Source organism: Mycetomoellerius zeteki, unplaced genomic scaffold (assembly GCF_001594055.1).
Source record: "Mycetomoellerius zeteki isolate Tzet28-1 unplaced genomic scaffold, Tzet1.0 scaffold73, whole genome shotgun sequence".
Taxonomy (NCBI): domain Eukaryota; kingdom Metazoa; phylum Arthropoda; class Insecta; order Hymenoptera; family Formicidae; genus Mycetomoellerius; species Mycetomoellerius zeteki.
This window is the reverse complement of record NW_017257753.1, coordinates 1934277-2048335: the sequence shown is the minus strand read 5'-3', so window position 1 is coordinate 2048335 and position 114059 is coordinate 1934277. Positions and strand designations below refer to the sequence as shown.

At 37.3% G+C, this 114059-nt stretch overlaps 1 protein-coding gene across 1 annotated transcript; it reads right to left on the bottom strand.

Annotated features, from left to right (window-relative positions):
• Nucleotides 1-43955: 43955 nt before the first annotated feature.
• Nucleotides 43956-100518, bottom strand: LOC108729446 (T-box protein H15). Its single transcript, XM_018458573.1, is given in 6 exon segments — nt 43956-44544; nt 44958-45034; nt 63113-63277; nt 66932-67205; nt 72804-73059; nt 99368-100518. Coding segments are annotated over 6 exon segments (1806 nt in total). The 5' UTR covers nt 99849-100518; the 3' UTR covers nt 43956-43991.
• Nucleotides 100519-114059: the final 13541 nt, after the last annotated feature.

The following is a 114059-nucleotide window of genomic DNA, read 5'->3' as shown; positions in this document are numbered from 1 at the left end:
GTGTGTGTGTGTGAGAGAGAGAGAGAGAGTAATGCATTTAAATTATTCATGCATTTAGATTAATTTTTTCTACGTCGTACTTCAGATTATTTATGCATTTAGATTTAGTTTATTTATATATTATACTTTATATATTGAATCTTAATTTAACATCTTTAGGATATTATACGTCAATGCCAGCGAAGAATTGAGAAATTCGTCGCGACTGTAATTTTAATACAATACCTACTGTAAAACGAAATGGAAGGAATGAGAAAGCGAGTGAGAAAGAGAGAAAGAGAAAAGTTTATTTTGTCTGGAAATAACGCGCGTGTTGCGAGATACCGCTGAGAATTCGAGATTACCCTGTCGTCCTTCGAAAGCCGTCCAATTTCGCGCAAGCAAGGATTCGAGAAAAGACGCGGGGTTGGAGAATCTCCCGACGTTCAAGAAATCGTCATAGGGGCGGATTGTAGAAACTCAACCTCTTATGTGTCATCTACAATACATGGAGTAAGAAGTAAGCGTACGAAAAATTGATCAATCACAGTCGAATGTGAGAAGAATAATCGACTGTGATTGGTCAATTTCTTATTCTTACTTCTTACTCCGTGTATTGTAGACGACGCACTATGCGTTGTCTTATACAATACATGGAGTAAGAAGTAAAAGCAAAAAATTGACCATTCGAATGTGAGAAAAAAATTGATTGTTATTGGTCAATTTCTTATTCTTACTTCTTACTCCGTGTATTGTAGACGACGCATTATACCGACATTACACCTTGGAATACAGCAATTGCATATGTGCGTTCATCGCACTTTTATGCCGAAACGTCGCGCCATTATTTTCTAGACACACATTACATGTAGATATATCTCGGTTTTGTTTATTTAAATACGTAAAATTCCATTTTTCGTATGACACCGCAGGAGAACTACGCGCGAGTAATACACGACTTTCTAACTTCCGTCGTGAATTTGAGATCCGGCTTATCCACCGTTTCGTCTCGGCGAAGCCAGCCAATTTCGCGAAACGGAACTTCGCGAAAGGATACGATCCTTGACACAAAGATAAGCGCGCGTCTGTGATAGAGGGAACTGCGAATTTGATGGTGTGAAAACTTTGAGAAATCGGTTTAGAGAAAGTCCATGGCATTTAATTGGAATATCACTTCCCAGCAGCGATAAGCAATGATTATTCCTTTGTCTTTTTTGGAACTTTTTTTATTAATGAAGAAAGACCAATAAGCTCCAATACTTTAAAGAAAAAATTTAAGTTTGCATCTTCTAAGAGCGAGTGATGCATATTTATTACGTTCATTTTAAAATTAAATTTGAAATAAATTCGGGGTTTGTGCAGATTAGTTATACTTAAGAATTACAGATGGAAATGTATATAACATTTTAACACACTGAAATATAATACTTCTAACTATTAGAAAGGTTATAGGTCAATATATATTAATATATACTGATATAAAATACAATACATGTATGTACAGATTCTTCAATTATAACAATACATTTTTTTAGCAAAATCAGTAAAAAAATTGCTGTTTTGTGATAAGCTGGTTCTGTTCTTAAAGGATCAATAGTATAGCTATCATATTCGTTAATCAACTCTATCGGCAATGCACTGTTTTAAGGAACCAACTATATCCTATGTATATTCATTAATAAAGTCAATAACATGAATTACATAAAGTTTCGTAGTAACTATCCTAAGATGGTCCCACAAACCTTCGGTGTTCGTTTTATATCTTCTCACGGGGCGTTTTGAGGGAAAGTCCGCGCGCGAAATTATTTGCAAACTCCCGCAAGCGGCAAGCAGCGAGCAAGATAAAGAACCCGCCTCCCCCCGCGGGAACCGCGTGATACGTCTGCAAATTATTCGAGGAGACGGTAGTAAAACGGAGGTTGGCGTTTACCGAGATGCGCGGCGAGGAGCTGTGCCGAAGAAACGGCAGGAACGAAGGAGGGAGGCGGAGGACAGAGCGGGGGGTACAGGGATGAAGGCAAGGAGGAGAGGAGTGTTGTTGGCGTCGCTGCCTCGCAGTGGCGAGAACGCGCGCAAGAAGTGTAGTAATGTCCGCCGGCGGGCAGGCGGCAGACTATTACCACTGCATGAATATGAATGAGACGAGGAGGTGGAGGTGGAGGAGGAGAAGGAGGAGGAGGACCGAGAACGGTGGCGGAGGAAGGACGTCGGCGGAGAAGGACGTTCGCATAAGAGTGCAGTCGGGCCCAACGGAGAACGTTGCTTAGTGACAGAGAGGGCGAGAACCCGGGAAGGAGATTGCGACAGAGGGAAGGGAAGCGCGAGAGAGAAAGAGGCCATCGGTGTGGCGGAGAGCGAGAGGGTGGAAGGGAGCGCGAGAAGAGGCAGCGGAGAGAGCGCGAAAGGAGCGGCATTCAATTAGTCTCCTAGTAATTAGCCGGGAAATCTTCGGCTTTGTCGGCAAGATCCTCTTCTGACCGATACCCAAGGCTCGCTCGGCCGGCCGGCAAGAACTGCCGTGCGCGCGCGCGCACGCACATACACATCTATATATTTATATGGACTTATGCGTGCGTGTGCATCGAGTAATATACATTCTTCCGTGTATGCAAGTCACGACACATATATTCGCGCGTGTGCGCGTTTAGCGTGCGTACGTGTATACGCGCCGTAGGGCCCATTCGTTCATGAGGGCTCGCGAGAGACGCGAGCGCGTTTTTTATGCGGAACTCTCGAACGGCCCCGCCATGGAATTAGTCGTGTACCAGTGTATTACGCTCGTAAATTGATTTCCGCGCAGCGAAAGGTGAGGAGGCGTCCCTTTAAGGCCCGCGCGCATCCGGACTCCTTAAAGACACCGGCGGCCATCTTGTCACTGCGTGGAGACTTTATCGTGTTTATCGGAGAAGTTCAATACTCTTTTAAATGATTACTAAAGTTCCCCGACTCATCACAGAAGCTCATTCACTCTAAAAACGATCATTTTTCAACGTTTTGTTAGTAGGTAAGTGTAAACTCCGAGTTCTAGAACGTTATAACTCACGCACCGTGGCTCGCTTAATAGATGACTATATAAACCAGACATGTGTTTATATGCGAATACGAAACGTACGTTACGAAGGCCATTAATATCTGTACACGATTTCCATGTCTTCCTTGAAATCTTCCATGGAGACAAAGCAACCGTTCCAACCCCCTGACCGATTTTTCAAAGCGCCCCGTGGTTATTTTCTTGAAACTCAAACCGTGGTAACCACAAAAGCCTGGACCAGTTTGGGCACACAGTGTGCATCTTCTATGAGGGTCGGTCGCGAAATACTTTGTCAATGCAGGGAATAAAATAATCATTAATAGGGGGACTGCAGATAGCCGCGCTAGGTCGATCAAGGGTGGTCTACCCTCGGCCGTCCACGGGTGGCCTCTTCCGTGCCATGTATCACGACACGACGAGCCTAAATAGGTACACGCGGCCGGCCGCACACGCACCCACATGCATTCTCCTCTCTCTCTCAGTCTCTTTCCTACCCTTCCAAGTGTGGGTTTACTACATACGGCTCGACCGGACGAGCCCCGCGCTAACATAACTTCACCCTGCGGCGCGCCAGTAAATCACCGTTAAGGGCTGCTAAATAGCAGCACGCTCTCGAAACCTAGGCGTATCCACTATTCGCGCGCGTGCGTGTGTGTGGCCCCGCTCTGCCTCCTGGACAACTTGATGTCCGAGGCCTGGAATTGTGTCCGCACGTCTCGGGTAACCATTCGACTAGCGCCAGGTCAAAAGCACGCCTCATGCACACTCGGGGGGATGAAGTACTACCATCGAGAAAAACGGCTGTTAGGCTCATCGAACACTGGTCGGTTCCGTCCGGCCGACTCGTTTCCTGCTCCAACCGTGAAACGAGAATTAAATCGCGGAGGAACAGCGCGGAATGAGACTTTGGGACTTTTGACAGCCCGATTGACGGCACGTTAGAAAGCCCCTCTCCCCTCCTCTTTCTTTAATTCTTTGCTATACATGATGGGAAAACGATGGACGAGAAAAGATGTATTTTCAACATAAGGTAACTGCGGCTACTATAGTCTAATACTCAATATGAGTACGTAAAAAAAATTAAATTAAAATTAAAAGTTTTATATTAAAAATATTAAAGAGTATTAATTTGGAATAGATTCTTATTGGAATTGTTCAATTATTCCCTAGATTTTTATTATGTTTTTGAGAGGAAAATGTAGTAATTCCGATCAGAATCCATCACGAACAATTTCATATCTATGTGTTTTGGTCTACTTGCTATTTGTAGATAGTTACATGGATAGTTAAATCTTCATTATATTCATATAAATATTGAAAACATCTCATATTTTCAAATAATATTCAGAAATGTTGAGCTCTGAAGAATTTTGCCTCGGTGATAAACCATATCATTATTTGCAAACGGTTACGCTAAATTTATTTTAGGACGAATTTCTAAGAAATAAGATCAACATTTTTTATACCAAAGAGGAAAAGAAGAGAATGATTATAATATTTGAACGGATAATTAGTTACAGGAATAACAGCACTAATAAGTAACAGCTCTGCCTGATAAAATATTATATCAGTTTGGTTTTCTTATTAACTTAGGTCTATATCAGTTTTTCTCAATTATGAATTGAAGAGAAAAGGAGGAAGCTATTTGTAAAGGTAAAACGAGAAGCCAAAGCTGTTTGTAAAGGTAAAATGAGAAGTCGAAGCTGTTCTCACAACCTCTGGAACATAATAAATGAACTTAACAAAATAACTAACGAACCGGTCGTCTCAGTCACTACTAGTAGGCCTCTCGCAGCACTGTATATACATCAGGAACGCATCTGGAAACGCGCTCGATCGACAAACAGGCTTCCCATAGAAGCGGAACGGAATAGTCGAAATAGTTCGTCGAGAGAACAAGCCGGTCTACGTTAACGACCGAAACGCGCTACAGATGCGTGGTAATTTACAATGATTATCGGCGGGACCTGATCCTGGGGGGGGGTGGGCTTTCCCCCTGGCGAAGGGAAATGAGGGTGGGACGGTACGAGACACGACGACTAGTGTTGCGTTCCCATGGCTTTGGATTACGTTGCTCGAACCGCGTCGAACTGAGTTTCCCGATTTGTGTGGAACCTGATACCCCTGCGAGAAGGGTCGTGAAATCAAGATATATGGCGCGGCAGAAACCGACCGGGTGGGCAAGCCACCCCCTGGACGCGTCGTACTCATCGACATTGATGTCGATTCTTGTTTGTCATCCCTATATCAATCGAACATACGTCACTTTTTCCACCTTTCAACTATATTGGATTGACCGCACCACACCGTTAGCGCGATCGATACTATGACTCGCGCGATGTGATTATCAGAGCGAGTTCTCGGTATGTTGTAGTTTGGTCTTCTTATTCTATAAAAATTTGTTGTACATATATATTTTAATAGATTATAAATATCGCAATATTATGCAAAAGAGGAGAATCTATTTAATCTTTCATCGACAATGTTAGACTTTAAAGGCAAAGATTTTTTTATTATGAATTTTGATAGTTTTTAAATTTGTAAAAAATAAATTAAATAAATATCCAACTTCTATGATAGTAAAAATCGGTAAAACAAAAAATGTAATGATTAATCAATGATCATGCTAAAATAATAATCAACGATTATTATTTAAAACAATGTAATAAACATTTATATAGGATATCTTGTCTGACAATTGAAATTCTTAACGCAAAATGTTTTCAATCTTTTAAGAGGTCATTTCTTCAGTTCCGAAATTTTATTACGTATAGCATTAATAATTAATTACATTGTTAATGCTTTCACAAATACGCGAAAAAAATTTTTTTCAGATATTTTAGTCCGGAACAATATAAAAATTGGCACTAAGGTTTAAAAACTCAAATTACGAACGAAGGATGAAAATTGATCATCAGCGAAAAGCTTCATCGAGAAATTTTGGATTCTAGATGTATGGAATTTTCTTAAATGTTTAAAAGTGAGTTATATGATTTTTTATTTAACATTAAAATAAAAAATTTATAAGATAATTTATATACATATAAATTTTCCTTCTCATAAAATCGTAACTGATGCATATAACGATATGGACAAAAGTAATTGTAAGTATGACTAAAACAGATAGCTTTAATTGTAATACTTTTAACATACATTTACCAGTCTTTTAAGCGATCAGAATAAGATGTTCCCGCGAATCAAGTTTCATCGGCAGACGCGAATTGGGGTGCCATCAAATTTGTTAGTGCCCCTCGTTAAATCCGCATTCACCCTCAGCCTGCCACCCCCGCTACCGCGCCACTCTCCAAGTTCCACTAGAAGGCTAATAAATATCAGCCGGGATACACTTGCTCCCGGGTTTCTCACTCCGTGGACGACGTCGGCACGTGCATCGTGTTCCGTCCCAGATGATACCGTTTTTATTGAGCGATGCTTGCCCCGCGTTTGGGGCAATCATGACCCATGGATAGCGACGCCGTGCTACCGAACGGCCACCCGTCTTCGAGGATATTGGTCGAATCCGGGGGTGTCACGGGAAATTTATCGTACTAAACTTTAACTTGTATTTCTCCATTTCGGATTGCGACAGCCAGGCAAACTTTCCGACAAATTGATACGTGAAAAATAAGGAAGTAATGGCGATTCTGTCGCACGAATAATTTTTTATAAAAAATAAAAATGAGAATCATCATATCATTTTCTTATCTGCTCGTTAAATGACTAGAATTTATAATAATTGATTTAAGAATTGTAAAAGTAAATTATTCTCTATTGAGATTGGAATTTGAAAAATAGAAAATTAAATCAGGAAAGATTCGGAAATACAACAATTAAAAGAAAAATGAACAAAATCAGACGGTGATTTAAAGATATAATATTTCAAAATGTTTACTAGATTAATTACAGTAAAAAAAATTACATCGTTACTTTTCACAAATACGTTCATAAATGTTTTTCTATAAACTATCAAAACTCATTGCAACCAAGTAGAGATATTTTGTACAACTGTGCGAAAAATAGATCGAAAATCGACACGTCAATTCGGATATCTGTGCGCGTTTAAAGGTAATCTTACTCGCCCGGTGTTTTGAGCTCAAGTGACAGCGGCCGGTTTATCAAAAATTAACTTAACGCGCCGCACGTGACGGTGCAGTATGTGCAATCCCACAAAGTGAATTACTGACCGGATACGTCAGTGTGACGTTCACAATGGAACGTGATGTGTTCTCCTTCGTTTTTCTGAGCGGAGGACAACTGTAGAAATTATTTATCAGCTGTGTGCACGGGCAAATGCCTATAAGTGGCTATAAGCCACCCATAAATGATAACCTGCAACGCAAATTATAAATTGCATTACCATCTATTAATCGACCACCGCGGCTTATTTTTAATGTTGATTTAACGCATGCGTGTGATAATCATTGTCGCCGTGAAATAATCACTTATTGTTAGCTAGCAATATTTTTCCAATCAATAGATGCTTATTTCAACTTCTCTACGTTTTCATAATAAATTTGCTTTATCGATTCGACTTTCTTTGAGAAATATTGCATTAATATTTAATTATCACGTGCATGGTTTTTCTATAAATAGTACTATATATATGTCACAAATAAGAATCTATAATGTGATAATCTATAATGTGATTTAATATCTAAAAAGTTATTCTTAAGATCTAAAAAAATTGCTATATATATTAATAGTATTATCATTATTAGTACCTAATATTACAAGATGAATATATTTATATTCATTCTAAATTGTTTTAAAGCATCCGACTTTTTTTAAAGACATACCAAGGATGTCCAAGAAAACTTGAAAAATGAAATATTTCGATTGAAAAGAAATGAGATACTTTCTTCTTAAATGTTTTTTATCGAAATATTTTAACCAAAGTTTAGTATGACAGCCATTTATATTTCACTGCTTATTAGTACTTAATGTTTAATTGCTTTATTTTGTACAGCAAAGATACAATCTCATTTTATAAAGAGGACGCGATTTTAATACGTAAGAGTGCTGAGCAAATCGACGCTATTATTTTTGTTTCTAGAATTAGCAGCATGGAAATAACGATTTCATGTCACGACAGGTATGTTTCGATCGAATAATCTTCGACGTTGAAAATCGAACTGATCTCGTCTTTGTGCGCGTGTAACTTTTAAATTTAGCATGATGGATGTTAGTATAACACTGGAAAAGAGGCGAAGGTGACAATAATCAGCAAGGAAGGGTTCTGTCCTGAAATAATAGTTGTCGGACTATAAGAGAAACTAAAATGGAGCCGCGATCATTTACTTGTCACAACTTTAACGCGCGCGACATAACTCAAACACTGTTTGCAAACTTCCTTGCGTACATTGTGTGAAAATGGATATATCTTTATTGTCCTACACGCAATTGTGGTTGAGAAATGCAACGCCTGGACGATATGCTGTGCTGTATATTTTATCGTTCAATCTTTTGCACTGCTATATATCGAAAACATGACATACAAAAGCAATGATAATTTTACGTTTTATTTTATTGCATTTTTTATTGAACTCCTAGATAAAATCTAACTTCTGATAAGCTCTGCGTGCAATCTCGTACGATATATCAACAGAAATAATGTTATATCCGCAATATCTAAACTTAAGACTCCTGAGTAGTCACCACATGATTTCAATCGACCTTTCTAAATTATTATCGAACGTCTAATGTACGGTTATTCTTCTATCTACTGAACACTTCCAGATCGTGCTTCACTGATCAATGACGATTTCGACCTTGTACACTTGTAATCTAGGATTGAGGCATGCACGTGGCGGAGGATTAACGTTCGCGAACGGCACGAGCCAGGCCAATGAAACGAGGGTGACATCGAAGATCCGTTGACACTTGACTCCACTTGGCCGAAATCGTATCCCGGAAAATGCTTCAATCTAAATGATTAACTACAGCGCGTGAATCTATTCTCGAATTACACAGGGTACTTCGATGAGAGTTAAATTGCGATCTGACATTTTCTAGAAAATGTCCTGACTGTTAGACGTAGCTTCTTGATTCCTTTTGCATTCTATCCAGTGTCTCTCTTTATTATATTTTAACTTATTATTTCTATTATTTCTAATGATGACTAAGTTAAGTTCCAAACGTTCCATGATTTATTTTTATTATTCTATGTGAATAAATTGTTATTATTTTTCACTCGCGTTTGCTTGTTAAATTAATTTGACTTTTTCTATTATCTTTATTGCTTAGTATGAAAACGAGCGGTTTTAATATTAATTGTTTTTGAAACAAAGCTTGTGTGACTTGTGTAACAATAAGCTACGTGAAATAGTAGCTTTCGAGAAATTGTAGAATTTGCAACGCATAATCGCGTACTTTAAATCTAATAAACCAAATAAATATAACTAAGAAAGTAGATTTTTAATATCGTAGAGCTGTGACACGTGACAGCAATACCTACGTCCTTTAAAATATTTAATCCCATTACGGCAACTAAAACTCAATTTTAGACAAAAAAGGCCATTCCAGAGTTTTTCCTGGACAAATTTGTTCGGGACGAGTTTTTGCCGAGACGAGCAAATGGACGAATGAATTTCTAAAGGAGCCGTCAGTTTTTCCTTGCGGTGGAGTCAACGAGTACAGGCACGCCATATTTTTAATACTTCACCAACGATGACGACGACGACGACGACGACGACGGCGCGGCGCGGTCGCGTGAAGGCAGGCGTGGAAAAGTGTGCGTCGTGCAAAGTGAGGCGAAACGTTACGAAGCGCGCAGCTGCCGATGTGCCCGGTCGATGCCTGTACACACTCGCAAGCGATGATTTCCTGTCAGAGGACGGGAATATCCCACGTAAATCCACTTACGCGCGGTCGCGGCCTCGCTGCGGCTCGCTGCAACTGTCGTGACAGGAAGAAAGGGTTGCGCCTCGCTCACTGACATTTATCGTGACACGAAAATGAGGTCGTGTACGGCCAGAAGTCAAGAGCCTTCGCGAAACTCCGCTGCCGCATCGCCCGCGCCCCGCCGGAATATTTGACGCGAAGGCTTCCATCACGGCCGCGTCGGCCGGGATGCATGTAACTTGAGCGTCCGATCACGTAATTGCATCGCATCGCGTTCCCCTGGTTTCCCCAGTGTTCGTTAACGTAATCGTGAGGATTGCGCGCGGTTGTTGCATCGACAATACGTCCTACATGCAAATATCTCTTACGTAAAGTCGCTTCGCGCATATTTGCCTTGTACATTACCGCAAGCATGAAATTGGTAATCTGACTCTTTGTAAATAAAATTCTTACCTTACGGCGTACATTATCTGTGCATGATTATTATTAAATAAAAAAAAGTATGTATCGATTCTTTATAATACTATGAAAAATATTTTGTATCATTTTATGATAATTATAAAAAGTAGTTTTTATATTATAACATTCTGCCTTATTTTACGCAATTTTATCTCTGTATAATCAATAAAAGAGATATAGATATCTTTCTCCAAACAATCATTACAATGACATAGAAATCAATTTTCTTGTGAAAAATTCTCTGTTGAATTTCTGAAAAATTCATATAGAATAAACTGTAGATATATATCTCAATTGTTCTTATAGTCTATATATTGTATATGTAGTTATTTTACGTATTGAGTTCTTTAGAATATCCTAAGATATGATTCTTTTTTATTTTCTCACTAATTATACAGAGATAAAATTGCTTAAAACAAGATAGAATTTTAATTAAAATTATTTTTTTTACAATTTTCATAAAATGATATTATAAATACTTTGTTTATTATTAAAAAAAGCAGATATATACTTTTTTTATTTAATAATAATTATGCACGGATGTATATAGTATATACATACAAAATGTACACTTGCCTTATCAATCGTCAATTTATAATAGACGAGCATAGGCATCGATAGGCAAATGGCAAATGGGAGAATAGAACGCTTTGGGTTTCACCCTTATAAATAATACGGAAAATAATATGAGAAAATATACATACGTGAGAGCATACGTGCGTGTTAAAAGGGCGGAGAAGAGCCGCGACGGACAGATGGCTCCTACGCCGAAGCGAGAGCAGCACCTTGATTTGTGGTCGAGCATTTTTCAAGCCATTTGGCTGGGGCCGCCTATAATTTCCGTCGTTCGCCGGCCGTTCTCGCGTGTTTTCCTGCCTTCTGTTTATTTTCTTAACGGCCGAAATAATAAGCTCTCGCAACCGCCGTCGTGCGCCACGTCGGCCGACCGGGGCTGATCGGCCGGCCGCATAAGTATTCGCACTTGCAAGAAGCGCGGCGGTAAACCGCGCACTCGTTCACGTAATACACGCGTGCCACGCGTGACAATACGGCACGCGATCGTGCTACGGAATCGAGCCGTCTTACATCGCTCCGTAACGGTCCGTTTCCGGCTTGAGATGATGGACCGTAATCTCGTGGCTGCCGCAAACTCCTCGACGGAGGTAAGAAATGCGATCCGATTGCAACCCGAGTCGACCTTATCGTTTCGATCCTGAATTCCACGGGCTTCGATTTGTCGTATTATTCTGCTAAAAATTGTCTTTGAAAAGTTCCTACAATATGCGCGTTTTCCCTTTGAAATCTAATTTAATACTGACCGATTTAATACTAGAAATTATTTATTTTGAGTATTAAAAACACTAAACAATACAACAGTTTTAACTTTTAAAGGACAGAGTCTATTTTTAAAAAAAATCTTACAACTTTTCCTTGAATACTCTCTAAATTCTTTGGAGTGAAATCTCACTCTAAAAAGTGAAAATTAAGCCAATCTTGAGAAAGAGTGGCTCAATTTTCAATCTTCAAGAGAGAAATTTCACTCTTTAGAGTGAGATTCATTCCAAAAATTTTTAATTGTAAGATTTGTTATAATTCATTATTTTATTTTTAATTTTTCTCTCAAAGTATTTCTCAAAATATATGATAGGTACTGTTTCAACGCTACTATAGACGGCTTTTCCGTCCTGTAAAGATTAAAAGCACTGAACTGAATACTTTTACTCAAGATAAGTAATTAATCACTACCTTTCAGTATTGAACTTTTGTAAGCGTTGCCATTAATGCAACAGAAAAAATTTAAGAATTCGTGTCCTTAAAATTAATGTGAAATGCAAAACTCAGTATTATGTGTGAAAAGATAATACGATAAATAATAATATAAAAAATTAATATTATATAAATAAAATAAAAACCATAATGAGTTTCAATGTAATACTACACGTATTTTGATTGATTAATTCGTAAAATTTATCTGATTGACCAATCAAATATTTCAAAGCAAAAATTTGTAGTGAAACTCTAATCACACCCAGTGTAAGGGTTACAAAATTAACAATGAAACAACAATCCAAACCTCATTCTGAAAATTAATAATTATAGACAATCTGAAGGAAATTCATAAAAACCAAAGTGTTCAATGACCGAAAAACGATGAAGCCAACGACCGCGAAACGCCCCCGTCCGCTGCATTTCCGAAACATAGTTGCGCACTCTGGGTGGCGCGTCTGTTCTTCGTGAGCTGTCTGGAAGCAGCGTTCAAGTGCTGGCCCATTGATACCGCGTAGAATCATTCACAACGTATAAACATCTCGTATTACACGCACCGAGTCGAGGAGGAGCCGTGGGTCTCCGGATGCACGAAGAGCAGAGTCACGGTCGCGCGGCATCGTCATCCGCACCCCGCGGCACCCCGCAACCCCATCCCCGGTATACCCGGTATAATCATGCCGCAGCACGTCGAGGAACGCTTCGCGTCACTGTCCACACGCAAAATCGTTACGTGCTAATTAACGTTTGGACATGGTGCTGTGCCGAAGCTTCATTGCCTCCAATCAGGCTAATTGTATTGCAATCGTTTTGCCGCGCCGTCGTTCCCCGCATCCTCTTTACGTGCGTGTACACCCCGGCTCGCGGTCGCGCGAGCGTCGATTATGCTACATCCGCTGATAATCAAGCGTGCCGTTTCACGGTGTGCAAAGCCAGCTCCGCGATGTTTGCCATCTCATGGTTTAAAGCGCGATTATTCGTAAACAGTTCATATTAAGCCGATAGGAATATATATAGGTATGGAAAAAAAAATAGATTGGATGATTCAACAAAACTAAGTTTGCTGCGCGAGTTCAATATCTATAATTTAAAAAATTTGATGGTTTAATAAAGAAATTATGTCTGTAAGCAATTATTAGCATGCTAATTCAGCTAATTATTTGCTACAATCAAAATTACTAATGTAACAAGTTTTTTCATTACAATAGAAAAAGTATGCACTATCTTAGCTAACAAGTTTTGAGTTGTTTTAATAAATCTTTTTTTCCATGGTAGGTACAAATACACGACCTTCTCGGAAGCGCGTTAAAAGAAGCAGAATTTCCGCAAATATTTCTCTAAAGGTCTGAAGACATAAATTCGCAAAATTCCAGATGTGCGGAAAAGTTATACGCTTCCATGGATTTACAAAAGAAATAGGAAAGAAAAAAAATCCAGTTGCGGTGCGCAACAATCGGTTGAATATAAAGAGTGTTCGTCGTACTAAAGGCAGTTCGAAGCTCTTAATACGCAACGAGGGAATCCCGCAGGCTCGGGCATTTACGTTGACCAAACACAGGCGATTTAAATTCGCACAACGCGCGACATATTTTTCCGTAAAATGCATACCTCACCCCCGCTTATTCGTAAAAGTTTTACATGGAATCGCGGTAAAGCGCTGTCGGGGACCGAAAGATACGACGAGCATCCGGCACCGCGGGGGATGTAAAAAGAAACAAAGGGCACGGACGGGCTTCCGAGTGTTATTGGACCGAGCCCGATGTCCGATTGCCAATAGTTCGCATCTGTTCGGTCCGCCTGCCCTCCGGGAACACCGCCGGCGGGTGCACGGCGTCCATCTTGACCCGAAAGTTACCAAACTGATATACCCGAATCTCCTATGCTGATACCAATAACTTGAAATTCCTTTCGTGAGCGGAATTTTAAAATGGCTGGGCAATCCCGTCGGCGATTTGGCGATTTTATTGCAACGGCATCTATCATCGTGTCTCCGCAAGGATGGGTTTCGTTATAGTCGCGACCGGAATGCGTCAGAAAAATACGCAATTTAATTGATTTTGAAGGAGATTTGAAAGGGCAGGACCCAACGCAGACTGAGAACGATACGCATTCTCTAGACCTGCGATTTCCTTTGTCCCCTGAGAACGGAGCATGACAATTTAGATCAGAACAACCGCGCTCGGCACGATCCGGCGCGTGGCACCGCGACGCTCCATGTAATAGTATTACTCCCAGGACACAGAAGGATGCACAGTTTCCCTACCGTTCTTCGATTCCTCCCTTGCTCTTTTTCATTTCTTCTTATTAGCCTTAACCCTAAATTTGACAGAAGTAAGGAAAGCGAGGAAGGCAAGCTGAGCTTCTAAGCTGAGCTTGCATCGAGATAGATGTTTAACATCTAGATAAATTTGAAGCTTTCGTATTTTCTCCGTATTACGCTTAGCATTGCTTTTTAACATTTTAAATTCCTATACGAGGAAAATTTGCTGTTTTATTATATTAAATTATGTTCCAAACTCCTTTAATTATTTTGTTTTTTGTCCTAAAAAAATTAACGTCGAATGTAATCTTAAGCAGAATTTTTAATTTTAAGTACATTAATTCTATTGAGAACCGACAAGTCTGTCACGTTTAACGTTGCTTTTTAATATTTTAAATTATATGAGAAAAAAATTTGCCGTATTAAACTTCATTGAAACCTCGTTCGATTATATTGTTTCATTCTAAGGAAAAGAAAAAAAATCTGATAATAATTATCAAATGTATTTTAGCGTATTGTTGTTTGATAATATTTAATAAATATTATCAAACATAATAATAGTAACTAATTGTTTGATAATAATCATTAAATATTTAGAAAAGTAAAATTAGTATTTAATTTGTCCAACTAAATGCTATATAATAATTTTATTTTTCTAAATATTTAGTAATTATTATCAAACGATTAGTTACTATTATTGTGTTTATTTTTTTTATTATATATATTAATCAAACACTTGATTGAAGTTATTTCATCAAAATATTTAGCAACTAGGCTTGATTAGCATTATCAATTTTTTTTTTAGTAGAAACTCGAATAGTTTTAAACGGGATTTTTAATTGTAAGCGTATTAATTCTAAGGGAAGCTGGCAAGTATCCTTCGATGCGGATCCCTATATGTCTCTTCAACCCCCTTACAAATTGCAGATAACACGCGTACACGTGACCATCTCTCTTTTTCTCTCACGACGACACGCAAGCATCCGCCTACCGGATTCGCAAACAGCCCCGTAAAAGAGATCAACTCGCTACGCGTAGCGACGATCAGGGATGTCGGGAGGGTGCGAGTCTTGCACGCGCCGACAAATTGTTTGGGCCGAGTCAGTTAGTCGCGCCACAATGGAGTGGCACTTGGCGGGATCCCTAGCAATCGCACTGCCAGGGCACCTCCTCCCTCGTTACAACGCATTACATTTATCTCTCATCCGCGTATACCGACCCTTTATCCCCCGCGCGCGCGTCTGCCTGCCACCCCCTGGCATCAGGAACCTGACGCAACCTCCAGCAACTGCGTCACTATGGCAACACGCGAGTTCACAGAAGGCCCGCTAGATCTTTTAGAGCTCGGATCGCTATGATTCGTTTGTCACTTCCTAAATGAATCATTTTTCACAAGATAATTAGGTGCGTAGGGGAATTCAGCGTCCAGCTGACACCAAGGTGGAGGCCAGGCGAGAAGCCGAGGGCCTAAGACCCAATTAAATAACCGGCTTCTAGCGAGTCATTAGGATCATCGATCAGGATAAAGCCCGGTTCCATGAATATAAGATTAACTTTAATCTCGGTTCAACTTACTCTTCATTTTTTTCAATTCTAAAATTGGCTATTTTGGCTCGAAACATGACAAATTGGATAGTGTTACTTTATACAGTCTAAAGCGACTTTAACACGCACACATATGCGTACTCGTACACGCATACGCATACATAATATTCTTTTTTTATATTACTTTTTATAGACTGCACTCTGTTGCTGTCATTATTATCTTGTGTCCTATATTGTTATGTACTGATTATGTGATTTGCGCTTGACGGGACTATGTCTCAGATAACCAAATAAATATAGGTTCTCTTAAGACGAATACTAATGCGAGTTTCTTCCATAAAATTTCGAAATTATTCGATATTTATTATTATATCCCCTTGATATTGAATGGCTTTCCGTTGAACTAATTATAAGGGCCATAGCAAGAAAAAAAACTTAAACAATAAGGAAATCAACATGTTGGATTGGCTACTGCTTACGTTATGGCCTTACGGTCTCTAATGTGATTGGCCAATTTGCTTACTGCTTACGTTTTACTGCTTAAGTCTTTTTTGTTTGCCATGGCACTAAGTTTTTCTTCTTTTCCTCCTTAGAAACCTAAAGCCAAACCTCCTTTGTTGCGATTGGAGGAAAAGAAGAAAAACGAGAAGGTACTTTGACCGTACTGGATAGCAATCAATCGACAAAGGACAAAGTTGCCCAGTACCACTTCGTGTAGACTTGACTTAGGTTACAAGGTTTCTTTATGTGAATTCTTTTTTAGGCTACAAGGTTCTATTCGAATGTCGAAGGTGAGCTTCTTGACGGTTTAGCGCAGCACGTAGTTGATGCTTTGATTCCTTTGTTCTTTACGTTCGAAAATATCGATATTGTTTCTTAGAAAAAAAGAAAACCGATGACAGAGGGTCAAGCTTCTTGACAGCTTAGCGCGGCATGTAGTTGACGCTTTGACGATTCCTTTGTTCTTTACGTTCGAAAATATCGATATTGTTTCTTAGAAAAAAAGAAAACCGATGACAGAGAGTCAAGCTTCTTGACAGTTTAGCGCGGCATGTAGTTGACGCTTTGACGATTCCTTTGTTCTTTACGTTCGAAAATATCGATGTTGAAAAAAAAAAGAAAAGTAATGAACAATGTCTATAGCCTGTCCTTTTTAGTTGAACTTTTGCACTAGTTCGTCTTTCTTCCTTTTCTTTTTAGGAGGAAAGAAGAAAAAGAAAGATGAATTGATACAAAAGTTCAGCTGAAAAAAACAGGCCTAATACTATTTTTTGACGTCTTTCTCGTGTTCTTAATAGTAATTGTAGCTTGTTGTCTGATCGATTGCTTTGTAAGTCGATTAATTGGTCCTGATCGAACTTGCAGACAATAGATACAGTTTACGTCTATGATACCGTTATAGTTTAACGCTCTTTCCTTTTCTTCTCTTTTCTATAATTTTTTGAGCCGAAGGTCATAACATCCTTTACAAATCCGAACATATACCTACTATTTTTCACGAAAAATAATATACGCCATTATAAGCAGTACTTAAGAAAGCTTAACGCTTATGACAAAAGACAAACTGAAACTACTACGGCAGAGAAGTGTGCGAGAAACAGAAGGCATGATCAGAAAAATTCTTTTAATATTTTCAACACATTTGAGTAACAGAATAACTCTCTTTTAAGTAACAGGAAACCTAGATTTCTTTTGAAGTTATTTCGATGGAAATACAGTATAAGTATAAAGAACGGTAAGCTCGCTTTGTCAAAAATTGTATCAATAATTGTCTCTCGCGCATAATTGAATTGTATAATTAGTAATATGGCAATTACAATATTCGTCAATCATTTTCTTCTACATATTCAAATAAAGAATTATGATTGGATTTAGAAAATCAACCAAAAAGAACGAGGCAATTTCGCTAACTTCGTTGTTATAGGTTGTCCACGCACAACCCACAACATGGCAATCATTTAGCATTCAAGCCAAAAGTGCCGATACAGAGTGAATCTATTGTTTTTATTTATACTATGCTGAAGATTTCTCTTCGAATGAAAATTTTAAAAATTATAGGATTGTTGAGCGAAAAATATCTTTTGAAAGATATTGCATGCTATTTTTTCTTTAATTATCTATTATACGATAATAAAAGTTCTGTATAGAAAAGTTCTGTAAAAGTTGTTCGATAAACGTCAAAATTTGACGTTTATCGCGTTATAAACGTCAAATAATGATAAAAGCGCGTCGCGTAAGACAAATCGACAAAAGAAGAGGCATATCCGGACTATCTGTGGACTCTGTGGAGTTTCACATTAAAAATCGATTTATTAAGATTACGCGCGATAACTCCACTCCGCTTCCTAAAATAACGGCGGCGACGTGGCCCCGTTTTCTCGATTAAAAGGAAAAGGGAGCGAAAAGGGGATCGCGAAATTATCTTTCGGACCGCGTCGTTTTATCGTCGGCTTTTGGAGCACCTTTCAAAGGTCGCAGGTCGAAAGTTTCGAGGTCACGTACTCCTCCGTGAATGCGGGGGGCGTACGTGATGCAGATAGTTTTCTTCCATTGGCGCTCTCTATATGACCATTTATGTCGCGATCAGATAGCGAAATCCGCAATTATTTCATAAGAGGCTCCTCCACTCTCCTTCTCTTTTCTCCGCACTCCGTCCTTTCTTTCTTTCTCTCTCTCTCTCTCTCTCTCTTTTTCTTTCTTTCGTTCTTTCTCTCCTGCCGGGGCCGCTTCCTTTCTTCGCAAGTAATGATGGCGGACCCTGTAATTCGCGCGGCTTCCCGCGGCTGCCGCCGTCGTTGCTGCTACAGTGGACCATTTAGGCAGGTGCCGTGATTCGATCACTCTTGACGTTACATTTTTTTCGAACGCGCTTTAGCGTGACGCGTGTGAGTCAAAAGACATGTATAAGATGTGCTAGAAATTGATGAATCCCTTTCTCTGTCGATAAATTCAAAGAATTCCACTTAATGTCTCTTCAATGCGAAATTTTCATTGAACCTCATATTTTAATGCTTTGATAATTACATTTCAAATCAAGATCATAATTTCATTTAATACGTTAATTGAAATGTAAGACTTCTTTAATTGCTTCATTTACCAAGACTTTTTAATTTTCGCTCTTATGTAAATAAAAAACAGCTATAGTGATAATTATTCTTACTATAATCTCGATTTATATAATTTCGTTATCATTTTTAAAGACGTCAGACTTGAAAAAAACATATTTTTATATTATTTTATATAATATTTTACATATTTTATACATTATTTTATACAAGGATACATTGTATAAAATAATAACCTGTCCGGAGATTTACGATTAATGTGACAGGTTACTTAAATTGGACCAAAAATCCGGCTTCGACGAGGTAATATATCTTCGCCGATACTTAATATCGGCTTAATGTCATCATAATAACTAAAGATAAGATCGCATATTTTTTTACTCACTTATAATTCACGAGCATACTTCAAATTAATCTTACAGCTATACCGAAACCTGTTTAAATCTCTTATACGCATCTATTTTAGAAAAATTATTATTTTTTGGAAATTTCTTTCGTCTAATTTTTATATAAACGTTTAGAGGGATTCATTTTCATAAATTAATTATATGTAATTGATTCATCAAATAACTTAACATTTATATATTAACATTAATATACTTAATATACACTGTTAAATCTATAGCGTTAAATTTAACTTAGCGTGAGTCGCCACTGCTCCTACCAATCATATCGTTATTTTATATTAAAACAATGGTTATATTTGATACCATATAGTGTCAATTTGACACTATATAATATCAAATTGACACGATATAGTGTCAAATTTAATTAATGCATTAGTAAAAAATAACGATATATTTAGTAGGAGGCGACTCACATTAGGTTAAATTTGATACTATAGATTTAACAGTGTACTAAACTATTTTATTTATAACGTAATAAAATTAATTTTGTTTAACGATTTTATCAAATTGAAGAAACAATTACCTACAAATAATAAATAAAATCTGAAAATAAGTATGCAAAAGATTAAAGAAATTGAAAAGACATTGCTTCAAAAAGATTGCCGCTTGAATGATTTATCTTATCAAACATCATTTCTTTGGCGATGATCAAGATTCAACTTACAACATGCTGGTGAAATTACACGATCGAATCCTATTCCGATACCCACCTCGAATGAAGATTTAAGGCGCACCGTTGTTGGGGGAATTTAATTCGGGAATTTATGACGCGAGTAAGATCTCGCACGAGGCACGACGGCGGGATCATGAAAGCTCATTGTCGGATTAAGAAGTCGATCGAGTTGACTGCACGAGCAGGTGCAACCTGCTCGACTGTCTGCCTGCCTGCTCGCCTGGCGTCGCACGAATTCCACCATTATACCGGATGCCTCCTGGTTTTAACGAGCTCAATTATATTTCGCTTAGGGTGATTCGCGAAGTCGATGATCGCGACACGGACGAAGTTGAATTAGGACCACTGGAGTCAGTCAAAGTTCGAGTCGCTTTCCGCTTTCTTTCTCTTCCCCTCCTCCATCTTTTTCTCTCTCTTTCTTGTTCTACGTCTTTCTCTTTTTAGCACGAAGACCACACCCAGACTGATCATCGTCGTTAGCATGTTGTTGTAGATGGGACGCAATTTAACGATCATTTTCACGTCGCAATTTCGTGCACCTTTCTGTCCCCCCTAATGTCTTCATAACGCACGGCCCGCGTGAAATCCATCAACGTCGCTTCTACGTTTTATAACGTGACGGTCGCGTGTTCTGGCCGCGAGCGAATTGCCCGCCGTTTCGATGTGCCATAGTTTTTTAAACGTGTTGCAAAGTCTTTGGCGAACGCGACTTTGGGGTCTCGCGGCGTCGAGTTAGCTCGAGTCGAATCGGTTGGATAAAGTCAGATCGCGAGGTGATTTCGTCACGCTTTTATGGCTCAATTACGACGCTTATAAAATACGCTTTGATCTCCAATCTTCGCGATTATTCAGATAGAATCTACGGTAGCGCTTTGTAAATTGAATTCCCGTCGTAGCGTGATGCCAGGAAGTATCGTGTATCTCGAAAGGCTGATGGATCCCGTTAAACGGAGAAAAATACAATTAACATTTATTACCGTATCTCCTGAGCACGTTCACGACCTGATTTCGATTTATTTGATTCAAACAGAGCCGGAAGTCCATTTTTTCGGAATTGTTCGTGATACACTCAAAACGCGTAATTTTAACTATCAATACGTAAATTGTGACAAGCAAGAAGTCAATCTATCTACATAATTAATTAAATATTTCTCGTGGCTATTGATTGTATAAAGACAAAAAAAGAAAAAATTTAAAGTTCCGCTTCCTTACTTCAAAACAGACATAATTAAAAAAAGCTTTTGATTTTTGAATCGTTGTCATGAATAATTAGTAAAAAAACATTACTTTATCAATTATATTATTGAAAGTGAAATAACTTGACTTTATTAAAAATCATCAAAATTGTTACAACTCCAAAAGGATTTTCAAACTAAATCGTCGTAACACAAAACGGATGCTTTCTTTAAGAATTGTAAAATGAAAATAACAAAAGTGACATCAGGTCATGTTAAGAATATTTTTTGCCGATTATTTGATTATAATTAATAATTTTCCGTTAAGTTAAAAAAATAGTTTTTTCTTTTCCATAAAACTTAATTTTTTTTTAGTCGTAATATCTTTGAAGTAAGACAAGGATTTTTAAACGATATTACGTTGCGTTATGCTTACGCGAGTTAAGCAATGGAACGTGGAAGGTGATACTCGCGTGACATGAAAATGACTCTGCTCGAAACAATTATTCTCGGGACACTAATTTCAGCGGGATATCAGAGCTCGAGCGTCTTTGCCCTTTGACCTCAAGATTCCGGAGATACTTGTTACCCTAACCCCCGTTCCTCTTGTTGGACACATTGATTCCTTGGTTCTGTTGTGGGCGGATCCGCATGTGTCGAGAGATCAGTACGGATCTTCTCTTTTCTTCTTTGTCGATCTTGTCTTCGCCGGTTCGATACGGGCATAGCGCAATGGTAGACCCGCCGTTACCATTATCCGTAATTATCATCAAGTCCACGTCCTTCGCTTTTATCGAGAGCCTCGGCGGCACGGCACGATCAAGGCGAAAATCTTGTCGATGTACATTGCTCGCACAATCAACGGATAATTCAAAATTATCCGATGAAAATTTACATTTCGATAAAGTTGTGAGTTCCTAATCACGTGTTAACGTTCTTGACCGTCGCTAACGATCGCAGGTTTGTAAATTCGCACCGTCCGGTGCCGATAACTTCGGCTATCCGCGTGTGGGCGCCTCGAGATCGTTATCCAGGAGGGAGAGAGATTATAAAGCCCGAGGACACGTTTCATTAGCTACATTAGTCACCGCGCGTGAGGGTCGAATTTTTACGATAGAACGAACCGGTACGAACCGTACGGATTCCGAACACTTGTAGATCGACCCGGGATAGTGTCAAGCCGGACGATAACTCGCCTAATTATCGGGGCCATGGAAGTCGTCCGGTACTTTGGTGTTGAGAGACGCGCGCTGGAATTTCGGTAGATACTTTTACACGAGGGTCCAATTTATTAGCCGCGAGAACAGGCCCCGTTTGCCAGCCTCCTTCTTCTGCTTCTTCCCGAACCCCAAGAGATTAACTACGGACCTCTCGAAAACGTGTTTGTAAATCCATCCACGATAGGGATCGACGTGCTGATCTAGGCATGTTTGTAGCCCTTTAAATTCCCTTTAACGCCGGCGCCTATTCGTATTCCTCTTTTTCTGTCCTTTGATCGTGGATCGATTGCATTAAATGTCTCTTTTTCCTAAATAACTTACTAATATTATAGTCTGTACAAATTTCTTACTTTTAAAAATCTGTCCAATAATTTAAATGAAATAATTGTTTGATTTTTTTAAAAGATTGGCATTAATAGGCAATTAATTTTTTTTTACCTGCAACAGAAATACATCTTTCGTGATGCTAAAGAAATATATGGATCTTTAGAACTCTAAAGCTTTTGTTATTTAATTTTATTTTCTTTAAGAAAAAAATTTTTTAAGTTCAATTATATATTCTTAATTTATGGTGTAAAGAAGTATGAAAAACACAAATAAGATATTATTGATAGAATTTATTTGCTTCTAAATTTTGTTAGATATAAACACATGTTGAAATTTTTTTTCAAACTTTACTATTTATAAAATTATTCCTAGAATCACTAGGACTCATATGTTATAATTACGTTAAAGAAGTTAAGGAATGTAATCCACCATTCGAATTCAATTTTCTTTATTTTAAAATTAACTTTCTTACTCAGCCTCACGAGAAGTGAATAATGCGCGTGTATTTTATCGAAAAGGCAGTCCCGACTTTGGAATTGAGCCTACCGGAAGTCGAAGAAACAGCTGATACCACCCAGCCAATTCACCGATTCCCTTAAGCATCGAAACGACTAACTGAGACGTCCGCGTCGGATCCCCCGAACTTTATCGGGACAGGATCTACGTCCAGGTTCTGACCAGTTGCCATTTAGTTTCCTTAGGCAAGCGAAGACGATCAGCTTGCATTTGGATACCCGATACATATGTTACGTGACTCCAGCATCGACTCAACGTTTCCTGAGGAAGATTTGGATGCGCTGTCAATTTTCCTTGTAAACGCGCATCTGATAATTCAATATTCTATACAGGGTGTTCCGTGAGAAAATCAACAAACTTCTAGAATGTATTCTAAAAGTCATTCTAAGCAAAAATAAAGTTCATATACATATACTATCACACAAAAGTATAATTTCCTAATCCTAATTTTTGTATGTATTTTTTATACATCTAAATTCTGTTCTACTTTTACTATATTAGATTTTCTTTATATATAAAATATTGAACCATCAAACATTATTATTAGTCTAATTCAATAAAAATTAAGAAAAAAAAATTGTAATTTATTCTTCTTCATTTAGTTAAAGAAGACAAAGTAGGCAAATACTTTCAGCAGCAATTATACGAGTATACTAAATACACTATATATACACTAAATAAGGTCACTATACATATAATATTTCTTTGCTACTTTTTATTTTATCTATTCCTTTCTCAGTTTCAATTTTGATACAAATTTCATTCCACCCCATTCTTTCCTTTATTATCTTAAAATTTTGAAAATGACCACGTTATGAAAATAGTTAATCGAGGAAAAGTAAGAAGAGAAAAAAGATTAGAGATTCATCAAATTGGCTCATAAGTAAATCCAATCATCCAAGCTTACCACAAAAATGAACCTCGTATACATATATCAGGTGAGATATACCGACATGCGGTTCACCCGTGTTGGTACAGAGTCACGGGTGAACGTCGAAGGGGGGACAGGGTTTGTCGAAGGGGGTGAGGGTGAAGCGGAGGGAGAGGACGAGCGGGCGGATGTGTCTGAGGTAATTGAGGCTACGGGTCATCCGGGTCGCAAGAGTCACGAGTCACGAGCGAGCGGCTGCGAACAATGCCGAGCGGCCCTTCTTGTTCGTCTTCTTCCTCCTCTTCCTCGCCACCTCGCTGCTGTTCCTTCTTCCTTCGCGTCCTCTTCTTCTCCTTCTTCCCTTGAGGACCACTCGTCTCTTCCGCCGTTCTCCAACGTTCGCCTCTGCGTTCCGTAGCGGCCGATTCCGCGCCGAGCGCCAATCGCCATCGGCATTGCTCCGCGTCGCCTCTGTACTTATTAGATTTGATCCGAGCCGCAGATTAACATTGAAACAAACGTTATTTATGACGCGCGGTATCATTGCAAAACGGACTCCGGTATGATGACCCGCGATATTCCGCGCCGACATCGTGCTCGTATCGAGGGCCCCGCCGGCTTCGCGCTTTCTCTTTACAGGCGGCGGCAGACGAGAAGGGATGAGAGGGTCTAGAAGGGAGAAAGGAGGAAAGGAGTCGAAGAGGAAACGCTGATCCTCTGCGGAAGAACGCGGGAGCGAGTGAGAGAAACTCTTGGATCTGGTATCTCTAATGCAAACCGCGTCGGGATTTAGCGGTAAAATACTGAATTGGTAATCTCGCACTACAATTTTGTTGATACTGTAAAGAAAGGTAGAAAGAAGTAACGACATCACTTGCAGAGTTTCTTTGACTTTCTCTTAATTCCCGATCTGTAATTTGTTCATCCGCGATTATCCAATGATGCAGGTGGTGCAAGAACTTCAACTGAAAAACCGGTTACGAGATAATCCGTAAAAACTGCTCGCTCTTTTTCCGGAGATGACAACGGAACGTGGGGTGGGAGCGAGGGACAAACAGAATCTCCCACGCCATAAGGTTCGGCGCGGTCGAGCGATCGAAGACAAATTAGCGTTGCGTGATGCGCGTTGATTCTCTTCGATAGCGGAACAACGGTTATGTATACACTCAATCGACGATACACAGCCGCGGGACTTGTCCGTGAACGCGTGTGCGCGCGCAATGAGAACGTATTCTCAGTATCTGCAACGTACCTAAGCGTGCTCATGCTCAATTCCGATCGGACTTCAACATAATTTTTACCTTTAGTCTAATTGCGAAGGTACTCAATATTGAAAATCGATAAATGTTAAAAAAGACAAAGCTTTTAATTAAATTTAAGAAAAATCGAATTCTAAGTTGAGAGAGTTTAGTTAGAAAAAACGCAGCAATTTCATAATATCATGTATATATCGCTGCCTTACTTGAAAAGTACACTTTTAACTCAAAAACGTGAATTTCAAGTTATTGGTTGCGTTCAGCAGAGAAAGTAGCTTTGCAACTGCTGTAAAATTCTTTAGTGTAATTGATTTTGCACTTAGAGTTCCTGGCTGGATCTAAATCCATAAACCAATCATATTAAATAATAATGTATCAGTTGCAAAGCTGCTTTCTCTGTTGAACCAGCCACTGCCATGAGTTAAGTAATCATTCCAATCATCAAAAGTGAACTTAACTCCATAAAAAAATCGTCACAATTCAAAATGAATTTTTTAAGAGTTGTGAAATAATTAAAAATGGTGTTTGGTTACGTTAAGAATATGTTGTTTTTGGAGATATTATTTGATTATAGTAAATAATTTTCTGTCAAGTTAAAAAATTTTTTCTTTTCCCGAAAAACATATTATGTATATAAATTCTAGGAAACTTAATTCTTTAAATTGTGTCACTTTTGAAGTAAGGGATCAATGATATATTAGATATATTATATATATTTGCATTGTTCTTTATTAGTACACACTTTGTAAAATATATATCTTTTTCAATATTTCTGAAAACCACATTATATGCGCAGTTAATATATATCTACTTGAAATACCGAGAAATAAAAATTCTTGTATCCTCACTAATTGGAAGTGATCCTTGCAAAAGGATGGACGCGAAATTAGGGTTGACATAACCCGAAAGGAACTGGCTACATCTGTATTTAAGTTGCTTTCGCGTGTCGACCGAATGATGTTAAGCCCTTGGTTCCGCGGAACCGCACTTGCACGCTTCATTTTTTGCGTTCTCGCGCACCTGTTCGTCGGTAATTTCTCCTTCGACGATACCGGATTGTCACTCTGCTAGCAACTCTGTTCAACAGAAGCGTATATGTGCCGTAGAGAGACAGCTGACAGTCAGTTGGCATAATTCTTTAATAAAAGCAATCTTGCTTTCATACAGGAAAAGTCTTATCTGAAGTGTATGCTTCGTACACTTTACATAATTACTTGTACTCTTTATTATTAATTAATTGCTGCTTTAGTGCCTGATATATCCTTATAAAGCGTGCGTTTATAATTATTTTAAAAATTTCAAAGAGTTAAAATTTTTCGACGTTTCAAGCTCTCCTAAGAGTTCCCAATTCAAGACTTCGAGGATCTCAAAGCTGTGAACGTGAAAAATTCGCAAGATGAAAGAACGTAATAGCAACGCGAAGGTGCGATCGATATGGTGAAACATGGGCGGGCGGCATCAGTTAAACAATTCCATAGTAAAAGGACGAGCAAATGGACGCGTTTGGCGGAAGAAACTGTAGCGTCCCTCCGAGTTAATTACTAGCAGCGAGCGTGAACTAGAACCTTTTCTCTCTCTCTCTCTCTCTATCGCTTTCTCTCTCTCGAACGTCTTGTGCCTTTACCTGTAATTTACGTGCTGGGCTTTAGATAACCGCCGTTGTTGTTTCTCTGTGCATTTCACTTCAGGTACAACGCTTAATTAAACTCCGTGTGTAGCTGCTGAGACGCGGGAGTGAACGAGAATGCTCCTCTCGCCCCGACTGAAAATCAGCCGGCCGGATAACAGGATTTCGCATCGCGTGCGTCGCCCGCGACAAACAATCAGCGAGCATCCACGCTCCAGTTGTTAGGAATTAAGGCGGTTTCTTCATAAGTATTTTTAAGCACGGCAGATGGAAGTTATTCAACTTCGCGGAAAGGTTGGATGCGTCCGAGAATAAAAGAAAAAAAATTTTCATGTATCTTCACTCAGAAGATAGAGACTATGAAATTTTCGTTCCAGAAGGACAAATGCTGTTTATTCGTTGCAGGATAACGAGATAAATATCACAATAATTTGTTGAATTTAAACAATTATTCGATGACATTAAAAATTATCACCCATGAAAGTTTTTCGAAAATTGTTAAAACTTCGCGATATATTTCTTTTTTTTTATATAAAGGATTAGATTATAACATTATTTTCGTTCGACGAGTTGAATTCGCAAGAGAGAGGCTCGCGAGAAAGTGATTCCAGGTGATTTCGCTAGCCGATCGTGGCGGATCGCACGAATTATCGGGTTCCTGTTAGTTGCGTGTCGAGTGTTGCGCGCCTTGGCCGAACAGCTCTTCTCCTCACGACAGGACAATTGCCGCGTTTCCTGATATAGTTTGCGCCCTTCCAAGTGTAACGGACGGAAAGTCCGCCGCGATTGGACGTTGCTCTTCCGCGAAGGGTCCCGTCGCGGAAGATTTCTTTTCCGATCTTTGCACAATCTCAATAAATTTGCAATTCTATAATTTGCCCAATTAATGAAATGTCGACGTTACAGCAATTACAACCAGGCCATAAGTATAAAATTTATTGCATTTTCTTAAAAGAGATAAAAGTCGAAGAAGTAACAAAATATTAAAATTATTACAAAAATTAATATTATTTTAACAAAATTGTTTTATTTATTTATTTTTTATTAGATGTAGAACGTTTACGTGGATATGTTTTATACTTACGATCAAGGCTGCAGAAGCCTATTTTTATTAATATCAGAAATTTCTTTTATATCTAAAATATTAAATGGGAAATAACACGCAAAATTGTTAATTAGTACGTCGCCGAATTGTGTGTATCCCAAGTGAACAAGTTGATTTATTTTCTAATTGACTTATTTAAACGCAGGGACATTGATGTACGATCGTATTATATTAGAAAAGGAAGAGGGGAAGAATTATAAGAATTCCAAGCTGTACACAAATATTCAAACAGTGTACACTCAGATGCGTTATTGTAATCGAATGTAACTACACAAGATAGGAAAGCGGTGACTAGAAAAAGTCAATAGTCACAAAAATTGAGGTGAAGCATAATGTATGAGCACATATACAGAACGAAATAATGAAAAATGAGCGTCACTTTAAATATACATACATGTGCTGCTGTTTCCCCCTAAATGCACACGATGGCCGCGGTAATACGGGTATCGTGGGGAAGTAACATTTCGATATGGGGAATAACTAGAACCTAATACACTATTCCCCTTTATTTCTATCCTATTCGATCCCCTCGCGTTTAGTGACGATATGTGACAGCTTATTTTCCAAAAGGCGTAACCCCTAATGGGATCGATACGCTTCACAAATATAGTATAACGATCATGCTTTATCTCTGCTACTCTCACGTTACTCTTCGAAATCAATCTGCATATCAGAATGACCTTACACGAATTGTTGTTTGCAGATACAAATTCGTCTGTTTTTCATCCGGTTAGATAAAGCTTGGCAGCTACATTCTGCGTTTCGGAAGGCAAAATATATATATGTTATTTACACAAATCAAATATATTAAATGTAAAATAAGGAATAGATTAATATAAAAATTCTTTCAATAAGTTCCGTAACGAAATAAAATTAAATTTTAAGTATTTAGTTTTTTGTAAATAAAAATCAAACTTACGGAAAATTAAGATTAATAATATATTAATAAAAGATTGATAATGAAATAATTAATGAAATTAATGAGTTGAAATTAATGCAATAAGTTTCGTGACAAAATAAAATTAAATCTTAAGTATCTAATCTTCTCTCAAATCGTAGATAAAAATTAAAAACTTGCGGAAAAATTAGATTAATGATATAATAATTATTGCTGATTTATATTCGAGTTTGTACAATGAAATTGAGACGTAACTACCGATAAATTTTTTCTTCTCGCAGTTTATTCGTGTAGCGTGCACAAATTCAGAGAATCAGTCTCTTCTGATTCGCATCGACGAGTGCAGTTGCAATTTTTACCTGCAAGGGGAGGCTGCGCGCTCAAGCCAATCATCGTTGCTCGAAGGAGCGTGAAGTAGGAGGAGCCGAAGGACATCCCCGTTATCCGTGTCCTGACGTGGCGTGCGCGGTGCAAATTGGCAGCTTCCTTCCTGCCGACGCTTGATTCGCCACCATCGAAATCGCTCGAGCGTCGAGATCGAAATCGCGGAGCGGTTACCTCGATCACGGATCTCCTCGGTTTCGATTTACGAGCGAATCAAACTCACGCGATCGTCGCTCTCGGGGAATCTCTCGATTGGTCCCCATTGTATTGTTAAACAACAATATACGTATTGCAAATAGTAATCGTGCAATCTATTACGAATTGCTATGTAAATAAATTAGCGAATATCCTTGAAGATTGTCGATTGTTACAAAATAATCGCATAAACGGATATATCCCTTTCAAGATCCTTGATCTAAAGACTATGACACAAAAAAATATATAAGCAATACGCTGGAAAAAGAATCTAATTATTGCATTAATTGGAATTCCGTAAATTGACAAATCAGAATTTTCTGGTTAAATCTATTATATATTACATATAATTCTGCACTCTAAAAAATATCGATATGAATTTAACACCATACTATCTGTCTTTATAATTTTCACTGTGTTGGTGTTAATTAAAACCAACACAATGAGAATTATGTAGACATCGCATGATATTAAATCCATATTATTATTATATATTTTTTAAAGTATAGTTAAGATAATCAGAATTCTGATTGATATGATCAGGATCTTCTGGTTCGTTCGTTTTTAACTAGAAATTTTGCTCAATGTAAGCAAATCAACATTTTGAATTTGCGACTATTTACATTATTGCCTCATTTGCGATCTTTACTGTGGTTGACCAATTCGTTTACTGCCTTACGTTTTCCTGTGCTATAGCTCCAAGTCCGTCGTAGAAATTGTTGATGGATAGCGACACAAGCAACGGCGAATCAATTATTTTAAACGAGTATTACATTAGACCATTGGGAATGAACAATGTAATCGGACATAGATGCGTAAATAAAGTATCGTGTTTTTCTACCGAATAAATAAAGTATTGCGTATCCTGTGTAATAGCGATGTGGATTTAGCATCGCGCTCGTTACATAACTTCTCAAACTCGCGATGTTCCATTCGTTGTATTACTTTCAAAATTTTTTTGTATAATGTGACATGTACGTATACTTCGTACCCGAATTGCATTGCGCGCGCTTGTCGTTATACGAACGAATTAAAATATAAAGATAAACGAATTAAATAAATGGCAATGTATGACATGATCTGAAATAAAGATGAATCGTAATGTCTATAATAAATGTACATACAACGACGATTCATAAAAAAAACAAAACGCGTAAGAACACTCATTCTTCATAAATTACGAGAGTCCGTCATGGAGATGAGAGTGAACATGCTACTTCCGTCTTTGGATTCATCTCGGAGGAAACCGAGAGCAACGAGAGACTCGACGAGAGTCGCTCACTCCATAGCCGCAGCACAATGGGATCAATATCCCGCTGGGGAATATAAACCCCATAATCCCCCAGCATCTGTAGGCCACCTGCAGTCGTGCGTTTCGTCACGGGTTAGGCGTGCGTTTTTCCTCCAGTGTCACCCGGCCGCGAGGTGATTCCAAATATTTGGACAAGGTGCCGCAGATCGAATCGAAGATTTTTCCCTTGATCGACGCTTAGCAACTGACACTGTTATTCTCGCGTTCGCGACTTTGTAATCGCATAAACCGTACAGTCCTTCCACTTCTTAATACTTTCGTTAATTTTAATAATTAATATAATAATATAATACGTAATATGATGACAATAATTATAGAGATAATCTTCTAATTATATATGTTAAGAAAAATAAAAATTAGGATCACACTATTATTTTGCAAAATTGAGTTCTAAATTAAATCTATTCTTCTATATTTATGCACAAAAAATCATGTTGTATTAACAGCATTATCTGACAACAGTCTAATTGAAATAATCCTGTTAATTCAATGATAATATTAATAAAAAGTATACATGATGCTTTTGTCCTAATAAAATGTTATTTGCTTCATTACCGTTATTGAATTATCAAGATTATTTTCAATTAGACTGTTATATTAGCTAATGCAGTTAATCATTTTTTTCTTGTATGATTTAAAAATTTTTCTATTTATTGTTGTTTATTTTAAGAGATGTCTCATTGTTCGTTTGTTCGATTGTGCGAATACGTAAAGGTTGGTTAATTCTGACAGACGAGTTCAACTTGAGCAATCGTTCGTGATCGACGAGGTGTTCTCAGGAACCAAGAGAAATCCCCAAGCTCGATCGATCATGATTCCGACCGGTGACAACCTCGAACATAGGATTACGCGGTGAATCAAGAACCATAAGGACTTGGTTTATTCTTCGTCGTTGCTCTCTCTCCCCGTTGTATCGTAATCTTTTTGAAAAGGGCGGTGAACGTCGCACCGGTCGAATCACAATTCAGGAATCTGTCGCAGGACTCCAAATATTTTCACAGCCACGCCAGCCTATTGTACGGCAAGCTTGGGGATTACCTAGAAGAGCCTTACAACCATCTTTGATTTCGCTACAAAGACTTGTCAGTCGGAATCTGCTCGATAACTTTTGCAGTCAAACTTTTGCAATTTGTAAAATCTACAGAGAATAAAATTACCGAAAAACGTGTATCCTACATATAAAATCATATTTACAGAAATTAATAGATACTATAGCTATATTAATTGTGAAAACATGATAAAATTTTATACTTTATAATAAATCAATCATAATTTCTCTTAGACACTTTATGCTCCTTTCTTATACTGTGATTGATTTATTCATAAAGCCTTGTCATTTTATATTTTGTAACAAAATTCAATTATCGAGTTTCCTTTTTCTATATTTATAGATTATAGATAATAGCATTTTAGATAATAATTTTGTAACTACTGCTGTACTAAAATTTTTTTCAAATTCTACTAATGTTAATATTTCTTAAGCGACTTTGAACTCACCTCCCTTTCTTGAGCCAAGTTATTTCTATGCTCGCAACCACCATATTGTGACTTCAACTTCGTCAAATTTTATTCTACCAACGCATTACGTGAAAGTACTGAAATTCCGATAAGATGTTCGCGCGATACCCACAGAAATTTGTGGGACCACTTGGGTGGCAGCGTCAAAACGAACAACGATAGACTACCAACTTCTTTTCAAGTCACAAGAGTATGATCGATCGTCATGGCATTCGGACTACGTTCTATTCAACAGAACGTACTACAAGATACTCTCAGCAGGTAGCGGGCCCAAATCGAATTGCCCGTGAAAGTGTAGATTTAACGCGACTAACCGCTCGCGTTTTCCGCGCCGTAGTCGCCTGGGCTAAAAGCGGCGTTCGCTTAATCGTACGCGGCCCGAGATTTATTATTTATCCGCAGATCCATTGTCCTTAATTTATCGTGTGTTCCGCTTATCGACGTTTACGACCCTAATGGCGCTCGCTATTCGACGCAAAATCCGCCCTCGGGGCTGTTTGAATTTTTCAGGAGCCGAAGCGTCGAATCCGTCGCGGATTTCCGAGCGCTTATTTGGTCTCCGCCGCCGTCGCAAACTTTCCGCGTGTCAAACAGATGTAAATCATTCACCGTGCCGACCGAATTTTAACGACTGCGCCGCTCACGCGTTAAGCGGCGCACCGAAAAAAAATGCTGCGTACGCTTTTAGATCGAGGAATAAGCCATACAATTTCCCCAAGAAAAGAAGCGTGAAAAAATGCTCTCACGCAAATCTGAAATGTTGAAAGTGATTTTTTTTAACGTAAAAAGCGAGATTTCATTAGAGTTAAAATTTAAAATTGAGTAACGCGAATGAAAGAATTATTATACATGCATTGTTAAAATTATTAAAACACTACCTTTAAGAGTTTCGTTGTTTTACGTACGTTTTTATAGAAATTGTATAAAATTGTAAAAAAAAATAGTGATACAATCGAGTCCGTAAAATATATCAATATGCGATAACACAAGTAATATTTTTCATGTCTCTGACCCAATCGATTAACGCAGTAATTTAGAAGGAGCAATGGGAATCGCTTTTCGAATCGAGTTTTACTGAAAAACGAAGGAACGAAAAAGGTCGCGCCGAGAGAGAAACGGGAAAAAAAGAAGTAAATGCAGCCGACCGGAATTCGTGGCAGCCAGTATATCGGAACCCGATTCCGATATACCCGATTGGATGTCGAGTAAGATCGATTTTTCTTCCAGCTGTAAATCGAGATTAGCGGCGTCGCGCGGTAGGTCCATGCATGCGAGCGCACGCTCGAGAACGAGCGAATGAATGAATGAATGAACGAATAGAGGTGCCTCTATCCGGCGGAGATGGGTAAAGAGTGCGAGCCCCCCCGGGGGTCGGCTCGGATTTCGCCCCTTCGAGGACTTCTTTCTTTCCACTTCTCTCACCGTTCACCCTTCTCCGACCGTTCGGTAGTCGGGTGGCACCCATACTATTCACAGGTTCGCTTCTTAACTTTATACCTAGCTCGGGTGTCGCGTAAACCTGCTCTAACGAGGACCAAGATCTCTCTTTCTCTCGTTAAGGAAAACGTCATTAAATGGCGATCGCGATTTGTCAACTTCCAGAGAGGAAGTCTAATAATGAACCTCTTTATCGCGCAAGGTGGCCGTGGAACGATGCGTATCTCAATGACGGCTTTTTCGATTCATATGGTTCGCGAATGACTTAAGATTTAATTAACTGGCCACCGACAATCTATAAATTTTTTTTATTATTTAAAGCCGTAACGTCATTACTTGTCGCACGCATACAAAAATGTGGAAGGTAATGAGATACTAAAAGTCAAAAGGAACTGAAGCAATAACGCGACAAATGAATTACAGCGCAACGGTCAGCTATCGCTTTAACAACTTGCTCCATTTATGTTGAGTAACTTATTAAATTCGCGCATAACGCGCGGTCTTAGGTAAAATTACATTTACAAATTACATTCGAACGCACCAGGCAATCGTTATACGTCCGTAATTTTATTTGCTAATTTAGAATAATCTATTATGGGGCAGTAAATTCATGTCTCGTATGAGAGAAAGCGATAACGTTATCGCTCTTATTTTACCCTCATTATCGCGTTCTGTAATTAATGGAAAGAAGTTAGACTGAAGTATCTACAAATTTAGATAAATCTGAAAATAATTTTGTTGCCATCAAAATGAATATGTAGAAAACTCAAGCAATGCTGCAAAATGTTGACATTCTAGTAATCAGCTTGAACGTCTTACATAACTATCTTGATAGTTCAACAAAATTATTTTCAGATTTCTAACTAAATTTTTAATACTTTGGCAAAACCGTTCTTATATATGGAAATCCCAGATTAAAATGCGCAATTTTTTTAGGACGTTTCCAGTTATTCGTCGATTTTTCGATCGCGTCCGATCTTTCTGATTCAACAATGCGACTGTCACACATGTCATGTTACGAGCTCCGAATATGTATATCATTCGGAAAGGCGACAGTTAGAAACGAATACTTCCCGGAGTAAGAAACAGAGAAGACTTGCAGCGTAAAATTTAAAAAATATCAAATCAAGAATGATTCATAATTTCGAGTAAATAAAAATTAAAATAAACGGTGTTTGTTCGTTACAAATAACGCATAAATTATTTGAATAACTTACAGTGATGATATACGTATTACTTTTAGTGTTTACCGGACGGGAGTTATTTCTCCATCGACGACAGGTGTCTCAAATCCCGGAGACTCCCCGCGGAGCCTCACGGCATCCAGCGTTGGCAAATTAATTCGATCAATTAATACGTGCTTAAGCGAACGACGCGCATTGGTTAATAACCAGCCGACTGGGTGCCATCTCGCAGAGTGTAATTCGGGAAACGACGACCCTGTCCTGCGGCTCGCACCTACATGGATTGCGAAACGGCAGTGGCGGTTGTGCACACGCGTGCACGTGTACGTACCGCGTCCAATCGATACCATGGTGGCGACACCGGACCGCCATTTCATTTAGGACAATCCCTTTCTCTGTTACGTCCTGCATATCCCTGATCGCTAATACTTCAAAAGGAAATTATTTCTTCTTGCATATTCCCAAAACAGAAGTCGAAAACACGACGGAAGTAAAAAATTGAAATTTTATCTAGACACTCTAAATACTTTCTAGTGACTTTCTGATGATATTATAGTGATATTCTTTGTCTATAAAATACATATATACGCTTTTTAGCAATAATTTGTTTCTTATGTAATTAAAGATTTCAATAAGTTATATTATTTGAATTGTTGAAAATACAGAGACCGCAAATATAGTATAAATCAAACGAATGACAGAAAGGAATTTCACTCTCGTAGTAACATATAGATTATGCAGAACATCGCATAGTTCAGAGAAATGTAGTGACTATTTTAATTCTATTAAATGTATAAATTAAAAATAAAACGATTTCTTTTTCAAACTTCGTTCATCAAAACTGTCTTAACTCTAAATATTCTCTGTAAGAGATTCTCTTTTTCATATACAAAAAGATACAACTCAAAATGTGCAACTCTCGTAAAAGGTTTTATGATCTCGTTGAAAATCTTAAGAACGATACAAGAGCTATTTAGCGGACAGACTGTAAAGTTAGTTTACTTTTAATGACAGAATAATCTTTTACTTAACTCATTCATGGTAATAAGTGAAAAATTACATTCTTTAAATTATATCACTTTCGAAGTAAAAGGGAACAATGTATTATATTCCTTGCTAATTTAACACACCAGGTTTAATATACTTTCAGTCGATATATGACTCGAGGGAGTCGATGAAAGTCAAGAACCTCGACGAGTCCGAGATATAGGCGAAAGGGGGTTGGTTCCCCGCTCGCTTTTGAGACGCCGACAGAATCGGCACGGGCGATCAGGATCGATCGAGATTTGATAATCAGGTTGTTGGCACTTGTAGCAACCGGCGCAATTAATACCGGTGCTAGATGCTAGTACCCTATGCCTTCTCCCCATGCCCTCTTATCTCTCCTCCATCCTCTGCTGTCTCTCTTCAAAGCTCGTTAATTCTCAACAGGACATTAGCGAGCAAATTAAGCAAATCTGTTTTCCTTCTTCCTTTCCCTTCTTTCTTCTCTTCACTTCTCCTCTGTCGGTTTACCTTTTTGTGCATCTTTGACACTCAAAGGTAGAGTGACTGAAGTGAATCAGTCAGGAAGTAGGCGTTTTCATCGCAGTGCGAATTCTAAGAGACATGCAGAACAAGGGGAAAGAAGGAGAATCGAAGAAAAAAGGCATGATGGAGTAACTTCGTCCTGGTCCCTCTTTTTACCATTGCTTTTCGCGTTCGTTCTCTCCAAGTCCATCTCTCTTCTGATTTCTTTCCTTCCTCCAGCTGCTCTTTCTCCGACTTTACTTTCTCGCGGGGGTAATTAACGATTTAACAGACACGCTGAATGAGCAGTGCCGTGAGTCGGTTAAGCAAGTTGTTATTAAGATTGACGCAGTTTCTGAGAAGGATGAGAGGAGACAGAGAGAGAGAGAGAGAGAGAGAGAGAGAGAGATGAGGAAGGAAGAGAAACGAATGTAAATGTCGTAAAAGAGACAAAAAAGGGAAAAGTAAAATTTATTATGTCCTAGAATATGCGAATCTTCCTCCGGGTATTCTACATACAGAAAATTAGATTGTAAAGTATAAATTAACATAATAAGTACGAAGTAAGGATCAGTGCGTCTCGAGGCAAGGAAGAATGCAATAAATACGAAAAATTGCGAGTAGGAGCGAAGTTACGCGTTGTACATCATAGCTGAAGGGGTGTATTACTTTAACGAGTACCGTAAGTTATAAAACTTTACAAGGTATGTAAATTAAGATTACAATAACACAGTCCGATAAAATTTTTTTTTCTGGAATATTTTTGCATACTAAACTACGAATGCTTCAGTACGCATCGATAATTTGAAATATTAAAACGTAACCATGTGATATTCGATAGTTTATATTAAAACTTATAATTTCGTAGCAAATCGAGTTTAAGATATATCGATTGATTCGATATAAAGGCTGTATATATAAATTTAGTATTAAATCAAAAAGCAATATTGACAAAATACAATTTGGCAAAAAAATTATCGATTTTGATCATTTTAACACTATTTCTCCTAAAATTGTTAAAAGTCTGTCCTGATAGTTAAATTTGGATAACAGATTCGTATTCAAGAGGCAAAAATATACCGGAAATGATTCGTACTAAATAAAAATACTATTGGACAGCAAACTGGCAAGTTGAGAGAGAGAGAGAGAGAGAGAGAGAGAGAGAGAGAGAGAGAGAGGGAGGGTTGGTAGAAAATCGTTCTTAGAAAATTGATCGTTCGTAGAAAATCTTTTTAAACTATCGAGCGATACGGCTGTCATGTTAACATTTCCGTCAAGGAAAAATCGCACAGGTTATAAGATGGATAAATTAAGAAATTTGCCGAGAGAAATAAGTTAAGTACGGTCACGGAAAGATGCAAGCAGGATTGACGACCCAGGATATACCGACGAGCACAGGACCAGCAAAGGCGCGGCGGCGAGACGAGCAAGACATTAATGTTTTGTGTATTTAAATAAAGAACGGTGGCGATGGGTGCACATTCACACGCAAGTCGGACCTGGGGCTCGCCCATCGGCTAATGGGTTTATAATGCCTTCATTTCGCATTAAAACGTCACCGTCGGCTCTCCAACACCTCGACGACGGTTCTCGCGATATGTCCTGCAAGAGACCGTCCAAACCCGGTACAACAATTCGCCTCTTGTCCGCGATAATGCTGCATCGTTCTTGCGCCAAATTATACGCGAAGTTATACGTTACAAGCACACAACTTGCGCTAGAAAAAAAACGCTAAATGTCTGAATATTTCTCTCCAGCATGAAATCGGAGAGAATGTACTAATTTGTGAAAGAGATAATTATTGAAATCTCTCCGTAACGTTTTACAAATTCAAACATTGGAATAGAAAATTTAACATAATTTGATAAGCATTTACCGTTGATAAGCATTTAATATAAATGATAATTTAATACAATATTATAACATAATATATATAATATATCGTTAAATATCAAAGAGGAGCAACGGTAATCCAATCCCTTGAATTAAATAACATTTCATTATTTTAACTTCCATATGTCAAAATGTAAATCCATTTCTGTGGTTGAATTACTTAGTTTCAAAGTAAACAAAGTCCATATTAATATATGCACTTAATAAATAATAATTGTTGTGTCATACAAGTTTATAATGCATTTCTTGAGTTAAATTGTTTAATTCCATTGTTTCAATTATATTAAATAGAAGTGACGATCTATTATAATATATAATATTATATAATATAATATAATATAGCACATCAAACGATGCCCAAGTCTCAAAATTGAAGAAAATTCAAAAACCGCGTGAAGGATAGCCTAATGATTAAGATGTCTTTATAGACATCTGGCGTCCGTAATAAATTTTTCGTAAATTATATTCCCATCAGGAGTCGTTCTCGCCCGGCAAAATGTGCTCCACTTTAATAAGCAGAAGCAGATTCATGTGCTTTCGTTCTCGGTCTTTTTATCGAAGGTGCGATCGCAATCGCATACTTTACGGCGACACGACAGGAGAGGGGACCTAATCAAGCGACCGGACATCCTCGATGTTTACGACGACGAGACGTTGCACGCCGCTTTTTCCCTTTTTTTGTCGTAACGCTCTCACCGTGTCACTCCTCTCGGCGCCGCTGCTAATACCGGATCCCGTCGCCCTTTCGTGCCGAACGCGACGCGTGATTTACGACCGAAGGATGGATCGGTCGGGGTCGACCGGCCGCACGTCTATTCATGTCCTAATGCCCGCCCGATACGGCCATAACGACGGAATGTATTCATTCTGCCCACTTTACGACATGATGATCGCTCGACGAATTAATAAAGCGAATAGTTACGCGAATGATAAATTTAATCCCAGTTTAGTATACTAATTAATTATTTCAATTGTCGACATAGTGAAAGTTACAGCTTTCATATACATTCACGATTTAACGGATAGAAGATAAAATAAATATCTATATATCGTGATGTTTGTAAAGAATATAACGTGATATAAAATCAGTTGAAATTTAAGAAAATATTCAACGACATGTAATGGATGACAAAAGTTCGGTCAATATGTAATTTTATGATAATTTTTATGTACGTCAATCTGTTTTTCAGTTTATATATATTAGAAGTTAATAAAAATTCCCTTATAATTAACTTCAGAACATGACAGTATTAAAATATATGTATTAAGATAATTGTATATTAGATTTTTATTTGTACACTGAAAAAAAAATCCTAAATTTAAGTAATATTTTCTTGAATAATACAAACAAAAAGTAAACATTTCTTTAACGCAAATAAATATTTATTCAAAAACAGAAAGTAATACTTAAATCAAATAACATATGTTTACATTTAGTAAATATTTATTTGCAATAAGGAAATGTTTACTTAGTATTACTATTCAAGAAAATATTATTTAAATTTAGGAAATTTTTTTCAGTGTAAAAATTCTTTATCTGAGCAATTCAATAAAATTTCTCATTACAGAATTTGAAAATATATTATTAAAATAGAGAGAATTAATTTTTCATTGCGATAAAGTGTCGCATACGCTGACAAAAATGCCCAGCAAGAACGACAACGCGAGAGCGATCTCGTGACCGCGTTGGTGATCAGTCAGTCTCGCTGGCTTGCATTTCCAACAAATGGTGACTCCTTCATCCCCTAATCGCACGGCCGGCTTGAGGATCGCGTGATGATGCCTTTAAACGGGGCATCCTGTAGCCAGTTAACCATACAGAACCGACAACATTTGCCTAAGTGTGTACACGCCAGCTCGGACAGGATCAACTGCGAATAATAGTTCCTTACCTCGATCACATCAGGCTTACCCACGCCAAGGATGAGAGAGTAGATACTCGAGCGATTTGTCCGTAGGATAATATCTGCGACCCGGCGATAAATAATCTACAAGAGAGAGAAGGAAATGTTTTTGTGTTATTTATGAGTTAATTATATGATAACAATGATGTATATACTTCAGTACCTTCCCGCACGGATCATTTAGGATTAAATTCTTACGAACAGAGATGATAAAAATATGATTAAGTCTGTTATCTTTCCAAAGTTCTGAAGTAATTTAAACAAGCCAATTTTGGGAATGAATGGAACGTAAAAGAAACGGACGATGGCTAAGGGAGAATATTCGGAACGTCGGCTCGGATATATTCGGTACAAGAAGTTTATTAGGGTTTATTTACAAGGGAGCAGCTTGCACAGCAATAGGTGTACGCGTTTCTCACAACACAAGCATTAACAATGTAACGCTCTACACTAACACTAATCGCCGCGGCGATAATAATCCTTTAGGTGCTCGCAGAGAACGCGCGAAGTGCCGCTCTGAGATCCTTAACGATCCCGATTCTTCAACTTCTCGCTAGACTCAACTTAAATATGAATCGAATGTCAAAGTCATCAGTTCTTCAATCCACATAACACACTTTATCCAACAGACATCCTGGGAACATCCTTAGGAGGTCCTATGGATGTCTTTAGGACGTTCTTTCGAGATCGGTGCTATGTGGAAAACGATTTACTGTAAATCGAAGTACTGTAAATCCCTTCAGTCAAAACGTGTCGCGTTCAAGGCGTTCACTTCGCGCTCACTCCACGTCGAAGTATGGAATCGAAACATAAATAACGATAACAATAGCTTGTGATACGAAATATACAGCTTATATTACAAGAGATAGAGGCGTAGTTATCTTATATCGCAAGTATATATATGTATACCTATATACAAGTAGACTTTAGTCGTCGTACAGCTTAGTGTTGCTCTTAAAGATGTATATACGTGTATTATGTACGGCATTGTACGGCAATTATGCCACCTTGGGAACCAGGATGGTTACATATGTACAATCCGTTCGTATTCTTGCGCGTACGATCCGCTGAAGATCACTATGATCTTTGCAGATCGTTCGCTCGATTTCGAAACGACACGCAACTGTGTTTCTTGTACACAAAGATACGCAGCTACAAAGTAACAATTCCGATGAAATATAAAAACGGGAACGCACAACGAAAATGTTTTCGTTCGAGAAATCGGATTATCCGATTTGGCATATCATCGAAGTTTTTTCTTTGACAATGAGAGTAGTCTGGGCGATCAACCTATAAAATATGCTGCAAGATACATGTCAGGTAATGGAACTTAAACTCCAAGGTATCCGGCATCTCTTCTGCAAGTGCAAGAGATTTTTACGCAACGATATTTTTTTTATTGATTTATTTTCAAGTGCGTCTTTAGGTATCTTGACCATGGGCGTAACCAGGATTCTTTTAAGAAGGGAGTAAATTAAATTTGAGATTTTTTAACCCCGGGAGGATTGTCAGATTTGTTTTATTTTTAATGAATTATTAGTAGGTAAATCACACATATATTTAATTTATTAATTTACTTTATTATTTTTTTTAATTGTAAATTAATTCTTCAAACTGGAAAAACTTAAATTTAGAACACTAGTCATCTCCGATTCTCAGAAAATCTTTCTAGAACTTTCTTCTTTTTTAAAATTAATTTCTTGTGAATACTCATTAAAGTCATATATAGAAATGTCCGAATGTTTCGGCGCTTTATCATATTTATATTATTAACATCTCAAATCGATTGTGGTTAATGTTCGAATGTTTCGGCGCACAGTCACATCTGAGATAATTAAATTTAAAAAAATTAAGAATTTGTATTATATTCATAACATTTAACTTTAACCGATTATTGGCGTTCTTTATATTTATCATTAAAGTCTGTTTAAGAGCTTTAATTACTTCTGTTCTTCTTTAAGAATTAGAGGTACCATGGGTCTTCCTTGCTCTTCCTGGCTACGCCCATAATCCTGACTACCAGGATCGCGGCGACCCTATCGCTTCCGATCGCTGATCAAGGCAAGGATATGTACAGATCGGGCTTCTCTCGGTCTCAGGGTTTAGTCAGGGAGACAACGGAATCGCCGAGTCACGTGAGACGGCTCGGGTCCTCTGTGCTTTGCCACCACGCGAAAGGTCGAGAGTTCAGCCGAGAGAGGCAGTATTCAGACTCTCGGAGAGCGTGAGCTTTACGTTTCTTTCCTCCGGTTCATCTTTGCGGCGCGGCGCGAGAAAGGGACGGAGAGCGACAACTCGCCGTGGCCAACTCGGGAACCTTTGACACTACAATTATCGTCGCTATTCACGCCGGATTTTGCACGTTTCGTCGGTACCCCGGACTCGCGGCAACCTTCTTCGCGACATCTTCCGACGCTGTGTAACACATGACACGCGCGACGAAAATCGATCCCCGTTTTTACGTAAACATTTCATACCAATTTATCACTTACGCATGCATATGAATGTACGAATGCTCACGTTCATCTTGTATTAATCTAACATACGGAATGGAGACCGGCTCCTTAATAATTCAAAGACAAAAAACGTAATAATTAATTGTACGATAAATATTGCACTTTTAATAAGAAAATTCTGTAACTGCTAAGAATTCTGGAACTCTAAAAGAAATGAAATACAAAGATTTATTTTAAGTAAAAATAAAATACTTATTATTTTAAATTAATAATAATAATTATTATTAATAATATTAATATAATATTATTATAAGATTATATTATTAATAATAATCGTCATTATTAAATTGTACATCAATTTAATTCATGACAAGGTAAGCTTGGGTACTATGGCCATGAGCTGTAATTTCTCCAATAATTGCTAAATAAAGCATTTTTGTAGTCATTCTAAAAGCCTACGACTATCTTTTCCGTATGCCCATCTTATCCAAGTTTACCTTATTACAATTCTAGTTTCAGTTTGTGATCGTGTTTCAAGATCGACATAATCGGCACGCAATTTGCTTGAACTGGAAAATCCATGTAAAAATTCATGCAAGAAATATTATTAGGCACCTCCGCTTTGACCGAATAACACCTATTTCTACCAAATAGATTAACTTTAATCTTGATTTAACTTAATTCGGTAGAAATGGATATAAGGCTCTTTTTACACTTTATTTGTATTATTTTTTAAATAACTCGATGGAAATCGATCAGCGCGCGCAAAAGTTTCGTCAGTTTTTCAGTGAAAGAAGACGAATATTGCAAGATGAATTAATTGTTACATTTCGGTCTTAGTCGAGAAAAGTTGACTTTCATCACATCGAGAGGAATCTATTCCTCCATAAAAAACGCAACGCAATTGTATAATCCAATTGTACGGAATTTCCTTTTCTGTATGAGAAAAAGCTCGTGCAGTCTTAATAACATGTTTGAGACGTCAAACTCCACCTGTTTTTTATTCCTGCATGAGACTGTACTAGAATTCCCTTCTTCTCCTTCGCCAAATATCAAACATATACCTATCTCACTTTAAGTTCCAAAAGTGTACACTAGTTCAGCCACAGGAAACTGATCTATCGAGTCTCTCTAAAAGAAAATCGCGATCATTGTTTTCCTAATGAAGCCACGAGGGACTACGAGGGCGAAAGATCTTGGGCCTCCCTGCTGAGACTATCTGTAGGCGACGGCGTGGCCCTTCTGGACGGCGACGGCGACGGCGCAGCCGGCGTTGAGGACTTGGGGACAGTCGTGTGGTAGGGCGAGAATCGGTTGTGAGCCAAGGCAAGAGGCGACGGATAGAGCGGTCGAGGGGCTGCTGGGCCTGTTGGATTCTGCTGGGAACTGGATGCGACCAGCTGCTGTTGATGATGTGCCGCTGCAAAGATAGTAGATCCAATCGAAGAGGCCCACCATAAATGACCTAGTTGCTGTTGCTGTTGATGTTGCTGCTGCTGATGGCTGGTGCCCGCGGCTGAAGCACCCGGATAAACCAAAGTGGGATTGACCAATTAGCCGCCCCCGCCCCCCGCCGCTCTCAACAGCATCTGAGAACGCGCAGCCCACAAGGCTTTCTCCTCGAGACTGAGATTGTTCACGGCGCCTGCCTGGAGTTGCTCCATTTCGAAGGGAAGTCGGTGCGGAAACCTCAACGATTGCTGTTCTGCCAGCATTGACTCCATCGTCTCCCTAAAAGGGAAGCTGCTCCATTATGCATACCGTCTTCTAGTCGCGAAATTCTCCGAAAGGATGTTGAGTCAGACTTTTGTTAGCCATGACAAGCAAAATTTACTAATGAACTGTCCATTTCGTTTTCAAATTTTCGTTTTATCTTCTCTGTCATAGACTTCGACGCTATCATGATTAATGGTCTCCTTCAAAGCTGGTAGCTATTACTATACTTATAATTTTACACGCCAATAAATAACTTTTACTGTACGTATTATTCAAAAGAAAAAAGAAAGAGATAAATCTTTTTCCTACACATCAATACAGAATTGAAGCGAAGTCAACATGATTGATTTATGTAGTTCCAAATTCTTTTACTATAGACAATTTTATCGAACTCGGCACCGTTTAACATCAGTTAGCAAAGAGCTTACCTTTCAAAGTCCGTGAGACGAGAAGAATCCCGAAAGCCCTTGGCGAACGGATTACTGTCGATCTTGAGCTTTGTGATCTGTAACAGGCGGAAAAATGGCCGTCGGTTAGTACATGGCGGACAGGAGATTGGCGATCGGAGAGATCCGGTCGCCCCCGGACTCGCATTAGCATCGGCGATCTCTCGCAAATTCCCCGATCTTATTACCCGACGCGCGACAGCTCGGCTTCGCTTCGGGAAAATTACGTCACCGGACAGCCAACGGCGCGTGGCGGAAAATGGCCGGCTGTTTCGAAACGGTTCGTTCCATCGATCGGGAGTCAACGGCTCGTAAAATTAGAAGAAGGCGGCGAAGCGACGTACCTATACAGGGGAGGAGGGGGAGAAGGAAGCTGGGGAATCAGAGGGATCGGAGAAGAGATAGGGGAACGTCGCTGATACACGAGAATCCTCGCGGGCGTTACGGGAATGAACCGGAAATACACTAGTTTCGAGATTTTTCTGGCAAATAGTAGAACTGCTAGCTGATTCATCACTCAAACTGAAAGATCAGATATTACTTTTGATCGGAACGAAATAAGCGACCGTGATATTATTTAAATGCCATACGCCAGTTAACCCTTCGATACAGTATCTCTGTAGCACAACAGAATGGACAATTCTTCATTTATTGAAAAACGTTGTTGCATGAGAAAAATTATGGGACGTAACGAATTTACTAAAAATAAAAATTTTGTAATTTTGTGTAAATATGTATCGAGTACAGGAGTGTTATAGTATACTATATTAATTGACAAAACAGTGATTTCATATAAAACTTTACTTTGTTAGTATCAAAAAAAGAAGTGATATAACATGACAAGCCTGTAGCCAAAGATAGCAACAAAAAATAATGTAAAAGTGCTACACTTGGAAGTAGATATAAAGGCGTTAGAGTTAACTTACAATGACACATTAAACATCAAACTCAATACATATTTCTGATATACCAGATGTTTTATTTTAATTGATGCATTTCTCAAGAATGACGTAAGATTAAAAAAAGTTTCAGACAAAAGTTATGTGACTTCGAGGGAGACATAAGATGGTACCATTAGTTTAATCTTGGGTGATCATATCAAGGACAGAGCAAAGTCATTTTGAATTTTTTAAATGGAACCTTCCATTTTCATTCATTCATATTTTGTATGCATATTTTAGCGAAGTAAATTGCTGATATATTGTACACAAAAAAATTCATTGTTAAGAAGAAACCTGTTCATTAATTTTCCTATAAAATGATAGCTTCTTTAGAGGTGTCCAAAAAATAAATCTTCGTTTTCAGTAAATAGTTGTAGAAAATGATCTCCTTTCTTTCTAACCATTTTCTTTATAATGGATCTTTATATTTTCATTCTAATATTTTCTGGTACGTTAGCAGACAAAGCTACTTCTTACTGCGAAGGCAAAGAACGCTTTGTTCACACTCGGCACTTAAAAAACCGTCGACTAACACGGTGGTCGACAGGAAGAAATCCGAGAAAGTTTGTCTACGTGTTGGTCTACATATCGTCACGTTTGTAGTAGCCTCTTAAGTGGTTGGGCTGCATTTCCTCTCCCGCTAGTCTCGCTCGTGTGCACCACCCCTACGGAAATCTACCCTAAGTCAGATCTGCACCCTAGTTTAGTGTTTCGCATTACCTACAGGCCCACCCACGACGGATGGGACGAACACAGGTGGCCCCGTTTCCGAGGTCTCCCGACATTGACCGTCTAAACGGTGCCCTTCGCTTAGTATTCTCCCTTTTCGGCGAAATCTTTGAGGACAGATTTCATTGCCTGATTCCCAAGGGATAATACCTGCGTTCCGACGATTGCAAAGTTTTCAAACATAAAAAGATGTGTTGAACCGACAAAATTTTCCGCATGTTTAAGCGCGAAACGCATCAGCTTACGTCGCAAGATACACGTAACCAGATACGTACATCAAAGAATAACAATAAGATAATTCATTTTACAAAGGATTTTACCGTAAAATCTCTTAGTATTTTGTCTATTAGATATAACGTTTTGCGTGTATTCTTTTACTATAATACTTGTATCTGCATTAATATAATTAGTAATAGCATTATCAATTAGTTTAAATTTTAAACTAGAAAATACAAATTTATATCAATTTATATATCAATTTTAATAATATTTTTTTTATACAGATTTACCATTTTTATATAATCTATCATTTTTTATAAAAATATATTCGTTATTATTAACTATATTCGTTACTATTCGCTCTATTAAATTAATAATTATATACCTTTGATTCTTCGAAAGTTGAAGTATCGAAGATTTTAATGCCGAAGTTCTTCTAAACTTCGAAGTTCAAATGTCAAAGTTTGAGAAACTAATCACCAGCTTTAATAAGAAGATAAATATATTTTTCGTAATAAATTGTTTACAACTTTTTGAGATGCTTATTAGTAAATTATTTACGGTTTTTAGAATATTTAATATTGGTGTTTATTAGCATTAATATTATTAAATTACTTGGCCATTTAATTTATAATATTATTATTTCAGATTAAGATTGCGTTTGAATTGAAAATGATTTAGCAGTTGTAGAATTGAATAAATATGTATATATCATATATATAATACATTTGCACAGAAATATTATTTAAGCGTTAAAATCCAATTCAAATCGATAAAGCTTTTTCGTTATTGTGTATTCACATTGTGGTCTTATGACACATTCTCTCTCTCTTTATAAATATATTTTTTAATAAGTTTTTCAAAAAATCAAATTTTTTAACCATTTTTCAGAATGCCAAAAGTGTTAGTCATACTTAAAACCGAGCTTGGTAATTGGTGATTAGATGATGTCGTTAATTAACGTCTTCCCATGCGCGCTAGTGCTTGAACGAAAGAAAATATCGGCGGCACCACATAAAAATGTCAAACAAGCGTAGTGATATCCCTCGACACGAACCCATCTAATTTCCGTCCGGCGAGCCAGCAGGCATAAATCAGTCTTGTCTTCCGGGTCGAGTGTCACGGACGAGATGCGGCACGGTACGACACGCTCCTGCTGCTTCGACTGCTTGGGGTACCGACGTCTTTCGGAAGACCCTCCCACCCGCTACCCGAGATGAGGCACAACACGCGTGTATTTATTTGGAAAAGGGAGCCGCTTGTCGCAACTCCAGTTGTCCATAGGTGGTCCAATTAATCCGCGCTGTCCCAAAACTAGGAGGCAAATGAGGCGTCCCATTTCCACAATAATAAGCCAATTTGAGGAAAATTGTTGCTTCGTCATTTCGATATTAACTTAATACATAAAATATTTGAGTTAGTAATGTGCCATAAAAAAATCAACATATCTACAGATACCCCTTGTGAAAATACTAAGCCCCTATTTTTCAGAGAAGTAATACAGAAAGTTTAAAGAACTTGTATATTTTTATAAATATAATAATGTTATGGAAATAAAATTTATAAGTTATATTTTATCATTTAATAATATTGAATAGAACGGGTAGCTTTAAAATTAATCTAATATTCACAAGACTCTTTTTCAGAATTAATCCAATGTTAAATATATTCCTTCATTTAAATACATGTCACAGATTTTAATTTTTAATAAAAACTCCGATAAGCGAGTCTCGTAACAATTTACATTTGTAATCTTTAATTGACATATATGAGACAGCTATCATTTTCATTCTCCCATCATACATTTATCCAGCAATCGCAATAACTTTACGAGTCGTGGTAAAGAAATGTTCTCGATAAGCTCGTGGACATGCGTTAGCATCTCTTCCCGTGTAACATTACGGACGATAGCGAACGTCTCGGCGACTGTCGGGACTGAAAGTCGTCGCGCGACTTCCAGTTTATCTGCTCGTCGAAAGGTCGCCGCCGTTTTCGCGTCCTCGGCGACGGAGGCAAAAAAAAAGGAAGAGAAAAGGAGGAAGGGAAGCAGCGAGGGAGCGGAGAGTGGCACTCTTGGTGTGTCGAGTGGGTGGTCCAATTACCCTACGGTTTCGCGCTCACGAGCAGCACGTGCAGGCCCCGGTAATAAGACTCTTTCCTTCAAAGCTGAGGCTAAGCCGGTGCTAAGTCCGGGGCCGCCTCGGTTTTAGTTACGATTCCGCTGACATCATTAGCCAAACATCTGGTCTGCCACGACCACCACCACCACACTCGTCGTCGTCGTCGTCGTCGTCGTCGTCGCCGTCAGCATCGTCGCTCCCTCGACAACATCTCGCCACCTCCGTCTACGTTCTCATCTACATCTCCTTCTCTCTGTCTGTATTCGCTTCTCGTCATCGGTCTGCCTGACGATTCGCATCGTCGTCGTCGTCGTCACTTTACGAGCGGGTCGCCGGCGATATTCCGTCGCGTGGGTCTTTGAGATCCGCGAGACGGACTATACCGGACGCAAGTTCAGAACAACTTCTGGTCTTTGATATCGGTGCTTTACCATGTTTTGCCAACCGACATTCTTGTCAAACTCTTTGCTGTACGGTAGGTCTACTGGTTCGCAGTGGCGTGGTGTTTGCAAATTTTGTTCAATTCTACCCTTTTATCTTTAAAATTACTAATTCTCAATTGAATATCTCTCCGAAGTTTCGTTAAAGAATAAAATTTATCTTATGTGTTAGATATAAAGAATAAAATTTCCTTATTCTTCCTAATCTTATTAGCAAGAATTAAATTTAACAAGAAAAAAATATTAGATTATTCAATAATGTTACTGTAAAATTGTAACCTTATAAAAGTCATTTAAAACATGAAAAAGGGTAGTTTTGCTGAAGTATCTAAAAATTTAGCTAGATGTAGATCTTAGTTGTTGCACTATTGAAATAATTATATAGGAGACTCAAGTTGATTGCTAAAATATCAAAATTTTTCGTTGCTCATCATGCTTGAATTTTCTACACAAATATTTTGATGGCCTAACAAAATTATTGTTAGATCTACATCTAGCTAAATTTTTAGGTATTTCAGCAAAGTCGTTTTTTCCGTGAACCTTATGCTTCTAAACAAAACTAAAAAATTAAAATTAATCTCACGTTGAGATTAGCGTGAATCCCAGCGACGGGGGTTCTATCGCGTTAATGGATGAAATTTTCAGCAATGTGGCGTTGAAGCCTCGACGCCACTGCGGCGGGCTCTCCGACAAACGCGGTCGACCCGTCGAAGTTATACGATTTCGCTGACACGGCTCGACCAAACGCTTGGACCACTTCCCAGACCGATTTACGATGTCGGCCGTGTAGTGCGCAACGAGTGGTACGCCGTGTGATAAATTCGCCTTGCATGCTCGACGTTCTGCATGGCCCGGTAGCCCCCGAGCTTGGTGCCCGAGCGCATCGCCCGCCGCGTGCGAATAAATTCTCAGGGGAGATGCATCCCGAGAGCTGACGCTCCGCCACGCATGAGAACGTATGTCGTGCCGGGCGCGATACGCGGTGCGCGAACATCGGACGATCTTTCGCGTTAGCCGAGTCATTAGGGAAAACAAGACGATTAACTGTAAGACTATTGAGCGTGGCCGATGCTTAGAGAAGTCCACGCGCGGATACGGCAAAAAATAAAATTATATCAGATGAAGGACACAAATATAATAGTAGTTACTGTTACTAATTTGAATTTTAAATTAGGGAATATAGATTGCTATATAAATCGATATATCAATGATACATCAATTATTTAGCAATATTTTTATAATTAATCCCCAAAGTACCTAAATCTGTACTTTTAAGATACGATTGTCGCAAAGATAAAATGCAAGTAAATTACAAATTTTGAGGCAATGTCGTATTTAAAAATCTTTAAATTCTTCACCTTTTATTTTTTGCTGAAGGAGAGGATGAGAATATATTTGTCTAAATCTCTTCAAATTTGAGGCCAGTATTCATAGTTGGTTCTTATATTTAGATCGTCTTAAGTTCAGTCTTAAAATGTCATGAACTAATCACAGAACCATATCAGTATCTTAAGACATTACTTAAGACAATCTTAAAATAAGAACTATGAATACCGATCTAAGATTTGAATATCTTTAGTCAAAATCGAGACACAGGATACGTCTCTTGGGTCTCGGGAGACTAAAAGTTACAAACTCACTTTGTTACTGCTTTGTTACCCACGACAGACACACCGTCATCACGGACGTACTTTTAAATGATCCTTTTTGTATCCTGCGTCCCAAAGGAAGAAGCCATTGTGACGATGGAAAAAAATGACGAGACACCCAGTATGCTTGCAAATGCCGCGACTTTCAAAGCTCGTCACGCGACGAAAACTTCAATGCGAAATTCACGCGTTTCCAAGGTCCACGACATGGCGGAAAGCAATTTTCTGGGAATGCACGCAGGGTATCGGCGTCAGACCCCGTCGTCGATCGGCCGGTGGGCCCCCGGCATGGCGAGGACAGATCGGCACGGCCGATCGAAGGACAGGTAGCCAATTACGTCCAGCTGCAGAGCGCCAGGTCCGATGAAAATTGAGAGAGAATTTGCGAACATGGTGGGCGGAGCGGACCCAGGCGGGCCCGGATATTCGAACGCCGACGTACTCGCAGTTAGCGTGCGGATCCGATTGGACCTGGGGACCAGGAAGTCCTTCGCAAGGGAACAAGAGAAGACGAAAGAAGCCGACCGGTCGAAAACATCAACAGCCGAACCCTAAATTAACTGCTTCTTCTCTCACGCAACAAATAAATAAAATTCTAAGAATAATAAAGATCTGAGTTACATTTGGCTTAACAAAAACTGAACGCTTTAAAGTATTCATCGAGTTTATAAATAACATATGCACTTGGAACTTCTTTTCAAGACGCAATCGAATAGCTAATAGATCTTGTCATTTCATAATATTCTTTTATCTGATACACGATTAACGTACGTGTAAGCTGTCACGAAGTTATAAGAGCTACTTAACGTAAGCGTGAGTTATTAACGTGGACTTTGCGTTAATAAAAGATATGCGGAGAAACGCTTCCCAAGTGAGAATTGTATTTTAATGTGTGCAATATATTTTTCAACACCACTTCAAGTTTATTCCATCTGATTATGAGTTACGCCATCTGATCTTCGTGCTCAACGATTAAGATCAACGTAATTGAATAATAAGCGGCTGATTTCTCCCGGCTCCCGGAATAACTCACGGCGTCGTCGTAGATTTTTGATAGTGAAGTCGTTAATTGCGCGCGTGTAAGATACGTCATTATGAAAATTCCGAGGAGGCGTGCGTGTTCGAGACCGATTTAAAATTAAAATGCTAGAGGAGCGTGTGCGCAAATGATTAAAACACTCTCGTCTAATAACCGCTCGATAACGCCTCGCGTATTGTTCCGGCGCGCGCTCGTAATCAAATTTGCAAGACTAATAGCGCGAGAGGCGACCGGCGACGCGGCGGATAAGCATCGTAAACTTCAGCTTAACGCGGAATAAAGTCAGCATTATTTCACGCAACGATAATATTCCGTTTATCGGGGAATGCGCCTGTCGATCGCGTCAAGACGCGTGTTGTGCGAGCGCGGCATTGTGCGTTACCATGCACGCGTTTAATAGCAGCGGTGGCCTTACACAACGATAAATCATGCCCCATAATGGACAGCCTGGTAGATTTTTAAACGGAAATGATGGAAACGTCATGGAAACCTACTTGCCTATAGAATAAAGTGTAGCATTGTTATTCCACATGTAATAATTACTGACACATGCAATGATTTACTGATGTATTATGTAATGACGTTTGCTCACGATGATGACATCGCTCTTTTGACAACTAAAAAAACATAATTTTTTATTTATCGTCATGAATGAGTTAAATAAATATTACGCCATCAATTATTAAAAGTGAATAAATGTAACGTCATCATAAAAAAATCATTAAAACTTCACAATTAAAAAAGGATGGTTTAAAAAATCTACACAATTCAAAAAGAATGTTTTTTTAAGGGTTGTGAAAATGACATTTGATCGCGTTAAAAATATATTCTTTTTGTGTTTAAATTATTTGATTAGTCAATATTGAAAAATAACTTTCTGGAAAACGTAATTTTTTGCGTTGTGTTAATTTTGAAGTAAGGGAGCGATTATCACATCTACCCTTTATATTTTTAAAGTATACTTTATAAATTCTCGCATTCGTAAAATATATGAAATAATATGTATAAGTTATAATCTATGAGAATCTATTTCGGAATTCTCTGAATATTTGATATTTTATATACTGGATGCTATCTAATGTAGTTTTTCGAATCTTCTAATACCATACTAAGGGGATTGTTATGCTTTTGGATTATCAAATGTTGAGTCCTCGATTAAACTTTCGAAATCTAGACCCTACGTAGATCTCCGACTCTGCGGATTTCGAAGTGCCTAAATCTTCGAGTTTTCAAGCCCTGTAATATTTACATCCTCAGATTTTAGACCCTTAACTTCTCGACTTCCTCTAATCCTTGTATCCTGAAATCCTCAGATCCTCCAATCTGAATCGCATTAGATCCCCGGATAATATTCTCGGTTCTCGCGACCCTCGAAACTCCTTCGGGGAGGTTACCCGAAGTGCACACTTTCATGCGGATCCTCGAGACGTACACGCTCGGTGGAGACCGCGCGAAATGAAACCGTAGGTAATTGAAAGGGATGCTTTCGCACCCGTGGCCCGGGTGTCTAATAATAGATTTAATAGAGACACGCTCATTGAGGAAGAGGGGACCCCGCGCTCTCTTGCCTCGGCGCGCTATTTAGTCCCGCTTGTGTGCTTGCGCCGCTACGCTCGCTCGCCCATCTCACCGCCTTTTTTCGCCCTTTGCCGTCGAAACGCCGCTCTGCCGTTATGGTGACGACTAGCGATAAAATTAAATTATCATACGCCGGCTGATTTATAAATACGTCGCTACGGACGCAACACCGCGGGCGACGTTTTAATCCAAACGCGACGCCTTCGTCAACAGGGTGGTCCCGAAGTCCGTTCACATGCAATCCGAGTTTGGACAAATTATACATTTATAAAGTATTTTTATATCTTTTTGCTTCTCATATAATATCTATTATATACTATATATATAATAATAATAATATTAATAATAATAATAATATCACTCCCTTACTTCAAAGGGGTAACATAATTTTTAAAAAACACGGTTTTCGAGTTATTGTATCATAAATGAGTTAAGTAAACACTATCCTATTAATCATCAAAAGTGAACTAACTTATAACTTCATAAAAAATCGAAAAAATCATCACAACTCAAAAAGGATGTTCAATGTTATGAAGCAACAATTACAAAAATGTGTGATCACATTAAAAATATATTCTTCTTGCCGATATTTGAATAGTCAATAATTTTCTGGCAAATTGAAAAATAATTTTTCTCTTTTTTTGGAAAACTTAATTTTTTGAGTTGTCACTTTTGAAATAAGAAAGAATTATAGATTATGATTAATTTATGACAACATATTTCGAGATTCTTAAATTTGTTTGATTTTTATATTGAATGCTTTCTGTTCTTACAAACATCTGGATAATTACATATATTAAACACTTCGAATTTAGAAAAATAACGTATATGCGTTTGAGTAATTTTGATTAAATATAATTCCGCGAAGTCATTAGGCGAAAAGATTTTCATGTTCAATTATGAATCCATTCATACTTAATATTCAAGGAAAAGAACATTAATATCTATAGATACTGGTCGCAATTCGTCTCATTAAAATTACAATCGCAAGATTTCAAGTGTTCTACATATACCAAGGAAGAAACGTTCTATCTCTGACAGGAGCTGATGTTTTTGGTATATGCTAGATATCGTGTATAATAGCGAACTCATGAAAATTCACACGGCCACTTGAGCGTTAATTCCCGGCGGCCGGTAACACGCAGCCGCCGCCTGCTGCCGCCGGTGTCGAAGTGCCTTGAAAAAAGTGTGATATTAACACGATCATTAACGTCGCGTCGACGTCGACGAGCGAAAGCGCGCGTTTTAATCTCCTCGCTCACGCAACGCGCGTGTTGTCTTGTCTGGAACGCGAATTAATTAATCCTCACACGCGATTTATTTCGCGCTCTAATATAACCCGTCCGTAGCTTTGAGAGACATTGAATCGCGAGGTTGTCTCCGTCGGACGAGACACTGGACCGCGAGATAAGTCGTCTACAAGGGCAAAGGCGTTTGTGGACCGATGCCGGCGATCACGGGAGTGATCCTCGTGCTACCCGTATCAGCTTCCTCTTCAGCTTTGCCGAGAGCGCGACGAGAGAAGGCGGAGTGGTATTGCGCATAGGAAGGTGGGCATCACGTTCGACGAGGTCGAGACACACAACCGACGTACCGCCGTGTGTGGCTCCGAGAGGGGGCCCAGCCCTTCCTCTTCTTCTTCTTCTTCTTCCTTCACCTCCCTGTCTCATTTGAACGCGATTATTTATGTTTTCTTTCGTTCGCGCCCGCGCCGACGCCGACGCCGACGCCTGCAGCCACTAAAACCATCGGCCTCTCTTCTGCCTCTTCTGCTTCCTCCTTCCTTTCTTAAACGTCGATCTTCGCTTCCTCGACCTCGAGGGGAAACAGAGAGGATGCAAACAGAGACAAGAATTTAAGAAATTTATAACTGCGACTATCGAAGATTATTCAACAGCCAAAGGATTAGAGATTGTCTAGGTGTTTTCGAATTCGAGGAATACAAATTCAACGTTTAACTTGTAATAATCCGAAGACCTAATTATGCTAAAAATCCGAGAATTGAAAAAGAATCTTTTCTTTTTATAAATCTTAAAAATTTTTAGAAAATATCAAAGGTATACAATATATATTATAGATCTGAAAGCTTTCCTTTCTAAAATTGCAGAAATTTCCTTGCTATTCTCTGTCACTTCTCGTCTTTCTTTCTTCCTTCTGCTTTCTTTCTATCTCCTACTTGTTCCTGTTTTTATTCTCCTCTCTCGTGTTTCGTTTTCTCTCTTTGGCCGACCGGCTCGGCTCATTTGGTAATGCTCGAACGCGGTGGCAAGTGTCTAAATTATTACCCGACACATATGGCGATTGTTAAGGGGCATAGTCGCCTATATTTTTGGACATTGCCCTACATAGACTAGCGACGGGTTTATAGCACTGTCGAGCGATTATTTCTGGCATGTCGTTACATCGAGCTTTTATGGATTCAATCAAAATGTTTACGATATTTTATTCCGACAAATTCAGCGTGGCAAATATCGTTATAATTATTCTTCAATTAACTTAAAACAATTTACGGCCACGTTTATGTGTAACGATATTCACTGGAATATCTTTTTAATAACAAGTCTGATGTTTGTACATTTTTTGAAATTTGCATTAACGAGGATTCCTGTGGTCGTAAATGTGGGAGGAAAACAAAACGACGCAGACTCATTTTGATGATGCCTGATGATGTTCCACAACCTTGACTGTAACTTCCGCATAGCGCCGATTGCAAAGCAAACCTCGCTCATTTACTATTAATGCGCACTTACGCACCTAATTTACTGCAATTTTGCATGCGGGAAACACTCGCACATCCTGCGACGAGGACACGAGCGTGCGCAAACACGTCGTTAAACGTGTGTGTCGCAATTACGTCACCGGGTATATCGAGTAAGACGTGCATTGTGCCTGCAAGCACAATTTTGCGCATCCGCAGGACACGGCGTCCTGCGACATACAGAATAATTATCCGTAATCGCGTAATTATCAGGAGTTCTTCTTTATGCCCTTACATCTCCGTTTTCGCTTTGCGCAATTAGGTACTCGGAACTGAAACGCATGCGGCCGTCATGCGTGCGTTTCTTCTTAATTCTGCCGTGAAACGAGAAACACAGTTGAAAGAAGAAGAAAAGAAACAACATTTATTAAGTACTCTCTGATTTTCTAACATAATTCCATATGATTATGTTAATTAGTTTCATGTTAAGTACAGGGTGATCGACCCAACACTGTATTACCCACTTTCTTTAGCACAACTTTAGACATGAGCATCAACTTCACATAGGCATTTCTCTTCATCAAATAAATACAATATGTGACTTGCGAACAGTCAGAGAAATTTAAGCTTAATAAAGATAACAATAAAAAACAAAATAGATGAAAATAAATCGTCATATCGCATGTAGTCGAGAAATGTCGAGCTCGCTGTGCGACGAATTGGACTTCCAACACGACAACTAGAAATACTACAAAGCGGAGTGCTACTTTGTTGACAAATAAATTTCTAAAAGTGAGAAGCTAGCACTTCCTCGGGACGGTAAGAGTAATGCAAGCAAGTACAAAGTGCGCGGACTGCGAATAATAGACGGCATAGTCGACGAAAACGTCGACTATGCCGTCGATAAATAAATATAAAGCAACAAAAAGCATTAAAATTCGTACTATGAAGGTAGCGTTGTTGTAAATAATGAATGGTAATCAGAAAAATGGCTATGACGACGGATTCGTACTGAAAAATTAGTTCGAAAGATCGAAAATTCTCAGTGAGATTCACAGTGAGCGTAATTCTAATTAATATATTTAAAAAATGAATAACTTTTTTCGAGAATGGTAATATGCAGTAATATGAGAAAATATAAATGCAATTATAGATATTTCTACACCGAGAGAAAAGTATTATATTTGGTATTTGCAACTATAATTGCATGATAAGATAATTATAGTTACACTATTAGATATTAAAAGAGTAATCTAATCCCTTAAGTTAAAAGAAATAACATTTTGTTATTTTTAACTTCCATATGAATCAAAATATAAATTAATCTATTTTTGTAGTTAATTTTAAAGTAAACAACGTCCATATTGACGTATGTACTTAGTAAATAATAAATCAAATTTGAGAGAGTCAAATTTAATACATCTTCTTCAGTTAAACTGTTTAACTCCGTATTGAGTAGGAGCAGTGACGACCTATAGAAATGATTAAAAATAACTTAAATCAAATTTAATTTGACATTATGAATTCAACACAGCGTAGAAGCTATTTTTATAGTTATTATTACTATATTGTTAGTATAATAATTATACAATAATTATATTTATGATATCTACCAAAAAGATATTGATACCAAAAATGTCTGTAAATTATAATTAAATTATAATAATTGCAGTTATTTTTTCTCGAAATGTAAGTAAACTAAATTGAGAAATTTAAACTAGTAGCATTCTTCTTTACAAGTTCTTCTTTCAATTTCTAATTTAAACTTGTATAGTATAGTATTTGCACAATTAAAGATATATTAAAATTAAATTTATTTAAAAAATTATTATCATTAATGAGATTTCATAACTCATTTGCGTTCCAGAAAAATCATAGAAGCAAAGAGAGACAAAGTCTTCGATGGAGTCCGACCGTGGAAGCGTTAGCTCGCATAATGGATGTCCACAACGACGGGAAGGATGATGAAGAGAGGAGAGGGAGGGCAAACGACGAAGAGCACGACTACTATGAGAGAGGAGGCGACATCAGGGGGCGATAAGGAGCCGGCAGAACGGATGGAGGAACTCCCCGACGAGCGGGCGGCAGGAGGGAAGGAAGAGAGGTGGCAGTTAGGATATGAATTATGACGTGGTGCGAGCGAGAAAGACGAATCGAGTCGGTCGCGTAGGTCGTTACGAGGCTCGAGAAGGGAAGCGCGAAGGTCTGCCGGAGAAGTAAAAGGCAAAAAAGTGCCGTTCGCAACGATACACGGTATTGCGGGGAGAAAAAAAGGCAGTCCCCGCTAAACGAGCGCACCCCCGACGATGACTGTGACGATGACGACGACGAGTGACGAGGAACGTGCTAACCGCGACGAATGGCTTTCGAGCCGGTATATACCGAACGGGAGAATTTAGTACCAAAAATCAGTAGGTTGTACATATGGATGTGTACCAGCGCCGATGGGGAGTCCGTATCAAAGTGTTAAGGTCGTTTGCCATCGGTAACCAACCGCGACTTGTCGACGTTGATCATGGCAACTTGAATTTTGCAGAGAACTCCTCAACCTTTTTGTATACACTGAGAAAAATGTTCTGGTTAAACCAACAAAAAGACCCAACCAGAATGGTATTGTGAGGCCAAACAGAATTTCTGGTTATGGTAACCAAAATTAATTGTGCCTTTCAATCAACATATATTAAGTAGGTTTTACAAATGCAGTGTCAGAAACTGTGTTATAGATTTTGACGTCAACTGCAGAGAGATAATCAAATGTAAATGAAATGGGGAAAAAAAATTGGCCATTTTGTTGGCGTTGGAATTGCTGGCACCATTCATTCTTTCCACCTGCATTCTATTAATGTTATTAATATTCTTGTCTTATCTTATTGCCCGCAACTATTTCAGTATGTCCCTGCTCGTATATCCCTGTAAGCTCATCAACTATCTCTCCGGTGCGGTCTTTTTAATATATCGCCGATTCCGATCTTGTCAACAACTGTAGCCTCCTTTTTCACCGAATCTCGGGGGGCTTGTCTCACATTCTAAACAAGTCATATCTACCTATCCATCTACCATGCAACATCCACCGTCGCGCTCGACTGCATTTCTACGTCACTAACGCGCATTCCACAATACACCTCTGTCCTTTTCCGTCTTCTTGCTCTTGTTTGACCACGGCGCCCACCGTCGACGTTCGCGATGATCGCCCGCTGCTTCCTTTGCTCTCCCTCTACCCCGCTTTTACATTCTACCCCGTCTATTTTCGAACTCGTTGAAAAGCCATGGAGACAGCACTTTCGCACGCGCCGCCATGTTCGCGAACGCTCATCCTGATGTGTCAGGAAAATTCAAGGACTTCTCGCTAATTTGTCGTATTCATATTCTTTGGCCCAATAGACTCATTTTCTTCAACTACCATGTTGTGAAACATTGCTTATAATAAATATTTTTCATTTAACTTTCAGTTACATAATTCTACATTCAATTACATTAATTTTAAGCAAAAATACTTTAATTTAAACTAAAGTCTATTAAAATATAATGGATCTATGAATATGATCAGTTAAAGAAATTTCGGAACAAATACTGATTAGTGCTTATTAGTAATTAGTGAAAAATCAGAGAGAGAGAGAGAGAGAAAGAGAGAGAGAACACCGATTGAAACACAAGGAATTAGAGAAAGCTAACACGAAAGAAAACCTTTATATAAATGTGAAATCCTCCGGCAAATCTGCCAACAGTTATAACAAGTTACATGAAACTTCTCTCCGCAGGCCGTGACTTCCGCTCAGCACGAATTGGCATGAAAGAACGTGCTGGCTATCATCTTGAAGAAACCTCGACGATCGAGATGACGATCGGTCGACGACATTCAACTCTTCAGGAAGATACGAAGTAAAGAGAGAAAAGAAACGGCGACACACGGGCGAATGGAAGAAGCTCGGAGGCGACGAGGAAACCGCAAAGAACGATAATGATGAGACGAGAGGACGCAGAAAGCGAGAGGCACAAAAGAGAGGACGCCGTGGAAGAGAAACTGGCCCGAGGTAATTGCCGGGGCGTCTCTTCGCACCTCATCATCATCATCAACAGCCGCGTTGCCCTCGTCGTCGTCGTCGTAGCCGTCGAGGGTTCCTGGGACCACCCGTTAGAGTCACCGACGCCGTCGATTTTCGTCTGCATCGGCAGACGAAGCGTGCTGTCTTCGTCAAAAGCTTCGTCGAAAACGACAGTCTAGGCGAAGCGTTTCGCAATGGTCGGACAACACGGATAATGATCGAAGGATACCCGATACTTACACGAGACACTTAATTATATCAAGTCACGCTAGATTTGGCGGATCGTCGCTGTTTCCTATAATTCTAATTAAAGATTACTGTCACATACATTTTGTGTATGTTAAAATTATCTATCTCAAAAGCCAAGATATTTTTAATATTTTCTTAAGGAGATCCTAAAGCCGCCTATATTACCGACTAATCATATAATTTTTGTATAACAAATACTTTTTTCTCTTTCACAGATTCGAAAATCCTTTTCCGGGATTAAAGTATACGCATTAATACGTGTTTGTAAGATGGAGTTTATGCCGAGAGACGACCAAAAATTTCGAAATTGATATATTTTTTACCATTTCTGAGTGTAACATGGCGCCTCAAGCTGTCAAATCGTGACAACAATTGCTTGATATAAATAAAATTGAAATTTAAAATAACGTCGAGTTTTTAGAATTAGACTTAGACACTTTTTATCGAGACGAATTTGTTATATAAAAATTGACACGAATGTATCATAGGTTGCGTGAGATATTGGTGTGGTAGTATATACCGACATGTCGATGCGCTGGAAAAACAGCAACATCTAGTGATTTTGTCGGAGTTCGAACTTCGCTTTAGGATCCTCTTAATAGGAAAATATAAAAGTATATAATATTTGAAATTTCCAAATAAATGTTACACACACAAAATAATTAATTTAAATAAAACACAAAAGAAATTATTTACGTAAAATAAAAATGCAATCTTTTTACAGCATATTTTTTTTAACATTTTTGTTCTTGAAACAGAAACAAGTATCAGATCGCACCATAGGATTATTCTCCGCAATTATTTGTTACAAATTGCTTTCCAGGAATTAAAGCGAAGAATTTCGCTCGAATCGAACTCAAGCTGTGCGTTCTCCCTCTGAAAAAAAAGCATGTCATCCCTCAAGGGGATCCACGACCGCCGTGCTGCTTCTTGCGGCAATAAGAAGAGAGATCGATTAAACGGGACTGGGATAAGCATCGGAAACGATGCCAGATAGTTGTCCGTTGTCGCCTCTGAGGATCATAGATCTTACCTACGTCGAGGTCCGAAATTCCAGCCGCCGTTGCTCTGAGAGGGGACGACGAAACTCAGCCTGCTCGACGGCGCGGCGGCGATGGCGGTGGCGGAACGAGACGCGCCGCGACGCTCATGGAATGCGAACGACGCTGACCTGGACCACACATGACGCCGCGGTCGGCTTTAAATGACTATCGTGAAATACGATAATGCTCCGTCGTTCTCGTGCGCTGAACACGAAATCTGAACTTGGACACGGAAGACGGCTCGCCGAGAGGTCGAGACTATCACTGGCACACGCGGCATTTTCTTTACGATCGTTTCGACTGTTGCAAGTGTGCCTTTTGGTAGTTGCATGCGCCCTAACAATGACGAACCTATTTGAGGAGTATCGCGTTCCTAGTATAGGTACATCTGCTAACTCGTTCTGTATGTCACCTACTACTTAATAAATCTCGAAGAATATTGCTCCCTTACTTTAAAAGTGACAACTCAAACAATTTTATTTTTTATAAAAAAAATTGGAGAAACTGTTTTTTTCAATTTGACAAAAAATTATTGATTAATCAAATTATCAGCAAAAACAACTTTTAAGTATATATTCAATTTTTATACTATATTATTTATATATGTTACTAAATACATAAAAAATAAAATTATATTGATTCAAATTCAATACGTCATAAATTAATGGAAAATACATCTTCATATAAGTTTTAAAATAGAAAATCATTATCAAAGGGGGTTAAATGACAATGAGAAAAAAAAATTAAGTACGTAATATATACACTAAAAAAAATGATATTATATCAACAGTATTATTTTAATTGAAAATAATCTTAACAACGGTATTAATAAGACAAATAAAATTTTATTAAAACAAGAACATGACGTATTTGTATCATTAATAGTGTTATTGAATTAACCAAATTTTCAATTAAAATAATGCTGTCGATACAACATTTTTTTTCAGTGTAGATTATAAAAAAACAATAAAAACTATAAAATCCGTATAATATTTTCAATATACAAAATAAGAAACGAATAATTCTCTCAATAAGTAAGTAGCGTATCCACGGCATTCTCGATACGCTAGAGTAGCATATTTGCGGCACTCGTTAACGTCGACGTATCCGCGAGGTGTTACGCCAGTGTCTTCGCACGGTCGCTCGTTCTCGACAGAAACGATTATCGAGGATGAAAGAGAGCCGCGGCAAGCGAAATGGAGGAACCAGTCCTGTGCGGTCGAGACGTGGTGAGACGCGGAGGACCGGAGGCGACCGGACGATCGGACGGACGTTACGGGCCAGTCGTGTTAAGGAAAGACGAAGCGTGCGGGGCGCGAGAAAGAGAGCGAACGGGCAAAAAGAAAGGCAGGAGTGCGCAACGGTAGCGAGAAACAAAGTGAAACTTACGAGCTGATTCTGATAGGCGGTGACAGCGGTGAATATGGCCTCCGGGAATACGAAGGTCTTGTGCGGCTCCTTCTCGAGGTCCACGATCGGCTTCGTCGAGCCCGAGTCTGGCCGCTTCACCAGGTGGATCCTCGGCTGGTACTTATGCATGGAGTTCAGCACCAGCTGCAAATTAATACAAACTGACTGTAGACTCGACATACAACGAATGGCGTAAAGTCACACAAGAAAATGTTGATGTACGAATGATTTTACAATGTATGGAGATTACATTTGCATTTAAAAAAAATATCATGTCTATATAGAGAAATACATTGTTAAAGTTATAATGTCAAATTATATTCAATTTGAGTTATTTTTAATCATTTCTATGGGTTGCAACTGCTCCTACTCAATATATTGTTAATTTAATTAAAACAAAGGAATTAAACAATTTAACTCGAGAAATATATTAAATTTAACTAAAATTTATTATTTATTAAATGCATACATTAATATGAAATTGTTTACTTTGAAATATTAAGCAATTCTATTACAAAAATGAATTGATTTATATTTTTACACATATGGAAATTAAAAATGACAAAATATTATTTAAAGCAATGTAAGGAATTGACTCAGTTAATTCTTCCTGCATTGTTAGGTATCAAAGGAGTAATGGTAATCCATGGATTAAAATCAACCAAATAAAACATTTGTAAATAAACGCTTGATTTTCCAAATAAATATTTCCTCGGATGGAACTTTAATAATTATTTGTATAATTTAAAACGCTTTTGTCTTGTTAAATAAAAATCAAATTTAAACAAATTCATTAAGTTAAATAACGTTTTGTTATTTAATTTTCAAGTGCATCAAAGTGTATTATTTTAATACGAAGATGTAGTTAAAAAAACAACTACATCTATAAATCAATTCATTTTTGTAGTTGTTTATTTTAGTTTATTTTAGTTGAACTGTTTTAGTTAAATTAACAACATTCAGTAGGAGTAATGGCGCCTACAGAAATGATGAAAAATAATTCAAATTGGATATAATTTGACAGTGTATATCTGATCTTGTATGTTAAATGCATAATGCCATAAATATGTCAACCATTTATGATCTTCAATTTTCGACACGCTATGTTTTTTACTATATTATTTATAAATTATCGTTTTCGCGACGTAAAATTTAGACGACTGTTCCTTCTCAAGTCGTGTTATAATTCAAAGAGACGAATGAAAATAACATTGTGTAATCGGGAGATCTCTCGACGCAAAAATCGCAGGTGTCCGATTTCGTCCAATTAAAGCCGTAACTACTCGACTCTAACCAAATTAACCGAACGATTCGACTCGGACGATGTGAATATCGTCGAACAAGTTTCACGCGTTTCTTTATGCTTCGCATTTTCATGCAACCCTTATTTCAAAGGGTACCATTAGATATTCTCAAATCGCTGACAGCTCATCTTTTCCCGGTGACGAAGACGCGAGATTACATCGAGTTTCACGTTGCGTTGACTTTGGTCGTTCCGGGTTTTGAATCGGCGACGAAGCCGAGGGCATGCGATAGCATTAACAACAACGGCGAGGATCGGCCGTGCGGGAAGAAAAAGCGTATGAATTAGGAGCATCTCGGCCGGGCGCGCTCCCCGTTACCGTTCAAAAGAATCACTTTGCTCGCGTCTGGCAGCGTGTAATACCCTGAATACAAAATGAGTACCGTGAAGAAGCGCTGCCCCGATCAGAGTTCCTATTTACGTCAGTCATCCGATGAATTAAGGGCCCCGATGCGCCGGCGAGAAAGAGGAGCTCGGGCTGACAATGAGACGGAGGAAAAGGGAGGAGGCGGGAGGGAATTGAAAGAAGAGCGAGGTGGGCGAAGACGCGGCTGAGATTCCCGTGTCTTATGACAAACGAGACAACGGACTGTCAAATTATCCCGTGGAGCGACTAAATCGCGCTATGATGAAATTCGTTTTATCGGCGTCATTTTTATCCTTTTTGTAAACGAGACGTGCGGTGGGTCGCGAGGTTGCTTGAATTTACGGTGATGACATCCTTGATGACTTTTTGATTTTAAAGCAACGTGAGGAATTAACTCAATTAATTCTCTCTCTCTCTCCCCCCTCTCCCTCCCTTCCTTCCTCCCCTCCCTCTCTCTCTCTCTCTTTATAGACACAATGATATTCCTTCTAAATGCGAATGTAATCTTCATCATATATAACGTTGAAAAATCACCCGTATGTCATCACTTCATTTTCGTGTAACTTCACGCCTTTCAAAATTCTCATAAGCGCTTGGCAATGTCATCACTGTTGAACTTTACAGCTGCAAATTCCTTTATGTAAAACCAGTCGTGTCACACTATGTGTGTAGTTATAGAAAAAGAAAATTGTCCGGAGAAAAATGTATTTCGAAACGGTGCAAAATGTGAAAGGTAAGATAAACGTGGTGTAAAAGCTTTAAGCGACGAGGCGAAATGCCGCCGTGTTGCGTTCCACTTTGCTGAACTTTGTTGAACCTAACAATCGATGCCGGTCGACTTATTAATGCAACAACCGGAGGACGCGGTAGGCGTGCACTCGCTGTCTTCGACGCCGACAATGTCGTACTTTTAGCCACAGCTGCGCCGAGTAACGTGTAAAAGTTTAATGCGCGAGTTGTCTCGAGACAGCTACGTCTGCCCGTCCCCATCGCGAGAAAAAACGTGGAAAATTCTTTATCCGTCAGAAAACGTCGACAGTTCAATAGAGTTCTCACATTGCGCGGCAATTAAAGTTAGCTAAACGAGATGTGCAAAAAGATACTATTTTTTTTAATTAAATTCTTTTTTGTAGAATCTTGTTCCTTCAGCTACGGAGATTTAGAGAATTTTTTAATTACACAAAAAAATTGATCTTAAAAGAAAAAATTTCTTTTCACGATAATTATGAGCTTTAATCATAATCATAATAATTTACTACATTTTCATAATTACAAATATCAATATATTAAATATCGTTTCACACAAATTGAATATAGTTATGTATTTAAATCGGCATTTTTTAAAAATAATTTAGAAAAAAATATTAGGAAGATTATATAAATATTACTAAATAAAATATTATAAAATAATTATAATCGCTTTTCTTTTTTCACATAAAAATATAATCAATCTGTTTCTATCATTTCTATAATAAACACTTTCTAACATTTAAACCTGGAGGTAAGAAAGGAGCAACTTTTGATCTTATTTCATTTTACTTGTCACCGGTTCGCAGATCATTCAGAACGGTGGCACGGCACTTTCGGAAGATCAATGCGCGTTACTACGTAAACGCGCAATCGAGTTATTCATCTTGCAGTTGTGAGAACTTAATAATAAAGGTCGATTTTCGTGGTGGTCTGACAAGTGTCACGAGAAATTAACCGGATGCCTCTGTGCGAGAAATAGACGGTTGAACGAGGCTTATTAATTAATTAATTCAATAAGAAACTTAACACATCCGTCGCAACGTGAATTGGAATCTGCACCTCGTCTTGCTTTTTATAGCGAGCTGATATAGAAACGCCGGAAGTACAAAGATAATTCATACAAAATGATCAGCGCTGAACTGCTAAGTTTTTATTCACAGCTTCATTGAGTTTGAAAATCTAATTTAATCAGCGACACGAAACTAATACGTTTTCCGTCGTTCTTCCTCTGATCTTTACTTATTCAACATCTTTCGAAAATTGACAGAAATTATCATAGCAATTCAATTATTGTGCCAATCTGCGCAAACTCGCAGTTCAGCGATTGAGCTTAATGAGACAGGACGGGGGATGGTAAAGTTTTTCTAAAGATACTCACGTGCCCATGCCTGTCCATATCGTTGTTAGTGAGCTTGACTTTCTCAAAGGAGACGACCTGCTTTCGGAGCTGCTCGCCCGTGAAAGGTGAATCCGGATGGACGTAGAGTCGGGCTGGCGCCGGCGGATCCGCCTTTCCGGCCACCAACCAGCAGCTCCTGTGATATGCGTACCGATACCTTTTATTGTCGACCGGTACAATATCCATCAAGACTGCGTATCGGCTGTCCGCCTTCAACCCGTTGAATGAGACACGACACGTTGGAAACATCCGCCTGCGCAAACACAAATGTATATCCTTGGTCAAAGAAGAGGTCTGTAGAATTCGAATTAAATTTAAAACATTTCATTTTTAAATAATTTCCAACTACTAGCAATTGTCGTTTGAATTAGTAGCAAGTTTATTTTTGCAGTTACAGAAATCGAAGCCACACAATAAAAAAACACATTTTGTATTTGTGTTAAAATCGGTCCTTGTTTAAATTTTTGGATTAAATTTTTATTTGAGCGTTAATTTAACATAATGTGATTGTGTTATTTGAATATTTTTATGTTAAGTTGATATTCAACTTTTTAAAATGACACAATTGATAAATAATTGAACAAATAACATAAAAATAATATTTTCGAACGTAAAATTTAAGATAAATGAATAAAATATGTTAATTTTTAACATATTATAAATGTTATAACTTAAAAATATTACAAGTATTTGATATATTATAAATGTCAATTTTACTCTAACGTGTTGATTTAATGTATTACCTATGAATGTTAATTTTACTAAAGAAATACACTTTTACAATTTGCATAGAAATTGACAATGTTATCTTATTTGTGTTAATTTTTTACATAATATTTGTGTTACTTCCTAACATATTCATCTTGTTAAATTAACATAAAAATTTTGATAGACCATTTGGGACATGAAGTGTGTTAAACTTAACAGAAATTTTCCAATTGTGCACAAATCTTTAAATTGTTAATAATTAATTCCCGACTCGATACAGAATCCATAAACTGTCTTCTGACAATTCTGTTATAAAACAGTTCCTAAAATAACGTTTATGACTGTTAGGTAAAATTAACTGAGACTTGATTAATTAATTCTTCGTCTTCTGCTAATGACGGAACTAGAAATCTCTTTCGATATTTTTGATAAAGGAAAAGTGTCGCATTTTATCAAACAATGATCCAGGATGATTCGCGATAATTTTAGGGTTGACCCGTTCATGATCATCGAAGGGGCAAGAAGAGAATAAGCGAAGAAAGGGGGACGACAGGGGCGAGAGGGAGATGGGCCCGGACTGGGGATTAGTGGTAAGGGGTCCGCGGGGGCAGGAGACCTGGCGTGAATGTTTTGCCTCGGAGGCCAAACATTAATACCGTGTCGGGCCCCCCGCTGCTCGACCACTAAAACGCGGGGACACCCGCCGATCTTATCTACGTCTTCTCCTCGGTCCTTGTCGACTCGGTATGCATTCATCCCGCCAGCGCCACGAGTGTGAGTAATGCTTTTATTTATCAAGCCGTCTTTTGTTAATGAATTGAACGAGGGAGAAGGTGGGTCCTTACCCTCTCGCCACATCACCCTCCTGCCCCTTCTTCCTCATTTGTGCCTGATTTTCAATCCTCCCCTCCCCCCTTTCGCGCGACCATTTTTCTCGTGACCGCGGGCACAAACTCTGAGGATGCCTGCAACTTTTTTTCCATCGGATTATCCACCAAATTCCCGTCCCGCCGCGAAGATGGTGACTTTAAGGATGCGCCTGAAAACTCAGTCTGAGCATCGGGAATGCAAAAATTCGTAAAAATAAAGAATATAGATAATCCTTTAGATATTCTATTAATATATTTACTGTTTTGCATGATCAATAATTTCGCATTTTTACAACAGAAATTGCATAAAGCAAAGTTAAAAAATTCATGTGTACAGTGTAAGTAAGAAAATTGAACTCCGCCCTGAAAATCTCTAAAGACGGCGAGAAGCGTAATGGAAGAAAGAGAAGAGGTCGCCGGGGGTAGTTCCAGGATTGCCTAGTGGAAAGTCTAAGGGGCGATAAAGGGGCGGTAAGTTGACGGCTGAAGGGAGCGTCGACCAATGTCGCTAAGACGCAGATCTAATTACCGACGCACGAGTAGGCGCGCACCCGGCTGGAGGAACGAATCCCCCGCAAAAGGGGGAAACCTACGACGAATAAAGAGCAGGGATGTTGCCAGTCGTGGCGGGCAATTAGGCGCGCGTCGACCGCGTCGTCCCTCCCATCTTTTCCGCCTCCTTTCTCTTCCGGAAAGTTTCCTTGAGAATCTCGTCAGTGTTTTTCTATGCGACCATCCTCGCACCCCATCTTGTTAAATCGTTGCCTAGGGCTGGCGACTTTAATTCTTCTTATGAAGATCTAATATTTTGTTTCATTCGCGAAAAAAAATATTGCAAATGCATAAAAAAAAGAATTTTGGTTATAAACTGCACAGTTGGAAAATTTTTATTAAATTTAACACGTGTTATGTTCTCAAACGGTCCATCTATTATAAATTTTTGTGTTAATTTAACACAAGATGAATATGCTAGAATTTAATACAAATATTACGTGAAAATTAATACAACACATGTAATACTTTAACACAATTTGGAAGTATATCTCCTAAGTGGAATTAACATTTATAATATATTATATATGTATTAAATTAATACATATATTCATCTTTTATTCATTCATTTTAGAATTTACGTTTTAAAACTACATCATGTTATTTGTTTACGTACTTATACACTGTGTCATTTAACACTGAGAAACGTTAAAAATCAATTTAACATAAAAATTTCAAAACAATCATATTATATTAAATTAATAACCAGATATGCTAAAAATTAAACACAAAAATTTTATCAAGAACTTTTAATAAGTTTACTGTATAAAATAAAATATAAATTGTCTATGATGATATAGAAATAAATTTTAACTTGTAGCGCAATTTAATAATCAATCAATAAACAGGATTTTACATGCTATAATTCGCTGTGTTATTTTTATCCTTCTTCTTAAGAATGCCTATCGTAATTATGTCAAAAATACATTTCTTATTCTACGATCAATTCGCCCCGTAGGACGTCACATCAGTACAAAGGACTATTCTACGTCGATAGTTAACTTCGTGTCCAATGTTAGCATTTCCGTCGTTAAGTCGAAGATATATGTTTGAGAAGGTGGTATATCGCGAAGCCTCGAGACAAACCGCGAACATAAAACTTCTCGACTGCCTTCCGCGAATAGGCAGCCCCTGAGAGGTCCTCCCTGGACTTCTCCCCTCACAGTGTGATCCCACTCGAATCCTCACGCCTCTGGTCGCCACCGCTCGTCCCAAGGACCCTTATAAACTGGCATAAGCTCGCCCGGTTTCTACACCGGCTCGACTAATTGACTGACGGTCAATATAGCAATTTAACCCGCCAGCTTGCCACCAGCTCGTTCTCCGCTTTTTATTCTTCTACCTCCCCTCCTCCCGATCCCTTCCTCTTTCCGTCTATGCCCCCTGCGCTCAGGTAGTCTTAACTCTTTCACAGTTTTATATTACTGGAGTATATTTGTGTGTGGCGTTCTTATCCTTTTATTTGTACGATGTATTGCATTATGTTACTTTCTTGTTGTTCGCAATTGAATTTGTTTACTTACAAAGAGGCGAGCAAGCGGAAATGTTGCAAGTGTACACGTATGTTAAGCTTACATTTCACCTAGCCGATCACTCGCTGCGTTTTTATATTCCCGAACCAATTGAAAAGTTTCATGTTTAAGTTTTTATTATTTTCTTTCCTGCCGTTTCCGAGTTCGTGATCCATACCACGTCTATAGCTTTTTTTATTCACGATCTCCAGCCACTTGTTAAATAACGTCGGCTTACCGCAAAATAGATAGTTGCATCGATCTCACTAATATTCTCGCCAATTTTCTCTTTCTCTTACCTCTCTCTCAAACCAATTTTTTTTTATATAAATAAAAATCGATAAGATAATAGATTTTGCTATGTGACAAAAAATTTTCAGTTTTGAAAATTTTATCTTTTGTAAAACAGCGATAAAATCCCTGAGTTCTTTAAATTTACATATTATTTCATTTTTATTATTATACAGTAAAATATCTGTAAGTGTTAAAATAGATTCCTGTTAAAATTTTTGTGTTAAATTTTTAACATGTCCGATGTTAATTTAATGATATTATGTTGTTTGTGTATTTTGTGTTAAATTGTTATTTAACATATTTTAGTGCAAAGATAATACAATTTATAAGTAAAACAAATACAAATAATGTATTTTAAAACGTAAATTCAATAATAAATGAATAAAATGTATATTAATTTAATATAAATGTTAATTTTACTGAAATGCATTAAGTTAATACATAAATTAATTAATTTATAATATGTAAATTTTACTAGAAAGAAATATGCTTCCATAATTTGCTTACAAATTGTGTCAGCGTTATATTCCTCCGTCCTCGTATTAATTTTTTACATAATATTTGTGTTACTTCCTAACATTCATATTATGTTAAATTAACATAAAGATTTAGTTAAATCGTTTAGGACATGTAATATGTGTTAAATTTAGTACAAATTTTCCAACTGTGTACTCTTTACTCACAATCAGATTTGAGTTGTAAAGCAGCATTATTGCTGATACGCCGCCTATTGTTTGTGCAACTTCTAATTCTTTTGCGTCTTTTATCTTACTCTTTCTATAGTTTACAAATGCACATCAATAAAGTTATTATTATTTATATTTTATTAAAAGTTGTAAGTTATAATTTCTATATCACGCATTATAAAGGATTGATTTCAACAAACTTTTAGACTGCTGATTGTTCCGAGAATAATATCGTTTTTTCCCCCGTTTCTCCTACCTAATTCCCGCGATTAAAGGATCGCAATTTCAATGCGATTAGGACGTTTGCTTATGTTTCGATGTAACGTGTCAGGCGAGTGACAGCTTGCTCAGGGTAACGACACCTCTCGCCCTAACCCTAGCCTGTTTCTATCGCCGGGTTCCCCCTCGGGAATTTTCGTGGGTGTCGCGACGTGACCCGTGGCAGGACGTGATTGAGTTTGCAGCGACATCGCCCCGGGGGCGACGGCGGTTTCGGGACTAAAACCGAAGGGGTGAGCGGCCACGAGTAATGAGAAAGAGTCAATCGCCCCGATGTTGTCCAGGAGAGAAATTCAGCCTGCGATGCATTAGCGGTACATCGTCCCGAGGGAATTCTTCCCTGGAGCATCTGGTTGCCTCGGGAATCGCATTTATCCCTTCTTCCTCTTTTTTTCCCCTGTTCCCCTCGAGAAATGAGTCTAGAATTGTTTCTGACTGCGATCCATCGATTAATCGTTGTGAAATACGCACGAGACTAATCTTTCTATCTCAGCATCAATGATTACATGAATAAAATAATAATCATATCTCAGGCTTCCATGTATTGTTACACGCAATTCTAGATTTATCGTTTATTATATCAACTTTGGCGCTGGCGGAGATAACTGCAGATTGCGATTTATATGTATATATTACGGAATCATGTTACACAATAAAGAATTATGTAATATATATTCATCTAACACTAAAAATAAAATAGACTTCAAAATTAAAATCATGATATATAATAAAAAAAACGACTCAATTATAATAATTAATAATTGTACGATGTCGTTGAACTTGAATATATCCGACAATCACTTGCGATCGCGTGATTAAAATTTATCGATATCTATCTAGAATGCCTGCGGCAGTTATCTTCGATACCGACAAATAAATCAGCGTTACAATCCAGATAGCGATCATCCTTTCAGGCAGCGGAAATCGATAATTTGATGTACTTTGACCTTACCTGCCAGTCTTTGTGATGATCATCTCCGTGCCGAGCTCGTTGAATTTATCCCAGAGATCCTTGGTTTCGAGGTGGCACACCACGTGCCTCAGCTCCTCGCAATTCGAGCGTTCTTGGAGCAGAGGATTCGTCACCGGCGAAACACCGTTTCCACTCGTGCTTCCGGTATCGTCCGTTTCCGGCTCGTCCTCCGGATTGATCGTCTCCGAGACTGGCGGGGCACCTCGAGCGACCCCAGAACCGCTGGCTTCCCTTTCTGCAATCCATGTTTTCGCAATGTTCGGTATAAGTATTAATATCGTACGCGACATAAAAAAAAATTTAATGTATATCTATAAGCTCTGTAATGCTATATAATACCGAATTATCCTCTCGAGAACGTAAACTCGTCGCCGCGTCATTACTATGAATTATTATCCACCTCGTGCAGCCGCGGTTTTTATTCGCCATCAGCGCGCCGCTGTACACGGCTACACAACCGGAAACGACCGCGAGAGGGAAACCGCTTCCGGCACGATCCGATATAAAAATCGAGGATCGCTGAAGCGTAGTAAAACCTCATTGCAAGCAAAGGCAGTCGAGCTTAAGGACCGGCATTTATCACTGCCGTGTCATTGACGCTCGTTTTTACCCGTTCAGAAGTCACTAAAATAGCAAACGGCGAACGGGAGTTACCGTGAATGAACCGCGCTCGATGAATATTTAAGAGCCGTTCAATTACAGTTATATTTCGCCGTTCGTTCCCCGTTCCGCGACGATGTTTTTCTTGCGCACCGGCGATACTTTCGCCGCTTCGCGCGGCGAGCGAAATTAAAAACGAGACTCCGTCGATTCGTAATTTACGAGAGGGCCGCCCATTACCGCAAATCGTTATTAATTTTGTCCGAACGAGCCGACATATTGCGATAACTCGATTCTAAATTACGCATATACGAGTCTCGACACCGATTAATACCTATCTCTGTATAACGCTTTTATGCCGCGCCGCATCCTACTTGCTACTCCGAACCTGCGAAGTTTTTTCGACCTTTCTCGCAAGAAAATTCTCGCATTTACATACATGTGTGGACGTTAATGAAAAATCGCTTTCGTGACACGCAATTATTTATCATTTATTCGACAACTTTATTAACGGAATAATGAAGAAAGGGAGTGTCTTTGATTAAGATTTTAATCGAAAATTGAAGCTGAAAATGGTAAATCGAAATGAATTGAAACGATGCCCTGTTTGGATTTCGTGTCGCGAGAATTGAATACATAATATAAAGTTATAATATTAAAGAGTTTAAACAAAAACTACAATATCAATAATGATGCGATATACATAAACGTTTTATCTACTTTAATTAATCCAGTTTAAATTCTTGTTTTCACTATTAAATAAATCTCAAGATATCATCGGACAATTTTTATTGTGCAGCGCGGAAATAAGATCGTATCGCAGTCGTGTCAAAGCACTTGAAAGTATACGGCACGAGAGGTATAAGGTTCTGAGAAAATCACGTTGATTAAAACGACTCACTTGATTAATACCGCAAATTAACTCGGAGACGCCGCGTCTTATTGAGGCGTTTTATTTCACGTAGATCGTGCTAATCTCTCGCGTTTATACGCATAAACGTTTACATACACGCCGATTCAGCGTAGCGTTGTGCACATATTATAGTTACACATTCAATCACATCGACGTAAATCTAAGTGTAATCCATTTGGCGGTGGTTATAGGTATCCAGCTATCGATGATAATATATCGTTGGCGATAAGCAGATTCCTTCGACGGTTCGGCATCGCGATCGATTATAAATAACGCTGTGAACGTTCCACGCGAGAAAAGTCAGCTTTACAATTATATTACGCAGATTGTTTCCGATTTTAATGACGCAAGAGAAAAGTAATCGGTTGATAAAGCGACGTATTGCCGTCGACGGTGATTAATCGTTGCGCCACGACGCATAGGCGACAGGAAGTCAAGCTCTCTTTTTCAAGATACTTACACGCGAATTTCTACAGGATGTGATTGTACGACGCGAAGATTGAACGCTTGACGCATGTAACTCGCCGATGCAAAGAGTTAATTTTGTTTTAACGATCTTCAACCATTGTTAAGATAAACATAATCGTTAAGGGATAAAACTTGAATTTTAAAAAATTACAATTGGCATATATAAAATTGATTTCATTCGCACGATGAAACAGAATAAATTTTCAACATCGATAATTCGTAGTTTGCGCAACGTAAACCACATCGATGCGAAAATATCCTGAGACGATTCTTTAATAAATTTACTGGCACTTTTTTTTCGTAACTTTCCGATAAGGGCCTTCTCCGCGCACGCAGTTGAGATCAGAGTTATTTATATCTAACGGGAATGTGAGACCAGCATCTGCCATTTTAACAGGTCCCTTCTTCGCGTAATTCGCGGACACGTATTTACCACGTGCGCCTTCGCGTTTCCATGGTAAGAGCCGTCGTTGTACTCGGGGAAACCGTAATAAACTTCGTAATGGGCAGTTACGAAGTACCGACCTGGCTGGTATGTCAGGTGCCGGCTATCAATTTTGCACGTTGATGCCGCGCGCGCGAGGAATTAATTGTCCATTCGGCATAAGACGAAATCCGGCATCGGTATTATAGCCTCGCTTTTCCGGTTTTCTCTCTGCGAAAATCCGTAATTGATCGCCGTGTACAAGCCCGCAGTATATATACTGTGCACGTTTCTCTTTCTTTATCGGAAAATAAGCACGTAAAGAAAAAAGAAAATTTTAACGTCGCGTCGGTAAGATAATACGAACCGATTACAAGTCGAAGGCAGGATGGAGGCACCGCACGAAATATAAATAAATATGTAAATTATTGTATTGGCTGCCAAATACAATTTTGTATTTTTTAAATATTGAAAGAACGATTTTTAAATTTTTGAAAAGATTTAAATTTTGCAGGTCTGAAAACTTCTAACAAAATTATTTTGATGGTTCAATATTTCTGATCTATATATCCAGCAAAATTTTAGATCTTTCAGCAAAATCATTTTTTCGATCATGTATGATAAAAATATACGGAAAGGATAGTTTTGCTAAAGCATTAAAAAATTTAGCTAGATACAGGTCTGAAAATAATTTTGTTAGACCATTAAAATAGTTATGTAGAACACGCAAACTGATTATTAAAATGTCAAAACTTTTTGCAGCATTGCTTATCGTATCTGAGATTCCCACGTAATTATTTTGACAGTCCAACAAAGATATTTTGAGATCTAGTTAAATTTTTAAATATTTCAGCAAAATCATTCTTTCAGTATATAATATATAAAATATTATTATATATACAAATATAATCAAATATAATATATAATAAATATATGATTGAACAAATATCTCAATATATATTATATACGAGTATCACGATTAACGTCACAACAGTTTGTTCAATATTATTTCAATTTTACACAAATGTGTGTTATGCGTGCGGTGAATTGCTAAATGTAATCGAAATATCCAAGTCACGACTTTTCAATCTCACTTCAGGGTAAAAGCTCACATAGGACAAAAACCACAGAAACAAGGAAGTAACACGGTGGATAAATAAAGTCTCTTGGTTTACCTTAAGTTACTACAGGTTATAATTTCACATACCGCCGCTCTTAGCCGGCACCACGCTAATAACGCTAAACTAAAGCAAGCTTCGTCGTAAGTGGATATAATTATCCTTTTTCCAGGCGCTACTGCGCGATCATTATATTGCTTACATGCCGTGTATGACCGTCGTGCCGTAATCGAGGACATTAGTCATATTACATTTAATAACGCCTAAACCGCGGCAAGACCAGAGGAATGATTCTCGAAAGTTCGGTGATATAATATTGATCGACCGCAAAATTGATTGACGGTAATACGTGCCATGAATTATCCAGTTCGATATGTAAATTATCATCACGTCCTCTGTTATTTCGTTCCGTATTTACATCACACGCATTTTGCGGTAAATGCCTTTTGATCTCTGGTTTACAACTTGCACTTTATACAAAATAGACAAAGAAACAAAATTTCGTTTCACAAAGATATAAACTTTAAAATACCTACTTGAATAACACAAGTACATTTTACTCTTGCATGCATAAAACAGTTTTCCTAGTACAAGTTAATATTATATAAATTATCATAGTGCTTCTTGTGTAAATTAAAATGCATAATGATTATAATCTCTATTTTATTTTATGTATTTCGAATCGCTTCGACCAACTCTTCTGCTTTTTCTGTTGTATCTTAAATGAAATATACGGTATATTTTATAGAGTATCGAAAGTTCGCATTACGATGAATATCGCACATAATGCATAAATTATGTAAATTATCTCTCGATTACAACATCGCCAATTCGCTTCACGAGTGGTATCGCGCATTTATATTTCTTGCTTCTCTATGTCTTTATTACACGTATGATAAATTATATAAAATACGTATACTGAACTTATATCTTCACGAGTTCATAGGCATATTTATTTAAACCGTGCAATATGGGAAAGTGTCTAATGCCGATCTTTGCAGGTTGTTAACCCGCTGCTACTAATTTGTGCCCATATAAATATATAATTCCAAATTTTTAAGCACAATCCGCAAAAGTCATCCGCGAACGATGAACTTTAATTCTTTTTAATGCATATACAGCATATTTCAAAATATTTAATTATATGTAGTTTTTAGTAATCTTTAGTTTTTTTTGGAAAATTTTGAGAATTTTTAGAAAAATGTTTATTGAGCAGTTCCGGAGTTTAATATGCTTAAAGTGATTCTAGAAATAAATATCTCGATAACAAAGCCCGAAGTAAAAAGACTCTAAGAGTCAATAAAATCTCCTGTCGTACACTGAAGAAAAAATGATGTTATATTAACAGCATTATTTTAATTCAAAATTATTTTGTCAATTCACACACACACACACACATACACAAAACACACACAATAGCTCTATTAATGAAACAAATACGTTAAGCTCCTATTTCAATAAAATTTTATTCCTTTCATTAATATTGTTATTGAATCAACAACATTATTTTTAATTAAAATAATGCTGTTGATATAATATCATTTTTTTCAATGTACAGAAAATTACTTTATTAATTATGTCATATGACTTGAAGTTAGTCAATAAGTAATCTTAATTTTGTCAAAGTGATAAAAATGAAAGCGATATTTATTGACTCACCCATGTATATTATTTTATTTTACACAGTTATTTTACATCATCAACAGATATTATTTTAATTTTGATACGCGCCTTTTTATGATATTTCTTATTTCCAAAGAGTATTCGCTTATTTAGACAAATGAATCGCTTTAGAAAAGGTTAAAAGCAGTTTGATCCTCTAAACCGGGCGACTTGTTTGCGCAATCGTAAACTCCTTGGCGGCCGCTACACATCGCGGAATATTAGGTACGAATTACCACTTGCAATAACAGTAATCTTCATTCGTCGGCCAGCTTTTAGCCGTAAAACGCCGCGGAGAGTCCCTTGCGGTCGCCGGACTCTGTATTTACGTTGCGCTCCAAGCTCTCGCGGCTGCGAACCTTTCAATATAGAAAGATCTTCGTCGGCGGGGATTATCCGCACGCAACTCGTCGTTTCCACCGCAAGAGAGCCGATAACCACAAAGCAATAATTAATTACCGTCGGCACCGATACGCCGATTATTATCCGGCGAGAAGGAGCCCCGCGTACACCTGCACGAGTCGAACTACGCGCGCGTTTAACACTCCGCGAAGAAGTTATTTAACAACCGCGAGATCGAGTACATAAATTCTGAAACGGCCGATCGATATCGCTTCATTAATACAACTCGATGGGCGTAGCCGGAATTATAGTTACACCTGTGCGAAGAACGTAAGGATGTTCGCACGATTCTCCGTGCGCGCGCGCGTTATTATATATATATAGAAATTATTCTTCAAAGTTGCATAATTATGCAACTTTGTTTAACCCTTTCGAGCATGTTAAGTATTATGCAAGCTAACAGAGTCTTTTCTCTCTTTTTTCAATTCAATTCTCTACTTCTGTCTCTGTTCCTATCTTCTTTGTCAAATGTTTTCATTTACAATATTAACCCTGAAACACACATCACTTAGTCTGGATGACTCACACATATAAAAATAGATTTTTTTACAATTTTTTAAATTTTTATTTAATGGTTTTTCCTTAATAACTTCAGAATAGACCATTTTTCGGCAATGCCGTCTATCAGTCACATTTCTGAGACTCCGAATTTTCATTAAAGAAAACTTGTGAAAAATATTGATTGAAACCAAAGTTATTATGACTTCTCAAAGCTGCATGAGTCGCCCAGAGTTTTAGGCAAAGACATAAAGTTCTGCGCTATTCGTATGTACCTATACAATTGTTTGACAAAAATGAGAAAATAAAATGCAAAAATGACAAAAATAAGATGCAAAAACGGTCAATTTCTATCTCTTTCTATTCAATCAATCACAATATCTCAGAAAGAGAGGGGGATTGGCCGTCCTCGCGTTTCTCTCATTTTTATTGACCACATTTGATACACTATTTAGATACGGATGACGCAGTCTATACTCTATTGTCCGTATTCATAATCAGACCTTATATTTAAGGCTTCCTTAAATTTATCAGCCAATCAAATAATTCGTAGAGCATCTGAAGATAAATTTAACCCATTAAGAACCGCTGGTCGATTTTTCGACCAAAAAAATAGATCAACTTTGGGATGCGAAATTTTTGGCGAGTAGGCTCCTTAAAGGCATAGTAGCTTGCCATTAAAAGAATTTTAAATTTTGAGAAAAAAAATTTGTCTTGGTCCTTAATGGGTTAAGGAAGTCTCTAAATATAAGGCCTGACTATGAATACGGGCATATGTCTTTAGTTTAGATTGATGCCGAAAGTGATGCGTTTTAAGATTAATGTAGTTAATGTATTAATAAATTATTATCAAAATAAATTCTAGATTTCGCTTCGTACTTTCAACGATTTTCATTTCTTCTCAATATCGACGCACCGAGATTGAAGAAGAATTTATTTGGAATATTGAGAATCGTGAGACCTTTTTGTCGCATGCATGTGTGAGCCCGACACTCGTCGATTAGAAACAATAATTATTGACGACGACGTGGCATCGCGAGACGCATTATTTCCCAGGAACATCGCGTGGCCTGAAATCGAGCGTGTTTCCTCGCTTAATTGCGGAGAGGCATGGAAAGAGAGAATCGGCGTCCTCGGATATCCGTGATTAAGTTGCCAGCGAGGGTCGCGCGTCTTGACGCGATAAGAGCCTGGCATCAGGCGATACCTGCTGCGTCACGTCGATCGCGGACGTACCGAAGGAAAGAACCTGTCGGTTTTTCGAGACGTCACAATAAGCAGCCGGTAGAAACCAGTGATTTTCACCGGTCGCGCACTGACGTTACGTAAAACGATGCAATTAGCGACACGGCGTGGCGGTTCGATAAGTCGCGTAAACATCCCCTTTGCATCAAACTGACAGCAGACACTTTCAATTATAATTTCTAGCTTTGCATTAGTACGCAATAGATGAAGGAAAATTTAATTATAAAAGCTATCATACGTAAGTTTGGCTTGCAAGTGAGTGAGGTCATGATTAGACAGCGAGCACTAAGTGCTGTGCCTTCAATGGATTGAATTTAATAGTATGCTTATTTTTTCGTTTTAAGTTATTAATTAGATTATTTGTGTTTATATAAAAATCTAGGTAATAAATATTTTGTCATTAAAAGTGTGAAATGTATGACAATCTTATGTTACATAATTAAGAGTGACTTATTTCCTTGGACGGAAAATTTACTTATCAGTAGTAATATCATTCAAACTGTATACAATTTTAACATAGAGCTCTAGATGAATCCGAGTAGCGCAAAAGTCTACCATGTTTGACCCTCATGTTAAAGAATTACAAAACACTTAATGGCGGTCGAAATAGCCAAAAGGAAAGTTGTCGGCATTCGGCTCAGAAAAAGCTCTCTTTTCAACCTTCGTTCTACCTTCATTCGTTACTTAGGGAAGGAAGCTAAAATGAGGCTTACAGAACGTGCAGAACGCCAAAACCAAACGCAGATAGTCTCAGCATCAATAGTGTTCTTGGATTAAAAAGATTAAACAATTGCATTGAGATATTCGGTACTTTATAGTCATTTATTGCACACAATTATTTCATCTTCTGGTCCATTCAAATCGCCAGAAGAATGTTCGTGTTTACCGGAGTGGCGTTCATAATTGGGGAAACGTAGATACGCGAGCGATTCTTGCAGACCCTCGATGTGTGGTCCATCATCCGTGTATTTTTATTCGACACGATCTACGGTCGTGTTAAACGACTGACGAAACGGATGACGAGCCGCCATGGTGGCCGAGTATCTGCCTCCTGGCGGCCGTGCGTCTCGTTTCTTGGCATATCTCGCAGCTTTACGGCACGCCGAGTGAATTACGATTGCGAATGCGAGCGCGGACGAAGCGGATCAAAGCGCTCGTGGGACAGATTGAAACGGGTTGTGAGCACGAACGACGATCTACGAGTCTTACACTACGAGGAGAACAAACACCGCCCTCATCCCGTTTGATCCGATTGCGCGCGAACGAACTCGTTAGAATCGCTAAACATTGCCAAATTGATGTCTTCACTTTGCGTTTGACACCGTGATGAACACCGTATGAACACTTGACTTAGCCGAATTTTGTATCAACTGAATGTCTAAGAAATATCACGGAAGACACTAAGATTTAAATAGATATTTAGGTAAGTTAATTAATTAATTTTTAGTAGAAATCGGTACAAACGGAAAACTTCTCAAACAATTTAATTTTTCCAGATAAAAAAATAAACAATAATACAAGTGGAAAATATATGAATAACATAAGTAAGTGAAAAAGTGAAGACTTTATTTGATCCATCTTGGTGCCTAATATCGTGAATTTTACAATTTTTATCCGATTTATCAATCTTGAGAAACACATTTCTAAACTGAAATTGCAGTACGTAATATTGCAAATTAAATTGATAAGCAATTTAATAATACTGGTACTAATGTCTAGTATCTTAAACAAAATAAAGAAATTATTTCCCAAGACAAAGTTTCTACTATTCGAGAAAATATTTATCACTCGGTGTTCCGAAAATTAACAATGTAATTTAACAGCAGTAACGAGAGTGATATCATAAATATTTTCCAACGGAAGTCTACGTCTGTTCGAGGAGACAAGTTTACGAGTAAGCACAGCGTGCGCGAATGAATTACGATCGTCACCGAAAATCGAAACATTCGCAACTGACAGGAACGCGCATTCCTTAGGTACATGGAAAGAACAATTTTGCTGAAGCATCTAAAAATTTAGCTATAATTATAGATTTGAAAATAATTTTATTGGACCATCAAAATAATTACGTAGGAGACTCAAGCATGATGAGCAATATTTTGTAAGAAGTTTTAACATTCTAGTAACCACACACACACACAATTTGAGCATCCAAATAAAATTATTTTAAGATCTGTAGTTATCTAAAAAGGAATATACTAAAATTGATCCAAAATGGTCAATAAATAAATTTATAGATTTAAATAAATTTATAGATTTATAAATTTATAGATTTATACATTCATAGATTTATAAATTTAAATAAATTTATAAATAAATTTATAGATCTAAATAAATTTATAAATTTTAAGATATGGTACTTATTATCATCAGATTATTAAAATCTTCTTAAGATGCTCTAAATAAGCATCAATATTATTAAATTGCTTGTCAATTTAATTTATAATATTACTACCCTAGTTCTGTTAGAATTGCGTTTCAAGTTTAAAAATTAAATTCAGCGTGCAGTTTGCAGAAATGGATATGGTATATAAATTTACACTGAATTATTTAAGCACTAAAGATTCAGCTTGATTGTTTAGGATCTTTGTTTCCAATTTATTGTGTATTCACATCACGATCTTAAAAGATACTTTGTTTAATATTGTAAATGGATTTTCGTAGACTTTCACCAAATGTTCCATAGGTCAGAATACTGGTGAGAGAATTTGACCACAGGAAAACCAATATAGAGTCGTAGAACATAAAGCTACCCGAGCAGCATAATTCATTGGTGAAACATTGGTTAAACGTTGGCATACATTGGGGATATGTTGGGCCAATGTTACGCCGATGAATTGTGCTACTAGGGTATGTCGCTACTTCAAAAGTTTCTTTTCACTTTTCGGCGATTTCACTTTATTGATTCTTTAATCTTGTGAACTTTGCGGTGCGTTCTCTTAGTCACTCGAATGGTCTGCGGACCCTGGGTCTTTTTGAGTAGCCATATATTTTCCAAATTTCTTTACAAGGCTCCACTTATGCTATCGTTTTGTTCTGTGTGAGTGTGTGGTCATCTCTACACAAAATCCTTTTACTAGTATCGTTTGATGATTCCGTCAGTAGAATTTTTCGTGGAAGTTTCATGAAAATCTATTTACAATATTTGAACCAACTTTGGTACACTCTTTTTGGATACTTCAGCTGAAAACTGATGTACTCGTATCTTTCCATGCATATTATAAGGTTGCGTGATATCGCGACTATTTCTTCGAATTGCATTTTAATTTAACGCCACACCAATAACGGGTCTTTCGTGCTAATAACATGAACGGTGCCGTTCCTCCGCCCTTCTTTTTTCGAGGTCTAAATATCTAATTAAGATAGCGGAAAGCGTATTAAAAACGCTCTGTCGAACGTCGCCAGAATTACGCCGACTCATCGATCCGTCATTAATGAAAAGTAAATTAGCGATATAAAGTCGGGCGTGCGTGCGCGACCGTACGAAGGAAAGGACTGTCGCGGAAGTCTACGTTTGCCGAGCAACGAGGTAAATTGAGTATTGACGCGCCGTATCTGATCGCGCGATAGGAGGAACATCTTCAGATCGATCAATCAATCTGTCGACAGGTAATTAAAACCGGCACCTTGTTTGTTCGCGAAACGTAAATTAATCTGAGCGTGACGCGGTGCGTTCCTTCCTCGTTTTCGTCGAAGATGACGTACTTTCGCAATCGCGTCCGACATGTACGCAAAAAATTGATTACGCCATTCGAGGCCATTCGACGTCTCACTTCGCGGCAACGTTCGCGAAACAATTTTTGCGAAAAAAGAACTGGACCTCGATAAATAATTACGACAGAAGAAAAAATATGCGAGTTTTTTTGGAATTGACGATACAATAACAATGGATATCTACCTACTAGAAAGATATTAAGAAAAGTGTTTAATAGATAAATTTGTACGAATAGCTCTACTAATTAAAAAAAAATTATACTAATATCTTGTATTAAATCAATTAATACAAGATATTATCTTTCATTCAATTTCTTTCTCTATTTTAAAGAATCTTGCTGTAGCTTTCTTTTAATTGTAGAATCTATATAAATAATTAATATATTATATATGTACATTATTTTACATTTTCATAAATAAATTTTATAAATATATATATAAAGATAGAAATATAAAGCCAAATTTCGTCTCTCTATGTAGATAAATTAAATTGATTTTAATCGCGTGACTTTTGGCAAACTTGAAAGTGTACTTGATTCATAACTAATAAAGAATAGAAGTTTACATTTTACTGCGAAAACATAGTTTGACACGCAATGTGTTAAAAGAAACTGCGATTTAAAAAAAATGCGAATATAATAGCACTTTAATATCACCTTACATACTATTGGGATCGAGGTCAGTTCATTACATTAGCCGACGCAGTCATTACGTTAATCATCGAGAATTATTCACGCCAGCATTAACGCCATGTTAAAACTAATCTCTTTTTGCCGTAATCCTCTGCAAATTATAAAACCAGAAAAGATTTAAAATAAATTTTTCAAAATAATTTGCTTTTTTTAAAAAAACAAATTCTCCTTTTCTGAAAGTTGAAACTTCTGAAAATTTTTTCCGTTCTTTTTGTTCGTAATGCTCCTCGATTTAAAAACATTCGATTATAGTGATATCCCTTCGCATAAATATGAGACTTGACAATGGCTGAGAGATAACATTGTCGCCCAAGTCGGTACAAACCGCCAACACACGAAAACGCAAAAGGAAACGCGATTGGCAAACTGAGCGAGCTAGCCCACTGTGTCTCTCTCGTATAATATGCGTATCTCCTCGATATCACCGCGAAACGAGCGTCAGCGTGGCAGGAAGGCGCTAACAAATGTCGTTCGCGCCTCGTATTTCAAGCACTGTCATTTGTACGTTGCGCCGCGCTCTCGACAGAGGTAACGAAGTGACGATGACTTCGACGATTCCTTCGTTTTCTCTTCCCGCCTCTCGCTATTATGAAATTGAACCGGTCCTCTCCGAGGATTGTCCGTCGTAATCGCCGAGTCATTTAAACGAAATGCGTACGGTTTGCGCACGCCAAAATATATCACACGTGATATGAATAATTAAGTGGTTCTCGATATATTGTACGAACCAACATTTATAGCAAATTCGGTTACATACATTACGCTAGATTAGAATATACTAAAAGTGCTACACATGAAATTAGGAAAATTAAATGTATAAAAACATAAATATTGTAAATGATTAAATAATGAGTTTATTTTATAGTGAGGCATTTATAATGAGTATATTTTAAGTGATTAAAATAAATTTAAATAATTAAATATGATATTGTCACGTTACTTATTAGAATATACATGTATTATTTCATTGTCAAAGTTAATTATATTATTTAAATACTTTATATAAAGCAGCTTTTAATATGTACTAATCCAGTGTAGTAGGAGTGTGATTGAATTCATCATTAGATCGAAGTCGTAGTCGGTTTAATTTGTAAATCACTCGTTCTATTATCGTGCTACAATTAATATTTCGAGAGTTTGCATTAAAATATAATGTATATTCATGTACATACAGTTTTCTAAGCAGAACAACAGGCCGCGATAACGTAGCAATGGCGTTAAAGTAACTGATCGGAAAGTAACTTTCAATAATCATTTTGAAGTCATTTTAATGCTATAATGACTATTTGTTTTGCTTCGTTCAATCTCCGTTATTCTTTTCTAATTATCATCTGTATTTTACCGGTTACAGGAACTAGTGATCGATAGTCTAATCGTCGGTAAGATTCCGTAGGTAGGCAGAGAGAGGCAGTCTATGATTTCAGAGCGCACAAACCAATCGGTTTTACCCGAGTAAGAACGCAGTGTGTAATCGCGGCTGAACGAAGCATATCGTCATCGTTCGATGCTCGCCATTGCTTTCCACGAACGGTTTCCTTACCCTGGAAAATCGGTCGATCGCCTGTCATTACCGGCAATTTGCAAAACTATCGGAACGGTGGAATGCGAATGTAATCTCGAGCTCCATCCACGCCTCTCTAATAACCGCGCTGTTACGTTGCGTTTCGCCTTTCGAAAACAACGTCGTCGCTCGTCCATCTCCACGCGAACGTTGTTGTAATGAGTGTAATATCAGCCGCGAACTCTTATCTAACGAACTAAATAATATCTGTGTGTGTACCGATGCGAATGGGGTAATAACACGTAGCGTATATATACATTTATCACGTATTCCCAGAGTATGACGACTTGTTTCCGTAATGTAACACAACGCGATATTCTGTAAATTAAAATACAATAACAAAACGCAATCGTCTGTAAAATCTTACAAAACAAATTTGCAATTCTTAGCAGGATCACTGTGATCAGGTAAAATATCATAATTTAGTGTCTCGCGTGGCTGTCAATCGTAGATCATTTCACGATATTTCATCGCTTCGCATAAAAATTTAATTCCGATTATTCCGAGATTGTTGTTCACATTTCAGATATAAGTGGGGAAAAAATAAATAATCACTACCAAAATGTTAACTATGCGGAATTAATTGGGATTTCGCATACTGTCATGTAAGAATCTTTTGACCAATAGAATTTTCTGTGCTCTCTAAATTCTTGGAGTGAATTTCACTCCAAAGGAACGAAATCTTAAATCTTAACTCAAAAGAATTTAGAAAGCAGCTTAAATTTAAATAGGAAATAATATTTTAAAGAATTTATTTTAAGATAACAAAAGGTCATTTCTGTAGAAAATGACAGTGAATGAAAAGTCGATATTTTTAAAAGTAAATAATCATTGTTTCACTCCTATTTTTCTGTTTGAAAAATGTATTGTAAATATAAGTTAAAATTCGCCGCGGTCTCTATGAAGTCAAAAAGCTTTGTTGTTCATTGTGTTCCTTTCATTTCAAAGACAAACGTAAAAGATACTTTTACAAGTCACATCAATAAGTCACCTGAGTTCTGGATTCGTATTATTTGGAATCCAAATTTGAACTCTATGGTTCCAAAAAACAGTAGATAGTATGGAGCAATAAATTGTACATAGCTTATAACGTGAACCATATCGATGCAAAAGCAATTCTCTTTCTCTGTTTGTTTTTGAAATAAAAAAGGACCACAATTTTATATTCTTCATAGGCTTCATGAAGGCGGTAACAAACTGATGACTGACTTAAAATTGATGCCTTGATTCTTGGAAACTCCAGGACACTTTGAGATTAATGGCAGCTTGAAATTTGGTAGCCCTTCACGGACTGTCATGCATTTCTTTCGTTCTGAGCACGTATTGCGGAATGGTTCCCGATCGGAAATATTCAATTATTTCTTTGATTTCTATTGTGTTTTCTAGGAAAAATGGAATTTCGATTGGATCCATTCCATAATACGTGCCTTCATCTTAAAAGATTTCTCACTGCGGTATAAGTTTCCATCCTTTTAACAATCTTGCACATACTTTCAAATGATAATTTGCGGTCCGTGGCGATAGCCCGGATCCATTTTGCAGTTTTTAAGACAGCCACAATGGCGATCTGAATAGCCTCAGAAAATTGGTTTTTGACACTTCTGTTGATATGAATGAAAACACTTCACTTAATATAATTGCTATTAAATTAGAAATTACTAACAGTTAATAAAACATATTTTTAAATATATACTTCAACATTTTTACTTTGTATTAGTCCAAACCACAGGAAAATAGAAGTAAAACAGTAGTGAGTACTTACTGTTGAAAATGTTAATTTTTAATGCCACTAATATTTTATATAAAAATGACTTCTTTGATTATAATTTTAAAAAAAGTAAACTTTTTTATATTATTTGTTATTTACATTAAACTCCAGAGAGCTCGATTGGTAGAAAGATTCTCAAATAATAGTACAAAATTCAAATTAATTCTACATAGTTACTGTTTTACAATGACTACTTATTTTTTACTTCCATTGTACTACGCAATTTTCAAATAAAGATCAAACGCTGATTTATACAACAAGAAGTGTCATGTTTAGTAAAATATGTAAACAGTGTAAATCTAATTCTTGTATCATCATAGTTGGCATTTATTAACGAAACGCGTTGATTCACGATAATGTATTTCGAAGAGAAGCGGATCGCTGGGACCACCTCGGAGTGGAATCGTCGCACTCGCTCTGAACAAGAGAATCGTCTTCGAGATGCCCGCTCGTGTCAACGATCGTTTAAGTATCCGGCGTGAACCAAGTGGGTGAACCACGAAGTGGGACAACATGAATAAGGGACACGGACTAGATAAATGTTGACTGTATTTTCCGTTGCAGTCAACACTTCGTCTCGTGTCAATCAGTTATTAATAAAGAAAATAAGAAATCATATATTCGTTTGAGACTTAAATGACCAGATGTTACATCACTATATTATTTTACTTGTAAAATTATAATGCGCCGTGAAGTATAAAATTATAATCATTACAATATTTATATTTTTCTGCCGTTCTAAAATTATAGAAGATTGGAAAATAATAAGATAAATCTCTCTAGTTAAAACAATTGCTTACTAATAATTTTTTTAAATTATATTAAGTAATATATTTTGCGAAGAACATTGTAAGTTCTTACTATTTCTTAACCGTAGTTATTTATTAATGTACTTATTATTAATATATGACGAAATTTAAGTATCATTCATTAATTAATGAATGATGTGTTGACTTTTGACTCAAAAGGCATGCATATCTTTGTTTCTTTTCCTTTTTTTAGCAAACATTTCACTTCACAAAGACTCTTCACACGTCGCCCCACCACCACCTGTTTCCTACTCAAATCGACTGATCCGACCGGTCGGAATCAGCCGGTCATAACTTCGCGCTCTCAGTCGAATAGCTTCCAGCTTAACTAAGTCATTGGCTATTTATTATGGTTGACACTCCGACGAAACCCTATATGTCTCCGTGACACTCTTTTATTTCGCCAAGCTCCGCGCGACCGGCTCGTGAAAACGAGCTACCGTTTATTCCCGCGTATCCCAGGGATACCTGGGGACCGTTTGGGAATTAACGTGTTCCCCGGACCAGCTTTGTTCGCGTCGTCGGCGAACCCGCTGAGTTTCAATCGAGAATTCGCGAGGTCCGCACCTGCGCGCGCGTGAAAAAATAAAAGGACAGGGGCTTAAAGACTTGCGATTACTCAAAACGCAGGGCCTTCGAAGTCCTCGAAGTCCGTTTGAAATCGATTCGAAGAAACTCGTCGGCAAACTGTGCGGTTTTAATTCTATTAAAATTCTTCACAACGCGCTCGCTAAATTTATGCCGGCCAAACAAGGAGTTTTATAACATATAATGGTTAATGCTCCAGATGAAATATAGCGTGTCGCGTTGCGATTGACAATTCTACCACACAATAATAATGGTCCCTCGAAAAAGTCTCGTATTATTACCTTCACAATTCTAAGCATCACGCACACATTCACCGTAGAATATCTTTAATTCTTTGTTACAACAGAAAGAAGTACAGAAAGAGAGAGATAAATTATATTTATTGCTAAATATATCAAAGAACTTGTTTTAATCAATTCTGTTTGCGATCGTGTGAGATAAAATCTTTGAAGAAATTTCCTGCTCTCCTGCTTCTTACGAGTTTTATAATATAGATCCGTTAACGCTTTGAATAAAAGGTGGAATGTCATTGTAAAAAATCAATTATTATTATTATTATTAATACAAAACTTTTTTTCAAGGAACCATCGCTTTGTGGCAATGTCAATCATAATGTAACAAATGTAGAGATGACTCTACATTTCTAACATTACTCATTTAGCGTAGAATATCTTCATTTCTTCATTATATCAGGAAGAAGAGCAAAGTATTGAAAGAAAGAGATAAATTATATTCACAGCTAAATATTACCAAAGTGCATATTCTAATCAATTCAAGTTTGCGATCGCGCGAGATAAAATATTTGAAGAAACTTCCTGCTTTTCTGCTTCTTACGACTTATCGGTTATCATGGCCACCGCATTGCGACTTCCCCAGGGGCGTGTACAACTATAAATTCTCTTCTGAGTATACCACACGGTTCTCTCAACAACGGGAAAAGTATGGCGACGGCCCGAATTCAACCGTGCATCTCTCGCTGTATCGTGTACTCATCGACCTCGGGCCAGTTCAGGCAAACTCAAACAAACTCTGGCGTTGAGATAACTGTTAAGCGTTAAACGCGGCGCCGATAGCGCGTCGAGCTTAATCCCGCAGTTATGCCCGGTGGATACCGGTTTCCCCGCGGTACGTAACACATCGGATTTAACGTAAATGTTCGACGGTCGATAGTAAAAATAAATCTCGCCTAACGGCCGTCGATTCCGTCGGTCGACGACACACAGTACTTTCCTCGTTTTAACATCTCATTTAAATTTCTCGCCCGCGAGGGGAACGAGCGAGCGAGCGAAGGTGCAAGAAAACAAACGTCGGCAAACAACGGCATCAAGCAGCATGAGGACCATCGTGAACAGATTTACATAAGGACGCAGCTATGGCGCATAAGCGTCTCTACCAAAGAAACGACCGATCTAACTTGCTATATTGTTCTCCACAGAACTGATATTGAATATATTTCGATTGTTGAGAATCGAGTCGTATTCTCAATTCAATAATTTATCCCAATAACGCGATCGTTTGTCCTTTCGATGTAACACAAAGATTTGAGCGTGGACCGTTAGATTTAGAATAGAAGAACAGAAAACTTGTTTGGATCAATTATTAGGCTACAGGAAAAAAGTGATGACAGCGTGCGTTTTCACGATAGATAATTCAATAATCAATATCTCAAAGTATATTATTTATTTAAAAATATTCTGTATTGTACTAATAAGAGATATAAACAAAACGCATTTTGAACATGTAAATCATAATTATGTATCGTAATTGAATTATCTCGACTAAAATGTTTCATAGATTTAAGTATAAATTTATACTTTTTTTGCTGAATATACTAAAATTCTAATCAATGCAACAAGACTTTTCTAGTGCAGATAAATTTTAATTCTTGCGTTAATTTTTATGATAAAAATAATTTTTAAATGTATATCTATATTGTTTCTTATTCTCTTAATTAAAGAAAGAGAAGAATAAGCATATAATTTCTTTCTTTCTTTTTCTCGTTGAAAGGAAATTTCCCCTCTGATTTACACGACGAATATCGATCTCAATGGAAGAAGTTCACCGCGACCAAGTTTTACGGCACGACGAAGTTCGCGGGATCGCAGATTTACTTCGCACACCCTCTCGGCGCGTCCGTACACACGCCCGTATACGCGTCCGCATTTGCCTGTGTCCGCCGGAGGAGAGCTCGATTCATGCCGCCGTTTGCCGGAGTTTATTTGGGAATGGCGGCCCGTTTCCGTGGGTGAATTGCAGCGAGTCCGACCGTAAATTTCGCGCCGCGTAGGATCTTCGTGGGCGATTATTCGCCGCAGGCGTCCAAGATACGCGATGATGAAACCAAACACCATCGAGTCTCGTTCGGACGTCTGGCTGAGCCCGGAGAGCGGCCACGGCCGTTTCCAGAATTCCGATGGGACACCTCACCTGGCCGAGCCAATACGTGGTGTACAACGGGTTTTTTTTCGTGCCTCACCTCAGTCGGGTCCCTGTTCACCACTACGTATTTCATTACGCACCATCGAAATGTCAATTACACCCTTCCGGTAGCCGGTACCGTAAAATGAGATAAGTATAGGATAATTTGTCAAATCTATTTAAAAAATTGATCGTAATATTTGTGGATCGATTAGATTCTGTAAAACGAATTGTCTCAAAAACCTCTATAATGTCGATATGTAAATTTGACAGTGAGAGAAAAAAACAATTACCATAATTTAACTATAATTTATAGTCATTTAAATTTTCAGTGCCAACTATACATTTGTTTATATGATTATAAATATAATTATTACTACTAACATTATAGTAGTAATAACTATAAAAAAAAATGGAGTTTCTAATCATAATTATTTTACCATGTAATTATAATTACAAATATCAAACACTTCTTTCTCAATACCTGTTCAAGAATAAAGTGTGACAAAATATTGTAATAAATGCACGTGTAACTCTCACATTTGCTGATATGAGATATCTATAAATTGTTATAAATTATATACGAAAAAAATACGGGAAGAATTTTGCTGAAGTATTTAAAAATTTAGCTAGAGATTTGAAAATAATTTTAGGCCATCGAAATTATGAACTGATTGCTAGAATGTTTAAATTAGCAACATCGTCATCAATGTTTAAACATTCTTAATAATTATTTTGATGACAAAATTATTTTTACATCTAGCTCCATTTTTAAATACTTCAGCAAAATTCTTCCCGTGTATGATGTCATAAATTCAAGGGTGTCTACTCGAAGCTCAAATGTTGACACATTCATAATAATCTTGCAATTAAGAACACTGAAATATATTATCTCAATGTTTACTTCAAACAGTCACTATCATATGTATAGATTTTATGGATGTATTTATAAATGTGAAATATAAATATATATGTGTCTTCCTCTCTCCATAGCCATGATACTTTGTCATAGGGAGTGAATAGGATCGATTTTCGAAGATCTAATATCAATAAAGCTAAATTTGAGCATTACCAGTCACGACTCGGGTTTCATTGACGTGTAACGAACGTTAAATAATTCATTAGCGCAGTAGCAACAATTTATGCGCGAGAATTGAGTAATTTCGGATCTTGTTTCTCCTGCCGTTTCGCTTAATGGACCAGGCAGCTCGAAGCTCGACGCAGATCGATTAATCGAAAATTTGTAATTCTAAGTAAAATCCACGCTTGACATGAGAGTAATATTCTCAATTAGGCGTGACACATGTTTTTGAATAATGCAGTGTTTCTTATCTCGCACGAAAATAAATTCTGCCTAGTTTCCGTAGTCAATACCTGATGAAGTCTATTTCGTCGATAGTGAATCACGGCGAATTGGCAGAATTATCCTTCACCTATCACGATGTAAAACTAACAGACACGCGTGAATATAAATTGTTGAAATAGGAATGTATACCTCGCCCACATATCTGAATTGATTATTTCGACAAGATAACACCTGCTGAAAAGCAAATTTACAAAAAGAGAGAATTCTGCTTATTTAAAAAGGTCTAAACATTTTCTCAAGCTTCTAGAAATGCGAAACAGATTAGATATTTTAATGATATTTTTTAAATTCTGTATTCTATTCTGTATTTTATGAAATTCTGTTGTTCTATATAAACAAATTTTATATTTGTTAAACATGTTGCATTTTCGAAATTTATTCGTTTTCATTATCAACCCACTCACAAAATAATCTGTTCAGTTGTTCTCGTTTACTCGCCTAGCATAATTGATTTACATTAAAACAAATTACAATAGGTATTTTGGATACCATTGTCGTGCAAACGAGTTTCTAAAGCGACGAAATGCTGCAGCCACGCTGTTCATCTCACGCATAAAATATTCGCGGCTGATTATTTCGCGAGAACAAATTTCGACGATTTAGATGATCGTATTGTTTACCATTCCATTCACGCCGGTGCGCGTTAAATAATTCATTAATGCCGATATAATTTACGGTCGTTATCCGAGCCACTAAAACATTGGCGTCGAATTTGCTACAATCCAATCTCGATTATCAGATGCATAATCAGATATTCTATGAACGATTTTGGAAAGGAACGTTCTGAAAATATCGCTATGACGCGCCAAACTTCCATTAAAGTCAATTGCAGGAAAATCCAAAGTATTAATTTATAAAATGCTTTGTTATAAACATGTATTTCTTTTTGCGCACCGGATAATTAAAAACATTACAAATTCGATTATTTACAATATTTACATCATATAAAATATTTTAATAAATTTCTAATATGTATGAAATATTTATATTGTCATTAATATTTGTAATTTGAAATTATTAAATATACTCAATGTGTTATCCACTTTATTAATTGTAAGTAATTAATCAAGCAAATTATATATCATAGCATAATTCTCACAATAATAAATAATCGTAATAATAAATAATCACAAATTTCTCAAAGTTAAATTAGTGAGATTATATTCTTACGAATTCAATAGTAAAAATTATCGTAATTAAATAGAGTCCTTTTTGTTATTCAAAAAACAGTAAATTTTCTTGATAAAAAATCTTGATTATATTTTGCTTGAATGAATAATTCAAATCTGTTTATAATGCAAGACAGAATGCAATTGAGTCATTAGTTACTTTGAAAAAATATTCGCACATATTTTTTAATAACAATAATTCCTATTACTTTTATTATAACGATAATAATTTCTTTATCATGTACAGTAATTTCCGTATCTATCGAGCGACTCTCTAGTAGCTATTTAGGTCAATTTACCTTCCATTTATGAGATATAGCCATCTAAATGTGCGCGACGAATTATGGAGTGACTTTACCGCGCGAATCCCCGCTCCGGACGCCTTTTTCGGTCGTTAAAAGAAACGAAAGTGACGGGCCATTATCCCGTTTCCCCACAAAAACGATCCGCTTTCGTCCCCAGCTACGAGCCGCGGCCCTCGCCGGTCATTTATCTCGATAATGACAGTTCGGAACAATTTCTATATTAGAGGGTCTCATTAGAACGCCGCGCCAGCTTGTAATTTACCTCGTCGACATTTTTACGTTCACAAATGCGTGAATTAAAACGCGATGGCAAGCATGTTCCTACACTCGTCGCGCCTTAGTAACACTCAAGCCTTTGCTTAATCGCGAATATCTTTTTTAAAAAGAGAAGCTTCTGAATGTTGGCAGATGTCTTGAACAGACATAAAACAGCGAAATGATTGTCATAACAGTAGCTTCTGCTATAATAAAAAAAATGATTTTGATAAAGTATATATCTAAAAATTTAGTAAATATAGATCTGCAAATAATCTTGTTGGATTATATAAAAATAATTACGTAGCGGAAGACGGTCAAACTAATTGCTACAAAATGAAAACTTTTTGCAGCATTGTTCATTATATTTGAGTTTCTCACAATTATCTTGATGATCCAATAAAATTATTTGCAATCCTTTACATTGAAAAGAATGATTGCATATTATAATTTAACTATAAATTTAAAGTCATTTTTGTGGTTAACTATATATTGCTTGGAGAAATCTTTATTTTTTAAACATATTTTGTAGTTAGATATTATTACCACATATGAATAGTAAATGAATTTAAGAAAATATTTATATTCACTATAATTGCGGTTGTATCTATTGAATAAAAATATTTATTTTATTTACCATTTATATATTAATATTTTACTATATTAATATTTGAAACTACCATAATTTATAGTACAATGTTTGAAAGAACTATCATGTAAGTAAGGTTATTATTACTAATATTATAGCAATAATAATCATAAAAACGCCATAAATTATGCGCGGAATTATGAATAGAAAATTTATTAAATTTACAATATTAAAGAAGGATTTATGATGCCAAATCTATATACGAAAACACAATTTTACTGAAGTATTTAAAAATTTAGATAGATACACTGAGAGAAAAGTGTTTGGTATTTGTGTATAGCTATAATTGTATGTTAAAATAATCTCGATATAGTATCTATTATAATTTATATTAATGTAATAAAGTTAATTTATATTAATGTAATAAAGTTTCTTCAATAATAATTAAAACAAATAAAAATCTAATTAAATTATATTCAAATGCATCACAATTGTTACATAATTATTTTATCGTTCATACTCGCAATAATTATTACGCAGCAGCGCTTCAATAAGATATTATCGGCGTAATATTAGCTATATTAAAATTTTTACAATAACATCAAACGAAATAGAGGCTTTATACGATTCACATTGACAATTGTCGGCTCATAGGTAATCATAGTCCACGTTTCGACGTGCGTCATCGGCGCTTCCGGAATTAATACTTAAACGCGAGAAGACGTCAAGCGGAAAACTTTCCGCGCAATTCACGCTCCGTTGAGGAGATTGTCACTGTATTTTATTTCTCAGCACCAAAAAACATCTCGTACATTTCTCAAGAGCTTCGCTGATAACTATTATAAGCGTTTGAAAAATTCATTATCGTTATTGATTTCGACAGTGCATAAAAAAAATATTATACGCTATAATTACAAAATATATTCTCTTTTTTCAGCTAAATGGAAAAAAGTTTAGAAACTGGAGGAAAAAAGACTTTTTTATTTCAGGATAGATTACTTACATTATTATTTTTAGATAATTACATAAAATAACTTATCATTCATGAATAATCAGATATTATTTATGAATGATAAGTTATTTTATGCAATTACCCAATAATAAATATAAATATTCATGAATTTTATATTATGATGTTAAAGTACTTCAACTTTGCCCACAGTTTTTATCGTTTGCTACGTTTTATATATATCTTGCAATTGCATCCTCGTCACTTATTCGTGCGTGTTGGTGTCGAAACTCCAAAAGAATCGAAATATCACCAATACGCGATAAATGTTAAAATGGTCGAAAATTAATTGGCACGTTTTTAACGGGGCAATAAAAATAATGAGCCATGACGGCGGACAGGTAGGCCGGGGATACGACGCAAAAATCGCGCGATAGACTGGCCGCTCCATTTTCGTCGGAAATGGCCGCATAAACGTTATGGATGGCCGTACCGAAAGGGGTGAGCGATTTTTCTTCGAGTTAATACGCCACGGTAAGAGAGGTGCCGCCGCGCGAAGAGAGTTATGACTCGCACAATATCATACCGGAGCGGCGACGATGCGCCCGCGAGAGACACGATAACAATAAACGTAATATATGTAAGGAAGCTGGCCGTTAATGAACAACGATCTCGAGAATCTCAAATATGCCACAAGGATTCAAATATTAGTGGTAAGTGTTTTAAATCGAAGAGTTCGTAAATCGTCATGTCCATAAATGACATTCTAATTAAATATAAATTCTATTTACATTCAATTCAAAACATTATTATAAAACATCGTGTTATAAAATGTTCTGTTATCATGTTGCATTAAATAAATAGATACATGAAACATTACGGAACAAATTGTAAAACCAGAATAGTGAAGAAAAGTAGAATATCGAAAATTAAGATATTAATCGATATTGGCGAATTTGCTTTTGAGAAAATTTTACTTTGGACGATCGCGCGCGTATTTTTCTTTGAAATATTCTTTAACAATAAATTAATTAAAGTTAAAATTGCGACATTAATTGTAGCGATACAGAGGAGTAATCGCGCGTTGATACGCCGACGTGAAATGTCAATTACGTGACTGTCGACTAATAAGCTCTCGCTAGCCAAGAGGACGATGCGAATTTATATCAAATGAATTTTCCGCGAGACAAATGTGATCGAATTTAGAGTTAATATTACCTACTGATATATAACCTGCATGATCATATTTAACACTTAGAATACTCGGAGAAAATTGCAGTCTTGCGATGGATGAAAAGATTTGACACGTTATTTTAATGGATATCGTTTAATGGATTAATCAAACTCAAATTAATAATTTAACTTAAAAATGTAGCGTGTATATGCCAAATGAAATCGTAAGATATGTAAATTTAGTTGCAAAAAATTATTTCTGTCTTAATCTTTATTTCTTAATGTTCATGGCCAATAATTCTATTGTTATATCTATTCTCACGAAAATAACGATGTTGAAATATCTAAAAATTTAGCCAGCTACAGATCTGAAAATAATTTTGGACCATCAAAATAATTACATAGAAAACTCAAGTATGATGAACAATGTTGCAAAAAGTTTCGATATTCTAGCAACCAATTTAAGCGTGCTACATAATTATATTGATTGTCCAACCAAATTATTTTCAGATCTATATTTAGCTGAATTTTTAAATACTTCAACAATTAAAATCGTTGTCCTTACTAAAATCCATTAGATTTCTCATTGTGTAATTAAGAGAAGAAATGTTACTTATTAGAGTAATACAAAAGTTAACAATGAAATGTGAAATATTTAGCACGTGATATGTAACACGACTCATCATTTATTTAAACAAAAGGAAGATATTTAATGATTCACGTAACAATAACGATGCAACACACGATACGTTGCATTGAGGCTTTCGAAACTAATTAATTTTTATCGGTAAAGTACGCGTAATTATGACGCTCGTAAAATTTACACGGATGTTACAAACCATACGATCGATTGCGAAAGGATTTCATGAAGATTTCAGAAAACAAATTTGCAGTAATATGCAACAATGGTTCGCGTTTCTATGAAGAAACTATACTCACACGATAAATTATAATAATGTTGGTTTAAAATAAAAATGTGTAAAGATATATATAATGTTCTATAAGTTTCATACAACTTCAATGAAAATCATAATCAAAAAAATTCTTTAAAAGTTAAATATATTTATGATAAATTGTTAGCAAGGTATGCAATTAATTTAATATAGACCTATCAATCAAAGTAATGTTAATTGGAGAATAAACATATTGGAGTACATTAAAAAATACAATAGAAGTACAGTAAGTATAATATTTAAAAAAAACCATTCAAAAACGGATGACAAACTTATAGAATTGCCACAAATTCCTCGTCTTAAAATTCCATAACTTTTCTCTGATTTCCGAACAAAATTTCATGATTTTCCTTGAATTTTAATATTTTGAAAATTTTTTGTATTTTCTTGATTTAGAAACCAATAAATATTTTATTAAGAGAACAATTTAATATAGCAATGTAAGTTACTGTTAATGTTGCTGAAACTGCATTTAATTGTTAAGTTGGTAGAATTCCAAAACTACATAGATATAATTTGCGCATATCAAACTTCTTTAAAACCAAGAATTTTAATTTACCAAAAAATTCTTTGACTTTTCCCTGATTTCCCCGTTATCAATTTCCCCAACAATTGATTTCTCACTTTGATAAAGAAAATTTAAGAAAATTATTTAAAACGTTTATATTGGGCATCTCACTATCGAAGGCAATAGTGTTATTTTTAGCTTTAGTTACGATCTCCCTATATTCTATACTTAACAATGCGCTTTTAATGATAAACCACTTTCCAATTCTTCGAGTAATTTTATTTTACTACTGGTGTCTTTCACGTTCTTTATAAAACACTTCAATTCGTCACATTAGGAAGGTCTATTGTTGAGGTTTAATCCTAAAGACCATCCATTGAACGTGAAGAAACTCACCGTGTTGATGCAACTTTCCGCCTCCGACGGCCTGCTGTTGTGAATGTTTATGATGATGCGGTTGTTGTGTTTGCTGCTGTGGCTGTTGCTGTTGCTGCTGCTGTTGCTGCTGCTGCTGTTGACGCGAATCCCGCGCCATGATCGCAGCGATGCTGAAGTCGGTTGCGCATTGACGATTTGAATTACAATTATTATTGAGATTGTTCAGGAGACTGCTGTTCGGCGAGGGGCTTGAGCTCTCGTCGCCGTCATCGCCGGCGCACCCGGATAGCCCGGTAGGTACCGTGGAGGCGGCGGTGCCCTCGCCCTGCATCTTCCTGCCCAGGTAGAGGTGATGTCGAGATTCCTCGTCGTCCTCCTCGCTGCCGGCTCCTCCGGCACCACCGCCGCCTCCGCCACCACCGCCGCCACCGTCGCCGAACGAGGTCAGTGTCAGTCCGTTTCTCTTCCTACCGGCGAGGCCTCGCGACTCCAGCAACATCACCTCGCGCGCTGCTTCCTGAGCCACGTGGGGTCTATCGACAAACTAGTCAGAGAGCGTTTCAGGGCGGATCCGCTTGACGCCGTGACGCTACGGGCGTCGTGCGTCAGAACAATGTCGATGCTGATAATTGTTGTCCGGAAGACCGTATGTACTTCTATCCTCGATACGCGAGTACCGCTGAAGCGGCATCAGCATCCTCTCCTGCAATCGTGCAAATCAACTCCGATTCCTCGCTGTCGACATACGCGCGTATACGCGTGCGAGGAGATAACAGAGCACGTGCGTGTGAAGAAACGAAAACCTACGAACGGAATCGGGCACGGATTGGTCGGTTACGATCGCCGCGTTCGTTGCATGGCCAGTGGAGTACGGATAAAACGTTGTAACTGATCAGAGTCTTTATCGGAGCAACGATAAAAATCGGAGCACAACACTAAAACTACGCCAAATAGCTAGCCGTGACGTTTAGCGATCGGCGATCGGTAGTGAATGTGATCCGAAGTAATTGACGCCGGCCAAATGTTGGCCGGAGTAGCACTCCGTTAACAGGGGACTCGAAGAAAAGTTACGTCGTCGCAAGGACACCAATTCGCTTCTCTTTCGCACGCGCGAAAAAGCGGAGCTGCTTGATGTATCGTTTACACTCCCAGGCCGAGCGAGCGAAACGAGCAGGGAACGACAGACCGACCGGTTGCCCGACAGACTGACCCGCGCCACTGCCAGTCGCCTCTTCGTTCCGACCCCCATCCCCGCCAATACGATTGAGCTCGGTCGGACGAGCTAAAGGGACGGCGAAACATGAGCGGGAATGAGAGGAGAGAACCCCAGCGGGTGTTCAATGGGCGGTTCCTTGGCACGCTCCTCCTCCGCGATCAGCACCCGGCTCCGCCTGCAGGCTCTCTCCCGTGCGAAGCCCACCTCGAGGTTCGCTTAAACGTTATTACCGCGTCGTTCTTCCTCTCGTTTCTACTCGTCCCTCTCTTTCTCTCGCGCCCATGTCAAACTGAAACTGCCAACCGGGAGCCGACGATACAAACACGCACGAGCGTCCACAGGAGGAGTCTCTCTCGGTCAGCCGGTGGTGGTCGTCGCCGCCGTCGTCCTCGTCGTCGTCTTCGTCATCATCGTAGTCGTCATCATAGTCGTCGCTGCTCACCCAGGTCGTCTCTCCTCGTCCTACGTCGCTTTTTTCCACACTGTCTGTCTCGTCCCACTCTTCCCTTCCTCCCTCTCTCTCTCTCTCTCTCTCTCGCGTCCTTGTCCCTTCTTCCTCATGCTTCTTCCTTTCACCCTCTCCTCTTCCCGCCCCTCCCAAACGTAGCAACCCGCCCCACCCGTCGCCCTCTCGCTGCACGCTCGACGTCCACACGTACAGAACGAGGTAGGGTGGCGGTATTATGGTCTCGTACGCGCCATCCAGCCACGGCAGCTGCCATTTTTTCTTACGAGAGGGGGGCAATTGCTGACAGGGACCGCTTTCCTCCGCGCTAGGACGCCGCGGTTCTCGCCTCTCTTTCACTCTCATCCTCTTTGCCACCCTCTCTTTCTCTCTCTCGTACTCTGCCGCTCTCTCGAGCGCAATTTATTGTTTTACTGGCGGAGCTTTAAACACGACCGAACGACGGTGGCGGCGGCTTCAGCGTCAGCGTCAGCGGCGACCGCGGCTAACGCAGGTGGGTGGTTAGCTCACTGCTGGCTGGCTGGCTGGCTGGGCGGTGGATAGGCGGGTGGGTGGCAGTTGCTTTGGTGGCTCGTCTCGGCTGGGTTCGTCGAATGGGGGCGTGGGAGTATATCGTCGTATACTTCTCTGGGAAATCCCGTCAACGTCTACTACCGCGACTACACTTCGCCGATCGCGCACACTTATTATTTCCCATTCTACTCTCCTGATGCGTATTCTCTATCTTTCGAATCTCGTTCGAGTCTGATCTGTTTTTCAACATTTGCGGGTATGATCGCGAAAGTGCGTTGCACTTTGCCAATCTCACGACAATTAGAGCGATCGATTTCTATCGATTGCTCTTTGTCTTCTTAAAGTAGCATGCGTTTTTTAAACACAAGTTAGGTTATTCATAATGTATAGTCTCGTGCAGAATATTTTTACATACCTTGTATTTATACCTTCGTTTATTTTTATAATCTTTTTATAAGAAAACCTTTATCATTTTTATAATCTTTATAAAAATATCTATATATTTATATAATATTTTAATGAATTGTAAGAAAAGGCAGGATAAAAATGCTATTAGGAACAATATTATTTATATTATAATAAAATTAAAAAATCTCACTCTTTATTATTTAAAAATATGTAAATGTTACTAACTGATTTTAGCATAATGCTATCTGTAAATGCGTTAAGCTCGATTTAGGTTGAAGAGCTTGAAAATTTGCTCAAGCATTCTTAATTCATAGAATCTCCTCACTACTTCGCAAATATCATCTTTTTATTTCTTAATATCCACTTTAAAAAATATGGATGTGGATTTAACACCATGGGTGTTAAATATAATTCTCACTGTATTGATGTTGACATAAATATCAACATGGCATAAATTTAATCATCACGTGTTTCAAATCATAATATTATCCACATAATATAAATCCATATCAAATATTTTTATTAACATATAACAACAATATGGTGAAAATTATATAAACATCGCAAATGTTAAGTCCACCCCTATATTTTTCAGTGTATCGTTATTCTTCATCTTTTAAAAATTGAAAAGTGAGGTACGCGAAATATATATATAAGATCCTGGAATTAAGATCTTCGCAATCGTTAAACCGCATCGATCATAATCCAGTAGGATTACAGAGAGTTTCGCATCTTCGTTTATCTCCGTATCCACGGAGGACCCTCGAAATCTCCTTTTATCCCTTCTCTTCACGATTCGGCGCGCTATTAACGTCGTTATTGCCATTTGTCGAGGAACCGAGAAGTACGCGTGCGCCAGCAGCTGCAATACCGAACTGCTTTTTCCGCTGGGCGATTCTCCGACAGAAGTATTACGGTAGAAATAACGTTATCCTCGGCCGGAACGAGCGTTGAAGATGAATGGGGGTTGGAGCCCGCTTACCCTGCATCGCCGGCACTTTTCCTCCGTCCCTCTCCCCTTCGCCCCCCTGCACCGTTGGGATATTATTTCGTCGAATATCTCGCGAGTCGTTTTGAACGCAGCATTTCGCTGCAGATAAGTCTTGGCTTTAACCAGTTCGGATACCCGTAAAAAACCTCAAAATCGTTAAATCTCGCGCACGAAGCAACGCAGTTATATTTCTCTATTACGATTAAATTGTCAATTATAATTGGATTTCGGAGATAGTATAGAGGAACAGATATGTGTAATGTATCAAATCTTTGTTGTGAGATGTATAATGCAATGATATATAATCTTTTGTATAAATAATTTTTTAATAGAACCGTTGGAAAAGTAAAAAATTAGCATTGAATTAAAAAAGTTTACTACATTTTTTACTTTAACAAATGTCAAATTTCAAAATTGCAACACAAAATAATAATAGCCGTAGAGATCAACATAGAATGATAGAATAAATGATTAGGTCAAAATTTAAACCTAATTTATTTAAACATCGAAAGAGTAATATTTAAAATTAGTCTTTTACTAAAGTAAAGAATATGGAACGTTTTGACTTCAATCATTTTTGCCACTAAATTATAAACACGATACAGAATTAAAAGATTAAAAACATAATAAAATATAAAAAAGTCGTAATAAATAAAACGTTAAAAGAATTCATAATCATAACATAAAAGTCGATCAAAAAAACCACATCAAAAGTGAGCTGTTATAAAATTAGGAATGTATTCAAACGTACATTCTTCGTAACGAGTCATTACAAAGGTCCTTTGAAGCAGAATTATTTTTTCGTTCGATGGCGAAAAAGTAAAGTCAAGAAATTAAATATTTTTTATTTTAATTCTCACACGAAATCTCACGAAGCACGCGTGTCATGTTTTCCCGAACGCTGCAAATCTTCAAATTATCGGTTGCAATTAAACGAATTGATGCAGTCGGTAATCTTTCTTGCGGTCAAGCGCGGCGGTGCGAAAACGCAAAATTACCACTGCAACTACGCAAAATAATTAACGTCGCGCTAAGGCGGTACGAGGCGGTTAACGAAGAGAAGCGGCGTGCTCGAAAATAAGAAGGTATTCGGCGCGCAGGCGGAGGCATATTACCCCGGATATTATTATAATAAAGCAGGAAATTACCTCGTGTGATAAATGCGCGGGTAGCGATGCGGCCTCGTAAATTATATCATCAGTGGATTATCGTAATTACACAGCGCGGTATATCGCAAGTGAAACAACGCGCAATGCCGTTGTGTTGTTGCTGCCGCTGCGGGGGAGAGGGGCAGAAAAAGAGGGAGAAAGAGGTCTGAATATCTCGCGATTCGCGCGGTGCGTTCTGCTATTATCCCGCGGGTGGTAAACGTAATCGTTCGCGCACAAATTGCGAGCCGTGCGAAACAGTTAATCGAGGCGTGACGCGATTCGGCGGCCCGATACATTTATGCGCGATCGGATATCGATCCTGCTTTTACCTCAGCGACCGGAAGCGGCCGACGCGCTCTCGGTTATCATGTTATCGGTCCCGACTTTCGACGAGGCTGCGCTCAATTCGCGCGCGGTGGTTGCGTCTGCAGCTCGATTGAGTTAATTCAATTAATCGATCCGCGGTGCACCGTCGAAGCGTCGAGATCGCTAATTTCGGTGCGCAAAAGCACGAGAATAAAGCACCTAAAAATTCCTGCTTTTTTTGCTGATGCGATCAGTCGGTATAATTTTCTGTTATGTATCTTGACAATTAAGCCATAAATAAAATTTCCACATTTCGTGGCAAGATAAAAGTTCATTAAAATACAAAATTTTATTATGTTTATCTACATTCTCGAATTAATTTGGTACAGTTTTTTAATTCTGAATATTAAATAAATTATAGTGAACTCTTGTTTTTCTTGGATCAAAGAAAGAATTAATGTGTATGAAAAACGATTTTAATTAGCGCAATAAAAATCTTGTTGAATTTAATAAGCATCAAAGCCGTGTATCTTGTTTCCTTAATGAAGTCACCTGATTTAATTATTGCTAAACTGCGGCGAAGAATAGTGATTCTCTATTCAAAATTAGCATATTATGCAACACGTGCGGGGCCAAAATCTGCTACCGATTCCGCGATCCGATCTTCGCGAACACCAGTAATTAGACATGTCTACGAAAGGCGACGTGCATGACTGGTGTCAATTAGCGGTGGTAACGACGTGAGCGGTTAACTAATTATATGCGCGGTATGCACTCTTATGTCCGCCGAACGATCAAGCTATATGATCGAGATCGAAACAAAGATCTTAATTAATCAGCGCTTTTTCAACCTTTCGTGACTACTGTATTCTTGCACCTTGTAATTAAAGCGCCTTAAAATTGAAGTTGCTTTTCCCTCTAAGTTTAACAAATTCAAAATCATATAAAAAATTGAGCTAAATATAGATTTGAAAGAATTTTGTTGAATTATCAAAATAATTGTGTATAATGACATTCAAACTGATTAATAGAATATCAAAAATTTTTTTGTAATATTGTTCATCATGCTTGAATATCATACATAATTATTTTGATGATCCGAGAAAATTATTTTTAGATCTAGTAGTAGTGTAGAAAAATAAAGAAAAGCGTAGAAACATTTAAAGGGACGATGTCGTCTTGTTTTACCAATAAAAATATTATTTTTGTTCTATATTAATTACTTCGTATTGTTTCACAAAATTAAAATTCCTTTTCCATGATTAAAATATACATACTAATATATCTGGTTCTCGTGTATTTTGTGTCCAAAGTAGGAAAAAATACAGAAATTACAGATTTCTTTATCCTCAATACAACCAAATTTATCAAAATATTTACTTTGTAGAAAGATTATGCAAGTTATATGCTCGAAATAAAGGCAGAGCCAGATGCAAGATAAAAAATAAATATATGTAAATTGTTAAAATTATATTTAAAAATCTATAATAAATAAAAAAATATTTTAAGTACCCAGAGAGCATAAAGTCGTCTAAAAGATGATTAAATTGTTATAAAGATATCTTTTAGTAAAAGAATATAGTCGGTGAAAAGATTATTAAAACACGACAGATGTCGCATTGCTAGTCTTTATAGCCTTATCGGTATGATAACTAAAGATTGACTTCTGTGGATATCTTTTAGTTATCTTTAAGATTTCTCTTTTAGTTTTTATATTTTGGCACGTTTAATAACATATATCAGGTTCCTGAATTAGTTTTTACAAAAAAACTAAACGAAATTGCATGTCAATATACATCCCATTTTTGCCGTAAGGTCGTGTCCTGTGTACGCGAGATCGCCAGGGAGACGCGGCGGAGTTCAATTTCTCGTATTTGAAAATTATACAAGATAGAATAAAAGGTACAGCATTGCGAAAAATTTTACCAGTGTTCTAATGAACACTAATAAAATATTTTTTGAAAGCAAGTTCCCAAAAGAGACTATGATGAAAGATGATAATGGCAAGAGCCAATCTTGCATCATAATCCCTTTTGGGAACTCGTTTTAAAAAAATATTTTTTTAAAAAAATATTAGTAAAAATATATAGGTAAAACAGTGATCTTGTCAAAGTTTGGTCGTTACGTTAGCATCCCTTAAATATAGACGATCGGAATAATTACAACAGTAATTATAGTTATTACAATAGTAATTATAGTACACATTAGGATTGAAAACGACGCCTCCCGAGTTTAAATCTCAGATTCCATCAATTTTTTTGTCGGGCTGTATAGTATCTAAATTTTCAGATACTTAAACAAAATTGTTCCGTGTAAGAAAAACATGAAAAATACTCTGCGTGCGTATAGTTACTAATGATAATGATTTTTTAATTGTAAGCTGCAGATTTAAATGCAAAATTCAATTATGCTTATAAAAATAGAATTGTCTCAACACAGAAAAGGCATTCGAGAGTGACTTGAAAGATTAATGCTAAAGATAATTGCTCAAAATTACTCTTCGCGAATGCCGTGCGAAATGTTTCGCCCATCATTCTCACGCGAGACCGTCCAACTTTTCAAGAGTTAATTTCATTTACGCCCGTCCGTCAACAACGTTTACACCAGCAAGCCGGGCGGGCGCGTAAACGCAGCATCTTGCGAGCTTCTAAAAAGCTACGCTTTACCATGTATCAAAGAGAATACCGCCGCGCCGCTTCCGGTCGTTCGACTCTTCCGCCCACCGCCACGGCTTTTTCGTCCCGAATAATCTGCTGCCGCCACACGGCGGCGGTTATTGCCTACATTACGATCAGGTGAACCCGTTTAATACTCGTAGACCAGCGAAAACCACTTCAAAGGACCGCGTCGAAACAGACGCGTTCCGGCGCGACCTTTGTAACTTTATGTATCTTCAGCACGGTGTGGTAAAAAAGATCTTTCTCGACCCTAGTACGATGCCATGAGGCGGATAAATTTGGCCGACAAATAGATAATGAAAATTAAATTCGATATTTCTACAAGACTGTAAAGAATATTTTAAGAATATCACGTTCAAATAAAAATTTAAAAAGAAATTAGATTTTTTTGTATATTTCTCTTTAAAGTATGAAAATATTATTAAGCTCCATAAAAAATATATTATTTAAAATTAATTAAGCTTTTATTCTGATAAATATATATTTTAATGGTTTTAATTAATTCAACTTTTAAAGTTAATTGATCATCTATTCTAATAAATATATATGTTGTAATTTATAATTATTTGTATAGTAATTAATAAAACATCATTATATAATATGTTATTTATGTCTATCATTAGCAGTGTTGTAACAGATATCTTTTTTGAAAAGTATCTAAGCATAAATACATATAGGTTCTGTGTAGGGAAAAATATCTATATAGTTACACTAATTGTATATCTAGATACATTTTTTAAAAATTATCGAGGTATAGAGACAGAGAGAAAGAGAGAGATAAAAGTACAGTATAAAAGTATCTAAAATTTAGTTATTGTTTAGGTATTTCTTATAAAAAACAAACTGCGTAAACAAATTTTATTTTATATACATAAAACTACTAATGTGTATAAGTTATAGTATAAGGTACTTATAAAAATGTTTGGATAATTGTCATTTGTCATGTTTTTCTAAAATCAGTAGTGTTTCAAACATTGTATCGAAAAGTCAATTTCTTCTAGGGATTAAAATTGAGTTTATGTATAATGACATAATGTATACATAAATACCTTGTATCTGCACTTAAAGGTGTTCTACAAAAAAGTACCCAAGTACAGGTATACAGGTATCCGTTTATAAGAATCTAGGTAATGCATTTAGGTGTTGCTAAAGTATCTAAATACCACCTTAATCAAAAAGTTCTCGGAATTACCACCAGGCGATGTTCTGTCAGCTGATTTGAGTTCAACAAAAATTCACGGATGTTGCAAATTCAACTTCATTTTTAAAACTGTAAAAAATCGAAAACCGTGCAGAGATAGATGTACTCAAGTCGGCGTAACTTTTACAAACGTCAAGCTATGGCGATAAAATTTGGTGGAAATGTCAATGATAGATGTGGCAACCTAACCAAAAAAACAGAACTCAAATCAGCTGACTCAAAGCATCACCTGGTGGTAATACCGGGAACTTTTTGATCAAGGTGGTATGTTACAACACTGATGATCATTAATTTTATCCTTTTCGAAGAATTATAATTAAGTCGTTGCATATATATATAAAAATAAACATAGATTTAGAGGTCATCCTTTGAAAGCTGTTGCTTAAACAATTTAATCAAAAGTGAAATGTTAATTTATCCTGTTGAAGTACGCGTAATAATAATGATAAGGACAGAATACATGACTTATTTAGCTTATTACATCTACGCGATATTTATAGATATTTCGGATGGTAGATCTAGATCTACCCCGCGCAATCTTTCAACCGAATAAGATCAGGCAAAAAAAAATAAACTGCGATTTAATCTCGTTTAAACATCACGTAGACAATAACGTAGGAAAAATTATATATACGCATAACTTTATAGTCTACGGCACAACCTACGCTTTATACGCATGAATATAATACTGCCGAGCAGATTAATGCTTCGCGATTCTACACGTCGTATCGTTCTAGACGTAGCGCGATTTATATTCGCACGAACATGCCGTGAAACGAGCAATTATTGTTATAGCCATTTTGTGCTGCACCGATTAATACCACGTTTCACGAGCGTATCGATCCCGCAAAATTGATTCGCGCTCAGCAATCGTCGTTAGGAAATAACTTTTCGCTATTACGATCTGCTGAGTCCTCACGTGATTTATGTGCTCATTTTGTTTTACGTACGCGTGATTTTGAACAACATTTTCAGTGTATATTCAAGATCATTATTTTTATTAGTTCAGATCTCACGGGATTAATAATCTTTCTTGTGTATCTACTCTCTAAAACTTTTAGAATGAAAATCTCACTCTTTAAGATTAAAAAATTGTCACACTCTTGAGAGTGAGATTCTACTCCAAGGAATTTAGAGAGTATATAGAGTCTTCATAACATAGTTTTCAGTTTTACACTAACAATAAGAGAAAAGTGTTTGATACTTGTAATTACAATTGTATGATAAAATAATTATAATTAGGAATTCCATTTTTATAGCTCCATTTTTATTACTGCTATAAGAGTAAATAAAAATATTAGTAATAATAATTATATTTATAGTTCTATAAAAAATATATAGTTGACCTTACAATGACTATAAATTAGTCATTTTTGGGTTTATACTAGTATATATATATAAATATTTTTATATATATAAAATTATAATAAATGTAATCATTATTACTAACATTATAACAGTAATAAAAATGAAACTCCTAATTATAATTATTTTATCACGCAATTATAGTAAACAAATACCAAACATTTTTTTCAGTTGTGCACTAATGCATTTATTGTATACATGCATATATTTTTTTCTGTTTATGTGTATAAAATATTAATCACATTATTGCTGATTAATCGATGTTCCTGATAAAACTCCGTTCCTGTTATTTTTAACGAAAGTTTCGGTCGGGAAGGCATTAATCGCCTAACAGAAAAACCCTGGTAAAGAGTGTCTCCAATCGGTCAATCACGCGGGATAAGCATTTCTTTTTCTCGACTATAGGCCGATGGACCTCCCAATGAACTTTCGGAACACGGACAATCGACGGGGTTGCTCCTTCGTTTAGGGGAACCTGTGTAATCTGCTTAGCCCTGACGCTGATCCGGACAAATCGCCGCGCGGTTACGCGGCACTTATTCCCGTCTTTCGATGTTCCTTCGCTCTCGGCCTGTTACAATCCCATCTCTTTGCCTCGCGCATCATGGACCCACACGAATCCGATCGATGCACACGCGTCGAGTCTCTACCGTCGAATTGATGAAAAATGCAACGGGTCGATCTTAACTTCGACGCGCGGAGGACGACAGTCATCTACTATGTTTTATGCGAGTGTAGGTATCTTTACTACTCAGCAAACACTTCATGAGACTATATTACGATATTTACCATTTATACGTGTGTATTATCGGTGTGCAAAATTTTGTGCTTCTTCTAATTTTAAATATTACCATATAATATCTACTATATTATCACCAATTAAAATTTTACACAATAAGTAACATTAGACCAATATGTGAATAAAATTGTATACCTACTATCAAAACGCAACGCCAAATATTATATTTAAATGAAACTTTCTATACACACGATCATATTATTTGCAATATAAAGAAATACCCAGACAGCATAAAGTCCAAAAATATATATTTTTAAATCTTCAAATCTCATTTCTGATCCAAGAATATTTTTAAGAGCTCCAAAAGAGAAATTTCACTTTTATATTACCAATTCTGGGCTCTTTTTCAAAAAAAGAATCTTTTTACAAAAAAAGAATCTTTTTATAGTCTATATTCGCAGTGAAATGAAATGGATTTTAGATGGTATGTCAGCAAACACAAATGTGTAACTCTCAAGAATATTAGATCTCTAAATTTTTACACAAAACGAAACAAAATTATACTGTCAAAATACATCTCATTTAGACTGTGTTTCGATATACACGTTACGTATATTACTAGATTTTTACTGGCAGTGTATATATTGGAACACAGCCTTATTTTCATCATGAAAACCTTATTTTGGCGATTTGCCTTTAAAAAATTTATTTTACCAAAGTATGAGTGAAAGAGCATAATAACGCACCTTTTATTCTAGCCTGTATGGTTTTTACTTATGAGAAATTGAATTTCGTCGCCTCCATCTATTGGTGTACTGCTCGCGAATCCTTTTGAACAAATTACGCTATTTCATAAAAAATGTAAAAAAGTGAATTTTTTTTAAATTCATAACAATCATTTATATCATCTGGGTATACAATAAATATGTTATTATATAATTTTAATGTCATATTTTTATCTAGTTAATTCTCTTATCTATATTCATACATTTTTCTTTCTCTTCTTTCTCTTATTTTTTTTTCTTAAAGAGTATGTACTAACAATTTATAATAACTAACAAATTGACGACGTGTAAAATGACTAAGAGATTTAAATTTTTTGTGAATATTTGTAGCGAATATTACAAAACAAATAAAACTAAGTAAAATTTAAACCCGCATCGAAATGTCAGCCATCAAGAAATGGCGAGCGTTTGACGCTTATCAGATATCACGGAAATATCAGTACGAGAAGAAGTACGGTATAAAACAATGCCCGCTCGGTAATAATGGCGGTGCTATTAAGTACCGCCCGTGTCATTAAGGTAAGTGCTCTTTACCTTTTCTTACCGTTTTTATTCACATCGAGCGTGACGCGCGAGTTAACCACGGTATTTGAGTATCTTCGCAATATTATCTTCCAAGACAACACCATCGGTAAGGACCGGAAATACCCGCTGCTTTTCAACGAAATAATTTATTAATTGGGGGAGGGCTTCGTCGACGAAATGTATAAGTAACTTTATGTTTCGCCCATGCAGAGAGATATAAATGAATTTGTGCAGTATATCTTATAGCTAATTTAATTGGAGGCACCGATGCGCACATCAATTATGTCATACACAATCCCTACAGCACAAACATTGCATGTTGCAGCAATATTACAGAGATTTTGCAGTGATATTGCTGCAAATTCTGTGTTATATAGAAAATCGAAATCATGTTTAATATAAATACATATTAAACCGCGAAATCCTCAATACACTTTATTGTGCTGTTTCATAAAATATATATTGATCGTTTTATCATTCGAGGTATTTGCATTTTATTTTTACATTCAAATTAGATCAGTATACAATGACTTTAATATGCATTAGTGCACAATAATGCAGTCAATTGAATTCGCTATTACACTGTTAAATCTATAGTATCAAATTTAATCTAATGTGACTCGCCACTACTTCTATTAAATATATCGTTATTTTTTACTGATACGATAATTAAATTTGACACTATATCGTGTCAATTTGATACTATATAGTGTCAAATTGACACTGTATAGTGTCAAATATAGCCATTGTTTTAGTATAAAATAACGATATGATTGAGTAGGAACAGTGGCGACTCACACTAAGTTAAATTTGACACTATAGATTTAATAGTGTAAAAAAAGTTATTTCCATTTTAAAGTTTTTATCTTCTTAACAAATATTTACTTTAAATAATTATTAAGAACCATAAGTTTAAATAAATTGCAATAATAGTTAATAACGCTGGATCTTGTATTTCTCATACAATTCTCAATAAAATATTACATATTGTACAACACAGCTCACTGATGCGAGTCGCAAATCAATTGAGTTGAAAATGACAGCAATCGATAAAATGGCGCGTTTAGGGGTTGTAAAGCAATTTCGTAAAGACGTGAGGGAAGGCAGCGTGTCGTGACAAAGGACCTTTGTCCATATCCTTCGAGCATGATTGACATCTGTTATACAACGAAACTCGGACGACTCCGAAAGTGGTTCGGTTAGGCTTGCGGTTTTGGCGGGCGCAGTCGTGCCCGTTTACGTTGGCTTATAATGCCGACCACGTGGCAGTCGTAGCGCGATATTTAATATCGCAAAACGAGAGAACAACGATCGCGTCAGAACAGAGGGCCAAACAAGATCACATGACGGCTCGCAATGGGCCAAACAACGTGGCCTTTGACAGCCGCCGACCGTGCTCAAACAGACACACAAATATATAATTGGTAACGCAGACGAAGATTTCGAAAATAATTTTTATCTTTTCTCAGATCTCCCGATAGCAGATTTCATGAGCGTAAAATTATATCTATAATATAGCAGAGTTGCTTACAATTAGTCTTGAAACATAATTATTTTGAAATTAAATGATTTTACCAAATATATTCAAATTTTTGCATTATCTAATAAACCATCAGTCATAAATGATAATAAAATAATTCATTAGAAGATTAGAAACAGAGGAAATCAAGACTATATTAATAGATTCATATTCAGTAGATGCAAGTAAAAATGGGAGATTAAAGAATCTAAAAAGATTCTTAAAACGATTCAAAAAATCTGAGATGCTAAAATACGAGGAGACAAATATAAAAATTTCACAGACCAACAACTAAAAAATTCATAACACTAAGGATCTAAAGACAGTTTTATTATCGTCACAGTAGCACGTGATAGCAGTTATAAACGATTTTATAAATATAAAAAAATATGTAAGGATATAAAAAAATATTATAAGAGATTAAAAATATCAAGACTGTATTAATAAAAATTGGAAAGTTCAGGAATGTAAGGAACCAAAATTAAAAACTTTGCTAAAATACAAGGAGCCAAATATAAAATCTTAACGGATCAACGACTCAAGAATATGTAGCTCCAGGGATCTCTAAAGATAGTTTTTTGTTATTGTCGCGGTGGCGCATGATAGCGGGGAGGTCTGTTTCTCTTGTTGGCTCACTATTTCGAGGCTTCGCTGTACCGAGATTCGAGTGTAATTCGATTTTCTTTATGCCAGCAGCAGACAAGCGTACGGTTCACCGCATCCCCTCGGTCGCCATAGCGACCATCTCGAAAAGACAGCGGCTTAATTAAAAGCTGATTCGTTCTCCACCTTGCCAATTTTCTTAGCGGATACCGCTTGAAACCACTTAATCGCCCGACCGCAGAAG